Genomic DNA, 124,179 nt, shown 5'->3' with positions numbered 1-124,179 from the left:
GGCCTGGTTTGTGCTCTGACATGCACTGTTAACTGTGGGACCTTATATAGACAGGTGTGTTAGTTTCCAAATCATTTTCAATCAACTGAATTTAACACAGGTGGACTCCAATCAAGTTGTAGAAACATCTCAAGGATGAGCAGTGGAAAGAGGAGGCACCTGAGCTCAATTTTGAGTGTCATGGCAAAGGTTGTGAATACTTGTGTACACAAGTGATTTGTGATTGTGATTTTTTTTATTTTTAATACATTTGCAAAGATTTCAAACAATCTTTTTTTTCATGTTGTCATTATGGGGCATTGTTTCTGGAATTTTGAGGAAAATAGTGAATTGAATTCATTTTGGAAACAGGCTGGAACATAACAAAATGTGGAAAAAGAGAAGCGGTGCGAATACTTTCTGGATGCACTGTATATACCATAGTTTGTGGACTCTATTACTTTCCTACAGACTAAATAAGATAAGCTTATTTAGGTTTTTTCACCAACAAAATGTAGTAGAATACATTTAGACCTAAATTTATATAGAAAGATTATTCCCAAAATGTTATAACAGAAATAAAAAAAAAAGCGTTTTTTCTTTTCCCCAAAATTGTTGGTCCTTTTTCATTTATTTAGCAAATATTCAAAAACCCCAGTGGTGATTAAATACCACCAAAAGAAAGCTCTATTTGTGTGAACAAATTATTAAAAATTTAGTTTGGGTACAGTGTTGCATGACCGTGGAATTGTCATTCAAAATGTGACAGTGCTGACAGCGGAAAATTGGCCTGGGCAGGAAGGGGGTAAACGTGCCCGGTATTGAAGTGATTAAAGCGTAACTCCACTTTTGTTGAGAAAAAAAATTCCCCTCTGGGTGATCTATGTACATTGCAAGGAATATTACAACCTTTGTTGCAGATTCCTACCTTTTGTTATTCTTAAGTAATCCCTGTGTATTTGTCTGTGCCTCTGTACTAAGTGGGTCTAATGGGAGTGGTTTCATAATTAACTGTCAGCTTTATAGCTGCAGGGCACTAATGAGGAAATCTGCTGGGCCTGCATCCCTTTAGACATGCTCCTATTGAAAGTATCTCTCCAAAAATGACATTTTTGTTGCAGGGGATGCCTGAAATCTGAATGAATCTTAGGCAGACTTCTGGGAAAATTGGTGAGCCAATCACACAAGTGCGAAATGATGTTTCTGCGGGGGGTGGTCAGTAAACATTCTGTGTACAGAACACCTCAATGTAGTCATCTTGCAATGCATTCTCAGAAAATTACAGTGGCTGCAGAATGAAAAGGAAAGATAATTTTTAATAACATTCAATTTACAATATGATTAGTGTTACAATTATATGTGCTATATTATTTTTTCTTTATTTACTATTCCCCCCCCCCCCAGCAAAAGTGGAGTTGATTCTCGATCTAGGGCTGTCCTGTCTGCAGCAGCTCTTCTCCCCTCTCCGTGCTTTCACAAATTTGGCTGAGAACAGCGGGCCCATTTGCCACGAGCAGAACCCCAGACACGATCAAACGAGTGCAACAAATGCTGGCACAAGATCCGCGACTGACTCTGATTGATGGCAGAGGAATTGGGCATTAGCAAGGACATGGTGCGCACCATTGGCCACAAAGATTTGGGTAAGAGAAAGATCCAGTCATGGTTTGTGCTGCACATACTGACAGACGTACAAAAAGCAAAACGGATGGAAACCACTGGAGATTTCAGTACCATGTGTGTCCAGAATCCATCCGTTCTGAGAACCATCATCACAGGGGGTGAGACCAGGTGCTACTAGTTCTTGGCTCGGGGAGGTGTACATGTTCTCGATCATCCACCGTACTCCCCTTTTCTGGCACCTGTGGACTTCTATCTGTTTCCCGGTCTGATGAGCATCATGAAAGGCGCATATTTTGTGGACGTGGTGGCAATCCAAGAGTGTGTGACAGCAGTTCTGCAATCGATTCCTAAAGAGGACTTTATGACAGTTTCCAGAAGCTTCATGAACGTTGCCAAAAGTGTGTTGTGAAGGATGGTGATTTTTCTGAAGGCCAATAAAGGTAATTTGTTTGCATCTTCTATTTTGTTTGTTTTCTGATACCGTTCACCAAACTTTTTAGACCCACTTTGCATATATTACAGTATATCTCATTAATGTGTGTCATTCAGTTGGCATCCCTTCCTATTTAACCACTTGCTAGCCAAATGACAGCTACAGCTAGGTCGGACCAGTTATCAGAGGCCGTCATATGACTTCCTCCTGTGATTGCGCCTACTGTGGCGTGCAGCGCGATCTGTGAGCACAGTGTCCTCTGAACACTAATGATCACAGATTGAGGTAAAGAGCCAATCAGTGGCGCTTTACCACATGATCAGCTGTGTCCAGTCACAGCTAATCACGATGTAAACCGAAGCCGGTTATTGGCGCTGCTTTCCTCTTGGTGACAACCGGCTTGTGTTAGAGATATGTGCATTGATAATCAGGACACTGATTATCAGTGCAGTCCCAACAGTGCCCATCAGTGCTTCCAATCAGTGCCACCTCATCAGTGCCACCTACCAGTGCTGCTTCATCAGTGCAGCCTATCAGTGCCCATCAGTGAAGAAAAAATAAATTACCTGTCTGCAAAATATTAGAACAAACTATTCCAAAAAAAAATATTTTTGTTTCCAAAATCTTTGGTATCTTTTCATTTATTTAGCAAACAATAAAAAAACCCAGTGGTGATTAAATACCACCAAAAGAAAGCTCTATTTGTGTGAAAATAAATGAGAACAATGTTGTTTGGGTACAGTGTTGCATTCAAAATATGACACTGTAAGCTGAAAATTAGCCTGGGCAGGAAGGGGGTAAAAGTGCCCAGTAAGCAAGTGGTTAGGGTAGAGTTCCAGCTTAACCATGACTTTAAATAATTAATTTGGACCAAGCTGGCTCAAATTCACTATTTACTTTACATAAATAAGAAGACGCTGTGTGCATTCTGCAGCCCTGTGGGTGAGTACTTGTCTGCTGCCAGAACGAAATTGAGTCACTCTGAATGCACTTCCGCCATTCAAAGAAAGCCTTGTATTTTTTATCCGTGAATACAAGGCTTCTTCTGATTGGTGAGGTAAATTGCGACATCATCTACCTGCATCTCCAACTCAGCCAATCAGAGGAATCTAAAATAAAAATACAAATCTTGCCCTGAATGGCTAATGCTAGCAAAGTATATTACAGAAACACAGCAGTCACATCAATTAGTAACGGAAATAGTTTGTTTGGGCCAGTTTTATATAACTTATATGTGATACTGTGGCCAGCTTCATTTGTAGGAAAACACTTGACTTTTTAGCATTATGAATTGCGTATGTAGAAAGCTGAATGTTCAAAATCTATTTTAATCGTTTTTTTTTCTTACTGTATGTTATGTAAATATATACTGCATGTATAGGAGCACAGCCATATTTTCACTTTACATATGCAAACCTAACTGAAAACAATGGGATCTCTAGTAGCCGTGTACTTGCCTGTCAAACTCTTCTTGAGGTCAGTGAGGCCTTGCAGGCAATGCGTGCAATGTACATGATTGGGTTAGTAGTGGCGGCATTACAGGGTTACCTCAAGCAGTGAGGAGGCAATATTACACCTCCTCGCCACCTGTCAAATGCCCTCTGAAAGGTGATCCAAACACGGGTGACTCTTCAGAGGGCACCACAAGTGTGAAAATTGTGATGGTGTGGTGACTGTAAATGTCAGGCAGACTGATTTGTATCTAAATTATCATGATAAATGTCTGTCAGTATGTCAGATCTGGGAAGAAGCCTGCAGTCCAGGAATGTGTGAATTGTATAATTATCTGCAGATCAGAATAAATCAACCTATTAATATCCTGCAGAAATCAAGGGTCACAATTTTCCTGATATGGGAAGCACTTAGCTTGATAACCACACAGTAATAAGGTTGCAGTTTACACAACAGATGTGTAAAATGACTTTTAATGGTCTGTTGCATTGTTTCTGCACTTTGCTCTTGGACTTGTGTGTCACACCTTGTCGGATTGTTATCATGTGTGGGGATAACCTTTTTCCACATCATCCAGAAATAAAATTATTTGTGTTTATTTTTGAAGTAGTAAACTACACCTGTATAGCCACTTCAGTCCCGCAAGGTTTACCCCCCTTCATGACCAGGCCATTTTTTGCGATACGGCACTGTTATTTTAACTTACAACCACGCAGTTGTGCAACGCCGTACACAAACGAAATGTATATCCCTTTTTTCCCCATAAATAGAGCTTTCTTTTGGTGGTATTTGATCACCTCTGCGGTTTTTATTTTTTGCACTAGAAACAAAAAAATCCCAACAATTTTGACAAAAAAAAAAACAATATTTTTTACTTTCTACTATAAAAAACACTCAATAAAAAAAATGTAAAAAAATTATTTTTTTCTTCATCAATTTAGGCCAATATGTATTCGGCTACATGTTTTTGGTAAAAAAAAATACCAATAAGCGTATATTGATTGGTTTGCACATAAGTTATAGCGTCTACAAACTATGGGATATGTTTATTGATTTTTTATTTCTTTTTTACTAGTAATGGTGGCGATCAGTGATTTTTAGTGGGGCTGCGGCATTGCGGTGGACAAATCTGACACTAAGTGAAACTTTTTGGGGACTAGTGACACTAATACAGTGATCAGTGCTAAAAAAAAAAAAATGCACGGTCACTGTACTTATGACACTGACTGAGAAGGGGTTAACATCAAGGGCAATCACAGGGTTAAATGTGCTCCTAGTGAGTGCTTGCTAACTGTAAATTAAAGCGCCCCCATCCCTCCTTGCTCATTCGCAGAAGCGAATGCATGCACAAGTCGTGCCCGCATATGTAAACGGTTTTCACACCACACATGTGAGGTATCCCTGCGAAGGTTAGAACGATAGAAATAATTCTAATGCTATACCTCCTCTGTAACTCTAAACAGGTAACCTGCCTGTTAAGGTTTTTTAAGGTGTCATCTATGGAGATTTTTAAGTACCATACTTTGTCCCCATTCCCGAGTAGGTGAAATTTTATAGCATGACGTGTTAGGTATGTATTTACTTGACGTAACATCATCATTCATGTTTTACAAAAAAAAATGGGATAAATATTGTGTTTTTTTAATTAATTAAAGTGTATTTAAAAAAAAAATATTGCATTTGAAAAACCGCTGTGCAAACATTGTGTGACATAAAAAAATTGCACAGATCGGCATTTTATTCCCTAGGGTTTATGCTAAAAAAAAAAAAAAAAAAAAGGATAATGTTTGAGGTCATAAGTAATTTTCTAGCTAAAACTACTGATTTAACGTGGTAGTAAACAGCTGCAGAATGAGAAAACAAAAAAAAAAAAAAAACACTTGTAAGACAATGTTATAATGTGCTAGTATGCATTGCATAAGAGCATATTATGAAATACCTTAGAACGAAGCCCCTCCAGCGGCGCTCTGTCGTCTTCCCCAGCCTTTCTTCTGGGTTTGCAGGCTCTGGCACTGTGAGTGGCCCGAGCCGCGATGACATCACGCATGCGCGGGAGCCCTTAGTTCCAGCAAGAGGCTCTGAAGGTCTGGAACGGTATGCCAGACTTTCAGAATGCATGTGTCAACAATGTCCCCGGCTGCATGCAGGGTGAATATCTCCTAAACGGTGCATATTTAGATATTTATTTTACCTACAGGTAAGCCTTATTATAGGCTTACCTGTAGGTAAAAATAACAAAGCGCGATTTACAGCTTTAAACTTATGTAGCACCCTGTAGCTTAGGCAGGGTTGCTCCTCACAAATTTACTTGCCTGGAGTAGTTATCCTGGTTGATAGAGATCCATTGATTTCTCCATAAGTTTGGCCTTGTTGCACTTTTCTCTTCTACCACTAGGTGGCTGGGTACTTGGTGGTACTAGATATGAGAAGGGCAACTCAAGGTCAGATTATGGGTATATGGGGTATTCCAGCCAATGGGCAGGGGTTTTCTTGAATCCCTTGGCCTGCTGGGAACACCTACATATTTGGGTGGAGTCAGGCTATCTGTGTTTTGTGCCACGTGGACGGCTATCTGGGTGGACGTGTGTCCTATTGACCTGGGCTGATAAGGCTGGAGATTGGGCCTATCCCGGGAGCATCTAGCTGTTAGGCTGTGTGAGGGCCTATCCAGAAGTAAAGAGAACAGTGCAGGGTTGGGAATGTGGCTTGCAGTCCAACCAGAAGAGATCTGGGGACTATGGGGACCCCTCTAATGACAGGGCTGTGTGCACATGACTCTTCCCATAGTCCATGTTGGGGGTCATGTCCCTACATAGAGTATAGGGGGACTATGGGGACCCCTCTAATGACAGGGCTGTGTGCACAAGACTCTTCCCATAGTCCATGTTGGGGGTCCTGTACCTACATAGATTATAGGGGGACTATGGGGACCCCTCTAATGACAGGGCTATGTGCACAGGACTCTTCCCATAGTCCATGTTTGGGGTCAAGTCCCTACATAGAGTATAGGGAGCCTACGGGGACCCCTCTAATGACAGGGCTGTGTGCACAAGACTCTTCCCATAGTCCATGTTGGGGGTCCTGTCCCTACATAGAGTATAGGGGGACTATGGGGACCCCTCTAATGACAGGGCTATGTGCACATGACTCTTCCCATAGTCCATGTTTGGGGGTCAAGTCCCTACATAGAGTATAGGGAGCCTATGGGGACCCCTCTAATGACAGGGCTGTGTTCACAGGACCCTTCCTATAGTCCATGTTGGGGGTCATGTCCCTACATAGAGTATAGGGGGACTATAGGGACCCCTCTAATGACAGGGCTATGTGCACATGACTCTTCCCATAGTCCATGTTTGGGGGTCAAGTCCCTACATAGAGTATAGGGGGACTATGGGGACCCCTCTAATGACAGGGCTGTGTGCACAAGACTCTTCCCATAGTCCATGTTGGGGGTCCTGTACCTACATAGATTATAGGGGGACTATGGGGACCCCTCTAATGACAGGGCTATGTGCACAGGACTCTTCCCATAGTCCATGTTTGGGGTCAAGTCCCTACATAGAGTATAGGGAGCCTACGGGGACCCCTCTAATGACAGGGCTGTGTGCACAAGACTCTTCCCATAGTCCATGTTGGGGGTCCTGTCCCTACATAGAGTATAGGGGGACTATGGGGACCCCTCTAATGACAGGGCTATGTGCACATGACTCTTCCCATAGTCCATGTTTGGGGGTCAAGTCCCTACATAGAGTATAGGGAGCCTATGGGGACCCCTCTAATGACAGGGCTGTGTTCACAGGACCCTTCCTATAGTCCATGTTGGGGGTCATGTCCCTACATAGAGTATAGGGGGACTATAGGGACCCCTCTAATGACAGGGCTATGTGCACATGACTCTTCCCATAGTCCATGTTTGGGGGTCAAGTCCCTACATAGAGTATAGGGAGCCTATGGGGACCCCTCTAATGACAGGGCTGTGTTCACAGGACCCTTCCTATAGTCCATGTTGGGGGTCATGTCCCTACATAGAGTATAGGGGGACTATAGGGACCCCTCTAATGACAGGGCTGTGTTCACAGGACCCTTCCTATAGTCCATGTTGGGGGTCATGTCCCTACATAGAGTATAGGGGGACTATGGGGACCCCTCTAATATGCATTGTTCCTCGGCGCTCTGTGTTCCGCACAGCTGAGCTTCGACGTATAGAGATGAATGGAATGCAGCTTTGTAACATTCCAAATAAAGTTTATTTAAAGAAGGGGGAACGGAGTTATGTTCTGAGAAGAAGACACAGTGGAGGAGAGTTGCTTTTCCTCTATGACAGTCCCGTACAGAGAGCGGTGTCACTCCCACTCAGCACTGTGTCAGCGCTCGCTGTACCCGCTGAACTTTCCTATCACTGACTCCGCTCTGACCCCCCCCCGCTGCCTCTCCAGTCCTCACTCATTACCCAGATGAGGGATAGGGCGGGGTAAACCTATGTGGGCGGGACCAGGCTGGAGAAGTACGCAAGCCCCGCCCCCGGCCCCTGACCCTTGTCCGTACCCCAGCCGTGTCGCTCAGTCCCCCTGAGTACGGTGGATGATGAGGGGGCGGAGCCTAGCCGGGGAAAGGTTGGTCCGGGGACTTTGCTACGTGTCTGGCCGGCCTATAATACCTCGTTGGTGGAGCGATCCTCAGCAGACCGGACTCCTCCGCTGTGTCCAATCACTCCGCTCCGATCAGCAGCATGTCCAAGCCGGTAGGGGACTTTCTCAATGTTCTTCTTCTTCTTCTCTCCTCTATTCATCTGTAAGTGATCCCAGAGAGGAGTTCACTGACTGACAGCTCTGCCCCAAGAGGTGCTGCAGCAGCAGTGTGCTCCCATCTGCGACCATACACACGGCAATACATTATCCAATCACTTTCCGATCAATCAGTAGTCCACAACCCATTCAGTCGTTGGGGGCTGGGCATTTCCATCAATAATTGGAAGATATGATTGAAAGTTACTGATCACATCTCGCTTTCCACCATGTAATCTGATGGTATTCCATCCTATTCAAGTATCTCAGCGCTGCGACAAAGTCGCCAGTCACTTCTATTCCTATCTGATCAATTGAATTGTGTTGCTGGAATTGCTCATTGAGTGTATAGTCTAGTTGTGTATGGTCCCCTAACCTTTCATATATAGAATAGAATGTAGAACTTGAATTGACAATGAGATTCGGCCGGGATGACTGCGACTCTGCAGCCATACATTGACAGATTTCTGTTATTATTCGATAGATCTGATCTGACCGTGTATGGGCCCGAGCACACAGGGCTTTCAAAAACATTTCTTTTACAGGCGTTTTTCTTTCTCTGCCTGTAAACTCCCCTCTGTGTGCCCATACATACATAGGCATCTACAGGCTGAAAGAATCATCACCAACGCGTTCAGGAGAGGAGCGTTTGGGCAGAAAATACACTCGATGCACCTAAACGCACGTGAGCTCGTCTAAACACTTGCACTGTGCAGCTTTAGACGTGATTTTTATGCTGATTTTTTTTTTTCTGCCAGGGGTAAAAGACATTCAGAGGAGAAAATCGCATGCCCCGTGTGCATGAGCACTCCGCCATCTGTGAGGATCTTGTAATATTCTGGGATTTTCCCTTCTGTGGTATATGAACAGTAATTTAAGCAGGGCTCCACCCAAAAGTGGAAGATCCAATTATCTGCCCCCCCCCCCCCCCCCCCCCGTGCTACATTTGGCACCTTTCTGGGGAGGGGGGAGCGGATACCTGTTTTTGACAAGTACCCATCCCCACTTCCAAGTGATCTTGCTGTTGTGGGATCACTCAGAGGTTTGCACCCCCCCCCCCCGGGGTCATTCAGAAAGTGCAGCGCGCTTCGCACATGCGCAGTGGGGAACTGGCTGTGAAGCCTCAAGGCTTCATTGCAAATTTCCCTTAGAAGCAATGGTGGCAGCAGCACCTGAGAGCCCATGTAAAAATCGGCTGAGGTGCTTATATCGTGGGCTCCCTGGACAGGTAAGTGTCCTATAACTAAAAGTCAGCAGCTACAATGTTTGTAGCTGCTGACTTTTAATTATTTCTGAAGCAGGCTGGACCTCTTCTTTTAAAGTCTATCTGAAGGCAGTTTAGAAAAAATGGGGGTAGGCAGGGTACTTATCACCTACCTCTGCAGAATGCACACTGAGCTGCGCATGCACAGCTCGGCTTGCTTTGCCAACACGGTCCCTGTGTGCCAGGATGACTGACTGCTGAGCATGTGCGGGCGGTTCATCATTTAACACTGGCCAGTGAGGATGATCAAAGGCTGACCTCTTGGGAGAAGATGCTGGCAAGGGACCTCTTATAGATTTCAGACCTTTCGAGAGGAGGTAAGTATAGGGCAGGGGTCTCCAAACTTTCTATACAAAGGGAAAGTTTACTGCCCTTCAGAAATTAGGGGGGGGGCACACTGTGGCCACTGAAAGTAGAAAACGTCCCAGCATCAGTGGGAGTAAACAATGCATTATATTTGGTGTCAGTAAGAGGTATTGTGCCCCATTGTTGGTGTCATTGGGAGGATTTGTGTCCTATCATTGGTGTCATTGGGTGGGAAGAATCATGCCCCATCGTTGGTGTCACTGGGAGGATTTGTGTCCCATCATTGGCGTCATTGGGAGTAACTGTGCTCCATTGTTGGTGTCAGAGGATGAAATATTACCCCAAGGGCCGGATAAAAGCTGGTAAAGGGACACAGTTTGGAGACCACTGGTATAGTGGATGGATGAAGGAATTCCCCTACCACTGGGATAGTGGAACTCACTGATGTCACCATACACTGACCAGCAGTTGATTGGCTGCAGCCACTAATCGAGAAGTTTTCCAGCATGTCCCTTCAGCAGAAGTCCATCAAACGATTGATGTCTGTGGCGCAGAGACGGCCACACAATGAAATTGGTCCAGTTTGATCAGTGTATGGCGAACTTTAGTTCATCCTTAGGAATGCTTGTCCCTGCTGGCACACTATGAAAACCAATAGTAATGTTTAATCCATGTGTTCTGATAGGTTCATCACACACGTCACACTCTGACCATGCAATCTTGTAGGCTGCATTCATATCTGAGTGATTGTCAGACACTTTTTTTTTTTTTTTTTTTTTTAGCGTTTTTGCATGGATCTATGTGTGCTTCTAGGAGAATATTTCCAGCATTTTACATGTGTGTTTGAGGCCCAGTTCACACCTAAACCGACTGCGGCTCACACAGCAACCTTTAATATAACCAATTTTCGGATGCTGCTGCCGCCGTTCGTCAGTTGGTTCCCCACTGTGCATGCGCAAAGCACGCTGAGCTTCACACTAATCACCACTGGGTTTTTTCATTTTTTGCTATATAAACTCCCCACAAAAAAAAGTTTTTCTTAGTTTCTGTTACAACATTTTGCAAATAAATAATCTTTCTTCGTGAACTTAGACCATAATGTATTCTGCTACATTTGGGGTAACCCTATCCCAAATCGGTGTATATTATTTAGTCTGTATGAAAGTAAGTCTCTACAAAATATGGTATTTATCAGAAAACGGATCAGTCCTGATGTACTGGCAATCTCATTTCTTGAAGCCTGAAAATGCCAGGATAGTACAAACATCCCCCAAATGACCCCTTTTATGACGTAATTTTTTGGAAAATCAAGAAATTCAATTACATTTTTTTTATATACTGTCCCCAGTGGAGTACAGCGTCTTCATATGACTTGTGTGATGGTGATCAGGGATAGTGACTATTGACCACAGAGAGGTCACGGGATTGCGTCGGAGTGTCATACCAAAACGCTGCTCACTGTATAGCAGCCACCCTGCTGCAGTAAAAGCTACAAAGTGCTTAGGTGTGAATGCGGCCTAAGGGTTCCTTTACCCTTATGCCTAAAGAGAGTTAAGTAAAGTTTCATAAGACGAGGAACATCCATCAATGTCTAAAGACGAGTTGGGGTGGATATGGGAAATCTGTAAGCGATGATCTTGTGCATACAGTAAGCCTGTCTTAAAGCGATTCTTCACCCTAAAGGGGAAGTTCCGCTAATCTGATCCCTCCCCCCCTCCGGTGCCACAATCGGCACCTTTCAGGGGGGGGGGTGCAGTTACCTGGATAATCCAGGTATCTGCACCCACTTCCGGGCAGACCCCTGCAGACGCAACGCCCCCCCCCCCCCCCGTTGTGTTCTGGGAAACACACAGTTCCCAGGACACAGCGGGGGACCAGAAGAGACGTGCAGCGCGACTTGCGCATGCGCAGTTGGGAACCAGGCAGTGAAGCCGCGATGCTTCACTTCCCGATTCCCTGACAGAGGATGGCGGCGGGGGCAGCAGCGAGACGAGCGATCGCTCGTCATCTGCCGCCGACATCGCTGGACCCTGGGACAGGTAAGTGTGATTTTATCAAAAGTCAGCAGCTGCAATATTAGTAGCTGCTGGCTTTTAATATATATTTTTTTTTTTTTAGGTGCAGAACCACTTTAAAGCGTGCATAGCACCAAATCTTTCCAGCAGGGACACAGAGGGACAAGGTGCCATATCTGTAAATGGGCCATTGGCTTGTGAAGCTGTCAATCACAGCCAGTGATCAGAGAGCGGGGGGGGGGGGTTTGGCCCAGCCATTCTCTGTGTGTAAATAGACACTCAAAGCTCAGCTCGGAAGAGAGCCTGCTTAAGTACCCCCCTAGCAAGAGGTAAGAGGGAGGGGCCTGGACTGCCAGCGGGGGACACGAAAAGAAGAGGTATCAGGACTGCTATGTGCAAAATCATTGCACAGAGCAGGTAAGTATAAGATGTTTGTTATTTAAAAAAAAAATTAAAAAAAATCTTTCTTTTTAGAATCCCTTTAATGAAGGGGAGAAAGGGGCATTTTACAGCACGAGTTATTGGCCATAGTAAAGCCATACTGCTGCTTTATAAATGGGGCCCATGGTGTTATCCAAGTGTTCTTTTTAATGACTTAAGCTCTGAAAGGTGCACCCCTTCCTGACTAGGTCATTTTTTTTTGCAATACTGCGCTGTGTTACTTTTACTGACTATTGCACGATACCCAAATAAAATTGATGTCCCTTTTTCCCCACAAATAGAGCTTTCTTTTGGTGGTATTTAATCACCTTTTTTTTTTTACGCTATAAAAATATTATTTATTTATTATTTTTTACTTTCTGCTATAAAATATATGCAAGAAAAAATGTAAAAAAATCACTTTTTTTATTTTTTATTTTATTTTTAAACTGTGTGAATAGCTAGTTATTAAAGGAGAAGTCCAGCCTGAGCTCGTTTGGCTGGGCTCCTCCTATGGATCACAGGAGTGCAGTTCATTTTACACTACTGGGGCCTGTTTTCTGCAGAGAGCGGTCTGAAATCCACTCTCTGCAGAAGTCACAGGAATCAGGCCAGGCACCGCGTCATCACTACAATAAAGTCTGGATCCGCCAGGTGCCTGGACTGATGCCTGTCTCAGCCTCTCGGCAAGCTGCTGAGAGGCTGAGACAGCTGCTCCCCCACCCCTCCACAGTTCAGCACTTGGGCAGGGGGCAGAGAGGAGAGCTGCTGATTGACAGTCAGCAGCTCTCTGCTCATGGAGCTGCGACAATGGAGCCATCAGCGATTTCCGATTGCTCGGTTCTCAGTGCAGAGGCGCCAGGGGATAGATGCAGCATCGGATAGACCTAGGTAAGTAAGATTCTGGGAAAAAAACAAAACATACTTCTATTTTCAGGATCGGCCAGAGAAGCCGGCTGCTGTGTCCTTAAAAACCGATGAGTCATCAGTTGTCGGAGGAACATTTAAAACATTGGGGAAAAAACAGTGTGCCCCCCCCCCCCCCCCTCATATTGGGCCCTTCTGATCTGTTGTGGATTTTGAGGGAAACCCCAGACCAAATAAAAAAAATTATTTGGGGGTCCCCCCAGAAATCCATACCAGACCCTTAGGCCGCGTACACACGGGCGGATTGTCTGCCCAACTAAGTTCGGCAGACAATCCGACAGACAGTCCGTTCAAAATTGGCATGAACGGACTTGACCACACACGATGAGCAGACAGTCCGCTGAAAGCGTGCGTGATGACGTAGAAAAACGACGTCCTATACACTGCAATGCAACCTTCGGCCGTGTAAACCCTTTCTGAGCATGCGCCATACTTAGTCCGTCCAACTTGCCTACACACGAGCGGACTGTCCGCTGAAACCAAGTTTGGACGGACAAAACCAAGTTTGAACGGACTGTCTTACGGAAATTCCATAAGACTTTGTTCGTCAGACTGTCCGCTGAAAAAGTCCGCTGAAGCCCACACACGAGCGGATTGTCCGCTGAAACACTGTTCAGCGGACTAAGTTGGGCAGACAGTCCGCCCATGTGTACATGTGTACGCGGCCTTATCCAAGCATGCAGACTGGAAAGTCAGGAAATGGGGGGGGGGGGGGTGCGAGTGAGTGCCCTCCCTTCCTGAACCATACCAGGTCACATGCCCTCAATATGGGGGCTACCCCACATAATACCCCTTCTCATTCACCCCAAAAAAGGTGTAGTGTAAAAAAGGACAATAGGCAGTTTTTCACAAAGTCTTGTCGGCAATTCTTTTTTTTTTTACATTCAGCTGTCAGCGGGGGGAACCCTGCTGACAGCTGATGACTCATTGGTTGGTAAGGACACGGCGGTCAGCTTCTTGGTCCGCTCCTTAAAGCACTTTTCGGGGGGGAGGGGGGTGCCGATACCTGTCTAAGACAGGTATTTGCACCCACTTCCGGGCATAGACTCCCACGGGAGTCTACGTCTCTTCCGCGCTGTCTGCTGGGACACACACGGGTCCCAGAGACAGCAGGGACCATTTGTATTGCGCAGCACGACTTGCGCATGCACAGTAGGTGACCGGGAAGATCCTGATTCCCTTACCGAAGATGGCGGCAGAATCTGAGGACTGAGGGACAGTTCGGCCTTGGGTGCCAACATCGCTGGCACCCTGGACAGGTAAGTGTCCTTATTTGAAAAGTCGGCAGCTGCAGTATTTGTAGCTGCTGACTTAAAAAAAAAATAATAATTTGCGGGACTTCCGCTTTAACAACCAGCTATTTACAGTTTCTTTTGGTGTTCTGATACCCCCTGTAGACTCCTCTTCCTGTCATTATTTGGAAGAAGTAAAACCTAGCATGGCAATCTTCTGCTATTGACCGTTATCTACCAGTCGTGTAGAAGGATTGCACCTTACTGGAAGTTTTTGCTTCTCTATATCCTCAAGAGACTGTAGAGCACCCAAGAGGTCAGCAGGTTGTTCTGAGAGGCAGCAAAAACCACATCTGGCATCAACATGTCTGCCTGGTTTATACATTGCATGGCATTAACATGATTTCCTATTTGACATTTGGCTTTAGCAAACAGGTGTTCTTAAAGTAGCAAATGAGTGTAAATATTCAAGACAATGAAGTCACAGTTTTCTGACTTGCTTGAGGTCAGCATGACCAAACTCCAGGTCAAACCTTCATCAAAATGGGTAAAGTAACATTGCTATACTCCAAATACCCTTCAAGTAAGCTTAGCTGTAGCGTTAAGCTGACTGTAAGATTATTTGAAGCATGAGACTATAATTATGGTTACATATTTGAAATCCCACTTCTAAATTGTACCCACAGTAATTCAAATAACTAACTAAATCGCTCTAATGCCCTGTACTCACGGTCGGACTTTCTGATGGAAAGTGATCGGATTGTGCTGTCGGAAAATCTGATCGTGTGTGGGCTCCATCTGACTTTTTCCGTCGGAATTTCCAACACACAAAGTTTGAGAGCAGGACCTAAAATTTTCCGACAACAAAATTTGATCATTTAAATTTTAATCGCGTGTAGACAATTCCGACGGACAAAGTGCCACGTATCAATTAATATAGATGGTGCAGCGCAAAATACAAAAGTCCACAGGTTTATATATGACAACAGAAGAGCATGTAGAGCGGGAACACCACGTGGAAAGACCGCTAATTGCTTGTATGTGACACTCCTTCCACCAGTAGGAATAAACTCTTACCAGCTCTGATGGACCTCTGAATTTTCAGATGGTCAAATGCGCGTGTTCACACTCTCGGTGTGCAGGAGTCTTTATTTCCACATGAAAATAGAGCAGTAGTCCGAATCCCTTGATCACATGCAGCCGACTCCAGAAAAAACCCCAAAGTGCCACGTATGCTCAGAATAAATTAAGAGACGAAAGCTATTGGCTACTGGCCCATTTATAGTCCCGATGTACGCGTTTGTCGTCACCTTGTTCAGAGCGATCAGATTTTCAGACAACTTTGTGCGACCGTGTGTATGCAAGACATAATCCTGCTGAAAATGCTAGTTGTTGGGTTTATCCAGTGGCTCAAAGTGATTGTAAAGGATTGTTTTTTACTTTTTTAAATAACAAACATATCATACTTGCCTCCACTGTGCAGCTTGTTTTGTACAGAGTGACCCCGAACATCGTCTTCTGGGGTCCCCCCACATCAGATAACCCGCTAGGAGAAGCGCTCTCCCGAGGGGGTTACCTTGCAGGCGCTCTCCCAAGTCCAGCATTTGTGTCCACAGACACGAATGCCAGACTTGGCCCCGCCCCTGGCGCCCACGTCATTGGATTTGATTGACAGCAGCGGGAGCCAATGGCTGTGGAGAGAGGGGCATTTGTCCTCGCCAAAGAGATGAAGGGGCTCAGGTAAGTAAAACGGGGGGGGGGGGGGGGCGCTGGGGAGCCAGTGACTCCAGGTAATTTTTCACCTTAATGCATAGTAGACGGAAATGATTAATTGTCAAGAATGGTTATCGCGATCTTGAATCTTGACTAAAGTTTTTCCATATTCTTTCTATGCAAAGTATTCTCTCTGCTCTTCTGAATTCACAGCTGTCAAAAGAGAGGAAGAGAAAAACTGGGCAGTCTGCCAAGAATCAAAACATTCTTTATCAGTTATATAAACATTGCATTGAATTAACAATTCATCAATGGAATAGACTTTGTGTGTAAGTGAAAAAAGTTTTAACCACTAAACCTTTTTCTGACATTTGTTGGTTTCAAGTTAAAATATTTTTTTTTCTAGATAATTACATATCTATTAGTAGACACCCTAGAGAATAAAATGGTATATACCATAAAATGGTATATATATATTTTAGTAGACACCCTAGAGAATAAAATGGTGGTTGTTGCAATAATTTATGTCACACTGTATTTGCGTAGTGGTCTTTCAAATGGCAAAAAAAATTACTTTAATGAATTTAAAAAAAAAACAGTAAAGTTAGCCCTTTTTTTTTTTTTTTTTTTTTTTTTTTTTTTTTGTATGATGTGGAAAGATTTTACATCATGAGAATCGTGATCTTTTTATTGTAAGCAAACAAATCGTGATTCTCATTTTGGCCAGAATCGTGCAGCTCCAATGCATAGGATGCATTAAGGTGAAAAAACACAAGGGTTTACAACCCCTTTAAAATGTATATGTTCTTAAGTGGCTTTACTGGCTACATGTTTGTTCTGTGGCAGTGACTCAGAAAGCATTTTAGCCAGAGAAAGTTGAGCAACTAGGAGTTCAACCAAGGTATCCTACACATGTTCTTTCTTTAAACTTGAAAGCAATATTAAAAGAGAAGTTTTTTTTTTTTTTTTTTTTTTGTTAAACATCATACTTGCCTAGGTGGATGCTGCATCTAAGAGTGAGAACTGAGCGATCAAACACCGTTGATTGCTCAGTGCTTCATGAGCAAAGAGCCAGCAAATGTCAGTCACCCGCTCACTGCTCTGCCCCCCCGGTGCTCACTGAAGCGCTGGGCTGGGAATGGGGCAGGAGCAGCCCGCTGAGAGGCTAAGCCAGGTACCGGTCCAGGCTCCTGGGTGGATCCTGATCATATGGTTGCGATCTTTCCCCAGCCTGGACCAGCTCTGTGATGCTGAAACTGGGTCACAGGAGTGCAGAACAAACTGCACTCCTGTGATTCACAGCAGAAGTACAGCCAAACAAGCTTTGGCTGTACTTCTCCTTTAAATGCAAAACCAAAAATATAATATATTGCACTTTAGCAATCCTTAGATGTGGTGGCTGCATTCATTTTTTTTTTTTGGCTTTTTCCCATCTGGTTTTACCTTGAGTTCTGGCCAGTAGCACATCTGTACACACGGTCCGACATTCCGACAACAAAATCCTGCTCTCAAATTTTTTTCGTCAGTATTTCCGACGGAAAAAGTCCGATAGAGCCCACACACGATCGGATTTTCCGACAAGATAATCCGATCGGACATTATCCATCGGAATTTCTGACCGTGTGTACAAGACATTATAGTTTACCCGCTCTGGATGAATGAGCACAGGGATCATATTTGGACAACAGCATTGCCAGCTTGGGGGAAAGTGAATTGTTAGATGTACTACTAGATTTAAATACACTAACAAATTAAAGCCGCACTCCAGCTCACACTATAAGCAGTGACAGCAACATTTTTTATTTCTTTTAAAAGGTTTTACATAAATAAGTTATGATCATTGTAAGCACCCGTGCCAGTGTTTATCCCTGTAACTGATACACAGAGGAGAGCTTGTTCTTTTGAAAAACAACAAGCCTACTTGCCAGATCATCTAATGAAAACGGAAGAGAGCCTAAAAAAGAAAACAAATGCAGCCATAACAGCTAAGATTTGGTAAGCTGCGCTATGATGAATGTTTGCCTTTGGGTTTAATACCGCTCCAGTTGTTATGTATTTAAAGTTCCCATTTCGGGTTGTGACCATAGGCTGGCTTGTGTTAAGAAAAAAAAATTAAAAGACCTCCCTACTGCATATCACAGACCTTTTTTACTCTTTTTATAAGCACAAAGAGCTAAGGAAAGGTGCTGCTGTAATATGGTAAGTTACCTCCAGGACTTGGTAACACTTCTAATCATGTATGTGTTCTGGCAGATCCTGGCAGGGCTGCCTCAATCAGTCGTTAGCAACTGATGGCTGAAAGGCTTCTTACTCTTGGCTGAGCGGGCACCGAGTATAGACTTTACAAGAAAAAGGGTAAGCGAGTCTGCTAAGGGGAGCCTGGGTGCTGCCACATCCATTGCTTTCGGTTAAGTCAAAAATAAATAAATAAAAAAACTTTAATTCCCTTTTCATTATTACTTTCACTTTTTTTTTTTTTTTGATTGGCAGGTGGAAAAATTGAGAATTTAGGGTACTTTGGCTGGTTACAATATATGCATTTCTTCTGAAGGTAGTATAAAGATGGTATTTGTGCCATAGTTGCCCATTAAATAGCAAGTTTAAAGATATAATTTTGCTTTTGACGTTATGAACTCTGTTCACTTGTCGGCATTGTTGCCATGTGCCTGTGTTTTACTTTAGATATGGAGCTGTACACAAGGTTGGAGTACAGGGCCACCCCTTTCTAGGGTTTCACAATCTTAAAAAACATAGACTGTGACTTGGCATTTTTGTACATGTAGGGGCTGATTTACTAAAGGCAAATAGGACGTTGACAAAGAATATCCAATCACATGCAAGTAAACCCCCCCCCCCCTCCCTCACACACATATTTAAAGGTGTGTGTTAGTGCTAGTATATATATGCATTTCTCATTCTACCATAAAAGGGGTAGAAAGTAGAGATGCACAGTAGGAGGCTGGAGCGAGGGGGGGGGGGGGTGTAAGTGAGGGCAAAGGTAGTTGAGAGGGAGTGGGATAGGGGGTATGGGGTGGGAGGTTTGGGATGGAAAAGGCTGTGATCTTTGGGGGGAGGGGGGGGGGATGGGAGGATCATTGTATATCCACTGTATGTATTGGTGGCTGTGGAGATATTAAAGGAATGTAAGGTTAGCCAGTTATTTATTTGCAGTAGTGGATACAGTAGGAGGTTTTGGGAGCTGAGGACAATGTTGGGAGGGATAGAGGCTGGTGTGGGTTAGGAGTGGCCGGGGTGGAGTGAGGAAGCTGGAAAGACATGAGGGCAGAGGTGACAGCTGGCCAGAAGGGAGGAGAATTGACTGCTGGCCGAACCAAACCCGAAGGTATTGATTTTTAGTATCGGAGCATTTGCATGAGTACTGATACTCGTCCAAATGCTTAATATCAGCACATATATCGGCATCGGTGCAATGCTAGTAACAACTGTAAAATTAGAAAACTTTTTATAGGGAGAAGGATGAAAAACACTACTAGTGTCCCAAGTAGAGCTGCACGATTCTGGTTAAAAAGAGAATCACAATTTTTTTGCTTGGAATAAAGCCGCGTACACACGGGCGGACTGTCTGGCCAACTTAGTCCGTCGAAACACATTTCAGCGGACAGTCCGCTCGTGTGTGGGCTTCAGCGGACTTTTTCAGCGTGCAGTCTGGCGGACTAAGTATTTCGGAATTTCCGTAATATTGTCCGTCAGACTTTGGTTTCAGCGGACAATCCGATCGTGAGTAGGCTAGTTCGACGGACTGAGTATGGCGCATGCTCAGAAAGGATTTACACGGTGGAAGGTTGCATTGCTGTGTATTGGACGTCCTATTTCTAGTCCCGTCGTACGTGCTGTACACGTCATCGCGCAAGCTTTCAACGGACTGTTTGTTCATCCGTGTGTGGTCAAGTCCGTTCATTCGAAAGTATGACGGACTGTCCGTCGGATTGTCTGACGGACTAAGTTGGCCATACAGTCCGCCCGTGTGTACGCGGCTTAAAGAACACAATCCTCATGGCGTAACAACATCATCTTTCACATTATACAAAAAAGTTTTTACGTTTGAAAGACCTCTGCACAAATGCAGTGTGACATAAAATATTGCAACAATCGCCATTTTATTCCCTAGGGTCTCTGCTAAAATATGTAAAAAAAATAAATAAATAAAAAATAAATATATATATTATATAATTATAATGTTTGGGGGTTCCAAGTAATTTTCTAGCAAAAAATAACCTGTGTTAGAAAAAGTGACTTTAAGTGGTTAAACTTCCAGACCGAAGTCCAATTCTTTGATCTAAGAAGGAAAGGTTACAATGTTTATAGTTGTCTACCAGGACAGACAATCCCAGTTTTTTCTTTTGATGGCTGAGTGAGCAGAGAACTCTACATAGAGATTGTGGGGGGGGGTTTGAATCGAGATCGCAATTTTTTTTTAAAGATTAAGCGTGTAGCTCTAGTCCGTAGTCACCCAAATCTATTTATGATGGAGGGGGATGAGTAAGCTGTCTGCGTATATACGGAGGTGACCACATTAACCAGACACCTTAATAGCTCTGCCGTTAGAAACAAAGATGCAGTATTGGGTGGGGAAAACGTGGCTTGTGTAGGTGTTCTAAAGGACAGGACTTGCTTTTCCTAAAAACTCGAGTACTTTCAGGTTTGCTGGATGCAATGGGAACTTTACCAAAACATAGAAGGACAAGTTAGGATCCTACGTAGTCTGGTCTGCAGATGTACATGCAATGTTTGTTTTCCTCCGGCTTATCTATACATATGGCACTGGTTTTCCAGAGAGGAAGTGCTGGTATGCATCTACATTAATACATCAAGGAAGTGTAGAGCAATACAGTGTCACTTTATGTGTAATAGGAAACAGGGTTATTACTTTATACTATTACTAGTGGAAAGGAGTCCTTTGAAATTTGAGTTTAGGAGTGTAGTCATGGAAACATGGTATAGGGAATGAATAGTGGATGACATCATGGAGGGTGTACAACAGTGTGATTACAAGGAGTAAAAGATTCTTCTCTCATCTGTCACCACATACCCATTAAGCCATTAAAGTTTTAGAAATGAAGCGACATCAGTCATCGGAAAATGAACAGAGAACACTGGCATAGTATAAAATCCTCAATACATTTTATTTTGTACTCACAAAAGTGCTCAATGTAAAGGCATATGTCTTAAAATTCATAACATCCAAAGACCCTCAGACCAAAGGGCCCAGATCTCCGACTTCTGAACCCTCATTGCCTGAATGATATAAAAAAAGGCTTACGTATTTCTAGGGTATATCCTCTGCATAGGATCCAGAGGGCAGCATCTACAACAATGATTTCCAGCTTCCACAGGAACATCACAGGTATATAATGTGTGTACTTACATTGGTCCCAGCTGTACTAATGTAATGAATCTGCTACACTATAAGGGCTCTCCCGCCGCGGCCTCTTTTCTTTTTTGTTGGAAAATCTGAGCTTTATCAGAAGCCCCTGGCCAACTCCTCAGAATCCTTTGGTCCACCATCTACCACCACGCCCCAGACCTTACATTATACCTTGCTCCTGTAAGTTTTCTTTATGTTGTATGACATGCCTCTGTGTATTTGCTGCTCTGCCAGTTGCAGTCATATCAACATCCTCATGTACAATGCAGGTTCTGCATTATGTGAGTTGAGGAAAGTTGATGGATATCGCTGGACCTGTAAGGTTATCTCACTGGTATTGTTATCTTAAAGTATTGCTGTTGATGTAAATGATCTGTTTTCTGGGCAAACAGCTTCTATACCCCAGACAGAGGATCGCCAAAGTTTCCTTCAGTTGTAGTGTAATAGAACAAGCAGTCCATCAGGTATGAAATATACATATTGAGAGTGTGCCATGCTGGACAAATGTAACTATGCAATTAAGATCATACCTGGAGTTCAACTCTTAAATTCTTTACTTAATCGGCCTGATTGTCTTATTTTACTTAGTACTTTAGTAATATTTGTTTACCTTTTTTGGTAAATTGAGCGTAGCTTAGTATGTCAAGAATGTGCTGGTAAAAATGTGTAGAAAAGATTACATCTATACCGGTATGTTTTATAGAGTATTATAAAGTCAAAAACATACAGCTGTACTCATAAGTGTACATACCCTGGCAGAAGTTATGATTTCTTGGCCATTTTTTCAGAGAATATGAATAACAAACTTTTTTTTTTCACCCATGGTTAGTGTTTTGGCTGAAGCCATTTATTATAAATCAACTGTGCTTACTCCTTTTTTAAATCATAATCGCAACAGAAACTATCCAAATGACCCTGATCAAAAGTTTACATACCCCAGTTCCTAATACCGTGTATTGCCCCCTTTAACATTAATGACAGCTCAAAGTCTTTTGTGGTATTTGTGGATGAGGCTCTTTATCTTCTCAGATGGTAAAGCTGCCCATTCCTCTTGACCAGTTCCTGTAAATTCTTGGGCTGCCTAGCATGAACTGCATGTTTGAGATCTCCCTAGAGTGGCTCAATGATATTGAGGTCAGGAGACTGAGATGTCCACTCCAGAACCTTAACTTTATTCTGCTGTCGCTAGTCGACTTGGCCTTGTGTTTTGGATCATTGTCATGTTGTAATGTCCAAGTACGTTCCCATGAGCAGCTTTCTGAATGCAAATGTTCCTCCAGTATTTTTGGATAACATACTGCATTAATCTTACTATCAATTTGTACCAAATTTCCTGTGCTTTTATAGCTCACACATCCCCAAACATCAGCTATCCACCTCCGTGTTTCACAGTAAGAACTGTGTACCTTTCTTCATAGGCCTTGTTGACTCCTCTCCAAATGAAGCTTTTATGATTGTGGCCAAAAAGCTCAGTTTTGGTCTCATCACTCCAAATGACTTTGTGCCAGAAGGTTTGAGGCTTGTCTCTGTGCTGTTTGGCATATTGTAAGTGGGATAATTTGTGACATTTGCATAGTAATGGCTTTCTTCTGGTGTCTCAACCACGCAGCCCATCTTTCTTCAAGTGCCTCCTTATTGTGCATCTTGAAACAGCCACACCACATGTTTTCAGAGAGTCCTGTATTTCATGTTGAAGTTATTTGTGGGTTTTTCTTTGCATCCCGAACAATTTTCCTGGCAGTTGTGGCTGAAATTTTAGTTGGTCTACCTGACTGGGGTTTGGTTTCAACAGAACCCCTTATTGTCCACTTCTTGATTAGAGTTTGAACACTGCTGATTGGCATTCTCAATTTCTTGGTTATCTTTTTATATCCCTTTCCTGTTTTATACAGTTCAACTACCTTTTTCTGCAGAGCCTTTGACAATTCTTTTGCTTTCCCCATGATTCAGAATCCAGAAACGTCAGTGCAGCAGTGGATGAAAGATGCAAGGGTCTGTCAGGAGTCCAGAAACTCATTGACCTTTTATACACACACACTTATTACAAGCAAACAGATCACAGGGGAGGATGGTTACCTTTAATAGCCATTTAACCACTTCCCACCCGGCCAATGCACATATACGGCCGGGTGGGAGCCGCCTACTCCTGATATGACGTTCAGGAACGTCATTCAGGAGTAGCGGGATCGCGCGCGCGCGCCCGCGCAGCAGCGCGATCCCGATGCGCCCGTGTCACCCGGACACGGCGCATCTCAGATCGGCAGGAGGGCTCTGTGATTGGCCCTCCTGATCACATGACGGCCGTGTCCAATCACGGCCGTCATGTGATGTAAACAAACAGCCGGTTGCTAGGCAATCGGCTCCTCCTCTCCTCACACAGAAGTCATCGCTGTGGAGAGGAGAGCAGATCGCTGCAGCCGGCTGCTGATCAGTGAGTATGAGCTGCTTTTTACAGCTTTTTACTCACTGATCACCAGTCTAGTGTACACAGTAAACACACCACACAGTAAACACATCACACAGTATAAACACATGTCCCCAAAACATACATGTCCCCAAATAATAAAAACACATGTCCCTAATAATAAAAACATGTCCCCCACATATGTCCCACTAAAATCACATGTCCCAATGATTATCTGCACACATATGTACGTGATCACCTGCACACATATGTACATGATCATTTGCGTACATATGTCCGTGATCACACAAACCAATTATTATACACTTAACGGATTTTTTTTTACCAAAAACATGTAGCAGAATACATTTTGGCTTAAATTTATGACAAAATTTGATTTTATTGGATTTTTATTGAAGTAGAAAAAAGAAAATAGTTTTTTTTTTCCAAATTTCCGCTTTTTTGCGCTTATATCGCAAAAAATAAAAAACGGAGTCTTGAATAAATACCACCAAAATAAAGCTCTATTTGTGCGAACAAAATGACAAAAATTTCATTTGGGTACAGTGTAGCATGACCGCGCAATTGTCACTGAAAGCGCTAGAGCGCTGAAAGCTGAAAATTGGGCTGGGAAGGAAGGGGGCGAAAGTGCCCTGTATTGAAGTGGTTAAACCCCTTTTGTGTCAACTTGTGTGCATGTTATCAGGCCAAAATCACCATGGTATGTCAACTTTTGATCAGAGTCATTTGGGTAGTTTCTGTTGGAATTATGATTTAAAGAGTAAACACAGTTGTGTTGCTTGATAATAAATGGCTTCAGCCAAACACTAACCATGCGTGAAAGAAAAGTTTTTGTGTTATCATTCATATTCTCTGAAAAATGGCCAAGAAATCATAAATTCTGCCAGGTTATGTAAACTTATGAGCACAACTGTAAGTAAGATACATTTCCTCAAACGTGGCCAGACTTGATCTTGCATTGTCGAGCTTCGATAAAATCAAGCTGTCAGGTTACTTTGAGTAGGGTGTCATGAATATCGATACGCTGTGAAACATAGGTGTAGAATTCTTATGTATTAATTGTTTGTATACATGAAAATCTCCATGCATTATATGTTTGTACACACGAAACTGTGTTTTTAGGCGAAACGCCAAATGTTTTCATGTTTTTACAATAAATGAATGGATTTTACCAGTATGGGATATGAATTGCATCGTTGGGCACTTCTAAAAACCCATGTTTGAGGAAATTTGTCTTAGATATTTGTAATTTTAGGGATGATGGTGCCAATCCAAGCAACCCTGGCGACATACACAGATAAAGTCAAAAACATGCTGATCAATGGCCAAAATTACCTTACGAGAAAAAATACTTGAATGACCAGAGATGAAACGTGCTTGGCTAATAAGTAATATTGACCTGCCAATGTGTATTGCTGAACTCCCATTTTAATACTCTATGAACTATTACAACCCTGTAACAACCCTATTACAACCCATTATGCTTTGTCATCACTCTGCTGCTGTTTGCAAAAGAGTTAAATGAAATTGATAGAATGTACTGGGATAAGGTGACCGTTTTCATTATCTACAGTGAATGCCTTTGTCCTCTCTGCTACTTGAACATGGATAAAGTGTATACTTGACCAAGGACTTTATCGCATGGGCCTGAGAGTGCACATGAATGCAAAAATGTACTGTTTGATTTTACCGAATACTGTATGTATGGAGTGTTCTTGACCACCGTTGTATGCATTTATGTGTTGGAAATATGTTTGTCATGTATTCATATTGATGTGCAGAGGAATAAAAAGTAAAGTACAAAGTTATCCTACACTGACATTTTAAAGGAGAAGTAAAAAAAAAAAAATACCTTTTTACACTGCAGTATCTGTCCCCTGCGGATTCTAAGTCCCAAAAATGAGCAATCACATTATTATTATAATTATTATTATACAGGATTTATATAGTGCCAACAGTTTGCTCAGCACTTTACAATATGAAGGGAAACAATACAATTAAATACAAGAGGGTTAGCAGGGCCCTGTTCCTGGGAGCTTACAATCGAATAGGGAGGGGCTAGTGGAATAAAAGTAATAACTGTGAGGGATGGACTGATGGGAGAAATAAAATATTCAGTTGTTGGCTGAAGGCCAGTCCCTGAAGGGATGAGGATTTTTTTTCAGGGATTGCCTAAAAGTGGACAGAGTAGGAGATAGGACATTTTTATGAAGGGTTTTTTTTTTATGTGCTCACAGGGTGACACTGTGAGTACATAGGTATTTTTTGTGCCAACGTTCCAAAAATGGATATAGGAAAAAACTAAAGTCTAAATGTTTGGACTTTAAAGGGACCCTGGTAAGCAAGCTAAAGGTAAAAATGTTTTTTTTTTATTATTACAATTTTTTACGTAGATAAAAATATTTTTTTTTATAAATGGTACATATCGGTGTATACACTATAGAAGATATTCAGAAAACTATTAATTGTGAAGCACCCTGTACATCAATAAATCTGACATCATACTACATACTATCACAATATTATAACCACAACAAAAAACGGTAAATAGAGATTTTCCAATGAACTCCAGGTAGTGTAGTTATATAGTGGTTGTGAGTCAGATTATGGATCCGGGTGCAAAATGCTTAAATAGTTGCTCGACATGTTGCACGTAAGGGTACGCTTCTTCAGGAGCTGAAGATTCATGTACTCTAGGAGAACAAAGATAATGATATACTCAAGTGCTGGTAAGCAAACGTATAACAAATGAGCATTGAGAGTAATGCCCCGTACACACGATTCGAAAATCGTACGGAAAATACCGCTTTCGAAGCGATCGTACGATAATCGGATCGTTAGTACAGAGCTTTCGAGAGCCGATTAGAACAGTACATCCGATATTATTCTATCGGACATGCACGGAAATTTTTTTCGTACGATGCCAAATCGTACGATTTTCGTTTAATCAGTACAGCTATCGTTCGAAAATGCAATACAAATGCATTACAACACATGACATCACTTCCGAATTTTTTTTCTGTCGTGCGGGAATTTTCGTGACTTTAGTAAACTCATCAGATTCGATCTGAGATTAGCATGCAATAAAAAACGGACGATCATTCGTCCGATAATCTCATCGTGTGTATGGGGCATAAGGTTCTAGGGAAGCCATGTAATAAGAACGTCTATTGACACACATGTAGTCAAACAGGCAGTTTATGTACTGTGACAAGGTGCATAATTGTAGATTCTCAGACAGTTGATGCCTGGGAGAGGCGTCACATTGAATTGTAAAAAAAAACAAAAAAAAAAACATGCCTTTACACTGCAGCATCTGTCCCCTGTGGATTCTAAGATCGAGAATTGAGCAATCGCATTATTATTATAATTATTATTATACAGGATTTATATAGTGCCAACAGTTGGCTCAACACTTTACAATATGAAGGGAAACAGTACAATTAACCACTTGCCGACCGCCTAACGCCGATGTACGTCGGCAGAATGGCACGGGCAGGCATAAGCACGTACATGTACGTGATTTGCCTCCCGCGGGTCGGGGGCCCGATCGGGCCCCCGCCCGGTGCCTGCGGCGGTCGGTTTTCGTTCGGGAGCGATCCCGGACGAGGGGACGGCCATTCATTCATGGCCACCCCCTCGCGATCGCTCCCGACGAATAGAAATCCCCGGTGACATCACTTCCTCTCCTGTAATGTAAACACAGGAGAGGAAGTGATGTATTCTCTCCTCCGTGTCGGTATTTTTCGTTCCGACACGGAGGAGAGCGGATCAGTGAGTTGCACCAACACATCCCACACACAGTAGAACATGCCAGGCACACTCACACCCCCCCTTTACCCCCCGATCACCCCCCCAATTACCCCTGCCCCCCAGTCACAGTGACACCAATGTCATTTTTTTTTTTTTTTTTTTTTTTTTTGCATTGGTGTCATTTGTGACTGTAATAACTGTTAGGGCAGTTAGAGTTAGCCCCCTTTAGTTCTAATGTACCCCCCTAACCCCCCCAATAAAGGTTTAACCCCGTGATCACCCCCCGTCGCCAGTGTCACTAAGGCTGGGTTCACATTGCAGCGGTTTATGAGAACGAATGTGATTCGCACCGCACTGCAGTGCAAATCACATCCGATCTCTGTGCGATTCGAGTTCAGCCATTCGCCGCACCCGCCGCACCCGCCACACCCGCCGCACCCGCCGCAAATTCGCACGGGACCCTTTTTTTGGCCCGCAGCAGAATCGGATCGCATGGGTGTTCACACCATGCGATCCGAGTTTGCAGATCGCACTGCGATATGCGAACTGATCTGGGGGTGTCAGTAACATTTCACTGACACTCCCAGCAGTTCGCATAGGGCAGTGTGAACTGCCGCCGGGAGGCATGCGATGCGGGAACCCGCCGCGGATTCGCGGCGTTTCCGCATCGCTCCAGTGTGAACCCAGCCTAATAAGCGATCATTTTTCTGATCGCCGTATTAGTGTCCCAGGTGACGCTAGTTAGGCAGGTAGGTATTTAGGTTCGCCGCAGCTTTTTATAGCGCCAGGGACCCCCATATACTACCGCATAAAGCCCCCTGATTGCCCCCTAGTTAACCCTTTCACCAGTGATCACCATATAACTGTTACAGGTGACGCTGGTTGGTTAGTTATTTTTTTATAGTTTCAGGGCACCCGCCATTTATTACCTAATAAAGGTTTAACCCCCTGATCACCCGGCGGGTGTCATTTGTGACTAATAACTGTTAGGGCAGTTAGGGTTAGCCCCCTTTAGTTCTAAGGTACCCCCCTAACCCCCCCAATAAAGGTTTAACCCCGTGATCACCCCCCGTCGCCAGTGTCACTAAGGCTGGGTTCAGATTGCAGCGGTTTGAGAACGGATGTGATTCGCACTGCAGTGCAAATCACATCCGATCTCTGTGCGATTCGAGTTCAGCCATTCGCCGCACCCGCCACACCCGCCGCACCCGCCGCAAATTCGCACGGGACCCTTTTTTTGGCCCGCAGCAGAATCGGATCGCATGGGTGTTCACACCATGCGATCCGAGTTTGCAGATCGCACTGCGATATGCGAACTGATCTGGGGGTGTCAGTAACATTTCACTGACACTCCCAGCAGTTCGCATAGGGCAGTGTGAACTGCCGCCGGGAGGCATGCGATGCGGGAACCCGCCGCGCATTCGTGGCGTTCCCGCATCGCTCCAGTGTGAACCCAGCCTAATAAGCGATCGTTTTTCTGATCGCTGTATTAGTGTCACAGGTGACGCTAGTTAGGCAAGTAGGTATTTAGGTTCGCCGCAGCTTTTTATAGCGCCAGGGACCCCCATATACTACCGCATAAAGCCCCCTGATTGCCCCCTAGTTAACCCTTTCACCAGTGATCACCATATAACTGTTACAGGTGACGCTGGTTGGTTAGTTATTTTTTTATAGTTTCAGGGCACCCGCCATTTATTACCTAGTCTCACTAGTGTACCCCTAAATTTAGGGGTGTCTACTTTCCAAAATGGGGTCATTTGGGGGGGGTTTGTGCCATCTTGGCATTTTATGGCCTTCAAAACTGTAACGCCCTTAGAAAGCCTGAAGGCGGTGCTTGGTTTTCGGGGCCCCGTACGCGGCTAGGCTCCCAAAAAGTCCCACATATGTGGTATCCCCGTACTCAGGAGAAGCAGCAGAATTTATTTTGGGGTGTCATTTCACATATGCCCATGGCATGCGTGAGCAATATATCATTTAGTGACAACTTTGTGAAAAAAAAAAAAAAAAAAAAAAAGTTTGTAATTTTCCCGCAACTTGTGGCAAAATATAAAATATTCCATGGACTCAACATGCCTCTCAGCAAATAGCTTGGGGTGTCTACTTTCTAAAATGGGGTCATTTGTGGGGGTTTTGTGCCATCTTGGCATTTTATGGCCTTCAAAACTGTAATAGGTAGTGAGGAGTGAAGTCAAATATTTACGCCCTTAGAAAGCCTGAAGGCGGTGCTTGGTTTTCGGGGCCCCGTACGCGGCTAGGCTCCCAAAAAGTCCCACATATGTGGTATCCCCGTACTCAGGAGAAGCAGCAGAATTTATTTTGGGGTGTCATTTCACATATGCCCATGGCATGTGTGAGCAATATATCATTTAGTGACAACTTTGTGAAAAAAAAAAAAAAAAAAAAAAGTTTGTAATTTTCCCGCAACTTGTGGCAAAATATAAAATATTCCATGAACTCAACATGCCTCTCAGCAAATAGCTTGGGGTGTCTACTTTCTAAAATGGGGTCATTTGTGGGGGTTTTGTGCCATCTTGGCATTTTATGGCCTTCAAAACTGTAATAGGTAGTGAGAAGTGAACTCAAAAATTTACGCCCTTAGAAAGCCTGAAGGCGGTGCTTGGTTTTCGGGGCCCCGTACGCGGCTAGGCTCCCAAAAAGTCCCACATATGTGGTATCCCCGTACTCAGGAGAAGCAGCAGAATTTATTTTGGGGTGTCATTTCACATACGCCCATAGCATGTGTGAGCAATATATCATTTAGTGACAACTTTGTGTAAAAAAAAAAAAAAAATTTTTTTTTTGTCATTATTCAATCGCTTGAGGCAAAAAAATAAAATATTCAATGGGCTCAACATGCCTCTTATCAATTTCCTTAGGGGGTCTACTTTCCAAAATGGGGTCATTTGGGGGGGTTTTGTACTGCCCTGCCATTTTAGCACCTCAAGAAATGAGATAGGCAGTCGTAAACTAAAAGCTGCGTAAATTCCAGAAAACGTACCTTAGTTTGTAGATGTGACAACTTTTGCGCAAACCAATAAATATACAATTATTGACTTTTTTTTTACCAAAGACATGTGGCTGAATACATTTTGGCCTAAATGTATGACTAAAATTGAGTTTATTGGATTTTTCTAATAACAAAAAGTAGAAAATATCATTTTTTTTCAAAATTTGCGGTCTTTTTACGTTTATATCGCAAAAAATAAAAATCGCAGAGGCAATCAAATACCATCAAAAGAAAGCTCTATTTGTGGGAAGAAAAGGACGCAAATTTTGTTTGGGTACAACATTGCATGACCGCGCAATTACCAGTTAAAGCAGCGCAGTGCCAAAGTGTAAAAAGACCTCTGGTCATTTACCAGCAAAATGGTCCGGTCTGAAAGTGGTTAAATACAAGAGGGGTAGGAGGGCCCTGCTCCTGGGAGCTTACCATCTAATAGGGAGGGGCTAGTGGAATAAAAGTAATAACTGAGGGATGGACCGATAAAATATGCAGTTCTTGGCTGAAGGCAGGTCCCTGAATGGATGAGGTTTTTTTTTTTTTTTTTTTTTTTTTTTTTTTTTTTTTTTCAGGGATTTTCTAAAAGTGGACAGAGTAGGAGATGGCTGGATAAATTTGGGGAGGTGAGTGCCAGAGGATGTGAAAGGCTCTGGAGAAGTCCCGGAGATAAGCATGGGAGAAGGAGACAAGGGAGCTAGAGAGCAGGTGCCACTGATCACTGAGTTCTAAGCCTGCTTGGTCTGCTGACAGCCACCACTCTCTTCTGTGCTCATCCAGCACTCACTGGAGTTCTGGGCTAGGGAATGGGTGGGCATGGCTTTCTCTGGCTCTCAGCTGCATGCTGAGAGGTGGAGCCAGCTGTTATTGTCTGTCTGGCTCCTTCGCAGGCCTGGCGCAGCTCTGCTCTGTCAGGCTACAGTATAACCCGTTTGTGACTCTGGGTCACAGAAAGAAAAAAGTAAATGTACGCTTGTGACCCATAAGAAGTATGGACAGAAAAACTTTGGCCATACTTTAAAGAGTATGGCCAAAGTTTTGTCTAAAGCCAAAAGTTTATTCATTTTGGTTAACAACATAGGGTAGGATTTAAATACCTGTCCGTTTTTTTATTTTTTTTTGCAATCTGTGCCTGATTAATGGGATTTCCCTTTATTTCCTGTGCTGTCGGCTCAGCAGGAAGTTAGAGGATATCTTTTCAATGTAAGGGAAAACCCCTCTTAGCTTTCATAAGAACAAGTCTCTCCACCTAAGGATCCCAATCACCCCCCCCCCCCCCCCTCACTTTACCCTCACCCTCACTTTAATTTCTGGTGATATTGAATTTTCCTAACGGTGACATAGACTACAATGGAAAGGTAACAAGAGTTTTAATCCCTCACCGCTTTTGCAGGCACTAACCAGAATTTTTCTTCTGATGTATGTCCTCCTAATTAAGGATGAGCTCAGGCGTGTTCACATGGTCCACGTGCAGAGCCCGCCAGGAAGTTGGTGCAGCGCTGCGCTAATCACGGGCAGTGAGACATTCCCTGATCTTTGCCGCCGCACATCGGGGAAATGTCTCACTGCCTGTGATTAGCGCATCACTGCGCCGACTTCCTGGCAGGCTCTGCACGTGGACCATGCGAACACGCCTGAGCCCATCTGTACTCCTAATATATTTTTGTGACTAGGTCCATTGGCTAGAATACGGCAATCACTGAGCAGCAAATGATATCACCTGTGATGTATTTCAGTTATCTTGCAAACCTGGCCTGTTATATTTGTGGTTCATATCATATAGGTAATGGGTACATTTTGTATGGTTTATTTAAAGTGCACCCCCCCCCTTAAAATAACATCTTTTCTTCTTCTGCCCCCCTTTTTTTTCACAACAGTGGGGACCATATAGTGTGTGGGGTTTTTATTTTTTATTTTTTTATTTTTTTTTAACAAGCAAATACTTGTCTGCTAGGAAGACAATGTTGGACTCTTTTTTTGATTAGGCACATCTGTTTTTTAAAATGTGTGGACCAGTGTTGGGCCCCTTTCACACGAGCGGTCCAATTGGGTATGCCTGTCTGGTTTTTCAAGCAGACCCAGTCTGACCCTCTGTTCTCCTATATGGAACGGTGGATGTAAACTGACTTGTGTCCCTTTACGCCCACCTACCTCCAATCCAATCCTACAAAAATGAATGGAAAGGGATCCGTTCTCCTCTGTCTGACAGGATCGGATCAGAGGGCAATTGGGTGTAAACAGACAGCTGGTCCGATTGCATCCAACTGCCCATAGATCAGAGTGGGCTGTGTGCATATCCGCTTTGCATAGGCAGAGTGCGGAGCGGACACGGACCTGTCATTCGCCTGCTCCACACAGTTGAGCTTATCAGAGGATCAACGAACAGATCCCCTGCTGAGAAAACCAGATCCAGCCCTGGTGAATGGGGAATTAGGGATTTAAAATTGTATTGATGCTAGGTAGGGTGAAGTTCCCCTTTTATTAAAGAGGAACTCTTTCTTTCTTTCTTTCTTTCTTTCTTTCTTTCTTTCTTTCTTTCTTTCTTTCTTTCTTTCTTTCTTTCTTTCTTTCTTTCTTTCTTTCTTTCTTTCTTTCTTTCTTTCTTTCTTTCTTTCTTTCTTTCTTTCTTTCTTTCTTTCTTTCTTTCTTTCTTTCTTTCTTTCTTTCTTTCTTTCTTTCTTTCTTTCTTTCTTTCTTTCTTTCTTTCTTTCTTTCTTATCCCTGCTTACCTGTATTGCTACATTATCTTTGATTCAAATACTCACCTATCCAGCATATCCATCATTGTCCTGCTGCGATCCCCTAACCAGAAGAAGCAGCTGCCCTGCAAAAACATATGCCACCTACACCTGTAGCCTCTTGGGATATGTGAGGCTGTACAAAAAATAAAAAGTAAAGTGAGATTTTTTTTTTTAAAAGTGTTAATTTTATATTGTGGGGGACTGCACAAAGCTTTAAAAGATCTGGGGGGTAGTGGTTCCCTGTAAGCCTTAACATAAGGCTTAAATATTGTGACTGCAAAGAAAAGGACCTACAGTTAGTGATGCAATGACATTTTGGCAAAAATAAAAAATTATTATTTTTTGTTTGTTTTTTTTAAGCACTGCGCCGATAATGGCTGCCGAAAACCCACGCAATTTTACCGTGCTCTGGTCTGTGTTTCATAGGTCATGTGAATCAAAAAATGCATCAAAAACCATTAATTTTGATTTCGGCCAAGTGCATCCTGAATTTGGAACCAGAATTTTCATATTTTGTGCACCACTACCTACAAAGTGTACTTCCCAGAAACAAGCAAAATCCGATTTTACCGTCCTTTAGTTTTGCACAGCCAGAACACTAAGGGGGGGGGGGTGTATGCACACAACTCCTTTAACAAGTGTGCCTGAAAGTTTTAGAAAGGGTTGCTACAAGTATACCGGGAATTCTGGCTGCTTGGTTATGATCGAGTGAGACACGACTGGAAATTTGGTGTGCTCTGATTAACCGTGTGACGGGTGCACACAGCATGGTTTGTATCCATGGACACAGTGCTATTGAATTCTTACCCGGCACTGAAAAGGCAAATGGCCTGCAGTCTCCTCCGGGCTGCCTATCAGAGGGACACTTCATAAAGCACAGCTCAGGTTTACAGTGAAGCCTTCAATTCACGTTGCATTTAAAAAAAGGACCTTTTGAGTTGTCACTGGAGAAGGCTGCCGACCTGGAACCGTGCCAAGCCATGGCTTTATGAATAGATGTTTGTTGGGAAATTCTGCTGTGGTTCTCTCCTCCTCCGAAAAGTAAACCTTGCCTCAGTCATTCACTGTGGATCTGAAAAAAAAAAAAAAAAAAAAAAGTTGATGGGTTGGGATACTGAATATGTTCTGTGAGGTTTTCACCTTATTTTAGGTGCTGTACGTGTCCCTCACTATATGAACAAGATCCATTTAATTTAAACAGTTTTTTTTATTTTTTTATTTTTATACTTTGTATCTCACAGGAAGAGAATTGTAAAGTTCTGGCTAAATGGAGCAATATGGATTACATACAGGAAATTTGGGAAATGTTTACAGGAATCACTGTGTAACCACTGCAAGCCTATGATTTCCATAAATTGTTATTTTTCGCCTCAAATGGCACTTTTTAGTTCTTTTCTCAATACACTTTAGGGTCCTTTCACACGGGGCGGATCAGTTCTGATCCGCCCCGTGGATATCCGCTTGCTCAGCGGGGATCACTCCGTCGATTCCCCGCTGAGCAGGGAGATGACAGGTCCGTCTCTGCACACTGCGCAGGGACAGACCTGTCACAGCGCCGCTCTCCCCTATGGGAGATCGGATGACGACGGACCGCAGTGCCCGTCGTCACCCGATCCAATCCGCAGACGGATGGAAAAATAGCTTTTTCCTCCGTTACACTTTTTCGGATCGGAGCGAGTCGGATGTCAGCGGACATGTCACCGCTGACATCCGACGCTCCATAGAGCTCTATGGAGCACCCGTTCAGGTCCGCTTGAAAAACTGACAGGCGGGCCTGAACGGGACGTCAGTGTGAAAGGGGCCTTACACTTTACACTAAACACAGTGTTGGTGTTAAATAGAAGGCTTCAATATTTTAGGGAGCAACAGAATTTGCTAATGACGTAATCTTAAAGAGGAGCTCCAGTCTGGAAAAGAAAAATGTAAAAGTCAGCAGCTACAAGTACTGTGGCTGCTGACTTTTAATATAAGGACATTTACCTGTCCAGGGATCCCATGATGTTGGCATCCTGAGCCAATTTGTCAGTCGGCTTTGGGTGCAAACGCCAGCATTGTAAGTAAGGGAAACTGGGGTGACTGTCAGTGGAGCCTTCAGGCTTCACAGCCGGTTTCCTGCTGAGAGTCATGCTGCACTTTCTGAATGATCCCGCTGTCTTTTGAAACCTGTATGTGTCCCAGAAAGCATCGGGGGGAGGGGGGGTGGGTGGTTGCAAACGTTCGGAGATCGCCACAGCAATCTTACATGAAAGTGGGAGTGGGTACCTGTCAAAACCAGATACCCATTCCCCCCCAAAGAGTGCCAAAAGTGGCAGGGGAGGGTGCGAACAAGCGGAGCTTCCTCTTTTGGGTGGAGCTCCACTTTAAGACGCCTTTCACACGGGGGTGGTGTGGGTATTAGTGGTAAAGCACCGCTAGTTTTAGTGGCACTTTTCAGCCGATAGTCGGGTGCTTTTAAAACCCCTACTAGCGGCCGAAGAAAGGGTTAATAGCGCCTGTGTTGTGGCACTGCTGAAGCACTCTGGCTTTCACATTGGGGTGGCTTGGGAGGCACCTTTTAGGTGCTATTTTTAGCACTAAAAAGCCTGAAAAGCTCCCTGGTATGAAAAGGGTCTAAGCTAATCAAGAAGGATGGCCCATGTATTACATGAGCATTGGTAAATGTAGCTGGACAGTCAAAGGCAGAAATGGGCAACCTCCACACTTTAGCTGTTGTGGAGCTACAAGTCCCATGACGCACTGCAAGACACTTGAAAGCCAAGGGCATAACTGACAGAGGCATGGTGGGATTTATAGTTTCACCACAGTTGGGAGTGCCAATGTTGCCTTTCTCTGGTCTAAGGTTTACTGGTTGCATCAGTCAGATTTGGTTCAGGTGCAAAACCTTTAGACCCCGTTTAGATTTTTTCATGTGCATAGAAGTACGTTTTTTTGTTTGTTTGTTTGTTTTTTTGTAGGGCTAGGCATGTTTCGCACTATGGGGCTGATTTACTAAAACCGGAGAGTCCAAAGTCTGGTGCAGCTGTGCATCGTAGCCAATCGGCTAATTCTAAAATCTACATGTGTTTTTGATGGATTGCAATTGACTTCCATGTACTTTCCAGCACACTAAAACGCAGGAAAAAAAGGAAATGTCATATTTTTCAAAAATGCACAGGGCTAAGATGAAAAGAGACAACATTTTTATTATGTGAAAGTTGAACACATGCATTTTAAACCCATTAAAAGGCAACAGTGAAAACAGGTATCTGTTGAAAGCAAGGACAGTTTGTATTAGGCCGCGTACACACGCGGGGACTGTTCGCCCAACTTTGTCCGTCAAACAGTTTCGGCAAACAGTCCGCTCAAAATTAGCATGGACGGACATGGCCACACACGACGAACGAACAGTTTGCTGAAACTGTGCGCGATGACGTGAACGGCACGTACGACGGGACGAAAAATACGACGTCCTATACACTGCATTATAACTTTCGGCGTGTAAATCCTTTCTGAGCATGCGCGGAACTTAGTTTGACGAACAAGCCTACACACGGGCGGACTGTTCGCTCAAACAAGGTTTCAGCGGACAGTTTTACGGAATTTCCGAAAAACCTTGTTCGTCAAACTGTCCGCTGAAACTGTCCGCTGAAAGCCCACACACGAGCGGACTGTCCGCCCAAACACTGTTCAGCGGACAAAGTTGGGCGAACAGTCCGCGCGTGTGTACGCGGCCTTACCCTTACTACTTCATACACTGGGTGGAGAGTCGTTGCTTTCTAAAATCGGTGCACGTTAAGCTCCTATTTTTCTGTGTTATGCAGCAAGCGCTGGCACGTTTCTCATATACGTAGAAAATGTTATCATGTTTATTTGTTTTAGGACATTGACAAAAAAGGGTTTTGGATCTGGTTTTACTTTTAGGAATTTGCTTTCGTACATACTTGCGTATTACGATACTTTCATTAGTTAGTAATACTAAACACACACTGTTTAATTTAAGTTGGCCCCTCTGTTTCTGTATGTGGATGATGGCACTAATTATTTTAATTAAAAAAATACATCCAAGTTTTTTCCTAATTGTTGTTATACAGCTGTCACATGGCCCAGCTCTTTCCCAGCCTGTCTGCAGGGAAGCATATTTCTACCAGAAATATCTACACATCAGTCTTAGCCCTTGTACACACGGTCGGAGATTCCGACGGAATGTGTCCGCTCGGACCGTTTTGTCGGATATTCCGACTGTGTGTGGTCTGCATCGGACTATCCGACGGACCAACTTTTCCAATTCGCCGGTAAAATTTTCCGACAAAATGCTCCGATCGGACATACTCCGATCATGTGTAGACAATTCCGATTGGACAAAGTGCCACGCATGCTCAGATCAAATTCCTACACCAAAGCTATTGGCTACTAGCGTGAACATAGTCCCGTCGTAACGAAATAAATCAATCACGTTGGATTTTCCGACAACTTTGTCCGACCGTGTGTATGCAACAGTTTCGGACAAAATCCGACTGATTTGGTTGTCAGAATCTCCCACCGTGTGTACAAGGGCTTAGAATACATGTAATATCCCACCCCGATTGTGTTTAGCTTGGTTAGTGGGCATGGAGGAGGAGGGAAGGGAGTATGTTGTCATTTTACCAGTGTGTATATGCCCACATGTGTGACTCTATAGTCACATGGACTGCTCAGATGTGATAAGTAGAAAATGTTCCGCATAGAAACTCACTGAAAACTGAGCATGTGCAGAGCTGCCACCCACAGCTTCAAATTTCTAGCTGAATTGGGGACATGAACAGAAGGTGAAGATCAGCAGGATCCGCCAGGTTTTTTTTAGAATATAGAAAATGAATCTCATAGTGAGTGAGTATGAACAGCATGTATTACACCATTTATTGATAGTTTATTTTTTATTTTTTATGATGTGGTTTTAGTGGCACTTTAAAGTGGAGTTCCACCCAAAAGTGGAACTTCTGCTCATTTGCCTGCTCCCCCCCCCACCTCCAGTGCCACAGTTGGCACCTTTTTGGGAGGGGGGGGGGAGTAGATACCTGTCTTTCAAAGGTATCCTGATACCATTTCCAGGAGTCCGGGCTGCGACCTTTGACGCCATCGATGGGGCTCCCTCCTCCTTCTCCTGACACCGGGCCAGTAGGGGAGAGGAGCGGAGCCTCGCGTATGTGCAGTAGGGTTCCCAGCGTGAAGCCGTAAAGCTACAATGCTGGGTTGCCTTACCCACAATGTTGGCCGCAGCACCCAACAGCTGATGGAAACATCAGCTGCGGTGCCGACATTCTTGGACTGCAGAACAGGTAAGTGTCCTATTGTTAAAAGCCAGCAGTTGCAGTATGTGTAGCTGCTGGCTTTTAATTTTTGCAGCGGAGGGTGTACCTCCACTTTAATAAAGCAAAATCTAATATTATTACAGAAGAAAATCAAGTGACACCTTAGAAAACCAAACTATGTAAAAAAAAAAATCCTGTTTACTGCATTTTTTTTTTTTTTTTTTTTTTAACGTTTTGAGCCCACTGCAGACATATGAGAGTAAGGGGGAGGTTACACTGCATGTCATCAGAGGCATGGTCTGAGAAGCTGGCTAAATTTTGGTTGCAATGAATCTGGTGGAGCTCAGATTATAGAGTTGAACATTAGCACAATTGCATTGTTTTCTGGATTGCATTAATAGTTTTTCAAGATGTATTTTTTTTTATTAATTACATTTTTTTTATTTTTGCCTAGAGTTGCTGCTTAGTCTTCTTCTATAGATCATGTATATAAGGACTGCCTGTGTGCAATACTTATTTAGAAACATAAGTGTGCTGTGTGTAAGGATTTACTTTGCTGTTAGTCATTCTTTAGTCACCTTCTTCCTTCTAAAAGTCTTAAAATGAGCAGCAGATATAAATAAGTATGTAGCAGCCAGCAGACCTGCCGAGCAAATGTTTTCTTGTGCCAGGGGAGAAGTAGGGAAAGAAAGAACTCATAGTGTGCAGTCATTTGCCTTTCCTATGAGTAATAAGTCTTGTTTGTCTTGAAAATAATAAATGTATATAAACGCCATGTTGCCACATCACCAGTTCCCAGTGTCTAGCCGTCTTCTCTGCCTTTAGTGGAACAATACTCTAATGGTTAAAAAAATATAACAGAAGCCTGTCACAGTTTGGGAAATGAGTTTGCTATGAAATATCAGATTCTGTGCTTCTTTTTAAATGAAAGCCATTAAATTGTGTATATGTGGGAGTGAAAATGGGCCGCTTTTCTTAAAGTGGTTGTATAGTCATTTTTGGGACTTTTACCTACAGGAAAGCCTATAATAAGGCTTACCTGTAGGTAAAAAAACCTGTACGGTTTAGAAAATATTCCCCTCGCAATGCGCCTCTGACTGCAGCGGCGCATGCGCACAGGGGATTCTCGGCTGAAAGCCCGGCAGCGCCAGAGCCGCAATACCCGGAAGAAACGCAGAGGGAACATGTCAGCTCCCTTGGCGTGGATTGGGCTAGATGTCGGGGCCTCGTTCTAAGGTAAGTATATCATAATGAGCTAGTATGCAGTGCATTCTAGCTCATTATGCCTTTTCCTTTGCAGGTGGGAAAAAAACAAAACACATCAGCGGGTATACAACCGCTTTAACATATGCCAGCTGCTGCCTGAATCTTTGGGCTGATGGGCTGGGTGGCACTCATTGCGGTGTTGGCTTCTCTTTGCACTGTGCTATGTTGATGGACTCCGCATGTTGACTTACCACATGCTAGCCTCTTATATTGCCACCAGTATTAAGGCTGGGTTCACACCGCTGCGGGTGGGAGACCCGGATGTGATTCGCACCGCACTGCAGTGCAAATCACATCCGATCTCTGTGCGATGCGAGTTCAGCCATACAGATAGTATGGCTGAATTCGCATCGCACCCGCCGCAAACTCGCACAGGACCCTTTTTTTGGTCCGCAGCAGAATCGGATCGCATGAGTGTTCACACCATGCGATCCGATTCCTGTCCGAGTTTGCAGATCGCACTGCGATATGCGGACGGATCTGGGGGTGTCATTAAGATTTCATTGACACTCCCAGCAGTCCGCATAGGGCAGTGTGAACTGCCGGCGGGAGGCATGCGATGCGGGAAAACGCAGCGGAGTCGCGGCGTTCCCGCATCGCTCCGGTGTGAACCTAGCCTAAAACCTCGAGCAGTGTGGCACTCGTTTGTACAAAAATCTAATTACTTAGGGATCCCAACACTTGTGATTCCTGTAGCACAGGGGTGCCCAACCAGTGGCCCGCGGAGCCCTCTGATGTGGCCTGCGACCTCCTGCTCTGTGATGGAATAGAATAGAATACTGTTATTAATAGTAAGTTTATTACTAAAATCACAGTGTATATATGAGCATATCTGTTCTGCAGTGTTTACTGGGCTGCTTTCAAACTGATCCACAGGTGCAGAGCAGAGCACTTGAGGGTTTCCTGTACTGAGGCATAGGCCCATTTCACACAGTCAGTCCGACCCAGTTGGACCCTCCATTCACTTCTAAAAAGTACCAGATGTAAATGGACTTGTGTCCGTTTACAAACGCCTACCTCCAATCTGATCTGCAAAAAAAAAAAAAGTAGAGTGGGCTCTATAGAGTATAGTGTACTGCCATGCACCCGCTCTGCTCATTGTGGCCCGCGAGCGGTTAACAAGTCGCTTAGGTGGCCCTCGCTCTTCAAAAGGTTGCGCACCCCCGCTGTAGCCACTTTGAAATAATGTTACCACAGAATAACGAGACAGATTTCAGTGGCTGTTTCTCACATAAAAGATATAATTTGGCTGTTGTTGCAGCCAAAAATCGTTCTCGTGTCAAAAAGCACAATGGTGGCTGGTTGAGGATAAGCTTTGGAATGGTTGTGGACGTGCGCTGAGGGAGCACGTTTCAGGGGTGAGACACAAATATACTTATGGAGGATGATGTCATCACTGATGAGCATTCTCCATCCTTCCAGGAAGATAGAAGATGGCCGTGTTTAGTACCAGAAATACACACCACTCATGGAAAGCACAGACAAGTCAGTGTTCCTAGATAACAAATGTGTGGTCTATAATTTTGGTGGCTTTTTGTAAGCTGTAGTTTTGATTGGAATGAACCTTGCAAAGAAATTGTGCATTGAGAGCAATATGTAGGTTGCCATTGTAAGCCTCCTCCATCTGAAAATGCTAGCTCTCTATAGGCAAGTCAGAATTTCTGATTTGGTTGGATGCATGCTTGTTTTTGGTCGGCAAGTCATACAGGCAATGACAGCCAGGCAACTGTTAGTAATGGCAGCCCTCGGGTTTCCTTTTTAGCTTTTCATGATGAAGGTAAAACCAATCCCAATGCCTGAACACAATTTTGCAACTTTGACATGTACATATCATCACAACTTACTTATGTATCCAGGTGGATAATACCTCTTTGTTCTAAAAAAAAAAAAAAAAAAAAAAATTGGGCCTTAAAGTGGTTTTAAAGGCAGGTTAAGAAACCAAAAACCTTCTGTGCACAGCAGCCACCTTCAGTCCCTCTAATACTTACCTGAGCCCCATCTCGATCCAGCGATGTTGCTCAAGAGACTCGGCTGCCCAGGTGGGCTCATTTGGCTCCTGCTGTTACCATCATCATGGTTCCCTCAATGAACTGTAGCTCCCCAGTGCCGACAGCACTCATGCAGCCCCAGACCACGACACTCCACCACCATGCTTGACTGTAGGCAAGACACACATGTCTTTGTACTCCACCTGGTTGTTGTCACACACAATTGACAACATCTGAAGCAGATAAGTTTATCTCGGTCTCATCAGACCACAGAACATGGTTCCAGTAATGCATGTCCTTAGTCTGTTTATCTTCAGCAAACTGTTTGCAGGCTTTCTTGTGCATCATCTTTAGAAGAGGCCTCCTTCTAGGAGGACAGTCATGCAGACCAATTTGTGCGACGTATGGTCTGAGTACTGACAGGCTGACCCCCCAACCCTTCAACCTCTGCAGCAATGCTGGCAGCACTCATACGTCTATTTCCCAAAGACAACCTCTGGATATGACGCTTAGCATGTGCACTCAACTTCTTTGGTCGACCATGGCGAGGCTGTTCTGAGTGGAACCTGTCCTATATTAAACCGCTGTAGCTGTTTCAGGGTCTTGGCAATCTTCTTATAGCCTAGGTCATCTTTATGTAGAGCAACATTTCTTTTTTTCAGATCCTCAGAGAGTTCTTTACCATGAGGTGCCACGTTGAACTTCCAGTGACCAGTATGAGAGAGTGAGAGCGATAACACCAAATTTAACACACCTGCTCCTTATTCACACCTGAGGTCTTATAACACTTAACAAGTCGCATTACACCGGGGAGGGAAAATGGCTAATTGGGTCCAATTTGGACATTTTCACTTAGGGGTGTACTCACTTTTGTTGCCAGCGGTTTAGACATTAATGGCTGTGGGTTCAGTTATTTTGAGGGGACAGCAAATTTACACTGTTATACAAGCTGTACACTCACTGCTTTACATTGTAGCAAAGTGTAATTTCTTCAGTGTTGTCACATGAAAAGATGTAATAAAATATTTACAATAATGTGAGGGGTTTACTCACTTTTGTGAGATACTAGGGGTTATTTACAAAAGGAAAATCCACTTTGCACTACAAGTGCACTTGGAAGTGCAGTCGCTTTAAATTTGAGGGGTAGATCTGAAGTGAGGGGAAGCTCTGCTGATTTTATAGTTCAATTGTGTGCAAGTTAAAAATGCTGTTATTTATTTACCTTGCATGTCCCCCTGTGTGTGTGTGTGTGTGTGTGTGTGTATATATATATATATATATATATATATATATATATATATATATATATATATATATATATATAATGTGTGTGTATGTATGTATATTAGATATGTATAACATCTACATATTTCCTGTATAAATAGCTGCATTCCATTTAGGGAGGGATGGGGGGAGAGCAGCAAATAAAGTTAGTATCTTAAATTTCTTGCTTCACACAATGAACAATGCAGGAATTACCAGCAGTAGGTCTAGTATCAAATAACATTTGGAATCCATTGAAATCGAGTTTCTCCCAGGTGGCCCATGCCAGTGTAAACAACTTATGTTTTAATGTCACCCCTAGCCATGTAACTGAAAATGTTCAGCGGTTCACCTAAAGAATGACCGAATCGTCTGCTTTCTCTGGGAACAATTCAGCAATAATTTATTTAGGGTGGAAGAAAACCTAATAGAGGGTTAAGTGTTCAGTAGTAAAGTTGTGTCTCCGAAGTCCACTCTGTGTAACATCTTGGTGAAGTAGATTGTTGGAATGTGCCATATGGTCTTGTGCATTTCATAAATAAGGTCCACATTCTGGGAATCTTTGTTCAATTCCTATTTAGAGCTGAGTTTGCAAGCCCAGATATCACCTTGTAAAAGTAGCAGTGGCATTAGCACTGTGCTGCACATAGCCAGAGCTGTCGGGAGGTCCTAAGCAGGCTCCACCCACTACAGGCTGGCTGCAGAAAACTACAGGAGGGGGCAGAGACAAGACCAGTATGCAGTGAGCGGTCTTTATTTCAGGAAGCTCCTGCACAGAGGCAATGTTCAACACTGGATTACTGTACAGATCTGGAAGAATTGCATAGTAGGTGAGGATGAAAAAAGACACAAGTCCATCAAGTCCAACCTATGTGTGTGATTTTATGTCAGTATTACATTTTAGAGCTGCACGATTAATCGTTAAGAATCATTATCGCAATCTTGACTAAGGTGCCGATTCTTTCTATGCAAAGAATTCTCTCTGCTCTTCTGATATACTGTGTATATGTATATATGTGTGTATATATATAATATAATATAATTTTTAGTAGACACCCTAGAGAATGGTGGTTGTTGCAATATTTTATTTATGTCACACTATATTTGTGCAGCGGTCTTTCAAATGCAATTTTTTGGGAAAAAAATGCTTTAATGAATTAAAAAAACAAACAACTAACCAGTAAAGTTAGCCCCCTTTTTTTTTTTTTTTTTTTCTTTTGTATGTGAAAGATTTTACATTGCAAGAATCGTGATAGAATCGTGATCTCTTTATTCTAAGCAAAAAAAAAAAAAAAAAAACGTGATTCTCATTTTGACAAGAATCGTGCAGCTCTATTACATTGTATGTATATCCCTGTATGTTGCGGTCATTCAGGTGCTCATCTAATAGTTTCTTGAAACTATCAATGCCCCCCGCTGAGACCACCGCCTGTGGAAGGGAATTCCACATCCTTGCCGCTCTTACAGTAAAGAACCCTCTACGTAGTTTAAGGTTAAACCTCTTTTCTTCTAATTTTAATGAGTGGCTACGAGTCTTGTTAAACTCCCTTCTGCGAAAAAGTTTTATCCTTATTCTTTTAACCAAAGTCCCTCCCCCTACATCACGTAGGGTGGCAGACCACATAAACGTGCTTGGCGACAAGGGAAGGAGGGGTGGGAAGCTTGTTGCACCTTCACTGCCTGGCTGAGAACAGGTGTGAGTGCACCCATGAGAGGGTCCTATATATAATAAGCCCCCTTTCTAGAACATTCCCCATGGGTCACATGACCGTTTGGGATATCACCAATAGCCTTGCGACCCTTAACCCCACCCCCAGCACAATTTGCCATTCTCTTAAAGGGACATTAACCCAAATACATTAACCTGTATATCAGGGCTCGACAAAACCCGGGCGCCAGGTCGCATTGGCGACTATAAATAGCGACCTCGCGCCTGGGGCAGCACAGCTGGGGGTATCCTGTGTCTGTGGACCCCCCCAGCGTGATCGCGTCGGGCCGTTCCGCCGGCGGCCGAAAATTTAGGCCGCGGCTTTGAGGCCTTCTGCGGTCCTATGATTCCTTATGGAATCTGGCGCCCTCTTGTGGTCGCCGTTGGTATGACAAACCAGCAATGTTAATGAAGATTCCTCTGCCTGTATTATATTACCTGCCTCTTCTTCCCTTTATTTAGAACCCCCTAAACATTATATATATTTTTTATTCTAACACCCTAGAGAATAAAATGGTGGTTGTTGCAATACTGTCTGTCACACCGTATTTGTGCAGCGGACTTACAAGCGCACTTTTGTTGGGGAAAAATAATTTAGTTAATAAAAAAATAAGACGACAGTAAAGTTAGCCCAATTATTTTTTATATTGTGAAAGATAATGTTACACTGAGTAAATTGATACCCAACATGTCACGCTTCAAAATTGCACCCGCTCATGGAATGGCGACAAACTTTTACCCTTTAAAATCTGCATAGGCGACGTTTAAAAAAATTCTACAGGTTGCACGTTTTGAGTTACAGAGGAGGTCTGGGGCTAGAATTATTGCTCTCGCTCTACCGATCACGGCAATACCTCACATGTGTGGTTCGAACACCGATTTTAAAATTTTTTTTTTTTTTCTGCTTTATTTTAACTTTTTTTTTTTTCCACTGTTCTTTTAAAAAAAATGTTGTGTCAGTTTTATTCTTATTAAAAGGAATGTAAAAATCCCTTGTAATAGAAAAAGCATGACAGGTCCTCTTAAATATGAGATCTGGGGTCAGAGAGACCTCGGATCTCATATTTACACTAAAATGCAATTGAAAAAAAAATTGTCATTTGAAAAAAATAAATAAAATGTCCCTCTAAGAGCTATGAGCAATGACTTGGAGACGGGGGGGGGGGGGGGGGGCGACGGCGGCGCTGCTATCTTCCCCTCACTCGTCTCCATGTCAGGCCAGGGACAGGTCCGGATCGTCGTCACGGACCTGGCTCCTAACTTTTTAAGCTGGCTCCTAGATTCCAAGCAAATTTGTCAACCCCTGCTGTATATAGCCCTAAATGTTTACACTATTGCTTCTATTCTCTTATTAATAAAGGGAGGGGCGACTGCATGCCCATGCTGTCGGGCTCAAAGCCTTGAGCCCTCCTAGTTCATGGGAATACAGGCCGCACCTACCCTCCCCGAATACCAAAACTTATATGGCCTATTTAAATAATGACTCGACACACTTATTGACAAAGAATTGGGCGCTGCACTTACTTGGTATATTCAAATCAATAAATAAATAATAATCATATTCTGATAGTTTTATTGCATCATAAAATTCTTATATTTCAAACGATCAACTTCAAAACAGCTCAGTCTTAAAGGACTCGGGCATACATAAATCTTTTAACCGAAGTCCCCACATGCCGGGTTTGAGAATTTCAAGCCCGCTGCAATAATCTGGGTGCTTCTTCTTTTAACACACTGGAGTATATTGCAAATGACTGCATCCAATTATTAAAAGACCTCACACAGGTCTTCTCCTATCACCCTCATCTTTCTCATCTGATTTTTTTGTCATTTCTATTGACAAATTCTTTTGCTGATGGAATAAGCGACAGAATATTTACAAATTGGCCTTTCCATATTTTTTTCTTTAGTCTAAGGAGAAAGGTGGTAACCTAACGGTGAGATATCACATGGTAATGTCTCTTTAAAACACACTTCTGGTACCGATGTGCTAGATATATTAATCTCAGCTGGTAAAAGATATTGTGAATTAGCATTAGCTGACTGAATGTTATTAACCTTACCTATATTGCCTAAGCTGACAGAACGTCTATTTTCATTAGACCATACATTACCATAATTACTATTATCAATTGCAGGTGTATTCATAGTGTCGGCTAATCTGTTAATGGATTCCATAATGCTATTACGTGTGTGTGCTAACTCACCTATACCGCCAGGTGGCGCTGGAGCATTTGTTATATCTGAAGCAGCATAATGCTGCTCTCTGTTGCCTCCAGTGGCCATCTGTGGGATGTCTGTGATACTCACACTGCTTGCAGCCTCAAGCTGCAATAGTGATATAATGGGCAGGGTTTGTCTCTCCTCCCTTACAACAGCAGACAATGCTTCTGTCCTCTGTATAGGTGAGGCTCCTCTAGCCCGCCCAGCGCTGCCTCTGGGCAGCAACGAGGACTGGACCCTCCTCTTCTTTCCTCTCAGGCTGACCCGACGCTGCATAGTGGCTGCTGGTTCTTCCAGCCATGCTGTTCTGCTGTCTTCTCTGTCGTGTGACACCAGCCGCGGGAATAGACGGTTCATGGCGGCGGGACCGGCGGTTTTGAATGTCATTAACAGCTGTACTGTCTCTGACTTCAGGGGAATTGATAGACAATACCACCGGACACTGTACTGACTGTACCTCAGCCAAAATACTTTGCTCATTATCATTCTCTGCTAAAGCCAGGCATTTTCTAAGCCATTCTTCTCCACCTTTATCCCCAGCTTTCTCCAACACTTGTCTCATTAAGGTTTTCAAAGCCATGAATGATGTACTTCAGGAGCCTGTTTTCACCTTCACTGAGCTTGTTGCAAAGCTTGTTGCACCTTCACTGCCTGAGCTGTGAGAGGGTCCTATATATATATATATAAAAAGCCCCCTTTCTAGAACATTCCCCACGGGTCACATGACCATTTGAGATATCACCAATAGCCTTGCGACCCTTAACCCCGCCCCCAGCCCAATTTGCCATTCTCTTTACCCAAATACATTAACCTGTATATAGCCCTAAATATTTACAATATTGCTTCTATCCTCTTATTAATAAAGGGAGGGGCGACCGCATGCCCATGCTGTCAGGCTCAAGGCCTTGAGCCCTCCTAGTTCATCCTATAGGTCCAATAGAAAATGAATTGGTGTGGAATTTTGTTTTAGTTCTATTATAATGAAACAAGGAAAATAACTTGTATTAGTCTCGGGTGGGCTGAGGCAGGGTCTCCAATGGTTTATTACTATGTGGCTCCGATGAGACATCTGTGGGTACAACCATGGGTTTGGGTTGAGTTTAATTGACCAGCTTTGTTCCCTAGGGAAGGCCAGAAACTCAGCAAAGCAATATGTACTGATTTGAAAAAACCTCTGGATGTGTTTTTTTTTTTTGTTTGCTTTTGTGAACACATTAAACATTTGTGAACTCCATGTAACATTTTTTTTTCCCGCTGTTGTAGCATTCATTATTAATACCTGCACAGCATGATGAATGTTGTTTTGCCTTTTTAGTTGAATTTTTCCCTGCATAAAAAGGCAGTCAAAAACTAGCTGCCAAGTACTATTAGATGATCAAGTGAGATGTTAAAGGGGACTTCATCTGCTTTGGGTTTACTGAACTACACCGGACACTCCAGGTGCAGGTAAGGATCCTTTCACATGGCATGGACTCCAGGAGCCCCCCTGCTCAGCAGATCCCCACTGAGTAGGTGGATGGCTTGTCAGTGTTCACTCTGCTTATAAAGAGGGGACGCAGACACAGCCTGCTGTCCTCTGTGAGCAATTGGATTTAGACGGACCGGCTGTTCAATTACACCTGACGGCCATCCGATACGATCTGCTAGATGGATGGGAAATGGATCCCCATTTGTCTGAATTTAGCAGATAGGATCTAATTGGATGTCTGCAGGTGTCAACAGACACATGTCCATTGACACCTGCCGGTCCATAGAGGATAATGACTAGTCCAATCGGATCTGCCTAAAAAACTGACAGACGGACCCGATTGGTCTGCCGATGTGAAAGGGGCCTAACAAAGGGTTATACCGTTCTTCATCAGATACATAGGAGTGTCCAGCTTATCACAGTAGTGGAAGAGCTCCTCACCATGAGCTAATGGAGGTCAGCAAGACAGGAATGCAAAGCAATCTCTGGACAAGGTAGGGTGGTGATATCATGCTCTTCACCCCATTAATTCAGAAAATGCAAAGCATTCCCTGAATGATGCCAATTTAGTGCCCAACCCACTGTGTTTAGAATGCAGCAGAGCATACTTCTTGGCACAGGACACAGAAGCAAGTGGAGATCACTGGATTAGCAGTGTCTACTTCAGTGATTACCAGCTTCCAGGGACATCAGCCAGGAATGGAATATCCAAGCTGGGCCAATGTATCTATGTATATACCACACCTGCAATTCTTCTTTAAAATGCTAATCCATATGTTGGCCCCCTCATCTCACCTGCATGAATCATTATCAGATTTTTGTCTCTTTTTTTATAAAGAATAAAATTATGAATTGCTTTTTAAATGAACAGTTTTCGGTATATACATCTTTTGATCACCCAGATGTACAACAAAGGTTCTTTTCGCTCAAAGCTAACATAACCTCTGTCATGGATTTCCAATGTTCTGTCACATAAAAAGGATAATGTGATTTTATAATTTTTTTTTTTTTCTTTTCTTTATTGACTACTTTTATTGAACTTCGTTGTCTTAGTAGTAGGATTCTAGTAACCCATATGCATTATGCAGTAAAAATAACTTGCTTTGCCTTCCAAGTCAGTGAAGTTCACTGAACTCTGTCGGCCTTTTTTTTGCAGTTTACAGGTGATTTGTTGTAAGTAGTCAGTCGAAGCAAAGGTGAAAGTCTGTGAAGAGATGTGTATGAACTGACGTTCATCAGCATGGGATCTCCTTCTTGAAACTGAAGGCAATTCATAGCAGTAATAAGATTCCGGTTAATGTATGAAATATTCCTTTCAACACTAGCTATACACACAGATCGATTCCCTTGTACCGTGGGGAGGATTCACTTTATGGTCCTAAATATCTTTGTAAATAATTTTGCAGTTTGATTGTGGATGTTGATATTTTCAAGATTTAGAGTTGAAAATGTAATTGATATAAATTCAATGGCAACTGCTACCACTGGGCTTGTAAAATAACCGGAGTCCTTGAAACATCAGAATTTTTCTGCACTGACATAAAAATAATCGAAACTATTGAATAATCTATTGATTAACATGTCCAGCCCTGGGCTTCACTTATGGCACCAGGGTTTCTTCATCCAAACGTAGGGACTGACTTTACCTAGATCTCTGGTGCCGCAAGAAAATCTGAAAGATAAATGCCAGGGTAGCTGTGTATTCGTTGAATTAAAAAAATATTTTTTTTTTTATTATTATTATTATTATAACTAGTATATCATCACTCAATCGGCTCTAAACTGTGAGCCAATCGGGACTCTGTTATCTCACATATCATTGGGGATATCATTGGGGAGTACAATGATGACCTCATCAGTGTGCGCTTGATTTATTCACTCTACAGGTTAGGGTGGATCCTAGACAAGGCTTTATTGCTTAAAGTGATTCTAAAGGCTATGTCTACCTGCTCTGTGCAACACTCTTGTGCAGAGCTCTTCCTTACCTCTTCTTTGGTATTCTCTCAGCGATGCTCTCCACTCCTCTTTCCAATGAGTGCATTCATAGCAAGCCGGATGCTAAGGGGTCCATAGACACACATGTTGGTAAGCTACGTACCCTGCTCCCTTCTCACAGGAGTTTGACTAACAGCAGAGGAAGCTTAGGGCTCCTGCTGCTGCCTGTGTCTCCTGAGACAAGGGAGAGAAGGAGCGGTGCTGCAGACGGAACAGCACTGAAGCAGTGACGGGAGCCAATTAAATGTTTAGGGATGGGGAGGGGACAGTTAGTGGTGTTTTTTTTTTTTTTTTACCTTAATGCAGGGAATGCATTAAGGTAAAAAGCAGTTAGACTTTAGAATCACTTTAACTATGGTAAGAAAAAGTGATTTTGCCTGGCAGGGGTATGTGAATCTCAAGACCAGCCAAACAGAACAGATTACTCTGACCAGATTTCCAGACAATCACATGAAATTCTAGTTATAAGCTATAAACATCTAACATCACTGGTTATACTGCATCTATGCATAATGATATTCCTGTCGGCAGGGCTGTGGATAAGGGGGTACCACCACCCCTGCAGTGCTTCAGGTTTCCCTTTTCTCCCTCCCACCAGCAGCTTCAAGCACACAATAAGATCCTTCAAGATAGAGTGGAGGAAGAGTCTGGTAAATATGTCTTATTTACTAGCCCCTTCCTTTCCCGAATGAACACAATGAGTGATTGGTACCGATCACTCACCGTGTTCATTCATAACTGAAGCCTAATAAATGTGTTTATTGGGGGTGGCTCTCAGGTTGGATGTATGGGCCCACATGGTTTCCAACAGCAGCCCTGACTGTTGGTGTACTGTATCCACTCCTTATATCTCTAACAATCCCATTTGTTATATAACTGCTCAAGCCTGAGATGGGCAAACATAACCATAGGCCCAAATGTTGCCTTAGTTATTCAGGGATAATTTTCAAAATCTAGATTTTCACAGATTGGTTAATACAAGTTGTGGCTCTGTCTGGCCCAAGGATATTTGTCATGGCTTTGAACTTAAGCTGACCATAGGTGTAACGGTTTCTCTTGTTCAGCCCATTGAGTTGAACAGTAGAAGTATGGCTACCTTAAGAAACCTATAGATCCCCCCCCCCCCTTTTGTGCTAAAGGGTAAATATTTGGCAGGCTTTTTTTTCAGCCCACCTTCGATTTCTCAATTGAATTTTGTTGGCAGGGTCACCCACAGCTTGAATTTCTTCTGATTCATTGAAATCTGCTGAAATCTGAACCTTTTTGAGGCCAATTATAGGTACAAATTTTGTGTTCGTCTAACAATTGTCATTTTGATTACTGAAAAGACACAATTTTTTTTTCAATTTATTGTGGCTATAGTGCAGTATTTTCCACCCAGTAAGGAGTACTGTCCGAGGAAAGAAAGGTATTAAATTGTCACTTTCACACAATAGTTGGGTGGTGAATGTACAGTCCTCTTTGTTTAAGTGGCGATAACCAATTATTTTGGAATAAAAAGATTGAGAAACCATGTAAATCGCTGTTTCTTCAGGAGTAGTGTGGAGAAAATCTTTTAACAAGAGTGTGACTTTTTTTTTTCTTTCTATGGTGTGTGCATCTGACACAGCCGTATTGAGAAAAATTCAAAGTCAAAAGTGATGCATTCCTTGTCTGAGGTTCAAGTATCGGATGTCTTGTCAAACTTTTTATTTATTTTTTTGTAAACTTTTTTTTTCTTGTAAACTTTTTTTTTGTAAACTTTTTTTTTTGGGGAAAATAGTGCATTAAAGTGAAAAGTTGAGGTCCGAAATGAAATGTCCCTAAAGTTCAGATCAATAAAGACTCTCTCCGAAACACTAGGAAGGCAGTTGCAGTCAAAGGCACTTGCTTTGTAATGTTGAAGATATTTCACCATTCATCCAATTGGTTTCCTTGGTTCCTCATTTTAGAACTGAAGAAGCCACTTGGATGAGTGTTGACATGTCTTCCACATTACAGAACAAGTTAATTTGATTGTGATAAAAGCACATTCTAATTTTTCCACATGAAAAGTTATTGTTCTAAGAAAATATTTTCCTAATGTAGATGTGGTGTTTCCAGAAATCTGTAAATTCTTGATTTAGTTGTATTAAAAGTTCATGAACTAAGTTATCCCAGTTAATTTGGCTTTAGCATAGAGATTCTTGTTAATATGAGGCCCGCTTTATATGAGTCTCAATGCAGCATGTGTCCGCTGTCAGCCGCCGGCATCTGATCCAATACTCTAAAATCAGACGGATGGGACACTTTCGCCATCCGTCCGGCGGATCAGATGGAAACGAACGTGCAGCCTGCATCCGACCACCCCATAGAGCACAGCGGGCTGTGTCTGTGGACGCGGACCTGTCATACACCTGCTCAACAGGATCAGCAGAAAGATCTCCACTGAGCAGGCAGATCCGCTTGGATTGATTCTGCCCCGTATAAAAGGCACCTTTTTTAAAATTGCAAGGTTCCTGTATGACGGTCTAAACAAGTACCAAATCCAGTTACAATGTAATGCACAAGCCTTATTTTGTAAACAAAAAACTTCCATGAGCTTTTCCTAAATAAATACTTTTTCATTTGTACCTCAAAAGCTCCCCCTCCCTGGCACTGCAGCTCACACTGGGAGGGTTTCAGCAACAAAGGCGGTACAGAAAGCAGTGGGCAGGACTAGGTGTGGCCAGGTGTTGGCTGACCAGCTGCAGACTTGTGAGCCCGACATGACCATGCTGATAGCCATTCTTTCTACAGCATTGTCTCATCCCACTGTATTGCAAGCAGGCACAGGCTGCATTAGTGTGGTTACTCTGCTCCGAAATTGGGAACAGTGCAGCATAGTTGTCAAACCATCACAGGAAGCTGAATTGGGTGGACTTCAGTGACTGGAACAAAAAAAAGTTATACATACCTGCTTAGTGCAATGGTTTTGCACAGAGCAGCCCTGATCATCTTCTTCTGGGGTGCTCTGTCGACACTCCAGGCCCCTTCCCTTTGGCGGGTGCCTCCACAGAAACCTGCTTTCCATGGGGACACCATGCATGCTCGTTCCCGAGTCCTGCTGCTGTGTCCATTGACACAGACAGCGGGACTCGGCCCCGCTCCCACTGCTATGAATCAGTTCAATAAGGAGAGAGACAGTGGCTGGGGTCGCTGCACTTGTGCACACCGCTGGATCAGATTGGGCTCAGGTAAGAAAAAGGGGGAACGGGGGGGGGGGGGATTGTGGGATTTTGGATCACAGAAGGTTTTTTACCTTAATGCATAGAAAGCATTAAGGTGAAAAACCTTAAGGGTTTTAGAACCACTTTAAGATGACCTCTGTCATAGATACCCAGTGTTCTGTCACATAAAAAAAGGATGAGGTGATTTTTATAGACTCGGTTTATAGGATTTCTTTATTGTCTTAATGCAGTGTTCTAGTAACCCATTTGAGTCATGCTGAAAATAAATGTGTTTTGCCTTGCTATGCTCTGAAGTTCAGTGAACTCTAGGTCAGCATCTTATTGAAGTTCACAGGTGACGTGTCCTTCCTCAATGGCTGAGCCAAGACAAAGGTGCATGTCAGTGGAATGTGTATGAACTTGCATTCATCGGCAAGAGATTTTCCTGAAACTGAGGGCAATCTACAGTAATAATAGGATTCAAGGTTATGCATAATATGACCCAATTGCATCTTGCTGAAAAAAAAGATGTGTTTTGCCTTGCTATGCTCTGAAGTTCATTGAACTCTAGGTCAGCATCTTATTGGAGTTCACAGGTGACGTGTCCTTCCTCAATGGCTGAGCCAAGACAAAGGTGCATGTCAGTGGAATGTGTATGAACTTGCATTCATCGGCAAGAGATTTTCCTGAAACTGAGGGCAATCTACAGTAATAATGAGATAGAAGGTTATGCATAATGTGACCACAGACTGGAATGGTGAAGAGCTGCAGGGACTGGTCATGTAGAGGAAGCCTATGTATTACAGCTTATTACTCTACTCCTAGATTTAACCCTTGCAGTGCAGCGAGGCCCAACTGCAAGGGTATTTTTTCCCCAGGAGTGGAACAATTTACATTGCAAGGATTTAAAAAAAAAAAAATTGTTGCAGATTCCTACCTTTTTTGTTATTCTGAATGAATAGTTGTTTGTGTCCATGTGCACATTGAATCTGTATGGGAGTAATGACATTTTTAGGGGGCGTTCTGTAAACCATCTGTATACAGAACACCTCCGGATTGCATTTTACAGAGAATTACAGCACTGCAGATTGAAAAGAGAGTATTTTTAATAACATTCAATCACAGTATGACTTGAGTCGCAATTGTATACACTATATTGTTTTAAAAAATAAATAAAAAATTCCCCTATGAAAGTGGAGGAGTAAGGCTCCATTCACACTTGTGACTTTGGAGTGTAACTTTGGAGCAACTTTGATGCCACTCTGACGCAATTTTGGATGGGTGCAACTTAGATACGACTTTGTCTTTGACTAGTGATAATAGACAACTGTTGCATTGTATAACATTCAGGTATGACTTTTATGTAACTTTTGAGTGTTAACATTGAAGTCTGTCGCCCTCAAGTTCCATGAAAGCCAGACCAAAGTAGTGCATGAACTACTTTGAAGTCACTGCAACTTTAGGTCGCACAAATATTATACAGGTTTTATATAGCACCGACAGTTTACGCAGCGCTTTACAACATTAGGTGAATGGTTATCATTGGAAAACATGGAGAACAACTTGCGAGGCAACTTTGTTGTCCAAGGTTGCATAACAAATTGCACAAGTGTGAATGGAGCCTTACCCTTTAACATGAACTTGTACTGGACCCATGAAAAGTATTACTAGGTACATAAACTACATAATACCATCTAATCATTCATATACTTTTTGTGGCCTGTGAGTGATACATCAACCACACCTTTTTTATGCTGACCTTCATTTTGGTTGAGGGTTGAGCCGTTTTCTAAGTAAGCAAATTATGATATTGTGTGGGGTTTCGCTAAAGTGTAGTGTTTTCTATCGAACTCAGATAAGCCAGGGAAATACATTTTCAGGGTTTTTGGCCCACTTTTATTTAAAATAAAAGTAAAAAAACAAACATCGCCCAGGGTTACCCTTGCAGGGCTGTTCTGAAGAACATAACAGAACATAAATCTTTCAGACTTTGTAGTCCCTGAGCCGGTCTCTTCAGACTTGCCACTTTATTTTATCTCCATCACCTCTCCTTGAGGTCAGGGTACACACTCTCTCCCAGTGTCCTCCACATACATACGTTGCTCCTGCAGTAGCTTGTCGGAAGGCGAAAGGACCCCCGAATCACAGCCAGCTCCTCATTTAAAAAGCTGTATACACCTGCATATTCAGGATGCTTGTCCCCTGTAAACTGTAGACACAGGGTAAAGCAGACCATAGATGGATCAAAATTTGGCCAGAACTGGCCGAAGTTTGACCCATGTTTGGGTACTGTGGTTGTACAGTTGATCTACCAATTGACTTCTGTACAAGCACCCTGCTGGTAAATTTCTGATTGATCAGTGCTGCAGGCTATAGACTGCAGAGGTGGTCTGTGCATTCTTGAAGCAGAGAATTCTCAGAATAAAATGACAATGCAGGAATGTGTGGTCGTGCTCCTTGAATGTGTGGATGGAGGAATCGGGTCAGTTTGAATGAAAAGCTAACACCATCTATGACCAGCTTTTGAGGGTTCGTCCCTCCAAAGACTCTTCAAAGCTTCCAGACTCTAGCACCTAATTTGGGAGTTGGCAATCCCAGAAAAAACAGCAAAATCAGTTTTCTCTTGTCAGAATAGACATTCTGGAGCCCCTTGATCTGCATCATTGGGAACTCTGCATGGCATATACTCCCTTTTTCCAAAGTGACAGGGCATAGCATTGTCACAATAGGTCTACATTTTTTACTAAACTGACCTATCCCAGAATGTTAAACTGTCATTGATAGAAACCCCTGCCTACCAGCAGTCACAAAGGATTCAGTAAGCTTGGGGGCAATTTACTTGGGGTGCGTGTGTGAGAGATTATTATTATAATATAATTTTCTCTCGCTCTCTCTCTGTATATATGTGTAAGTGTGTGTGTATGTGTGTGTATAAATATGTACCTAGTAATATTCATGGGTCCAGATATATAAACAACATAATACCATCTTATCTTTCTATCTATCTATTTTAACCTGGGCCTCAGCAAACCTATCTTTCTTTCTTCTTGGGGGTTTTTAATGCTTTTTTTTTTTTAGACTTTCATTATAATAATCTGGTACAGCTTCATACTTAAGCTTGCTCGGTTGAGCTTTGACAATAAAACCTGGAAGCTGATTTCTATGCAGAGCTGCAACAGATTTTGCACTCTCCAGTTTTAGTAAATCAGCCCCCATTGTGTTAAGCTGTGATGCAGAAGGAAGCGCCTGTCTAAGAAACAAGCAAATATGGCTTCCTCCATTTTTTTTTCAAGTATTGTACATAGATTTTACATAGAAACAGGATTTTTAAAATGTCTTTGCATATTTTACATGTAGGTTCGAAAAATCTAAATTGGTAAGACCAAACATTCCTTTTAATATAAGTCCTATATTGCAGTATTATCTTAGGAGTCCCTCTAGCTGATATAGTGCCCCATAGAAGAGAGAAGTGTCTAGGGCTGGGTTCACATATATATGCAGCTGTGGTTTCAGTGCGGCAGTTCAGGTGAAAATTTTTCTTTGAAATTGCACCTGAACAGGACCCAAAAATGCACATGACCCTTTTTAAAACAATATGGAGGCCGCTCTGCACATGTGTGAACCGGCTGCGATGAAAGCCCTTTGCAGTCACGTAATGCCAATTGGATGTGGTTAAAAACGTATCCAATTTGCATATGTGTGAACCCAGGCTAATAAAGAAAACCATATCTTTTACTCTATCTTACTCATATCAGCAGTCAATCTGGATAGGGCTTTGACCTGATCTTTAGTCCTGAACATAAAGATGAAAACTATCTGATATACGTTACTTCACACAACAGCCCAGGTTAGTATACTGCTATATTAGTTCATTACCTCACATACTTCATGCCGTTACCCCTTTTACTGATTTTATGCACACATAAGTGATACTGATGCAATAGAATGAAGAAAAATATTACATAATTTATAATCCATGTACCCCATAATCCCTTTTTCTTTAAATAGTTTCTTACCGTGTTTATTTTATAACATCCTCCGTGGGCTCTGGAAACTGTCCTTTCCCCCTCACTTCCATTTTTTTGGAACAAGCAATCCAGTCATGGGCACTGCTCTATGCACACTATACATCCCATAGTCCTCAGTCCATCAACAGGGAGTGGCTATCTTTCTACACATGGTGGGACCATGAAGGACGTACATCCCCACCCTCTAACAGGACGTCAGATCACCGTAGCAGAAAAAAAAAAAAGAAAAAAGGAATTTGGAAATGTTGGAGGAGGCCAAGAGTAATTGAAGGCCGTTTTTAAGTTAAGAATGCATATTTGAATATTTTTTTTTTTTTGGTTTTTATAGCAGATTTCTGTGTCGCTTTAAGCATGAGCTCATTCCCAGTGTGCCTAGCCTAGTACAATCCTGGTTACACTAGTTTAGTAAGTTGTTCTTATAGTAGGTGTTCACTGGTGACCATTGTTTGTTCCTGAATTGATCTGAGACCATTACACATGTAGTGTTAGTCTGTGTGCATCATCAGTTTATGTACTATACGTTTGAAGCCCTTGGACTTTCTACCTCCTTTCCTAGTGTTTCAAGTAAATTGTTCTGCCAGTTCACTGAACTCTTACACAGCCCTAGAGAACTATGACCCTCTTATCTTTTATATATTCTACCATCTTTTTTTTTTTCTTTTTTTTTCTTGAATGCTGGTGATCCTATCTCCAGTAGTTGCAGGTCACTGTCCTTGGGGTGATGACTGTAAATATGAAACATAGTAATGTGTCCATGAAACACGTGTCCTGTGTAAAGGGTTATACATTCATTAACTTAACAAGTACTTTTGCTCAATATTATATTATAGCCGTCAGAAAAGTCCAGAGAAAGTTAAGTATACTTAAAGAAGTTTACCAAGCAGTTCTCTCTACAGACTTCATATTAATATAATATTAAGACGAAAATGCTATAAATATGCAAACTCATCTGAAGAATAGTGGATAGCACAAGTATGTTTATCTTTATTCTACTTTTTCCAGGGCCATTTGCAGAAGTCCACCAACGTGGTATATCAATCTCACCATGTGAGTAGGAACAAGAGAGGCCAAGTTGTTGGCACCAGAGCGGGTTTTCGAGGCTGCACTGTTTGGCTGACAGGTAAGGTGGCTTTCTTCTACCCATAAGACCTCATGTATACTGATTTTTTTTTTTTTTTTGCAGCTGCTTCTACGGGCGTCAAGCTGTTTTTTACTTCTTTTTTTTTTTTTTTAAATGTATTCCTGCCTCTAAATCAGGGATCCTCAAACTACGGCCCTCCAGCTGTTGCGAAACTACACATCCCATGAGGCATTGTAAAACTCTGACATTCACAGACATGACTAGGCATGATGGGAATTGTAGTTCCTGAACAACTGGATGGCCATAGTTTTTGAAGATCCATGCTCTAAATTCACCTTCATGTTAGCCTATGTGTCCATGCACACATAGGCTTTTAGCAGATTTTAGTGGCAGGGGTTTTTGGAGGCAGAAAAAAAAAACACCCACACGCCAGTGCTTCCAGGAGCAGCAACGTTTTGGCAGAAAAAAATGCTTGATGCTGCTAAATGCCTCTAAACTCGCCTGAACGCTAGGCGCGTTTAGCTCTTGAGCATTAATTAATTTCAATGACCAGAATAAATGATTATTCTGGCCAATTAAATTAACGTCCAAGCTCTTGAAGCCTGTAAATATGCCTAAAAACTTGCAAAAGCTTTAGACAATTTTATAAGCATCACGCTTTTTTTTTCCTGCCAAAATGCTGCAGCCAGGAGGAAAGGCTTCTAGGAGAGTTTGCAAAAAAACGTGTGCACGAGGCCTAAATACAAGAAATAGTATCATGTTTCATCATGATATAATGTAACCCAAATGCGTATAGATTTTATTTAGTTTATAACTTAACGTATTAAATTAAGGTGCCTTGTTGCCCAGCTTTGGCTTGATTGGAAGATGACTGCTACACCTTGTTTAGCATATTAAAATTAGAGAAGTGTTGGTAGCACATGCACCAGCATACCATATCATCTGTGGAGTTGCAAAAACATTTCTGTTCAGGCATTGGAAAGGGACAGGGCAGATGTGACTTCTCAGGGAGCACACAGTCCTGATGCTTCCTTCTCATGGAAGCAGAAAGGGTCAGGCAAGGCCTTCCAACTTGTCTGATCACGTCATCCTTTATGTTGCAGTCATAGGACCTAAAAGCACCTACAAAATTTGAGATGGCCTCTTGCACATTGTACTGATGTTTTGAGCAGAAAAAGAAATGCAAGAATGGGCTATAAATCCCTTGCGCTTATTTGCGAGTATGCACACACAAGTGTGTGTGTGTGTGTATATATATATATATATATATTCTTCTAGATTTATTTCAATAACGAAGAAAGTGTGGCATATTTGCAACTATACATGCACAAATACTGACCAGTAACTCTGATTTCTGCATTATTATTTATTTATTTTTTTTAAATAATCAATATGCAGCACTTATTTAAACATCCATGTGTACATGCACATTGAAAAGAATTGGCTGCGTTTACATCCGTTAAAAAAAAATCGCCTGTAAGCCTTGAAACCAAACATTGTCAGGCAGCAGTGTGCAAAAGGCCTATTTCTATAATGATAAGATTATATGGGCACTGAGATATTTTCCATGCCATTCCTTATTTCTCACTGTGGACTAGGCTGGTAATACAACAGTGGCTGGCCGTCCATAGAGGGCACACAAGGGGGTGTTTTTTTTTTTTAAAAAGTTTAAGCACACAATTAGAGCCAGAGGCTCTAAGAGGCTTCAAAAAAGGGTTGGCTCGGGGTGCAGTGCACTGCAGCTCGATCCCACCCAGTTGTGTGACTAAAGGTCCTCCCCGCCAATCAGCTGGCAGGTGGTGAGGTTTGTTTCCTCATTGGCCAAAGTGTAAGGCGATCCTATTGGATGCCTAGTGCTTTGGTGGAAGAGGAGACATGGAGGAGGAAGCCAGGAGGGAAGCTTGAGGTGCGGACACCAGAACCACTAATGCCCGCACTCCCAGAGAGGAGGAGAGGACACCACACGAGTGGGTAAGGCTGGACCACTCGCAGGGTGGGTAGTTTATTGTCAGTGCCGCGCCGTCAGCCGCACCCCTGGTGGCTGGGGGGGTCCTGTCAGGGCCACGCCGCCGGGGGGGGGCAGGTATATATCGGTGACACTGATAGCACTGGGGTTGTTTGCCACCCCCCCAAAAAGAACAAACCAGCCACCACTGTAATAGAATGTGATACTAAACAAAGGACAGTTTTGTGTGACGTATCTGGCTACCATGCTACAATCCTATGTCTCTGGCCAACTTTAGCCATCAAATAGGCATGGTACCTTGCGTACCCAATCCATACATACTATAGAAAGATGAACAGTACCTTGGCGAATTCCTGGTTAATGTTCATTGTTGGAAATGTTTGTACTGCCTATATTGACTATTTTGTTGTATTGGAGCAATGGTGCCTTCTGTTGACCCACTTCTTGAAGTATCAAGAAGTGGGTGTCAAACACTTGTGACAATATGATATTATTATATAGGTAAGAAATCACAAAAACAGCATTTTTGAGAAGAAAGACTGTAACACTATGTTTAAAAACTTTGCTGCATGCTGGGACATTTCTACAGTATGAAACCAGAGCAATTGCTGTTGCAGGTAGGGGACGTTGGGCGATGATTCCCAGGATAATCTATGGCCTTTGATCTTTAGTTTTGGCCTCTGTGCTTGGTGTTTTGTCCAGTGTGGGTGATATGCTTTGTTTGTTGCAGGTTTGTCGGGAGCTGGCAAGACCACGTTGGGTTTTGCCCTTGAAGAATACCTAGTGAGCCATGCCATTCCCTGCTATTCTCTTGATGGTGACAACATTCGTCATGGACTAAACAAAAACCTGGGCTTCTCCTCCGAAGATCGTGAAGAGAACATCCGCCGTATTGCTGAGGTTGCAAAACTCTTTGCCGATGCGGGTCTGGTGTGCATTACCAGCTTCATCTCTCCTTATGCTAAGGTATTACTTTTACATGGGGTCTGCTTAACCCCCAAAATGTACGTTTGCTCCATGTAACACATGATCATAACATCCCCAAATCATATCATTCGTACCTTTGGCTGCTACAGGTGAGACACAGTTCTGTATAAGTGAAATTGTATTTTAACCTGCACTTGATAAGAGAATGTTTGAATAATGATTGATGATCAGAACAACACTTTCTCTTTCCTTTGCAATGTTATTATAATTGTATAAAATTCACTGTATAAAATGTCCTTAATACCTGTACTGACCATTTATGGAGACTGCATCTGGAAATTCAAGTTGCTTGGATGCCATATTAAACCAATGGCTTCAGTACTTTCTGTGATCTGAAATTCAAATAAGAAGTTCTGAATTCATTCTGATTTTACTGATCTGCAAGCTTGTTTTAGGCCAGCATTCTAGCCTGAAGCAGCCAAACAACCAGTAATTTGAGAAGGAGTTAGGTAGTGCTAGGCTCCAAATATCTTGGGATAGGTTTCCTTCAGAAAGTGGTTATCCATAGTGGTTTAATGTAAAAGAAGAAAGATCAATAGCCTCTTGTATGCATTGTTTTGTTTTTATTTCCCCTAATCTTTCTCCCCATTAAATATACCCTGTTTAAACCTAGGGTCCCAGTAGTGGAGGTTCTAAACACTTAAACGTCAATGTTGAATTTTGTACTTTTCATGCCCTGTGTTGCTTTAAGAGAAAATGGTTGATCTTTCTTGGGGTCCATTCTTATAAGTCTAAGAACTCTGGTTTCTTTTGGCCTTCATAGGATCGGATGGAAGCTCGCAAAGTACATGACGCTGCTGGGTTGCCATTTTTCGAGATCTTTGTGGATGCTCCTTTAGATATCTGTGAAAGCAGAGATGTGAAGGGTTTATACAAGAAGGCCAGAGCTGGAGAAATCAAAGGTGGGTTAGAAAAAAATGTTTTATTGTGTAATTCATCTACTTATATTTAAAATATTTGTTATATTTGTTTCTTCCTTTTAAAGTGGAACCAACCCCATTGATTTAACAGTTTCCCAAAACAGTTATATTCAAGGAATGCCATGAATGGTAACTGTCACAGGTGCTTTGTTCTCAACGGAACTGTCAAGGCATCAAATGGCTAGTGTCATAACTGATCATGTGTGCAGCATCATGGCAACTACAGATCAAACAGAGGCTAATGCCCCGTACACACGATCCGAATATCGTACGACTGTTTTCGGTTAATAATCGCAAGTAGAAATTGAATAGATAAATAAAGTCACAAAAATTCTCGCACGATAGAAAAAAAAAATCGTAAGTGATGTCATGTGTTGTAATGTATTTGTATTGTATTTTCGGACGACAACTATACTGACTAAATGAAAATCGTACGATCTGGAATCGTATGGGGAAAATTTCCATGCATGTCCGATCGAATAATATCGGATGAACAGTCGTGATTGGCTGTCGAAAGTAGTGTACACACGATCCGAAAATTGTACGATCCTTCCTCAGACGACCGTTTTTCCTACGATATTCAGAACGTGTGTACGGGGCATAAGATTGCAGCTTCCCAGGCTGTAAAGGATAAGAGGGTTCAGTTCCGCTTTAAGACAACAACTCTATTCCTGCTTATCTATGCTTTTAAAGGGGAACTAAAGCCACCAATTTAACTGTTTTCCAAAACAGTCACATTCAAAGCATGCACAGTTACTGTGTGTTACTAGTATGCTTATGTTGGCTTTTAACTGAACTGTTAAGTCATCAAATGGCTGGTGTCATAACTGATCACATGTGCAGCACTTAGGACGCTGCAGAACAAACGGAGACCAAGATGGCCGCTTCCTTGGCTGTAAAGGATTGGAGGGTTTAGCTCTGCTTGAAGAGCACCGACTGCCTGAGGTGCTCATAATTTATACATTAATTTCAGAAATGGCAAGATAACTGAAACAGTTCTCAAAGTCCAAAGAATTGGATAGCACAAAGAAGCAATAGCATGAAAGCATGAAATAAAGAGACACACACAACTTATAAGACTGAATGGTCATTTTTTTTTGGCCACAGTGTTTGTTTATTTAAGGTTTCACTCAAAATTCTGACAATTCAAAATTACCCAAATACCTTTAAATTCACATATGCCCCCCAAAAAAACAAATATAGCAAATCAAATAACAATGACTGACTAGACTCAATGACTAAACCCCACTAAATAACACTGTGACATAGTAGAATAACAGGAGGGTGGAAGGTGAGCATGGTCCAGTCCTCTTCAGGTGGCTCGCAGAGTGAGGAGTGAACAGGCTTTATATGGGCTCAGATGGCTCGCGGCAGAAACTGACATAATTGGCCAATTAGTTGCTTGTTGCTAGGGGAGAAAGCATGCTGCAGGAACTAATAGTAACCTGTAAAACAGTAAGGGAACAGGAAAACAGAGGGAGTGTGCCCTTTGAACTATCCTATGGGGTCCCTGCATTATGCAAGGGACCCGGAAATTACCTGCTGCTAAGCAGTTTATGGGCAGTCTCACTCCTGGTGTCTCCTGTTGCCTAAGGACGGCGATGAGTTTTTTTTTTTTTTGCTAATTTAAAAAAATTATTCACAAGACTTTCATCTTTGATATCAACCTAGCACTGTTTCATTTGTTACACTATTACCACCACCTACAATAACTTTTCAATATTTTACCTTTATTTTTCTTCTTTATTGAACATGGTTTACTATCTTCTAAGGCTAAAGCTGAACTCTAGGTTTACTTTAACTTTAAATAGTGTGCTTGAGGCAAGCTGGCCCAAACAAACTATTACCTTTACTAATAGATGTGCCTGCTATCAGAACTGTATAAACTGTATATAGCATCAGCTACATACATTATACACTGGAGAGAATTTATCACTAGAACAGCCAGAACGTGGTGCAGCTGTGCATGGCAACCAATCAGCTTCTATCTTCAGATGGTTTAGTTAAGCTTTGGATGAACGATAGAAGCTGATTGGTTGCCATGTACAGCTGATCCAGAGTCTCCAGTTTTGATAAATCCCCCTCCAATGTTGTTTTTACAGCAGCGGTATGGTTACTTACCATTTTCTGCTGGAACAGCTGCTGCTCAGCCACTCACAGGAAGCTTTGTATTTTAGGAATGAATACAAGGCTTCCTTTGAGGTGGAGATTGTGACATCATCAGCCTGCATCTTTACCTCAGACAATCAGAGGTAGCCTTGTATTCATTGATAAATATAAAAGGCTTCCTTTGACTGAACAGTGCTCAACCTGACTCGATTTTGTGCTGGCAGCGGACAGGAAGTCCCCATTCCTGGAACACCGTGCTGTATACTGTATGTAGCCAATGTGCTACATACAGATTATAGATTGCTGACAAGCAGGCACATCTATTAGTTAAGGAAATTGTTTGGGCCAACTTTGCCCAAACAAACTAGTTAAAGTAAAAATATGGTAGGCTTTGAAGCACACTTTTTTTTTTAACCAGGGTGACTTCTGTATTCTTTAAGGATGCCTTGGTAAAATGCCTAAAAATTGTCCCAAATTGCCCAACAATTGTCAACAGACACAGGTTTTTTTGTGCAGCATTACAAACTTCGGCACCATGCAGGTCAGCTGCTGGTCTGAAGATGACCTTGTTTGCCCCTTCCTTGTCCCTCTCAGCACTGGGTTTACTTTGGCTGAACGAGGGAGAGAAACTGACAGAGAAGAGAAATGCTTGAATACTAGTCAGTACCAGTGTGCAAAGATATATTGCGTTATAAAAATGAATCACCTGTAATGTTGTGTGGCCTACGTGTGTAGATGCCTTTGTATTATGTCAAACAATTCGTTTAGTCTTTTTATATTTTTGAATAGGGTGCCTTAAGATTGTGTATAATTTTAAAGGGTGCCTTGACTGAGAAAAAGGATGAGAAACACTACTGTAAAGGATCTACTTACTCGGTTTGAGTTGCCTTTTGCAATCTACAAATTTTTCTTTAACAGCTCTGTATTTCTATGGGTTTATTAGAAGATTCTTTGGATTTTGTTCTAGATGGGGATAATGATCTGAAGTGCAATTGCCTGTATATTATGTAGCGGTGCCCCCACTCTCCAGTGGCCTGAAGTTGACCTCCAGAGTCGGGGGCAGCTGGCATTCCTCCTTGGGGTGCAGGTCACTGGGCATGGTTGGTGTAATGCAAGTTGGAAACTAGGTCATCAGTCACTTTTTGAATGCAACAAAATAGATTTTATTGTCTCTTAACAAGAACTGGGGGAGAGAAGGTTTAGGGCCAGGACACCCTTAGGCAAATGCAATAGCACACCCGTAGGCAAATGCAATAGCAATTGGCAGACTCCGCAGACCAAAAATAGTAATAGGCAGGCAGCTATACAGGTAGAGGGCCTTTAAGCTGAATGCAGTGCACTGTATTTTGTAGAACTGCTGTCTCCTATAGCAACTGAACAGTCAATAGCGATCTGCACATGTAACTTGCAGTATCTCGTTGTAGATCTTCACACTGAGCTCCCAGTCTCTCACTAGACTTCCAAGATCCCAGCTGCCGCTGGATCCCCTGAGCTCTTCCACAACTAACCCACTGTATACTCCTCAAACTTCATCCACGCTACCCATTGGGTCCATGACTTGACTCTGTCGAACATTTCCAATTTCTTCACTGTCCCTGGCTAGTGAAAAAGGCTGCTCTGGTACTTCTTCAGACTCCATGCACTGGCCTCTGATAACAGTAGTGGTTGTCCTTTATGGCAACTGCTTCTCCTTCACCTCTGGCAACATTTGGTTCCCCATCCGGCTGAACCTCTGCAACTTGATTAGGCTCCCGACCTGAAGCCCTAACCCCATGCTGCTTCTCACAGTCCTGGATAGGCCTCAAACAGCCTAGCAGCCAGGTGCTCCCGGGTAGGCCCCAGGCTTCTGGCCTAGCAACCTGGAGCAATACAAGACACATCCATCCAGACAGCTGTCCGGGTGGCACAGAACCCCGATCACATGACTCCTGAATAAATAGGCTCTCCCAGCAGTCCGTGGGGCCAAAGCGGCTCCTACCAATTGGCTGTGACAACCTATCCACTCATAACCCAAACTCACTATGCTCATGTCATTCTTAGGCCACAATGCCACCTAGTGACAGAAGAGAGAGGTGCACCAAATTCAAGTTTAGGGCAAAAGTCAGTGGATCACCCTAACAATTAACCAGGCTAGTTAGCACCTAGCAGACAGCATTTATGAGGAGCCCTGTTTAGGATGTGGGTGTTTATCATTTTGCTATGGATGTCTATTAATATCTTCTGTACAATGCCGTCTTCTGAAAATTAACATCTAACCTTTCTTTTTGTATGGTAGGATTTACTGGAATTGATGCTGAATATGAGAAACCAGAAGCTCCAGAATTGGTGCTGAAGACCAACCTGAACTCTGTAAATGAATGTATCCAGCATATTGTGGAGCTTTTGCAAGAGGGGGTAAGATACAACTGAAATGCAGCAGGCAGATTTTGAACTGATAGACTGGCATTCTGTGTTCATCATCTTCAGTGTCTGTGGGGTAGCGGCTTTCTGCACTTTCCATTACTCTCCAGTGTGTTATGTTGAAATCTACTACACCGAAGGAGTGCACAATCATCATCCACAATACTGTTTTGTACAGGCTATTGTCCCTTCATCAGCTACAAAGGACGTCCATGAATTATTTGTGCCCGAGAACAGACTGGATGAAGCCCGGGAAGAAGCTGAGAACTTGCCTTCAGTTCAGATCACTACGGTAAAAAACTTTCAGCAGCTCCTTGCATGTCTGTCTGTTAAAGGGAATCTGTCAGAAAGCAAAATCTCACCCCAGTGTTCCGAGTCTTATTTTCATTTACATGCTTGCCTCTTTTTTTTTTTATTATCTTTTAAATGAAGCATTAAAAAAAAAAAAAAATCTCTTTGGTAAGGTGCCTAGCTCATACACTGCTCCCTGGGCACTGAAGCTCAAATTATTTGCTGTCACTGCTCTGGAAACTTAAAGAGGAAGTAAACCCTGATGGGATTTACTTCCTCTTTTATACTAGCCCATTATCAATTTTTAGAGTGGGTGGCCCACCAAATCAAGGTGTTGGGCCAATAATTGTTGGCTGACCAGCTGCCGACACCTGTTTTTTTATTTTATTTTTTATTTTTTTTAGTGCATGATGAAGTAGAGAGGTGTTAAAACCTCTGCCATGTTATTTTCTGGTGTCTGTTTACCTTTAGGGAAATTGCCCTTCACCACCTGTTACTGAGATGAAACCGGAAGTTATATTACATCTCTCAAAGTTAGGGGAATTTCCCTCTTATACAGTTGTCCCCTCAACGGGCATCCACATTTGAAGATTTCCTGTCTTCTCTTGTTCTGGAGACAACTCTAAAATGTTGTATTTCCCCTTTCTTTGTCACCCTTACAAATAAAGGTTTCAATCTCTTCTCAATGGGGACACACACAGCAGTAAACATCTTGACAGAAGATGTAACCCTTCCCATTTTTATCCAAAACTAAAAAAAGATGTACACATTATGGTATGTAGCCAAGTATATGCACTGGGTATATTATACATTTGATTTAATAACCATAGCTGGGATATTCACAATTGAGAAGATGAATCACATCATTTTATCACCAAAGGCATAACCTTTATTTTTATTTTTTTATGTTCATTGAGATAAAAAAAAAAACACATTGTATTACTTCCTGCAGCTGGACCTCCAATGGGTGCAGATTCTGAGTGAAGGCTGGGCCACACCACTAAAGGGTTTTATGCGCGAAAGGGAATACCTGCAAGTCATGCATTTCAATACCCTTCTAGATGGTACAGTCTGTTTTCTTTTCAATTCTTAATATGTACACACAATTGTATGATGCACTGTGTTCAGGTTACTTTCAGATATTAAAGCCCTTTCTTGTAAAGATAACTCTAAAGTGGTTAACCTCAAAGTTATGGGGATAATTTTAATAATGTAATGCATTTAAGGGCATGTTCATATGAGCGGCAGCTCTTACCAGCCCTTTGAAAAATCTGCAGTGAAATGTGTCACTTCCTCACTGTCTGTTTTAATCTTGGTAAGATGACACTACTGAGCCGCAACCACATGTATTGCACGGCAATCGCAGTGCATCCCCATTCAACTGCCCCCCCCTATGTGTACAAGGCCTTAAAATGGCAATGACTGAATAACAAAGCTTAGCATGTGTATCTAAGCCCTACAGGATTTCCAGGTGGGCAGTAATGAAGAAGGTCTTGGTACTGCCAGACCCATTCATTACTGATCCCCAGGGACCAAAGTTTTATCAGGTGTGAGGCAGAAGGTCTGTTGGCATCTAGCAACTCCAGTAATGATACTAGGAGGTCATGTGGTATAGACGCAGACGTGAATAGTAAGAATCTTTCAGGGATTGCCACTAGTCAGGTTGTACCCTGGAATAACAGTATAATAAAATATATATATATATATGCAATAAATGTTTTAACAAAAGTCATTTACTGGCTCTAACAATTCTGTTTAGTTCATGCTTATATATGTATTATTTTTATATTGTACTAAAAACATACCTTTTATGAGGCATGCTAAAATAGCCTCATTATTTGTAGCACAGAACGTATGTTTTCTATATAAGGGACATCTGAATGCCTTTTCAGTTGCTCTATGCTTATCCTTAACCTGTAAGGCCTCATGGACACGGCCGCTCCTAAACTTGTGTTTTGTGTCTTTTTTTTTTTTTTTTGCAATTGCCCGTGAACTCCACTTAATGAAAGCCTATGGGGTTGATTTACTAAAAATAGAGAGAGTACAAAATCTGGTGCAGCTGTACATGATGGCCAATCAACTTCAGCTTGTTCAATTAAAGTGTTACTAAACCCAGGACTCTGTGTTTATTATGTCTGGTCTCCCACAGTATGCAGAACACGGAAATGCAATTATTTTATTTAGTATTTATTTTAGTAAAATCAACTATCTATAAACTATAAAAACATCATCCGTATATAGAAGTCTTGTGACTTCTATCAGTGTCAGGCCGAGCACTGGTTAAAGTTGGTAGGAGGAGTTTTCACTCAATCCTGACTGTTCTAAAAGGCTACATAACCCCTGACTGTCTGGACAGTGCTGATTGGCCCTCTGCTGATCACATGCACCCTCCCAAAAAAAAACTCAGTAGCAATACACACCAAACTGAGCATGTGCAGAGTGCCTCAAAGGCTCAGTACTATGAGGAGATGGATTGGGGACAGTAAATGAAGGGAAGGATCAGAGAAGACTGTCTCAAGCATTGTTTTTACACAGTGCGAAAGGATTAACCCTTTAGGTACCACATTGAGTATAATATGCATGCTCTACCGCATATACAGACTGATTTGAATGTTGTGGGTTTAGTAACACTTTAAGCTTTGCGAAAAAAAAAAAAACAGGAAGCGGATTGGTTTATATCCAGAGCTGCACCAGATCTTGAACTCCCCAGTTTTAGTAAATCATCCCCTATATGCCCATTCACACATAGGCTTGTACCAGAGTTTAGAAGCGGCAGAGTTTAGAGGCAGTCGAAAGCTCCTCTCCTGAACACAGAGAATTGCTTTTAGGAGAAGAGTTTTTGGCCAAGGCACTAGGGCACATTTAGCACTTCAGCATTTAATTTCAATGGCCAGAATTAATTATACATGTGGCCAATTAACTAAATAAACTCCCAAACATCAAACACTGCTAAACTCTATATTATAATATATATACTATAGTGGTAATTTGATAGACAAGACAAAGCCTAAATGATTGTAATTGTACATGGGGCACTCATTTACTTTTATATGCAGACTGTTCCTTCTGCTTGGCAATGTGGCACCATTTTACTTTACCACATCTGTTTAGGCTCCATTCACACTTGTACAACTCCAAAGTTGTGCCGATTTTGTAGTGCAACTTGACACAACTTTGCAGCTTTGGATGGGTGCAACTTTGATACGACTTTGGATTTGACTAGTGATAAATGGACAATGTTGCACTGTATAACTTTCAGGTATGACTTTCATGCAACTTTTGAGGGTTAATATTGAAAGCTATGGCCCTCAAGTTGCATGAAAGTTGACCAAAGTAGTGCATGAACTACTTTGAAGTTGCTGCAACTTTAAATCGCATATATATAAATGGTTCTCATTGGAAAACATGGGGAACGACTTGTCATATGACTTTGATGTCCAAAGTTGCGTGACAAGCCGCAGAAGTGTGAACGGAACCTAAGATGGTATGCTAAACATATTGTCTAATATACAGATAACCACTAGAGTGGGTTAAATGACTAAATGAATGATGTATACACCCAGATGTATGTTACTTTGAATAATAAATGCCCTATAATTTACCTTTTAAGAAAAACAATGCGGCATGTCTTTTATAAGTACATAAAATCATTCTAGCCAGTGGTACTAGCTCTGAAATTTCCTGGCTAAGGAATACAATTTGTGAATAGACTTATACGGTGTAAAGTAGCTGCATTATGACTTCTTAAACTGCACTTTTCTTTAGATACGAAGCATAACTCAGATTTATCATTCACAAAGTCTGTTGGTGAGTTTACTTTGTTGAGCAGGTATTTGTATGCAATCTTACTCAGCTGCCGAAATTGTCTCAATTCATATAGACCTTCTTTTTTCTATTGACTTAATTTAGCTGGTAAGTGAGCATGTAGCCAATGGAATCTTGCGAGTTGCACTTGTAGATAAGAGCAGCTCTTAAAAACAAAATGATCCTTTTAATATCAACCTTTAGAAACAGCTCATTCTATGAGTGCAACCCGCTTACTACTCACAGATACGTAATACCTTTATAACGTGATAATTACTGCTTTCTATTGTAGAAGACTGTATGTGCCTTCTTAATTTTCGTTCCGAATATTAGCTGTACAAGTATCGGGGTGGTATAGTAGCTTTATGTGCCTGATTTAAAAGAGTGTTAGTAATAGGAAGTGGAGTCTTGTTCCTTATTTGCGGAGTAGGAATGAATCCAGTGGTTGGATCTCCAGTTCTTTTTACTGGCACTCTAGCATATCAAGTCCTATATCATTTAAAGGAAACCTGTCATCACTGTTGGGCAGATAATGTATGTTTTCTCTATATCTGGCTTGAATGCAAGTTCAGTCTTGTTACTGTGTGTTTTGTTTAGACCCCTGAGTTCTCTGGCCTTCCTAAAATGATTAGGAACCCAGTAGGACCAGTACACGTCACCAATGTGCATCCATCGTCACATAGAGATCTAGCAAAGTTGATAAGGTGATGCGTTCTAAAGGGTAAACAAAGCCACTGATTTAACACTCACATAAACACTTATATAGGATAGGGTCTTATTACAAGAATAGTACATTTCTATCCATGGAATACCCCTGCACGCTTTACTTCTGTTTACATGTGTACCAGGGTATACCCAAGTACAGCGGCACAGCCAGTCATGTCTGTGGTCAGTTGTGCACAGCACCTGGGCAGAGGACTGGAATTTCTGCTGCATGGGCTCAGGGTTTGTTTTAGTTTTGAAAAGAGTGGTGAAGGATCACCAATCCTATTTTGGGGTTTTTACTGCTATCTGGGGCTCCATTAAAGAGTATATACCGTCGCTTCCTGTCCTCCTGACAACACGTTCACCAGACAGAAAGTCATCCAAAACAGGGACACAAAGTCAAATCTGAATTTCTGTGTTGCTGTTGGATTTACATTTATCCAATGGAGCCCTAGATAACAGTAAGGAAAATGTTATTCCTTATCCATCCCTCTAAAAAAAATTGGGTTGGACATGCACTTGTTAAGGCAGGGCTGTTTAAAGAGGGGCGTGCTCTGGGCTCTATCATGTTATAACACTTAAAGGAGAAATGGGGCCAAAGCTCTTTTGGCCCTACTTCTCCCTGGCAGAAGAGTGAGAACTCAGCAATCGGAGGTCTTTGATCGCTCAGCTCTCAGTGTAGAGGACCGTGCGAGAGACTGTTGTCGCATCGGATCAATGTTGCAGCCACCTAGGTGAGTATAAATGTTTGTTGTTTTTTTATATTCCCACACTTCTCTTTTGAGTGTAATAATTTGCCCGCATGTGAAAAACGAAAGCATTGGTGACAGGATCCCTTTATGAGAACAAGAATATTAAATCGAGTACAAGCATATTTTTTATACCAACATATTACATATACCATCCCTGTACTGTTTTCATTGTGATTCTGCATATCGGAATGGCTCTCCGTCTAACAAAAGTTGGTGTAACGTCTGAATAATTTGCAGCACCCTTTTGTTGGCTGTAGACCTGGAATTCAATTTGTGCTCTTTGAAAATGAATTAGTGTACCAATGTGATCTCCTGAGAAGTTTATAGTGTGTGGCTTGCAGGCTAAACCTGTAGGTGAAAGGCAGATTGCCCAGTGTGCCAACTTAGTCAAAGGCACTTTTATGTTATCATTGTGACCATTGTGTACAAATGTGAAACCACCCTGCTAACCAAACACACTATAAATGCTGTGCTGTGATTATAGTTGCTTTACTGCTCATACAAAATGGTAACATCAATGGTAATAATAAGCTATGTTAATTTGCTTTTACATTTTTCAGTTGTTTTCCCAGCAATTTTTAAACCTACCTTGCAGCCAATGTTCAAAGAAATGTGTACCCTTTTTTTGTTCTGTACTACGAGACCAATGCCAAATGCTTTTATCCTCTTGTCTAAGGCCTTATTTACCCACACGGGAATGCACAAGTTTTCCATGCATCCCAATGCAGGCAGTCCCATTCATGTCATTTGGGACACGGGGCTGCACAGAAACAGCGGCTGCTCCCAATTTTCAATCTGTGCAGAAGTGGGGGCATAGTCCTGAACGCAGACAGTGTGCGTTAAGGGCCGTTCCCCCACACAGATGTCAAATTAGAAGCAGCGAGTGTGTCTGTGCAGCCCCTGCATCCCAATTGATATGAATAGGACTGCCTGCCCTGAGATGCACGGAACACCCATGCATGCTGAAGCGGGCAAACACAGGTCTCGCATGGGGTAGGCTGTAGTATGCCTCTGTGAACAGGGCCCATAGGATGGTCATTTAAGGGATATTGCTATCGTTAGCAGAGCAACCCCAGAACATCCATTCTTTTTTATGATGAAATTAAAGAGGAAGTAAACCTTCATGGGTTTTACTTCCTCTTTTGCTCGCTGCAAATGAAAAGTATAATGGGCTAGTATGCATCACATACTAGCCCATTATGTTCCACTTACCTGCAAAAGAATCCAGCGATATCCCCTGTGTAGGCAGCGTTCATCTTCTGGCCCCTCTTCCTTCTGGGCCGTGGACTCCGGCTCTGTGATTCGCGTGACGTCACTCCCACGCATGTGCATGGGAGCCGCGATTAATGGCACAGGCTAGGGACTTAGTTTAGTTTCTTCCCTACGCATGCGCCGTTGGAATTTTCAGCAGACTAGAAGTGAAATATCTCCTAAACAGTGCACGCCTTATTCTAGGCTTAACTATAGGTAGAAGTCCAAAAAAGTGGGTTTACAACTACTTTAAAACTAAATGATTATGCTTATTCCTCTCCATACACATCCTCCAATTGATGGCCCTTAAATCAATTTTTTTATGAAAAAGTTTTGCCTCCTTGTAACATCTTGAATGAGCAGTACATGTTGTGGCCACATGAACTGATCTATGCACACTACACATCCTGTAGTCCATCTTGGGGGCGAGCAAGAGAGGGTGGCTACATTCTACATACAATGGGACCATAAAGAACAAATATAGCCACCCTCTAACAGGAAGTCAGAGGTGATGGCAGCAAAAAAAAAAATAGAAGGCTGAGAGCAATAGAAGGTTCCTTTTTTGAGATCAGAACCTTTTCTCAAATATAATTTTCAGTTTTTTTTTTTTTTTTTTTAAAACCAAAGTTTACTGTCACTTTAACTTTTGCTGGCAATGGCTTTATAGAGTTAATGTGCTACTTCAATGTAAACTAGCTTCTGAAAGTCGCACTTAAAATGTAAGCCGTGGTATGCATACAGGAAGCACAGCCTTACTTGCCCAGTTCCTCCACTTGATCCAGGCATTGTTGTAGTGCATTAATCATCTAGTCTGCATTATTCTTTAACCACTTAAGGACCAGGCCTCTTTTTCAGATCGGTGTTTACAACTGTTTTTTTTTTTTTGCTAGAAAATTACTTAGAACCCCCAAACATTATATATTGTTTTTTCTCTAACACCCTAGATAATAAAATGGCGGTCATTGCAATACTTTTTTTCACACGTATTTGCGCAGCGGTCTTACAAGCGCACTTTTTTGGAAAAAAAAAACACTTTTTTGAATAAAAAAAATAAGACAACAGTAAAATTAGCCCAATTTATTTTTATATTGTGAAAGATAATGTTACGCCGAGTAAATTGATACCCAACATTTCACGCTTCAAAATTGCGCGCGCTCGTGGAATGACGTCAAACTTTTACCCTCCAAAATCTCCATAAGCGCCATTTAAAAAATTCTACAGGTTGCATGTTTTGTGTTACAGAGGAGGTCTAGGGCTAGAATTATTGCTCTCGCTCTACTGATCGTGGCAATACCTCACATGTGTGGTTTGACTACCGTTTTCATATGCGGCGCTACTCTCTTCTGCACGCGAGTTCGTTGGGAGGGGGTGTTTTAAAAAAATGTTTTTTTTTCTTATTTATTTTACTTGATTTTTTTTTTTTTTTTTTTTACACTGTTTAAAAAAAAAAAATAATTTGGATCACTTTTATTCCTATTACAAGGAATGTAAACGTCCCTTGTAATAGAAAAAAGCATGACAGGTCCTCTTAAATATGAGATCTGAGGTCAAAAAAGTCCTCAGATCTCATATTTGGACTTAAATACAATAAAAAAAAAATTATCATTTGAAAAAAATGACATTAAAAAAAATGTGTCTTTAAGAGGTATGGGCGGAAGTGATGTTTTGACGTTGCTTCCGCCCTGCTATGGTATAGAGACAGGTTGGGGCCATCTTAGCCTCACTCGTCTCCATACCACAGAAAAGGCAGGTCCCGATTGCCTCCACCACTTCCAATGGCTCCAGTAAGCGGCAGAGGGAACGGGAGTGGCACCTCTCCCGCTGCCGATAACGGTGATCTCGCGGAGAACCCGCCACAGAGACCACCATTATCGTACACACGACCGACACATGAAGAGATGGATATCTTGGTTGTGGCAGTAGCTGCTGCCATTACCGAGATATCCCTCTTCAAAAAATGGACATACATTGTTGTGCGCCGGTCATAAAGTGGTTAAGAAGTATGGTGATCTGAGAACACATTGGGGGTTATTTACGAAAGGCAAATCCACTTTGCACTATAAGTGCACTTGGAAGTGCAGTCGCGTAGATCTGAGGGGAAGATCTGAAATTAGGGGAATCTGCTGATTTTATCATCCAAACATGTGCAATCAAAAATGCTGTTTTTTATTTTCCTTGCATGTCCCCCTCAGATCTACATGGCCGCGCAATTGTCAGTTAAAGCGACGCAGTGCCGAATCACAAAAAGTGCTCTGGTCAGGAAGTGGGTAAATTCTTCTGGGGCTAAAGTGGTTAATGCATCCTATGCATTAAGGTGAAAAACACCTGCCAGTCACCGGCCCCCCATCTCCCCTGTTTTACGTACCTGAGCCCCTTGATCTCCTCGTCAGGGACGTGCTTTCCCTCTCTCCACGGGGTCGCGGCTCTTGATTGGATAGATTGATAGCAGCGCAGCTATTGGCTCCCGCTGCCGTCAATCAAATCCAATGACGTGGGCGCCGGGGCCGAGTACGGCATTCGTGTCTGTGGGCACAAATGCTGGACTCGGGAGCGTGCCTGCAAGGTAGCCCCTTTGGGAGAGTCCTCCTAGGGCAGTGATGGCGAACCTTGGCACTCCAGATGTTTTGGAACTACATTTCCCATGATGCTCAACTGCACTGCAGAGTGCATGAACATCATGGGAAATGTAGTTCCAAAACATCTGGAGTGCCAAGGTTCGCCATCACTGTCCTAGGGGGTTATCTGATGTGGGGAGGACCCGCGAGAGCTGCCGGGGGACCCCAGAAGAGGATGTTTGGGACCACTCTCTGCAAAATGAGCTGCACAGTGGAGATAAGTATGACATGTTTGTTATTTTAAAAAAAACAAAAAACAATCCTTTACAATCATTTTAAGATAAAAAACAAAAAAACTTCTGACTTTAGAACCACTTTAAGGTATATTAGGTGCAGTTGTTTGATTTTAGTTTTAGTTGTGGCTTAAAGCCAAACTCCAGCCTTACCGTCAGCCTTGCACAATTGCACAGGTTCCTCTCTCCTGTATCAAAATGGCTGAGTTCTCTGCACACTGTGAGCTTCATACAGGGTGCATTAAAGATGCAGCAAGTGAGACATAGCCCACCTCATCTCTTGGCTGGGGGATGTTACAGCATCAACTGACCCTTTTTTGTCAGCCTTACTGTCCCTGGCCTGCACCTTTCATATATTAGTTCTTAGTTTTTTCAGCCATGAAGGCTCAGCATCACATGTGGACTTTACCTAGGATGGTCTGCATGCAAATGCAACCTGCCTAGGGACAGCCATTCCTCCAGACTGACATCCACCTATCACTGGTATCTGTATACCTCCACCAAAGAGCCAGCCCACTGCTTGTACCAGGACGTAGGACTCATGAGGTAGGCAGGGTGCTGTGATGTTTTCAGGGAACGCCAATACCCTGTGATGATGTCATTGGTTCTAAAATAAGGTATGTAATGAAAGTGGAGAAGGTTTTTTTTTAAAAAAAAAATGTAATTTCCATGTTGATGGGGAAGGCAAAATATAGGCAGATCAAACTTCATCATTAACGTGTTGCCTGGAAATGGACTTGGGTTTAATTGTTCTATGAGTAATCAAAGCAAGCCCCTGATAATTCCACCTTCATCCATCACAACCCATATAACATGGTGTAAGCATATCACTGGTAGGCCTTCATACTACTTACAGCCCAGGAAGGCGATGGTTTGAGTTCTACTGTAAGCCGTCACCACTCGGGGCTGTAGAGAAAAAAAATCATTTGTTTTTAGGGAGAACTTGGCTGCTAGGAAGCGAAATCTTCAGCTCAAAAGAGGAACAGAGTACTTATTTAATCTCCCATTTTATCTCCTCATACTTGCACTAACTGAACGGTTGTACTTTTTAGGGGGTGTAATCAACCTAAGTATTCCAATTGTGCTGCCTGTATCTGCTGAAGACAAGGAAAAGCTGAGTGGACTGAAAGCATTGACCCTGTCATATGAAGGAAGGAGAGTGGCAATTCTGAGGAACCCAGAGTTCTTTGAACACAGAAAAGATGAGAGATGTGCCCGTGTCTGGGGGACATCTTGTACTAAGCACCCTCATGTCAAAGTAAGTCCATTTTTTTTTCTTTTTTTTAATACCATCAAAAGTTAGTGTCACTAAATCCACATCATAAAAACTATCAATAAATGGTGTATTACATGATGTCCATACTCACTCAGTCACTATGAGATTTGTTTTGCAAAAAATCTGGTTGATCCTGCTGTTCTCTATCTCCACCTTCCACTCATGTCCTCAATTCAGCTAGGCTGGGATTTCTGGGAGCTGTAATGCCACTCATAGGCTCCCATGTGCCAGCAATTGCCATGGCTCACTGATACAGGAGAGCTGCCTAGTGCTAGACTCATTCCAAAAAAATTTGGCTGTGCTGACTTTCAGCTTTGCAAATTCCATTTGAATGTATGATTGAGAGATAAAGTTTACTTACTAATGGTACCTCATTATGCAGACATGTTCTAAAGCATCAGCAGTAAATCAGATGTAGGCAATTATAAAAGGCAGCAAATCTAGGAGTAGCTGTACTGTGTGTGTGTTTAAGCATTGTGTAACACCTATTGAGTAATAATGCACAAGTGTCACATGCATGTGCATCCAGCATTTGTCTCCAGTTCCCACACAAACAGCTGTTGTTATGGCTTCAGATATTGGAAAATTACTGTGAACCATGTATAAAAAAAAAAAAATCAATATTGCTGTCCATTCATATAGGTGACAGTAGTTCTGCACCTAAACATGCACAGTGTATAATAGTTTATAGAGGGACACTGGGTTTTGTGCCAGTCTAAACTGAATACATGGTTTATACCTTTTCACATTCTAGTCTTCCTAACCACTAGGGCAGTGATGGTGAGCCTTGGCACCCCAGGTGTTTTGGAACTACATTTCCCATGATGCTCCACTACACTGCAGAGTGCATGAGTATCTCATTATGCGGAATTGTTCTAAAGCATCAGCAGTAAATCAGATGTAGGCAATTATAAAAGTCAGCAAATCTAGGAGTAGTTGTACTGTGTGTGTGTGTGTGTGTGTGTAAGCATTGTGTAACACTTATTGAGTAATAATGCACAAGTGTCACATTGTGCATGTGCGTCCAGCTTTTGTCTCCAGTTCCCACACAAAGAACAGCTGATCACTGTACTAGAGTATCCATGCATAACACCCCTTCATTACCAGGTTATTGTTCAGTGCTATGATCATTTGACAGACAATTACTTGGTCATGCAACATTGTACACAATTGCATTTTATATAATTTTTTATTGAAAGAGCTTTTTTTAGTTTTTTTTTTTTTTAGTTCTAAATAAAGGGGAACTTTTCTGCTATAAAACATATCAAATTAAAAATACTTGGACAGTTCGAATACCCCCTAAATGACCCCTTTTTGAAAAGTAGGCACTTCAAGGTGATTTACCTTTTTATACATGAAGATAAAAAAAAACTTCTGTATTCTGCTTCCCCCCCCCACCAGCCCCCCTTATACTCGCCCGAGCCCCCTCTAGATCCAGCGATGTGCACAAGAGTGTCAGTTGTCCTGGGACACCCTGTCCTCATTGACTGAACCACTGGCTCCCACTGCTGTCAATCACAGCCACTGAGCCAATGAGGAGAGAGGTGGGGCCACAGCTCCCATATGTCTTATAAATGCATAGAGCAGGGCTCGAGTGGCATGTACCGGTGCCCCCATAGCAAGCAGCTTGCTATCTGGTGCACTGGTCAAGGGGGAGGAGCCAGGAGCGCCGGCAGGGGACCCAGGAAGAGGAGGATCAGGGGTACTCTGTGCAAAACCACTGCACAGAGCAGGTATAACATGTTTGTTGTGTGTGTTTTTTTTTTTTTTTTTTTTTTTTAATAAAGCCAAAGGTTTTTTACCTTTATTTATTCTCTGCATTAAGGTTGAAAATGTCCATGGTTGGCTTTTGCTGCTGTCAATCAGATCCCATGAGCAGAGAGTGAGGGGTCAGGCAGAGCCGCACTGTTTGTCAGTAATTATGCACAGCCCTACTTAGGGTTGGGCCTACATGAGTGCCCCCATAGGAAACGGCTTGCTGTGGAGGCATTCGGAAGGGAGGAGGAGACGTGCTTTCTGGTGTGAAACCCCAGAAATGGATAACAATCTCTGTAATATTTTGTGCTGTTAACTGTATTTTCGTTATGTGCAAGCATATGTAGGCCTATAACAAAAATATATTAAAATGTGTTTTTGTTTTACATTTCAGATAGTAATGGAAAGTGGCGATTGGTTGGTTGGTGGAGATCTGGAGGTTCTAGAAAGAATCCGATGGGAAGATGGTTTGGACCAATACCGCCTTACTCCTCTTGAGCTAAGACAAAAAGCTAAAGAAATGAATGCAGGTAAACCAAGATATTGTTGATATTATTATTTTCTAATAAGAGTTTTTATGACATTGCACCAGCTGGCTGCAGTGTTGGTGATTCTGTTTATTCTAGTAGTGGTGAAGCAATATTGGGAGCCCTGGTCCTCAGAGCAGCATTTGAGATACATGGTGGTGTTTGCTTAGTACAACACACTTTGTAAAAATGTCACATATTGTGCTCTACTTCTGACAAAATGATTTTTGGTATAGCGGAGCATGCGACAACACTGGTGCTTGGCCCAGCAATGGTCATATGTAGGTGAGGAGGCAGTTATCCAAGTGTAAGGCTCGGTTCACACAGGGGGTGACATGAGGCGACACGACTTGCCGTGCCGCGACCTGACAAGTCTCCCCCGTTCTGTACTACGGAACCGTTCTAAGAGGAGCGACTCGAGTCGCTCCGACTTAGAAAAAAGGTTCCTGTACTACTTTTGGGCGACCTCGGGGCGACTTGCATTGACTTCTATACAGAAGTCATTTGCAAGTCGCCGCTGAGGTCGCGGCGCGGCAAGTCGTGTCGCCTCGCATCGCCCCCTGTGTGAACCGAGCCTAAGCTCCAGTTGGAGATGGCTTTAGAGGAGCTCCAGCAATTTTTGTGTTTGTTAAAATTCACTTGCTACTGTTTTTGTAGCTGCTGACTTTTAATAAACAGACACGCACCTGTCCCTGGATCCAGCGATATGCTCACACAAGCCTTCCCTTCATCTTCTGTCCCCAGCATCTCAACTGTGTGCACCCGGCTGTAACCGCTTGCGGTTTCAAAGGCAGGTGCCCACTGCACAGGCCTCACTTCCAGAAGACTGCGGTCAGGGGGGAGAGCAAGCATTGGCTCTCTGGGAATTTGAACCTCTTGCTTTTCCCTTCATAGCAAAGGCAGAGGTTTACTTTAGAAGAAACCTGTTAGCATGGACATTTGGTACCCGTTTCTGACTTGTTCTTAAAGGTGCATGCTCTGGGGCTGTCATCACTGATGCTGGATCAAGGATAGAAATATCAAATATCACTCATTACCCTTAACAAGTATGAAGACAAGTGAGTAGCGAACTATGATAGCACCAGCGTTCTGCACCATTGAAAACAACAGTAGTTGATGATTTTTTATTTTTTTATTTCAATATGCGCTTTTTTTTTTTTTTTTAAATAAAAAATATACAAGAGAAGATACATCAAATGTCCGTGCTGATATCCTAATACTAGTTCCCTGGCTAGGACACTGATCAGATGGATTGAACACTTTAGAAACTGGTATGTAGATCACGAGTTCGGAACCCACTTGTCTTTTCCAGGTCATTGAAGCCATGGCATCAGCTTGGTTGCCCCAGTTGACTAGCATGATCACGAAATGTCTGAAATCTATGGCTCTTTTGTGGCACTTTTTTTCATTTTACTTTTGCTGTACTCTGGGATAGTGTGCACACAAGGCCCAAGCCATTTAAATGTTGAACTGAAGTTACTAATGTGTGTAATCTGTTTTAATGATTAGCTGGTTTTACAGCCATTACAAATATAATTTACTCTTGTCCATTGTGCCCAAGCATAGAATGGCCTGGAATCACCTTTCTTACACAGGGATGGGAGCAGGATTGTCCGCCAAGGAAATCTTACTGGGAGGGTTTAGTGCTACAGCTCTGTTTGTTCAATGATAAACTAATCTGTAACACTGCATTGGCACTCTGTTGATCAACATGTCCTCAAGTACCACTGAGGCAAGTTTGCAGTGCTGGTTGCAGACATTGAAATTATTTAGTGAACAGTGCAATGTCGATTTTGATCAGTAGCAAATTTTACACTTTATTGATAATGTCTGATAGTCTTTTGACCCAACATGCTGATAATTACTTTGAATTGCATAATTCATTGCATATACAGGAACTCATTGAATAGATGAAATTACATTTTTCTTTCCCCCTTCCTTTTTTCTAGATGCAGTGTTTGCTTTTCAGCTGCGTAACCCAGTTCATAATGGCCATGCATTGCTGATGCAAGACACCAAGCGCCACCTGCTGGCTAGAGGCTATAAGAACCCTGTGCTTCTCTTACACCCTCTGGGAGGGTGGACCAAGGATGATGATGTTCCACTGGACTGGCGCATGAAGCAGCATGCAGCAGTGCTGGAAGAAGGTGTTCTGGACCCGAAATCAACCATTGTTGCTATTTTTCCATCTCCAATGCTGTATGCAGGACCCACTGAGGTGCAAACATTTACTTTTTAATATGCATAGTTACTAAACCTGAACTTTTGGAAACCTGAAAAATCGTAACTGCCTATTTAGTGTAGGGGATGGTAAAAGCAATTTTACTTACGTAATCCTCTATGCTCCAGTGCTGGACCCTCCTTTGGTAGCCTCACATCCAATGGACTGGCCCTGCTTCAGTCTTGATGACCTTAGACCAGCAGTCTTCACACTTTTCAGTATGAAGGCCACATAACATATTTTACTAATATTCACAAATCAGTTTGAGTCAGTTCAATGGAACCTGCGGCTGTGATAAAACGCAGACATACTGCATATTATTGCAGTGCACTGTGCTGAATCGCATGGCAAAGTAGAGGTGCACATTGCTATGATTGAAGTATACAATTTGTACACTTCAAAATAAAGTTTATACAGTGGAAAAAAAAAAGGGAGCCAAGCGATGCACTGAATTGTGCCCACGTTCTCCTCCTACAGCCAACAATGGACAGCTCCCAGACCAGTAAAGCTCTCTAGCAGTCTGATCTCTATCATGTCAACTATTATTGTAAACTCTAATTGAAAAAAAAAAACACAGTTTATACCTACTTGCACTGTGCAAATTGAATTGCACAGTGGCCCTGAACCTTTTCTTCTCAGGTCCCCCTCTTGCACTCCTAGCTTCTGCTCTTCTTGGTGTGCCCCCATAAGCCACTGCTATGGGTGCACACCTGCGAGCTCGCTCCTGAGCTGCCTACGTCTGTAGACACATAATGTGAACCCCACCCCTCTCATGACAGGATTTGGACAGCAGCAAAGCCTGTGAGTGAGTAGAGCCGCTACAGACAGGCACAACATTTGGATCGAGTGAGGACTCACTTAAGTATAAGTGGGGGTGAAGGGGCTGCTACATAAACATTTTTAACCTTAATGCAAGAAATGCATTAGGTAAAAAATGTTTAGACTTCAGAGCCACTGAAAATTTGTCACAAAGGTAAAGTTTCTGTTTTAAATGCATCACCTTGCTCTTTGCCATTATCAATAGGGTGCATAATTTTAATGTTATTGGAGAGTTGCACATTTGTATATAGGGAAGTACAAACACACAAAAGATATTATAATACTCAACAGTCCATGATTTGAAGCATCGGGCTAACCCAACGCCTGGTTTCTTATACGTCTTAGGAACTCCAACAGTGGAGTCTTTGTTCCCATCCATTGGTGAGATCAGGATGTTTCAGCATCTCCTGCTGAATACTCCACAATTCTGAAATGCATAGAAAAAAAAAAAAAAAAAAAAAAAAGAAAAGTAGGAACCCCTCATAATTGTCACAGCAGGTTTTCAGACTGATGCATAGTTCAAGCATTCGGTTCTGTAACATTACTTGTGTATGCTTTATATTTGCATGCTCTCTTACATCTGCCCTCTGTTACAGGTTCAGTGGCACTGCAGATCTCGCATGATTGCTGGATCCAACTTTTACATTGTGGGGAGAGACCCAGCTGGCATGCCACATCCTGAGACTAAAGTGGACCTGTATGAGCCAACACATGGAGGAAAAGTGCTCAGCATGGCTCCAGGTTTGACCTCTGTGGAAATCATTCCCTTTAGAGTGGCAGCCTACAACACCAAGACCAAAAGCATGGCATTTTATGATAAAGAAAAGTAAGAAATAAGAATCGGGCATATTTCTTTCAAAAATGAGTTATACTGCTCAAAGGCTGTCTTGTTTTCATTATGTATGGAGTCACTGATCCGAAACAAGCATGTAGCCAGTATATGAACTTCAGTCATGCATGCTTGTTCCAGGTCAGCATCTTGCAAGGCAGTTAAGTGTGGTTTAGAATGACGTGATAGGATTTTGTGTCCACAATGTCAGCCCAATATATCTGTGCTGACAGGTTAAGTGGAACCCTGTTTGTACACCATTAACTGCTGCTCACAGGTTCAGCCTTAAGGTCACATTAGCGATCCTGCCACTAGTGAACATTTGGCAGTGACATATATCCTCCCTCCATTGTTCTAGAGATGCAGGGAGGATATATGTCGCTCCCTCATTGCTAAAATCCACTGCCATGAAAGTGACCCATGCAAGCAGTGAGTGTTTTCACTCCCCACTGTGTCCTTCAAAGAGATTCTGCTGTTGAAGAGTCTTACCGGCTATAAGATCGCCAGTGTGACACGGCACTCAACGTGGGCTCTATAATCACTGGCCAAACTGAAAACTCTTTAGTAAGACTAACTCCTCCAGAAACACGTGTGGTCTGTGTTGGGAGCTTTATATTCCTGTGAATGGCTGAGCAGCACTCAGTCCCACTTGATTTTGTTACAGAAGGGGGACGGGTAGTTCTCATCTCACTGCCAGAATATAGCACTATATATTGTATGTAGCTGAGGCTACATACAGTTTGTACAATGCTCAAAGTCACTGCATCTGCTATTTAACCAACTTGCTCCAAACAAACTATTACCTTCACTATTTAAATTTCACTAAAAGTGGTAGTAAACTGCAGAATTTAAATAAAATAACCCTGCAAGGCAAGGACATATTGTGTTAATATGCATAGCGTGCTAGCACATTATGAAATACTTACCTTAGAACTAAGCCCTCCAGCGTTGCGCTGTTACCATTGACAGTGCTTCCATCCAGGTTTGCAGGCTCTGGCTGTATGAGTGGCCGGGGCATTGATGGTGGCGCGGTATGCCGTCCCTTCAGAGGACATGAGCTGGTGACATCACCGGCTTCATCCAGTGTGAATATCTCCTAAACACCCCAAGTTTAGGAGATATTCACGCTACCTACAGGTAAGCCTTATTGTAGAAGTTCAAAAAAAAATAAAAATGACTACTCCCAGTTTAAAGCGGAGGTCCACCCTAAAATGGACCTCCGCTCATCGGAATCCCCCCCCCCCCCCCCTCCGGCGCCACAATTGGCACCTTTCAGGGGGGAGGGGGGTGCAGTTACCTGGATAATCCAGGTAACTGCACCCACTTCCGGGATAGCTGTCTGCGGAAAGGGGCGTAGATTACGCCCCTTTCCGCAACTGCCCGCCCCTTTGCGCAAGTGCCCCGCTGCCTGCTGGGAAACACACAGTTCCCAGAGGCAGCGGGGACCGTCCGGATTGCGCCGCGCGGCTCGCGCATGCGCAGTAGGGAACCGGGAAATGAAGCCGAAAGGCTCCATTTCCTGATTCCCATACCCAAGATGGCGGCGGCAGGACCCGACAGACGACCTAGCGATCGGCTTCGGGTGCCGACATCGCGGGCGCGCTGGACAGGTAAGTGTCACTATTTTAAAAGTCAGCAGCTGCAGTATTTGTAGCTGCTGGCTTTTAAAAAAAAAAAAAAAAACGCGGAGTCCCGGCGGACTCCCGCTTTAACTGCCTCTGCATTACACGATTATCTAAGATTCTGGGAACATAACTAATCAAAAAAGGCATATTATGCCACTTTCTGACTGTGGCCAGTACAGTTATCACCAGGAGCTGTCAAAAAAGATGCCCAGCCCCAAAACTGGAATTAGTACTCGAAATGGACACCATCTATCAGATGAAATGAATGCTCTGAGAAAAAGGCACACATGACAACTTCATTACCACATGGTCTGCCTGGCTTTACTAGAAGAGTCCCGAAGAATTGACAATCGCTCAATACCATGTGGATACGGTTAAAAAATGACCACTAACTATATCTCCAAAGGACGTTCACAAATAGATATGATGTCATGCCCTATAAAATAATTTGACTTATGATATGAGAGGAATACTACAGGAGGATAGAATATGTCTGTATGTAAATATGCCTGTATTCCTAGACTGTTATTTTTCTTAAATATGTTCAAAACATACAAAAAAAAAAAAATGAAATTTAATGTTATTCTCTGCATTGTATTTGTATACAATTCAATGAGTTTTGGAATAAAATGACACACATGGAAATGCTACAAAAAAAAAAATATGCACAAAACAATACGTTTATAATAATAAAGTGAACTGTGTTGTTGGCATGTGATTACAATCACCAGGTGATGGAGTAGGCACCAGCTGTAGGGAGTGAGAACCCTCATCTCTCCACACTCAGCATAAAGTTAGTGTAAAGGCAGAATGTTTTTGTTATCTTAATGCATTCTATACATATAAAAAGCCTTCTGTGAGCAGCAGCCCCCCTAGTACTTACCTGAGCCCATCGTAATCCAGCAATGTTGCACGGGACTCTCTCTCCCCATTGGCTGACACAGAAGTGAAGCACCATTGGCTCACTGACTTTGACAGCAGCAGGAGCCAATGGGGGGGGGGGGGGTGCACAGCTTAGTGTCTGAATGGACATAGGGAGCTACAGCTTGGCTCGGGTGCCCCAGTAGCAAGCTGCTTGCTGTGGGGGCACCTAATGGGAGGGAGGGGCCAGAAGCACCAAAGAGGTGGATCTGGGCGGCTTTGTGCAAAGTATAACCTGATTTATTTATTTTTTTGTTAAAAATAACCAACAAAAAAAAAACTTTAGTATCACTTTAACCCCTTCCCGCCAACCTAACGCAAATATGCGGTCTTCGGCTTGGAGGGGTTGTACTGCGATGATGCCTGCAGTTGTAGGGGACACCCCAGTACGGTTTTTTTTTTTTCTAGAGCTGGCGGTTGGCTTTCTTGTGATAACAACCGATGTGGCTAAGCAGCAGGAATAAAATATTTGAACAATCGCTATTTTATTCTCTAGGGTCTCTGTTAAAACAAACAAAAAAAAAAAAGAGAAAAAATTTGATTTTCTAGCAAAAAAAATTTTTAACTTTTAATTTAATCCCTTCATGCCTAAGCCTTTTTCTGACACTTGTTGCTTACATCTCACTGTTAACAGTGTTAAAGGTTAAGTTAACCTTTTAGGAATAAATAAATGCACATTTTTGCAGAAAAAAAAAGTGCATTTACTATTTTTTTTTTTTCTACAGGAGCCTGCAAAGCATTGCACCCACAGTTAGTGTAATGTCAGGCTCCTACAGACACTTACTGCAATGTTGTTGCCCGTACCTCTGTACAGGCTCTCTGTTAAAGAGCTGGAAAAAGGGTCCATGGACGATGAGGGCGATCATCAGTGCCCTCACAGTCCATTGAAAACTACAAGCTCTCTGCCCCAGTGGCAGATGGGACTTTTACTCTCTTCGTCCAGATTCCTGTGAATGAATGTGTGACACGGCTGTATGGGTAAGCACAGCCACGTCATTCGTTCACTAGGGTCTGTGAATGAATAAACTACAAGTTCCATCTTCCACCATAGCAGGTGGAATTGTACTTCTAAACAGACTACACATTTGGTAATGAGTGTACTTGTAGTCCACTGAATCTTCCTCCAGCTCTCAAACTGACAGATTGTACAGGGGTACCAGAGAGGTGGAGGAAGCATTTGCAGGCTCTTGTAAAAAAATTAAATGCGATTTCTTTTTTTTTCCAAAGTGAACTTAGCGCCTTTACCTTGAGTTTAATCAATTTCCTTCTTTAATGATCTCTCTAATCATTTCCAGGCACAGTGAATTTGACTTCATCTCTGGAACTCGGATGAGAAAACTGGCACGCGAAGGCGAAAACCCTCCGGATGGCTTTATGGCCCCCAAGGCCTGGAAAGTTCTGACTGACTATTATTGTTCTCTAGAAAAGAATTATTGATTCTAGCCAATATGTACAAACTCCAGTGCAAGTAATTTTTAGTCTAGCACTTTTTTTTAGAACTGAAATGATTTAAATCTATTCTTATGCTAGTTATTAAGAACACAACATTTTATAGCTTTTAATACACTTTTATGGCTTTTTTTTTTTTCCGTAATTTAAATTGCTTCAGTTAAATAGAAGTTGAACTTACCCTTGAAACCCTAGATTTACCCTTGAAAAGAAACTAAAAGCATAATTTCTATGGGGGCACAGTCCATAATTAAAGCACTTGTTTAGTGAGGGATGGAACCAATAATGCTATTCCACATGAAGTACTTCATCAATAATGCAATTTAAATTAACTATGAAATATTTCATTTTTTGCCATCACCCAGCTGACAGCTTTAGAAAAGATAATCAAAATATATTTTTGATGCCAAAGCTATACAAATAATGACACTGTCCTTTATATTATACAGTCCTACAAAATAATCTTTTTGCCGCCTTACACTAATAAGGAAGTCATTGTTGGTTCCACCACGATTCCTCTTATAACTATTGACTTCATAGTGGATTCAGAGTGATTATAGAATGCATAGATTAATGAATTGCATAAAAATGGCTGCCTCATCTTTTCTCTGATGAGGGGTACACAAAATGTTGTATAGATAAGTCAGCAGTGAAAATGAATGTATGCCACAGAACTTAAAGCAGTGTTTCGCCCACCAAAAAATTAAAAGCCAGCAGCTACTGGCTTTTAACAATAAGACACTTGCCTGTCCTGGAGTCCAGCGATGTCAGCACTGCAGCTGATGTTTCGGGTGCTGCCGACGCCATTGCGGGTAAGGGTACCCAGCAATGTAGCCTTACGGCTTCACGCCGGGAACCCTACTGCACATGCGCGAGGCCCCGCTCCTCTCTACTACTGGCCCGGCGACAGGTAGAGGAGGGAGCCCATTGATGAGGTTATGGGCCACAGCCCGGACTCCCAGAAGTGGGAACAAGATACCTGTGAAAGACAGGTATCCTGTCCCCCCTCTCTCCCCCCCCCCCCCCAAAAGGTGCCAATTATAGTACCAGAGGGGGAGAGGAGACAAATGAGCGAAAGTTCCACTTTTGTGTGGAACTCTGCTTTAATCTCTTTATCCAAAGTCATTCATAAGACTGCTTCCTATGTAGAGGTGGCCATACTAAGATTTTTATGCAGTCAACACCCACTGCCCCCAAAAGGCCAAGATTTTATTACAACAGTTAGGCAGGGACCAGCTGACACTGGAACCATGTACGGGCAGGCTGATTGTACACAATTTGAGCTATCAATTAAACGCGGGTACAACCAGCCTCTTGGATTTTACATGAGCCTATTGCTAGCAGCTATTATAGTCACTGTGTTCTTCCAGTGGGGACGACTCTCGCTGCCCGGAGAAAACAATGGCTCTGTGGGAGGGATTTTCCCCATCAACACTGACTGTGTTGATGGGGAGAAAATAGAGGAATTTTCTTTCCTGCAACTCGTGGTTGCAGGAAAGAAAACTGCTCCATCTATGGTTAGCTTAACATAGTAAAAACTGTTATACTCATAAGACAATCACCTCATGAATGGAATCTGCTGAAAATGCACAGATACATAAAAGTAACTCTCCACTCTAGATTACTACCTTATAGGCACTGTATGTTAATATTTTGTATAGGGAGGATCATCAAAAGGGACAATTGTCCTTTTACAGATAATCCGATCTTTTATTTATGGCCAACCTATAGGAATTTTTCAACATGTGTATGTTGGAGGGTACAATTGCTTCCTTGAAAGAGTCTGATCTTTGGGAAACCACACACTGTGAAACATACCATATGCAAAACAGGGATGTCATCGGTTTTAAATAATCTGTGATCTGCTTTTACGCATTGCCTTTACAAGGCACTAGAACCTACTACTTTTCCTGGCTTGGATCTATAAATGGAGATACACTACCTTATCTGAACATAACAGCAATCTAGTACATATGGCTAGATTCTGATCTACTCCTTCTTGTCACCTTGTTTCTAAATGGGTGAGAGCCAAAGCCCAAAAGGACAGTATCGAGAACTACTGCATACACAGCTTGTATAAGCAGACATGAGGAAAGCCTGAGAAGAGGGGCAGAGCACAGCCAGGTGCAAGTAGCCTCATCTTGCTGAACTAAAGATTTGGGTTTTCCTACTGCTACAGGTAGAAGATGTGGGGGTAAGGGTCCCTGATCAGAAGCAAACATAACTGGGATAAAAGTGAGAAGCCCCTGTCTAAGCTAGAAGACCCCAGAAGGACAAGATGTTAGTAAGGTGTTATCCTCGCCCTTCAAAATACATAGGAAAAAAAAAAAGAAATGAAACAACAACTGGATGTTCTACTTTGACTATTTTTTTTTTTTGTAAATACTGCTGCAGACAAGCATTTGTTGATTGACAATTGCATGCACAAATTTGTATTTAAGGGAAAAAAAATCTTTGTAGATTCATATCAAAACAATATAATTTTGTGTACACTTATTGTAATAATGGACCAAATTTGTCTTCTGTTAATGAGATTATTGTCCTGTGCAGTGTATAGCTCTGTATAACTGGAGGAAAGATGTTGATCGGTGCTGGAATAGAGGATCAGCCATAGTCTGTGGGATACAATAGCATAATGATGTAGCGTTAATTGTAAAGGATCCGTGTTGTCGAGACAAATAAACGTCTGTTTCTATGTTTATTTTGATTACATTATAATTTTGATTATTTCATTAAATGTGTATTTATTTTATTGAAAGGTGGGACACAATTCTCGTATGCTTTTAACAACGTATTGTGTTTACCAATTGTCTCTTTAAATGCTATATGAATACTATTTAGTTTGCATACAAAATAAAATTTTTATATATTTAAATTATATATTTTTTTATTTGTTTTTTACTTGGTCTGTGATTTACTTTTTCTGCAGCAACAGTGTATACACTTGAACGTGCTTAGCTTTCCAATAATTTTCTCCCCCCTGTCCACACATTGGCAAAGTAAAAAAAAAAAAATTTCCGATCGAGTAGCGTACACAAGTTAGAATCCCCATCCGTTTTTTTTTTCTTTTTAAATTGCAAGGTGTGTTCCTGCTGTTAACTCCCCTCTGTCTGCCCTATGGTCAGCTAGACAAAGTTACTGGAATTTCAAAATCTTCCAAAGGAACAACTGTTTCACTGATGACTAGGACGATATTTCCTTTCACTTCCAGTTATGTCTCTAGGGAAGAAATATAACAGAAATCCACATAAAGGATAAAAGAAAAAAAAAAAAAAGAAGAAGAAGAAGAAGAAGTTTTATCCCTTTCCTAATCTATCCAGGAAAAAAATGTGATTACAGGGCTATGTAAAAAAAAAAAAAAAAAAAAAAATATATTTAAAAAACTCACAATAAAACGTTTTTAATGAAAGTAAAAAATAAAAATAAAAAAAATAGTAGTTAGTTACCTGGTAACTCCATTTCCATTATTCTTCCAGGACAGCATGTGAGAGTGGCTCCACCCACACAAAACAGGAAACACATCAGCCACAATCAAATAAAAAGGAGCACGGTCACCCAGTGTCCTCAGTAGTAAGGAAGAACCAAAGGCAACTTATGGTATAACATAATACCATAATAACCCAATACAACACAGAATATAGGGCGGGATTCCATGCTGTACTGGAAGATCAATGGGAATGGAGGTACCAGCTCTATTTTTTTCCGATTTAATCTTCCAGGACAGCAAGTGAGAGGACATTATAGAAATAACCTATTAGGGTGAGCTACTGCTTCCAGGAACTATATTACATGGCTAAGTCCTGAAAGGACAGGTGAGCAATCTGGATGTGTCAAAACACCATATGAAAATTAGACCAGGTGTGAATTTGTAGATCTGTTGAGGCAAAACTACCAATTCTCTATCCACACCAAGGTCAAAGAACTAACAAATGATCCAAATCCACTGGGCAGTTCGACTTTTAAAATTATGTACAGTGTGCCCTGAAAAGGTGAACGTGATCCACCTGCCTACAGTGTACTTAGACACCCGAGCAAATGACTTGGGTCCTGTGAATAATACCAAGAGACTACTTTTTTTCCCCCATCATTTGGATTGCTTAAGATAAAAATACTATGGCTTTGTTTCCTCTCTTAGGAAGGGTTTAGAAATAAGCCCAATGCCTAGGCATTCAGAACCTCAGATCTATTATAACAAGTAACCGGTCTGGGATAAGTGTATAGAGGGATTTTGTGAAGGCCAACTATCCCAAAAATAATTGTCCTTGTCCAACCGTGTATAAAAGAAAGACATGCTGAATAGTCAGTCACTAAGCCATGCAGTGGCCTCAGAGAGTAGGATTGAGCCCTAGAGCATTAGATCATTTTTGACTAAGAGTATCCTATGAGACTTGCGCTGTCTGTGTAGCATGGCACCACCAAGAGTATTTTGGCCATCGAGGGCTGTAAAGAAAAACCTTGCCTTTTCCCCACCATAGGGATTGCTGGATCACTACAGGCAGTAATGAGGAAGGTAGGAAAAACATACATCACAAAAACTAGGTACGTGCCTAAACGGAATATGAGCAATATGCAAGGACACTCAGATACAATAACTCACACCCTACATAATAATCTTCATACAAGAGATATTGAAGAACATCTAGACAATAGGCCTTTGTATTTTCTAGGTGATTTCTGTCCCAATTCCATACATACCCAAAATGCATATGCCCATACCTATGACCTTTCTCCTCTCTGAATGCTGGCACAGCAGCTATATCAGTGTTTGGAAAGGAACTGGGTAATTAATGAACCTGACTATTTTACGAATGACAGGAGCTTGCCCATTGTTTGAACTTTGACTCCACTCCAGTACCATATAGCATATATACTAGTGCATGTAAAGTTATGCAGACCGTTACTTCAGAGGTCTGAGCCTGTAGCAGTAAAAGAACGTTCATATTGACTTACTATAGCTGTTCTGTTAGGATGGCTGAGTAAACGAGACATACTGATGTTATTTTAACATATACTGTAGTACTGAACTTAAACATACCCAGTCAGGTATATGGGTTAGAGTGAGAGCAAAACATAATACCCCTATACAGGCCATTTTCCTATCCATTACCCTGCATATAATGTACTGCAAGGTATGCATCAAATGAATCAGCAGCCTGCATCTGCAGCAAAATGGCCCGTTACCCCCTTTACACCACCAGACATACAAGCATATAATACTATATAAAAACATAGACCCTAGGAAAGATTATAGTGGCAACATAACCCCATGTAAAGGGCCCAGTGTTGCAATCAATATAGCTTCACATATTAAACTACAATGTAAAGACCGCCACCGGAGGAACAACATCAAAAATACAACAATATAAGAAGAAGAGGAAACCTCCTAAGTTACTTTACAAGTTATATGCTTGGGGAAAAAAAAAAGATTTTCTACTTCGTTCACCTCAATGGTAGATGACTGAAACCATAATACCCTTTAGCAGATTCAGGCAGGGGGAGAGTATCTGGTAATGGGTGTTGAACGTAAAGGATTTGATCCTCTGATGAATGAAAGCTCAGCAGCAAACTCCATGGGCCTTTCAAGTACATATGCAAAGGCCCTCCAAAGTTATGTACATAAAACATAAAATGAAAAGGACCCCATAGAATACACAAGACCAGTATTGCGGTTTAGAAACAACAAATCTTGCAGAACCTTCTGCAACAACGCAACATTAAATATGTACAGCTATATTTCTCCACATACACAATGTAAATAGGTGGTTGAACATGTATGTATATATGCATGTACTAAGACACTGCATAAAGTTTATCACTAAACCATTTACATCCCTGTTGTCAATGTACATCAATGCATCAAGAACAACATATAGCAGATTGCACATGATAATGTAAAGAACAGGTAAAAACCTCTCAAATTCATAAGTCCACATATATAAAATTAGGGCTATACTCCAAGCAGACCATTAAACTTAATACAAGAAATTGAATCACACATGAAGCATGATCCACAATGGCACTAAAAGAATATAAACCAAATAACACAAGCATAAGCTCCGATGTTGAGTATTTAAATACATAGGAGACATAACATACAGTTGAAGCATGAGGTCAGATGCACAGTGTATTTAATATCCAACAGCATACATATGCAACTGCTGCCTATGCCACAAAGCCAACAATTCATATACATATAATAGCCTAGTCTCTGGCTACTGATACATCTATCATTAGGCGGAACCCAGGGAGCTCCAGGCGATAGAAGTCTAGACCTAAGCACACCACTGGAGTGCATAGCAGATACTGGGAACCCCTAATGAGTACAGCTTCAGCTCCTAGACATAATCAAATATTTAAGACAGAAGCAAAATATGAGTCTCCTTAATATACTACATATTTAATCAATGTATATACACAGTGATTGCAGTACACCTAAATTGCTTTACATAGCACACAGTAAGGTGGGAGACAGACAAAGCCTCCCAGCTCATAAGTCCAAATAATGTGATAAATGAAAGCCGCTGCCACCTTTCGAAGAGAACAATCAGAAGGCCAACACTTACAGGCATTAACAAGCAATCATAAAAAAATAAACCCCTGCAGGACAAAGGCATAATGAGCTAGTATGCATAGCATACTAGCTCATTATGAATTACTTACCTGATATCGAAGCCCCCTGCAGCAACCCTCGTTCACCTCCTCCATTGCCACCATATCTCCCCCAAGCTGTGACTGGCCGGAGTAGCGAAGACGTCACTCCAGTGCATGCACGTGGGAGCCATGACGGCATGCTCAGTGTGCCTGCGGCCTTTTTTGGAAAATATTTCCTTAACTGTGTAGGTTAAGGAGATATTTCTTGCATCTACAGGCAAGCCTTAATCTAGGCTTACCTGTAGGTTAAAGTGGCCTGTAAGGGTTTACAACCACTTTAAGCCCAGGAGCATGAAATTTAAATGTTGTAGGACACACCTTTAATGTTTCTAGTTCAGCCTAGATGTGGATTAGTACCCAAATGCAAGTACAGAGTACATGTGGATTAGTATCCAAATGCAAGTCCTGATTAAATCCATCATTTCCCCTTGCTGGAAAAAAAGGAGAAAGTGTAATTGATGGTAAACATGGAGTAAGCCGACCCCAGTAGCCCTGCACATGCACAAGTGTATGTAGGAAGGAGTTGACAGGTTGCAGCTTTTGTTGCTCTCTGATTTTTGCCAGCACTCTGCTCTGCAGATTGACAAGCTCCAAAATTACCACTAATGGTGGACAGAACACAAAGCAAATTCACCATGTGTTTGTAGGAGGCACACAAACACCCATAGCAACCAATACCCAAAGAGAGGACATCCTCCTAGGGGTAACCCCACACTGTGCCTCCCTACAGTATGGGTATGGTAGGAAGGAGAGTTATAGAAAAAAAAAAACCTTAAAACAACCTACCTTGGAGCCATCTGCCAGATTCATAGCAGGTGTCATGGCGGAATCAGACTGCATAGTGTAGCTTTGCTAACCAGATGAAGTCTGCTGTAATAGTCCTGGGAAGATCCAGGTCCGCCCACTGCTCTATCCCTGACCTGTTTGTGCTCCCTCTCTGGTGTCTGTGGATAATGGCACCAGGGTATACTCACAAACCCACCATATTGCTATCCATTCAGGGGGACCTGTAGTATAGCAGGCTGCATTCTGTCCTGGCCTACACACAATAGCTTACCTGCCTCAGCAGACATGTGCCTCTTCCATCTGGAAGTAATCAGGGACTTAGGAAGCCTAAACTTCAGCCTCACTGATCCATGGGGTGTGGCCTGCTCCAGCCATGCAGTTCTATCTCCAAAGAATTTGGGGAAGCCAGTGGCCATGATCCATCCATATCATATCAGCAGTGAAATAGATATTCTATAGATAGGCAACTCCTATCCTCATATTGATTAGTGGTGATTGATACGCTCAGCATCTTTCCAAATAACTGTTCTTTATTATGACGCATTTGAAGGTTTTTATACACATGATTACGTAGTTATCACATTAATATTACAATTGTACGTTTATGGTAACAAGGGGCGTTACATAGGCAGGCTAATTGTAATCAGGACTTGAAAGAATGCAAAACATGTACTGAAAACATTATTAGTGCCGTGTGCACAGCGAGGGCATTGTGCAATACATATAAAATAGAATACAATTATATACAAAACTTACAAATTTCCATTACAGCAGCAAACATCAGGAGCTCAGGCAGCAACCAAGAACATGGAGCTTGACCAAATGTGAGTAAGGGAGGGCTCCACTAGAGCCTTGGTGCCCACGGGGATAGCTGCTTCTCCAACAGCAGAGAAGGAACCTTGGGGAAAATCAAGGTTATGGGGAGTGAACGTCCCACACCTAGGATACTAACAAAAGTAGCCTAGATATGCGACCCCTCCAAGCCACCGTCCTGGAATCATGGGGAAGCATATACAGGGAGGCCCCTGCAACTAGCACAAAGGCCTGAGTAAAAAAAACGAACAAACTATTTAGCTGTTCCTGCTAGGCCAGAGGAAACACAAATACTGAGGAAACTGGGTGACTGCTTTTTATTAGATTGTGGATTATGCGTTTCCTGTTTTAGGTGGGTGGAGCCACTCTCTCACGTGCCGTCCTGGAAGATATATTTTCACATTTCAATTAGACACACAGATGGCAGTTTCAGTGCAGGCTCCAACATTGTGATAGAATTGTGCTACCACCAAAGAAAAAAATGGCTTAATAAACATGGCTTACCTTCCATTTCCGTTTAAAAAGAAAATGCTGGGCTGAAAAGTGTATGTAACCAGGAGATGGGCATAGCACATCATAGAGAAAATTGATACATGCAGCATAGCCCAGGCTGCATAACTGTGCTGTCCACCAACTTCTGACTTTACAATGTGGTTTTCAAATATTAGGAGAAACCTGCAGTGAAAATGTATGTATGTAACTATGTACTGTTAAACTCTTCTTCATACAATACTAGTTCCCCTGGATCTATTGGCTTTCTAATGTACCAACTCTGATTAGGTTTTAGGACTACTTTACAATTTTTTTTCAGGTTGGTGTTTCAAAGAATTGACACTAGGCATTTGCAGAAAAAAAAAAATATATATAAATATCTGTTACACAGCGCTATCACTTAAAATCACCAATTTTATACCCAGACTGCCGCTGTTCGAGTGTCTATGCATAAGTCACATGCTATAAATACTTCTATGGTACCCACAGTGCTGTCCTTGAATATTGCTAATCCATTTACATCAATGAAATAAACTTCTACAGATCATATAAACATATGTACAGTGACTATAGTGAACCAATATAAAAGTGCTACTGTTGTAACAAAATAAAAGTTATCCCCCGGGGACTTTAAAATTAGGTTAATGCGGTTAGCCAGCAATTGACAGGGTAAATGCAGTCTCAAAATGGATTAAAATTGTCATGCAAACAGACAACAACATGAATCGTGGCCAAGCCACTGAAATGATATACAGTAAAAAATAAAATAAAAAAAAAGGAGGGGGGTAAGGGATGGGAGCAGGGGTCCATCTCTCAGCGGGTCCTCATGACGATGCTATTCCTCCCAGACCATGTTATGCGCCTCCAACCTGTCCTGTAGTCTGGCCATAATTTTTTTCCATGTTTTCTACATCTTTTATTCTAGCATATAGGTCCTCCTGGGATGGGGGATTGTCTCTTCCAGTGGAGGGCAATTAGGCATCTAGCGGCTGTAAGTATGTGTCTTAACAGTTTTTTGGAAGGTTTAGAAATCTGTAGAGGCGATACTCCCAGTAGGAAAAATTTCGGGGACAGAGGGATCGGAACCCCTTGGAGGCGGGACAGCAGGAGCTGGGTTTCTGTCCAAAACGGAACAATTTTAGGGCAGCTCCAATGAACATGAAGCAGGGTGCCCTTGTCTCCCTGGCAACGCCAGCATCTGTCTGAACTGGAGGGATATATAGCATGGAGTACACTTGGCGTCAGGTACCAGAAGTATAATATTATGTATGCGTTTTCTTTGTATAAAGTACAATATGAGCTTTTGGCTGCCTGAGACCAAATCTTCTGCCACGTTGCTTCCGAGATCTCCTCTCCCAGCAACGGAGCATATAAGCGTGTTTGCCCTGAGTGGCAATAGAGTAGGAATTGAGCAGCCTGTAGATATCAGATATCAGGCCTCGGCGTGCCGATCCCTCCAATATAATGCTCTCGAAGGGGGACGGCACCGAGAATTGAAGATCTGAAGTTATGGATTGGGCATAGTGCCTTATTTGCAGATAGCCATAGAAAACCTGGTGAGGTAAGTCATATTTCGTTTGAAGTTGGGTGAAGGATAGCAGCTTGTGGGATCTATGGTCAATCAAATGACCGAAGTGAAAGAGGTCCCGTGTTGCCCAAGGAAGAGACATCTGACGTGCGAGACCAGCAGGCAGTTCAGGATTATATAGAAATTAGGTTAGGGGTGACTTTTCCGAGCCGAGTTTATGCTTCCACAACAGCGTATGCCAGAGTGATTTTGAGCAGGGTCATTGACCCCAGGAGTCTTTCTGAGTCTACCTTCGCCTTATCCCCCAAAAGTAGACTATTTGGGTGTGTGGGCGCTATCTAAATCTTTTCTATTTCTGTCCATTTATTATATGCTTTTTGGGGGAACCAGGAGGTGATCGCTCGCAGTTGGGTCACTTGGTAATATTTCACCAGGTCTGGAAATGGCAGTCCCCCGTCCTGACGAGAGGCCACCATCACCGAGCGGGGTATCCTATGTTTCTTGTAGTTCCAGACAAAGTACATCAGATCAGCCTGAAGTTTCTGCAGTAGCTTACAAGGAACTGAGATTGGTAGTATCTGGAACAGATATAAAAGTTTGGGGAGTATGGTCATCTTCACTGTTGCTACTCTACCCAAAAGGGAGATGTGGTGCATCTTCGATTTCTGTAGTAGGTCTCTTACATGGCGAAGGAGAGGGGGAAAATTAGCTTGGAATAGGGAGGAATAAGAAGTTGTAATTTGGACTCCTAAATATTTGAGGGCTGTGGCTTTCCAGTGTTATGGGAAGCATTGTTGTAAGTGTTAAATTTCCGTGTTTGGTGTATTAATTGGGAGTGCCTCCGATTTGGACGCATTCATTTTGTAGCCAGAGAGGGCTTTGTACTTATCTAATTCAGCATGCAGATTTGGGAGCGATATTCTGGGCTGGGTGAGGGCGAGTATAATGTCATCTGCGAATAATGCTAGTTTGAATTCCTGCCTTCTGACCGATATACCTCGTATGTCCGGATTTCTACGGATGGACGCTGCCAGGGACTCCACACAGAGCACAAATTGTAAAGGGGATAACGGACATCCCTGGCAGGTCCCATTCGCTATTGAGAAGGTGGGAGAGAGGGCGAAGGGGGTCTTGACCTGAGACATGGGGTTTGTGTACAGATGTTGGATCGCTTGCAGAAAGGGTCCCTGGAACCCCATGTGTTTCAGCGTGGCAAACAGGAAGGGGCCACTCCAGGCGGTCAAAGGCTTTTTCCACGTCCAGACCTAAGATTAAGGATGTCTGACCTTCCCTATTCGCCACGTCTATCAGGTCTATGACCCGTCTAGGGTTATCGCCAGGCTGGCAGAGGGGGACAAAGCCCACCTGGTCTTTATGGACCAAGGATGGCAATATCGCATTCAGTCACATTGATAAGAGTTTTGTAAAAAAATTTAAGGTCTGAATTCAGGAGCGCTATTTGTCTATAGTTCGCCCAGAGGGTGGGATCTTTGTCCGGTTTCGGGATTAATGTAAGGAAAGATCTCTGCATGTCTGAGGCTATGGGCGTTTGGAGAAGGAAGGCATTAAAGAGTTTACACGTGTGTGGTAGTAAAGTAGGGAGAAAAGTTTTGTAGTACTCGTAGGGGAGGCCGTCCGGGCTTAATGATTTGCGTGTGTGCAGGGCTTTGATGGTAGAGATGAGTTCTTCCTCAGAGATAGGTATGTTAAGGGTGGCGATATCTGAGGATTGAAGATGGGGGATCCCGCTGTCTTCCAGATATTGGGCCAAGCGATCTGTTAAGTTAGGAGAGGGGGGTTGTGGGGGATCTCAGGGTTATTATATAAGGTAGTATAAAATTCTGCAAAGGTTAGTACTATGTCATGGGGGTGGTAGACTAGGTCTCCCCTCTCATTCTTGATTTGGTGGGGTGTCACCAGATGTGATCGTTCAGCCAGTTTGCGGGCCAGAAGGGAGTTGACTTTGTTGCCTTTGTTATAGTAGAGCTGTTTTAGCCTCCTCAGAGCCTTTTCCACCCGACCAATGGCAAGGTCTTTAAGCGCCACGCGGAGACAAATAAAAAAATTTTAAGGAGAGATAATGGGGAGGTCTGTAGCGTCTGTTCTAGTGACCTCAACTCCTCCTCAGCCCTCTGCTTGGCGGCTATTATGCCTTTCTTCATTGCTGATGAAAGGGATAGGCACCGGCCTCGGAGGACTGCTTTGTGGGCCTCCCAAAGGATGGAGGGAGTTATCGCGGGGGTGTTATTTTCAAGGAAATAATGTTTTAATGTTGTGTCTAACTCTACTCTAGAGGGTAGGTGCTGCAGAAGAAAAGTGTTTAGCTGCCAATGGCATGGCTTGCGGGTGGGAGGATCCAGTGTGATGAGGACAGGGGCGTGGTCTGACCAGGAGAACGGGAGAATCTGCACTTCATCAACTTCTCGAAGCGTTGCATTGTAGACAAATAGGTAGTCGATACAGGTGTAGGTGGGATGCGGTGCTGAGTAGAATGTATATGGTCTCTCTCTTGGGTGAAGAGCCTGCCATGAGTCAGACAGAGCATGACGTCTGGTTAGTTGCCTTAAAAGTTTAGAATCTCTGGAGACCCTGGTTTGAGTGTGTTTGGGGTTCACTGTATGGCAGTCGTATATTGAGGCGTGGGATAGATTAAAGTCCCCCCCCCCCCCCCCCCCGACTATCAAATATTCATTAGGGGTTCATTAGGAGTGATTTTTTGAGTCTGCCACAGACCTCGGAGAATAATAAAGTGTCCCTTCGGGTCTATATATGACTCTGAACATTGGAATGGTGATCCCCGCCTGAAAAGGACAGCCACTCCCGCCTTTTTACGTGAGTTAAACGCCTGGTAAATTTGTGGGTACTGTTTGGAGGCGAACGCAAAAGAATCTCCCCTATTAAAGTGGGTCTCCTGGACCATAATTATGTCCGCTTCAGATTGCCTGAACTCTGTAAGTGCCAATTGTCTCTTCCTATTCGAATTCAGCCCGTGTACATTTAGTGACATTACCTTAGCCATGGTGATGGGTATGTGCAAAAAATGAAAGTACTTACCTGGTCCAGTCGCCGGGGAGATAAAGCTCTAATTTGGAGAGGTGGTTGACAGCCAGAGGAAGTTCGGGCAGTCGACAAGAACCCACACGGAGCCAGAGAGGGGGTAGGGAAGGGGGAAGTGAGAGTGAGAAGAGAGAAAAGAGCAGGTTAGTATAACACGCAATAAAGTTGGCAGACATGACATGTATGTTTTTCAAGGCCTGCAAAACGCAGGAATACACAAGTTCCAGTAGGTCCATCTGGTCAGAAGTAAGAACAACTGGCCAGGTGGACGCAGAAAAATGTTTGCTATAAAAACAGTATGAACAAATAATAATGCTTTAGTTGATAACCTATGGGGGGTTCAATGAACGGAAGGCCACCTACTCTCTATATGTTCAAATAAGAAACGCCCAGTATGCTTTGCGGGTAAATGGTTATGGAGGACCTAATGGGGTACTCAGCTAACGTTATGTTTCAAGCCACATAAGTCCATCAGGAGTGTGCATTTTCCCAGGCTGAGAAAAGCAGGTACAGAGAACCTGCTCACTGTCATATTTTTTATTTACACTTTTTTTTTTTTATTGTCCCCTATGATTCTAAGCCCATACCATTATTGAACCAGATTGTATATGCATCTACATACTTATATACTACTTTACTGCTATGTAAGGCATTTATTGATACACATGCATTTATGTTTCAGTTGACATTATTAATGGATATTGGGAGATCTTTGGTGACACACACCCCCATCCTGGCCATGTCTACCCAGTTTGTGTTTTGTTGGGTTGGTTTTTCCTCTGCCTCAGCTCCCGAGCGGGACGCTCCTCGCTGCCACCTCTGGGTATTCAGCATTTGGTAGTCCGATAAGGCCTTTGGTGAGTATAGGGACATGCATTTTGGCAATACTCATTTGGTTCATCGTACCCCAGACAGATCTACACACGCATCTACCCCTGATGAAGCAAGCATGGTATTGCAAAACACGTTGGGTACCTTTCATGCCTGTGTTCTTTGCATTTTACACCAGGATACGTGTAATTACTTTTTTTACTGTACCATTTCAGTGGCTTGGCTATGATTAATGTTGTCTATGTTTGCATGACAATTTTAATACATTTTGAGACTGCATTTACCCTTTCAATTGTTGGCTAACTGCATTCACCTCATTTAAAGTCCAGGGGCGATTTCTTGTATTTTGTTGCATATATTGGGGTGGAGATGGTTTGAGGGCGATATCAGACCTTTTCCTTTTTGTCTATTTGATACTGCTGTAAGTCCAAAAGTAAACGTTCATCTGATGTGCTTCCACTAAATAACTTTTGCTAAAGTGCTTAAAAAAATATTCATAAGGTGCTCCAAATTGCTTCAGGGCAGCTCCTTTGGCTCTTAGTGCCTCATGCAACACTCTGTGCTGTATAACACTCACCAGATATCTTTGACTTTGCTTTGTGCTTTCCAGCTACAAAGTCTCCATCAGCTTGTGGATATTACCGCCCCCCCCCCCCCCCCCCGGGTATTTTCAGGAATAGCCAGTTAATTGCTCCACTCCTCCAACCACTCTGCCTCAAAACCTTATGCCTCAGATACCATACAAGGGGACAGAAGGGGAGCCCACATACAAACATGATACTGTTTGTATTTAAGATAAATATAAAAAGACTAAATGGAGGCTTATATTGCTGTAAGAAAAAGTTTTCTAATGCGCCCTTAAACCACACCTGTCATAAGAGATTAATGGGATGCCATTGCTGAAAATGCTACCTGACCTGAGCAATGGCTTCAATTCTAAGTCACCAACCTGAAGAATGCAGCATTTCCTATAATACTCTGCACCAACACATTTTGATGCGTCAATTGGTCTGCTTTCATTCAAAGCAAACCTTGTTACCACCTTGGGGGGCCAGGATCACCGCTTGCCAGGCCATCTCACAAATCCACAAAGATCTGTAGGTCTTTCTTGCCAAAATTCCAAAGTATTTTATTGAAATACAAATAATTTACAGCAGGATATTGCTGAAATGCTTCAACACGCTCACACCTCAGCATGCTTATTCAAACAATAAAACTTATGAAATTAGGCAAGATTTGTGTACAAATCCTTCATACTCTTCATTTGTGACAGGTGTATTGCAAGTGAGAATGTTCTCTGGAGCAGAACTCTGTTGTACAAGACAGCAGCGTGTAATTTCTACTCATTTCAATAACAAGTTCTTGTTTTCTATGACATCAAAGTGTGTGCGCAGAACAAAGTACAAAAAGGTACATAAAAAGTGCACAGCAGAAATATCATCCGACTCACCATCCTGCGTCTGCTTCCCACTGTACCCTTTACCTGCGGAAGAAAACCCTGCACATTTGTTTCAGTACATGTATAAGCAGAGAGCAGAGTCATTTTAGTTCATAACATGTGTTTAATGTACACACTTCAATGAAACATTCAGAATGATAGTAAAAACAAATCATAATAATAGCAAACGTTTCATACATTCTGCATCGTAAAAACAAATATACATAGCAAGCAATCCATGACAATCAGCAAATGATATGATCGAAACAGAACCACATCCAACAAGATGCCAACAAATACCACAAGAACACAACAGAACAATGCCGGGGACATAAAGTTCAGATCCCTATTCTTTTTCTTAAAGAGTGAAAAATTACGTGAAAATGAGCAGTAGGCGGTATCGAGAATTGCTAGCACTTTTTACAAGTGATTTTATATATCTGGTACTAAGGGGCTAAACCACTTGATGTCAGCCTTTAACACATTGAAATCATACCAGAAAAGTAGATGGGGTGACTTCCAAAGAGTGGTTAAAGTTTATGTTACTCCAACATTTCATATTACTGACATGTCTCTCCTGTACTTGCATGAAAAAGTATCCTGTCCTTTTTGTGAAATTTCTGGAGTTTCTGCCAGTCCCTCTGCTTTCCTATTAAAAACTGACCACACTAAGCATGAAAGCAATAGCTATGCTGATCTCCACCAATAACACTTGTGCTGACCCCCCTCGCACAGCTAATCACTGGGAAGCTCAGTGTGCTGCTGTTTCCCCTCCCTGAGCTGTTCTTATGCCGGTGAGAACAGGGGGTATGTGATCATAGTTAAAAAAAAAAAAGGAACTTATGTTTTCTATCCACACACATTTTATTTAGAATTTAAACTGAATGGGTTGTTTTTCAAGAGGGTTCATATATGCTTTAATAAACCCAATAGCAACAGAATAAAATGGAATCTAGCCCACAATGACGTGGGATTGTTCAATATTTATGAACATGGAATTCTGAAAGCCCCGCACATGGCATTGTGCCTTGCCTCTCCCCTTTTTGCAGCAGAGTTTGAGCTCAGAGTTTCTGCAACAGGAGCAGAGAAAGTGCTCTTCGCATGTGCAGGGTTTTAAGACTGTTAAATCTGATGTGCACAAGCATTGAAAACCTTAGTTTTGTGAAGGAAAACAGTCACTTGTTGCCTGCAGCAGACACAATTATCTTTCATTCTCCTGTAGTGAATTTGAGACAGATGAAGAAGACTTTTGTTGCTATGGGTTACATCAGTGGTCGCCAAACTGTGGCCTGGGGGGGGGGGGGGGGGTCGAATGTGGCCCTTTGCTTGTCTTTATCCAGCCCTTGGGAAACTATTTCTCCCAATGACACCAATGATGGGGCACTACCCCTCTCAAGGATGACAAGGATGGGGTGTTATTCCTCTCAGCGACAACAAGGATGGGGTGTTATTCCTCTCGGTGATGACAAGGATGGGGCGCTATTCCTCCCAGTGGCACCAGAAATTGCATTGTTTATTCCCACTGATATCAGGACATTTTCTACTCACAAAGGCCACAGTCCAGCGCACTAAAGTCTGAAGGAGAGTAAATTAGCCCTTTGTTTAGAAAGTTTGGAGAACCCCGAGTTAGAAGAACAGTTCCGCCATCAGATTTATTTATGCACTGAAAAATTGGCTGTGCAAAGAGTCATGGTCATCCTACATATGCAGGGCAAATTGACAATGTGTCTGCAAAGGGCCCCTCAGACGCCCTGGACATGCAATATTGCTCGGATTTGGTGACTGGCTGTTAGACCCAAGTACTGTCACACTAGATGAGGGTATACAGTATATTTTTCCATTGAGGCTATTCCGATGGCCACACTCACGGCCAATGAGAGATTTCCTCTCCTTTGCAGGAGTGAAAATGTTTGGATTTTTATGATGGGGTCACTTTCGCCCCCTGGCTTAAATGAAGTACTCGAGATTAATACCTTTATTTAAATTTGCCCGTCCTGCGTACATTTTATTGTAGGTTTGTTTTTAGTATAAAATGGGGGAAAAAAAAAAAAAAAAAAAAGGGGAAAAGTGGGGTGTAAAAAAACAAAAAACAACGTCATATGTTGTTTATGTTGATATGATTTCTATCTATCTAGAGAGAGAGATAATCTCATTTGATTACATTTTTGGATATTTTTATATGAATAGTATCTTATATTAGACAGATTTATTTTGGGTGCTTATGTGGCATTTTTTTTTTATTTGAACAGGCGCTCTGCATGTGCATTGTGCGTTCACGTTGGTCCCTGACCCCGGAGATCTTACAGCCTGGGTTCCCTGACACACATTCATACATGCTGGGGCCAATTTGGATGGGGTCCAATTGACCTACCGGCATGTCTTTAGAGTGTGGGAGGAAACAGGAGTAGCTGGAGGAGACCCATGCGGGTACAGGGAGAAGATGAAAACTCCAGGTGGATGGATTCAGTCGGGATTCAAACTAGTGGCCCCTTTTTGCTGCTGGGTGAAAGTGCTAACCACTACACCACTGCTGTACACATGACTATTACATGCATTAAGTTATGTATGGTCATGGGCATTTATTATATCATATTATTGTTTCTGCATAGGAACTATTCTTTTTGTTTTTCATATATATGAAAAACAAAAACAATCGCTTTTATTGCTCTACAACAGTTGGTCTTACAATAGATAGATGCTAATTTATGGCCTTTTAGGTCTATTCTGAGGTTTATGAATTGTACCAATCATATGGAGCTTTTTAGAGCCTACCCCTTTAAAAATGAGCAGTGAGGAGGTGGCAATTATCCTCAGGCTTGTAATTAGCGCTCTCTCTCTTTATATCTTGCTTCTGTTGCCGTCCTGGCTGAGACTTTGACAAAGCGCATGCGTGCAAAACATGTAAGTCACGGTAACAGAACAGTGGACGCTTACACAACCGATTTCATGACACCTTTCACCTTCATCTCCGGCACAGCAGTGACATCACAGAAGGTGCATAGGCGCACTGAGAATATCGACCCTGCCCGGCCTAGTTGTTCCCTCTGGGGCTGTTTAAATCACACAGGTTGCCTTTTTATCCATCCTGCTGACCACCATCCAGCCGTGGCATCCACCTAGAGCTGGCAGGTTTTGCCAGCAGTCAGTACGCTCCCCCTTTGGGAACTGAATTTTCTCCCCTCCATTTCCTTGGATGATAATTGATGTTCAAACCATCTCCAGGCAAGCCTCCTGGATGATTCTTTCCCCCTTATCCACTCTGAGGTTACCGGTTAAATTCACTACCATTTATTTTAAACTTTGACCGTTCAATCTTTTTTTTTTTACTTTATGGAATAAATAGCATTGTTTATGCATACAGTACTACGTTGGAATTAATTTGATCATTCTTTCAGAGCGCTGCGTTTTGTGGTTTTTCTTTGACTGTCGCATCTCTTTCCATGCTGCACTGGGTCTGATCCACTTATTTGATTACTCCTCCTCACTCTACTTGGCCCTAGACTCGCAGCGCTCCAGGTGTTCTGTGTTTTTTTATACAGTATACTGTGAAGGAGAAGCAAGGAAGTACTGGTAAGGCGATAACAATTGGGTTGAAGAGGCCATTTGCAAAGACACTGTCACTTTGCTCTGCATTAGCAAGGTAACATGAGCACTTGAAACTGGCTACATAAGCAATTTTTGCAGACTGAAAAATTTATTTTTCATCTACTTTTAAAGTCTGAAATGTTTAGACCTCTTGCACACTGGGTGTTTGCCCATCTATCCTGGCAGGAGAAAAGCAGCATTTTTGTAAATACATTTAGGAGCATCAAGAAGTTGGGGGTTAATTTTATTGACCATAATAATGATTTATTCTGGCCATTGAAATGAATGCCAAAGCGCTAAATACACCTAGCATCAATGCCGATTGCACGTCAATCGCTTTTTTTTCCCCTCCCAAAATGCTGCTGCTCCTTAATGTGCTGGCAGAGGGCTTTTTTTTGCCTTTAAATTAATGGACACAATTGAGGGGTATTTAGTGGAACAAGAAAAAAAAAAAAAAGTCAAATGCACCTAAAAGTGGCGTTTTTAGAAGCACAGATGCACATTTCTACTGTTTTGTAAGAACAGTCTGTAGTATTCCATAAGTACCAACTTCAGCTTGGGCAAGTTTTAGAAACGTTTCCCAGAATTTTCAGATCACATCACATTCCTTATGACCAATTAAATCTGCATAACAAATATAAAAGGAATACTATGATAATAGGGTGCCATAACTAAACAATTCACAAGACAGTCATCTTCTAAAGTCACATTTGGAGACTATACAATCAAGACAAAAATTCAGTGCAACTGTCCTTTCATGTCAGATATGGATCCAGCAAAATGTGTCTATATTGGAATTTAAACAGAGAATGTAATGCATTAGAAACATCCATTACATGCAAAGACTTCGCTAGGTGTCTTTTTTCCCATCTCATCCGCACGCACGTCAGTTTTTCAACAAGCCCCAATTCACAATTGGCGATTTGGAATTGCTGTGATTCTGCCCACGATTCCAAATCGTGTGACAATCAGTGCAAAAAACGCAATGTGCATTGATCGGAATGCTATTTAGAAAGAATAGCAAACGTGGTGCAATTTTGTCGCAAAAGAATCGCGCTGCAATCGCAGCAAAACGGGATTTTAAAGATCGCAAAAAAATAAAAAAATAAGCTTGGTCGCCCAAAAAGAAGCGGCATTGAAGTGAATATGATATCCTTTGTGTGACATTGAATTGCGTGAAAATCGGCCACACAAAATGGTGAGTAGAAACACGAGTTCCCGCTATGCAAAGTGTGAATGGAGCCTCTGTTATCTCCTTGCTAGAGCTTTTGGAAATCCTATTTTGTACTGAACAAATCATGACATTAATATTTTTACTTTATGTATGTACCCACAAACTGTTTTCTTTAACTGCTGTTCTAAAAAATATTTTTGCAAGTCTACCCCAATTAGACAGCCCCTAATGCTGTAATTTTATTATAATCTGGTAACCATTTTAAGGGTTTCCAAAAATTCGGTCCAGGGATCTGAACCCAACCACTGCTAGCACAATCAATAAGAGTGACATAATAACAAGAAACCACCAATTTAAAACTAAGGGTACAGGTTTTCATCTTCAGATTGGTTCCTTAGTACATGGCTGGACTTTAGGCTTTACACAGGGCCTTGATTTCTCTCAAAAACTTCTCTCTGGTGCTAGGTCTTTTCCCACCATTTAATAGCAGAGGCTATACTGGCCACAGACTCACTGGCAGGGTGCCTATACTTTACCAGCAATGATAACCTACACGTTTCACATTTTGGTGGACATGACGACAGGTTTACGTTAAACCTCACTTTTAGATTTAAATCCACCTGTGTGTAGTTAAAAGAAAAAAAAAAAAAAAAAGTACTGATGGGCTTAGATCTTTTACAATAGACCAAATCATGGACTAGAGACCAAATCATGGACTAGAGAGACACTGAACATCCAATTATCATTTAGTTTTCAAATATACATTAGATACAGGTCCCCACGGCATGCCAATGTGTACAGCAGCCCCGTGTGGTTTTTTGTCCCTTTGTTGGAATGCCACTAGTCAGATAGACATGGTAATCTTACAAAGTAAACATGACATACTCATTCAACACATTTCAGTCAACGTTAGCCGCTAACATGACAACCAGAGAGGCACGGCTTCCTCTCTGCAAGGCTCTTTATTTTATAGTGAATAGTTGCTGGAGTACAGCAGTGGAGGCTGAAGTCCACAAGGATGGTGCTGCTTCCTCCTAGCGCATCATCCCTTACATGTGCCCTTTCTAGCTAACAGCTTGGGTAATGTCAGGTGACAGGAGTTCAATCCAAGCTAACGTGCATTAAACCTCCTTGGTTCGTTGCAGTCTTCGATTTCTTCATTTTTTCAATAGCTTTCATTAGATCTTGCTGCTGAATGGGCCGTATCTCCTCATTGAGACTGCAGAGGAATGGAGAAAAAAAAAAAAAAAAAGATTTTACAAACTGATTTGAGGTAGAGAAAAGATAGAACCACTATAAAATGCACAGATCTACAAATGTTACTCTGTGGATATACTTCACTGCATTCTGTCACATACTCATTACCAATGTCCTAATGGACATATCAGTAAAGGAAAATCGCAGAAAGTAAGACTTTAAAGTGAATTACAAAAACAGATTGTAACTGTAAACTATGCTTAACGTAGCTAAAATAGATATTCAGTCAACATGCTACATATTTTAATAAATGCACTAACACAATACAACTGTCCTTGAAACAAGACTTCTGACAAAATTCAGGTCAGTTAGGTTTAGGTCAAATCCAGGTAAAAAAATAAAAAATCCTGCCGTGAACAAACACAAAAACGTTTATTTTTGTGAGTTGGCTACTCTTGGAAAGAAAACCTGGCTACAAGTCAAAAATTCAATTTCCAGAAAGGAATTGCTGCCACCAGGAGGTGAGCACTGTACATTCACATGTCACTAACCTTTCCTCTGTGCTACTGGCGACACACTCCCTGACACACAGCAGAGCAGCATCCCGACACATTTCCTTCAGGTCACTTCCAGAAAAACCATCAGTACCTCTCGCAACCTGCATCAAATCCACATCCAGGTCCACCTATTAAAGAAAGGGCAGCTTTGAATTCAATCATTCAAATAATATTGTCATATTTAGGTGATAATCAATCCAACAGACTCCAGCATACCTATCCAAACTATGTGTTGAGCCAAGGTTCCCATTGCTTCATGTGCATGTAGTGCACTTGGTAAAGTACATGTATAGGTGTATATAGTCATATATAATGGACCCCTACAGTTTCCCTTTTAGAAAATACTAAACTGCAGTACATAGATGTGAACCAGCAACATAGCAAAGAATCTGGTTTCTACTTAAAAAAAAAATTTCAGTCAGCAAAAAGCATGGTTTTGCTGCAGTAAAATGGACAAGTGTGAACGAACCCTACCGGGAACTTGTCAGGGATATAATAAGTGAAATGCTACTGCCCATCCCATTTCTACAGGATCCAAGTTTGGAGGCTGCCATTATAATCCTTTCTTCAGTACTTAGCAAGTTATTGAACTGGAATATGCAGGTCAGCAGTCTTAACTTCACTGGCTGCATACTTAGCAGGATATCCCAGTTGGATTTCTAAGGCTGTTGGGAGAACACAGTCTAACCAAAATGGTCATATCTCACCATTTACCTATAAACAGGTACACCAAATAGAACAATTTAGAGAGCTGCTTACATTCTCATGCCTCAGTATGAGATTAAGTATTGCCTCTCGCTGTCTCAAAGCCTGAAAAGGAAAAACAGACAGGTTATTAATGCATGGGTAACACAAAAGGCAGGCAGCAAAAACTGGAGTTAGTACTTACCGGTAACTCCTTTTCCGGTGGTCTTCCAGGACAGCCCTTGAGAGATGGAGCTCCTCCCATCGACACAGGAAACACATTGCCACAGTTCAAAAGGCGGTCCCTCAGGTCCCTGGTCAGTCATTCACCAAGAACCGAAGGATGGAACTGAAAAACATATAAACCATAACAGGTAATAACATTAGTACATCACTACAATCAAATAAAGGGTGGGATCGTGCTGTCCTGGAAGACCACCGGAAAAGGAGTTACCGGTAAGTACTAACTCCAGTTTTCCCAAGTGTTCTTCCAGGACAGCCCTTGAGAGGATCCCCAAGTACTTACCAGATTAGGGGGGGACCACGGCCTGGAGGACTTTCCTCCCAAAGGCCTGATCCTGACTAGACATTAAGTCCAGTCGGTAATGCCTTGTAAAGGTGGAAAAGCTTGACCATGTGGCTGCTTTACATACCTGCTCCGGGGTGGCACCAGCTCTTTCTGCCCAGGATGCAGACAACGCTCTTGTTGAGTGAGCTTTAACACCCTCAGGAGGATCTCTATTCAAGGCCTTATACCCCTCTGCTATAGCTAGCCTAATCCATCTAGCTATGGTTACTTTTGAAGCTTTCTGTCCCCTACGCTGTCCGGAAAAAAGGACAAAAAGGGAGTCTGAGATTCTGAATGGATTTGTTATTTTAAGATATTCTAGAATACACCTCCTCACATCCAATAAATGAAAACGTTCCTCTTTCTCATTTGCTGCATTTTGACAAAATGAAGGGAGGACAATATCTTGGGACCTATGGAAGCTAGATGCTACCTTTGGTAAGAACCCAGGGTCTGTCTTTAGAATGACTCTGTCTTCTAGGATCTGTAGGAATGGTTCCCTGATGGAAAGTGCTTGGATTTCACTGACCCTACGGGCTGAAGTGATTGCCACCAGGAGAACTGTCTTAAAGGTAATAAGCCTTAGGGAGGCCTCTGAGATAGGCTCAAAGGGTGACCCCAAGAAAGCTTTTAGCACAACTGCTAAATCCCAGGATGGGACTTTTGTGATTCTGACTGGCTTGCGTCTAGCGACTGCCTTACAGAATCTAGCGACAAAAGGATTTTCCTGTAAGCGTTCATCTAGGTATACACTTAAGGCAGCTATCTGTACTTTAATAGTACTTAGGGTTAAACCCTTGTTTACACCTTCCTGTAAAAACTGTAGAATATTAGCCGTATTTATGTCCCGGCCATTCAGCCAGCTATTGAATTTTTTCCAGACTTTTTTGTAAATAGCTCTCGTGACTGGTTTGCGACTCTGTAGTAAGGTCGCAATTACCTCGTCTGACAGGCCTTTACTCCTTAAGATTTCCTCCTCAGTAACCACGCTGACAGCTTCAGTGTGGCGACCTGCGGATGGTAAAGAGGTCCCTGCGACAGGAGGTCCTGTCTGTAGGGAAGTCTTAGAGGCGGACAGTCTGTCAATTGTAGCAACGTTGTGAACCACGGTCTCCTGGGCCAAAAAGGTGCTACTAGAATCAAACAGGTTTTTTCCTTGAGGAATCTTGCTAGGACCCTCGGAATGAGATGAAGAGGGGGAAATGCATACGCCAGACTGAAAGTCCATGGAGTTTGCAAGGCATCTACCGCCAGGGGTTGATCTCCTGGGTTTAGCGAGAAAAAATTGGGAACCTTTGCATTTTTCTTGCTCGCAAAAAGGTCTACCTCTGGTTCTCCCCAGTGAGCTGTTATGAGATTGAATGCCTCTGGGTGTAAGGACCATTCTTGGTTCGAAATTCTCTGTCGACTCAAGAAGTCCGCCTTGTTGTTCAGCTCCCCTTTCAGGTGAACTGCAGAAATGGATTCCAGATTGGCTTCTGCCCACTGGAGAATGCGTCTGGCTACCAACATCAAACGAGGACTTCTGGTTCCTCCTTGTTTGTTTATGTATGCTACAGCCGTCGTATTGTCTGAACGGACTTGTAGATGGTGACCCCGTATTGCGGGGTGGAAAGCTAGAACAGCTCTCAGGATTGCTGTTAGTTCTTTCCAATTGGAAGAGAAACATTTCTCCTCTGGGGTCCACTTGTCCTGGACCCAGCTTGAGCCTAGGTGGGCTCCCCAGCCCCAACTGCTCGCATCCGTTGTTAGTGTTGAAGTGATAGGGAGGACCCAATGAACCCCTTTGTTTAGGTTCTCCCTGTCCTTCCACCACCAGAGGGAGCGTTTTACCCTTGAGGGGATCGATACCTCCTCCTCCAGATCTCTGCCTTTTAATTGTTCTAACAGAAAACCCTGAAGTTCTCTTTGATGGAACCTGGCCCATTGTACGGCTGGAATGGCTGCCGTCATAAGACCTAAGACCGACATTACTTCCCTCACCGTACACTTGGGGCTGCATTGAAGAAAAGATATTCTCTGCCACAGATTCAAAATCTTTTCTTCCGGCAGTATAATTTTCTGATCTACAGACTTGATCCAGTACCCCAGATACAGGATCTCCTGTGTTGGGGTTGTCTTGGATTTCTCCTGACTGACAATCCACCCTAATCGACTCAGACTGAGTTGAGTCAATTCTAGGTCCTGAGAAAGACGACTCTCTGAGTGGGCTGTTAGGAGCAGATCGTCTAGGTAGGGGATAATTGAGACTGATTGAAGCCTCAGAGGAACTAAAGCCTCTCCGAGAACCTTGGTAAAGATTCTCGGAGAGGATGATAGACCGAAGGGAAGTGCTCTGCACTGAAAGTGGTAAACCTTTGTGTCTATCTGCACTGCCATCCGAAGGAATTTCTGGCATTCCTCCCTTATTGGAATGTGCAGATAAGCATCCCTTAGGTCCAGGGTTGCCATAAATGTCTCTTTCTGCAGGAGATTCTTTATGGAATAAATGGACTCCATCCGAAATCTCTTGTAACGGATGGAGCGATTCAGTGGACGGAGGTTCATAATTAGTCTGAATCTCCCTGACGGTTTTCTTACCACAAAGATGTGCGAGTAAAAACCGTCCCCTTGTTCCTGAATAGGGACTGGTGTCAATACTTCTTGATCTACCATTTCCCCTATTAGTAAAGGTAAGGCCCTGGCCTTTTCTGAGTGACTTGGAAGCTTTGTCACCAGAAACTTGGAAGGAGGGTTGCTGTGAAATTCCAGCGCATGACCCCTTTTTATTATGTTTAAGACAAACTCGTTCGAGGTTGTCTCTTCCCATTGAGGAAGAAATTTGCTTAATCTTCCTCCCACAGGAACCCTGACGTCACTGGGGTTTGGGATCCTGATTGGGGCGGCTAAACAGTATGCCCCCTTTTCCTTTCCCTTTATGTCCCGACCAATGTTTTTTGGGGGTTGAACTCTTCTCTGATTTAGAGGGTTCCTTAAAGGGACGAAAAAATTTTCTTTGAAAATTTTTCTTTTTTGCGGGAAAGGTTTTCTTTTTGTCCGCCGTCCTTTCTAAGGCGGAGTCTAATTCAGGCCCGAAGACTAAGTCTCCTGTAAAAGGGACGCTGCACAGGCGGGTTTTAGACGCCGTGTCTCCCCCCCAGGTTTTCATCCATACTGACCTCCTTGCTGCCACTGAAAGTGCTGCAGATTTAGCCGTAAATTTAACGGAGTCCGTGGAGGCGTCAGAGATGAAACTGGTGGCCTTAAAAAGCATAGGGAAGGATTTCAAAAGCTCCCCCCTAGGAGTGCCTGCCTTTAAGTGTTCTTGTAGTTGCGATAACCAGAACTCCAGGTTTCTAGCTACACAGGAAGTGGCTAGAGCTGGTTTTAAGCCTGCCATAGAGGCATCCCAGGCCCTCTTTAAGACAATGTCTGTTCTCCTGTCCATGGGATCTTTCAGGTGGCCCATATCCTCAAAGGCCAGATCAGCCTGCTTTGAGATTTTGGACAGAGGGGCGTCTAGTTTTGGATTTTTATTCCAGACCGCCTCTGGGCTCTCATCAAAAGGGAACCTTCTCTTAAGGGATTTAGGAAAGAAAACCTTCTTGTCTGGTTCAGACCACTCCTTAAGGACAAGGTCAGAAAGCACCTTATGTATAGGAAAAACCCTTGCTTTCTTTTTCCCCAGAGCCTCATACATTTGATCATGTCTGGATAACTGAGTTTCTTCCTCCTCAATTTCCAGCGTATCATAGATAGCCCCCATTAGCTCATCTACTTCCTCGAGAGATAATCTATATTTTGAGGCTTTAGATGCTGCTTGATCCTCTTCCTGACCCGAGTCAGTGTCAGAGGATTCGGGGCTAATCAACGTGGGGCTAGGCTCCCTGACCATACGGGGCTCCCCTGAGCTGGGTGTTGTAAGGCATGGTGAGGATGAGATTATAGTTGTTTTACTCGTGGAGGCAGCTGCAGCTGATCCCACGTCAGTGATTAACTCCCGGAGGGACTTAAAGGTCGACGCCATTTCCTCTTTAAAGGAGCCCAAAAACTTTGCTAAAGGGGAATCTGCCTCAGATTTAAGCAAGCTTGCAATGCATTGCTTGCATAGGGCTTTGTTAGAGCCAGAGGACAACCTATTCCCACAATTAGGACACTTTTTGCGGCCTGTCTTGTCTTCCCTTGGCATCTCTTTAGCCTGAAAATAAGAAGACAAAGGATTTCTTAGCGTCAGCACCATGTCCCTCTTAGAATCACCACTAACAAACAACCTCACTGTGAGTAAACCGCCACCGTGGGGTACTACAGGGCCCAGCCTACAAACACCACCACTCCACCAGAGTAATAGCATGCCCAGCAGCCTACCTGGGTTTGGCTGGTGCCTGTCTCCGCCGGAGTATCCTGGGGAATAGCCTCCATGGTCCCCCTCTGACGCTCCGAATCCCGCCGCTAATCCGGTATAGCTGGACGCTGGTCGGGCTTTACAGGCACAGCGCTGGCTCTCCCTCTCCTCCTTGTACCCTTAGAGACCCGGAACCGGAAGTCTCGGCACGCAGTGATGACGCGGTTCCGCCGGAAGTGAACGCTCGGCGTCTCCGACCCCCTGCAACGAGGAGGGAAGATGGAAGGTTCCACTCACCACTCCTGGGGGAAACCGGCGTCATTCTGCCCCTGGCCACCTCGGCACTGGAAGGAGGAGGGTAACGGGTCTGCTCCGGTTCAGCTGGACGGTACCCGAGCCAAAGAAAAAAAAAGGTATGGACCCAAACTGCAGCCATAAACCAGGACCCAGTCCCTTAGGCTTGCAGGTTCTCAGGCAGCCCCTGAGAGGGGCCTCCAGGTTCCTGGCAACATGTTCCTCCGACGGAGGAAACACAAATGACTGACCAGGGACCTGAGGGACCGCCTTTTGAACTGTGGCAATGTGTTTCCTGTGTCGATGGGAGGAGCTCCATCTCTCAAGGGCTGTCCTGGAAGAACACTTGGGAAACTTACTTTAAAACTTGAATGCAGCTGCAACATGTAAATACATGCATGGTATTATAGTATATGCACACAAATATTTGCATTTAACAGGAAATAAAACCAACTAGGCATACAGTTGTGCCTAGAGAAGGGCAAATGGCACAACGGGGACAAAAAAAAAAAAAAAGCTGGAAATCACTGAAAGAATTTAATGTCCAACTCTAGCACAACATCCAGTGGTCATCATCATACCATTTTCCCTCACCTACTGAGAAATGATCCAGAGTCGACTAAGGCAGTGCCGATATTAGGGCAGCAATTTTGGAAGTGAGAAGACCTTTTTGCCAGCAAAGTCTCCTTAGCTTTCCTAGTGCTGTTTTGGCAGTGTCTGCGTGCTGCTAGAATGTAAACAGCCACAGGGAGGGGGCAACACTGGGCAGGCTGCATTAGCATGCACACCACTCCTGATAATGCCTACTAGTGATGCCAGTTTGATGATAAACCCTGTCACAACCAGGATACACTGGAAGAGGCTGTGTGATTCAGTCACAGTGGTGTAGTGGGTAGCACTCTCACCTAGCAGTAAAAAGGGTCGCTGGTTCGAATCTCAACCACGACACTACCTGCCTGGTGTTTGCATGGTAGTCTGGTTTCCTCCCACACTCCAAAAGACATGCTAGTAGGTTAATTGGCTTCTGTCCAAAATGGGCCCTAGTATATCAATGTGAGTTGGGGACCTTGGATTGTGGGCTCTTTGAGGGTAAGGACCGATGCGATTGTGCGATGTATGTGTGGAGCGCTGCTTAAATTAACAGCGCTATATGGGTACCTTAAATAAAATAGGGATAATTGTGGCCACGCACCCACACTCACTCCCTCAGGTTGAACTAGATAGTCTGGTGTCTTTATTCAACCTAACTAAGTAAGAGGCGGCATTAGTATTTCCTACAAGTTTGGAGGTGCATGGGGAGCATATGGGGAATACAATGAGAAGCACTGCTACACTGGGTCCTGGACAGCAAACCATATCCATTACAAACTGATCTGGTGAGGCTTGAATTTTATATTCAATCAAATATCATGGTACCTAAATAGCCTAAATCTTTATTTTTTACTAGTAACTGAAATGGTCCCCACACTGCACCAGAAAATAAGGATGTTGTGGCCAGCTAGCGATATCTAGTCCCTGATAGGACACAACAGAGCTGATTTATAAAAAATCTGAAGGAAAGGAACCATAAGGTTATACCTATTCAGGCCCATCAGACCACATGTGTCAGTTCCCTAATGTAGATTAAGATGGAAGAAAACTGAGCAGTACTTCCACTTTTCTTCCACATGGCTAACAGGTTTCTAACAACTGGATTCATAAACAATTTCTCACTAATAGCCATCACTTAAAGTGGAAACATTTTTATATACCGTATTTATTGGCATATAAAATGCACTTTTTCCCCTTTAAAATCAGGGGAAAATTGTGGGTGCGTGTTATACGCCGATCCCTGCTGATTGTGAGCAGAGCGAGCCCTGCCGACATACACAAAGCCGAGTATACTCAGCTAGTCTTGGCTCCTCTCGCAGTTCTGCCCACGTGACTGTGAGCGGAGCCGAGACTAGCTGAGTGTACTTGGCTTTGTGTATGTCAGCGGTGCTCGATCTGCTCACAGTCATGCCCAGTCCCGCCCTTATGATGGACATAACACAGGTCCAATGGCGGGACTGGGCGTGACTGTGAGCCGAGCGAGCACCGCCGACACACACAAAGCCGAAAAAACACTTGGCTAGTCTCGGCCCCACTCACAGTCACGTGGGCGGGACTGCGAGCGGAGCCGAGAGCACTCGGCTTTGTTTATGTCAGTGGTGGTCGCTCCGCTCCCAATCAGCGGAGATTACTTTTTTTTTTCCTTAAACTTCCCTCCTAAAAGTTTTTTCCTAAACTTGGGGTGCGTGTTATACGCCGGCGTGTGTTTTACGCCGATAAATACGGTATATGGAAAAGGTGCTGCTACTTATGAAAGTCTAAATACATGACACTACATATACCGGAAAAAAATATTTAAGTGCTCAACCTATAAATACTCAAATCAAAGTGTTTTTTTTAACTTATTCCCATCCGTGCTATAGCCAAAAGACGGCTACTGCTTGAGCCTTAATTGCCAGGAGGGCGTCCATAGATGTCCTACCGAGCCGCACGCGGTGTACTCTGAACGCCGAGTCTATGAGACTTGGCTGATCACAGATAGTATTTTTTTTCCTTCAAAATTTGCCATCAGTGATTAAATAACACCAAAAGAAAGTTGTATTTGTGTGAAAAAAAATTATAAAAATGTAATTTGGGTACAGCATTGCATGACCACGCAATTGTCAAAATGTGACAGTGATGAAAACTGAAAACAGGATTTTTAAAACAGCTTACCTGTAAAATCCTTTTCTTTGATGTACATCAGGGGACACAAAGTCATAGTACTTACTATGTGGGTTATAGGGCCACTGATAGGGCATGCCAGTGTCCATCACCTAAGGCAAAAAGTGTACTCCCTATATAACCCCCCATCCCACTACTGGGAGTCCTCAGTTTTTTGTCATTGTCTAAGGTGTTGGTCACGAGTAAAGATGTGCTGTGCTGAGCTGAGCTCCACTGAAAGCTTCCCTACTGGAGCTAGCCATGCTGACCAGATGCGTTCTGATGTCCTTTCATGGGCTAAATGGATAGCAGTGGGCCTCGTGTCTGAAGAAACAAGGTTTTGCTTGCGAACGCTCCTCTTTAGAGAGCTGGACCCTGGGATCCAGTACTTTTTGGTAGAAAGGCCATAAAGTTTTTACTGGCAGGGTGCTGTTGCAGGTCCAGGATTGTGGGTAACCTGAGGTGCCCCTGTTCCTGAAGGTTTCCTAAAAGGTCTCAGAGCCCATCGTGAAGGGTGAAGATTGGGTTTTTATCTCAGATAAACCCTGTTGCAAGGATAAGGTAAGAGATATTTTCTCAGGAATTTCTCCTTCTATGTATAATGCTGTCATGCATATGTGTCACCACTGGGGGCTGTATTGAGCACTCACGACCTGATGCTGGAAACAGCACATAAGCCTTCATTTCTCCTTCCCCTCTGGCCACAACAAATCCTCCGTTAAGAAAAGGGGGTCTGGGTCTCCTCTTGCGCCCACAATAATAATCTTTTTCCCCTTGATTGATATAAGAGCAGTTTGCTTTTTTTTTTTTTAACCACTTCCCGACCGCCACACGACGATGTACGTGGACAGAATGGCACGGGCAGGCATAAGGGCTTACATGTACGTCTTTGCCTGCCCGCGGGTCGGGGGCCCGACCGGGCCCCCGCCCGGTGCCTGCGGCGGTCGGTATTCGTTCGGGAGCGATCCCGGATGAGGGGAAGGCCATTCATTCATGGCCACCCCCTCGCGATCGCTCCTGACGAATGAAAATCCTCCGTGACATCACTTCCTCTCCTGTAATGTAAACACAGGAGAGGAAGTGATATAATCTCTCCTCCGTGTATTTTTCATTCCGACACCGAGGAGAGAGGATCGGTGAGTTGCACCAACACGACACTACACAGTAGAACATGCCAGGCACACTCACACCCCCCCGATCACCCCCCAATTACCCCTGCCCCCCCAGTCACAGTGACACCAATGTCATTTTTTTTTTTTTTTGCATTGGTGTCATTTGTGACTGTAATAACTGTTAGGGCAGTTAGGGTTAGCCCCCTTTAGTTCTAATGTACCCCCCTAACCCCCCAATAAAGGTTTAACCCCGTGATCACCCCCCATCGCCAGTGTCACTAAGGCTGGGTTCACATTGCAGCGGTTTATGAGAACGAATGTGATTCGCACCGCACTGCAGTGCAAATCACATCCGATCTCTGTGCGATTCGAGTTCAGCCATACAGATAGTATGGCTGAATTCGCATCGCACCCGCCGCAAATTCGCACGGGACCCTTTTTTTGGCCCGCAGCAGAATCGGATCGCATGGGTGTTCACACCATGCGATCCGAGTTTGCAGATCGCACTGCGATATGCGAACTGATCTGGGGGTGTCATTAACATTTCACTGACACTCCCAGCAGTTCGCATAGGGCAGTGTGAACTGCTGCCGGGAGGCATGCGATGCGGGAACCCGCCGCGGATTCGTGGCGTTCCCGCATCGCTCCAGTGTGAACCCAGCCTAATAAGCGATCGTTTTTCTGATCGCTGCATTAGTGTCACAGGTGACGCTAGTTAGGCAGGTAAGTATTTAGGTTCGCCGCAGCTTTTTATAGCGCCAGGGACCCCCATATACTACCGCATAAAGCCCCCTGATTGCCCCCTAGTTAACCCTTTCACCAGTGATCACCATATAACTGGTTACAGGTGACGCTGGTTGGTTAGTTATTTTTTTATAGTTTCAGGGCACCCGCCATTTATTACCTAATAAAGGTTTAACCCCCTGATCACCCGGCGGGTGTCATTTGTGACTGTAATAACTGTTAGGGCAGTTAGGGTTAGCCCCCTTTAGTTCTAAAGGTACCCCCCTAACCCCCCAATAAAGGTTTAACCCCGTGATCACCCCCCGTCGCCAGTGTCACTAAGGCTGGGTTCACATTGCAGCGGTTTATGAGAACGGATGTGATTCGCACCGCACTGCAGTGCAAATCACATCCGATCTCTGTGCGATTCGAGTTCAGCCATACAGATAGTATGGCTGAATTCGTGTCGCACCCGCCGCAAACTCGCACGGGACCCTTTTTTTGGTCCGCAGCAGAATCGGATCGCATGGGTGTTCACACCATGCGATCCGAGTTTGCAGATCGCACTGCGATATGCGAACTGATCTGTGGGTGTCATTAACATTTCACTGACACTCCCAGCAGTTCGCATAGGGCAGTGTGAACTGCCGCCGGGAGGCATGTGATGCGGGAACCCGCCGCGGATTCGTGGCGTTCCCGTATCGCTCCAGTGTGAACCCAGCCTAATAAGCGATCGTTTTTCTGATCGCTGTATTAGTGTCACAGGTGACGCTAGTTAGGCAGGTAGGTATTTAGGTTCGCCGCAGCTTTTTATAGCGCCAGGGACCCCCATATACTACCGCATAAAGCCCCCTGATTGCCCCCTAGTTAACCCTTTCACCAGTGATCACCATATAACTGTTACAGGTGACGCTGGTTGGTTAGTTATTTTTTTATAGTTTCAGGGCACCCGCCATTTATTACCTAGTCTCACTAGTGTACCCCTAAATTTAGGGGTGTCTACTTTCCAAAATGGGGTCATTTGGGGGGGGGTTTGTGCCATCTTGGCATTTTATGGCCTTCAAAACTGTAACGCCCTTAGAAAACCTGAAGGCGGTTCTTGGTTTTCGGGGCCCCGTACGCAGCTAGGCTCCCAAAAAGTCCCACATATGTGGTATCCCCGTACTCAGGAGAAGCAGCAGAATTTATTTTGGGGTGTCATTTCACATATGCCCATAGCATGTGTGAGCAATATATCATTTAGTGACAACTTTGTGTAAAAAAAAAAAATAATTTTTTTTTGTCATTATTCAATCGCTTGAGGCAAAAAAATAAAATATTCAATGGGCTCAACATGCCACTTATCAATTTCCTTAGGGGGTCTACTTTCCAAAATGGGGTCATTTGGGGGGGTTTTGTACTGCCCTGCCATTTTAGCACCTCAAGAAATGAGATAGGCAGTCGTAAACTAAAAGCTGCGTAATTTCCAGAAAACGTACCTTAGTTTGTAGATGTGACAACTTTTGCGCAAGCCAATAAATATACAATTATTGACTTTTTTTTTACCAAAGACATGTGGCTGAATACATTTTGGCCTAAATGTATGACTAAAATTGAGTTTATTGGATTTTTCTAATAACAAAAAGTCGAAAATATAATTTTTTTCAAAATTTGCGGTCTTTTTACGTTTATATCGCAAAAAATAAAAATCGCAGAGGCAATCAAATACCATCAAAAGAAAGCTCTATTTGTGGGAAGAAAAGGACGCAAATTTTGTTTGGGTACAACATTGCATGACCGCGCAATTACCAGTTAAAGCAGCGCAGTGCCAAATTGTAAAAAGACCTCTGGTCATTTACCAGCAAAATGGTCCGGTCTGAAAGTGGTTAAAAAGGGGGTACAGAACGCGTGGCCACTCAAGTGGAGGATTTTCATCTCCCACCGCGCTGCCATGTCTGCTGTTACAGGACGCCCGAGCCGCCACTCGCGTGGGAAAACATTTTCCTTTGAAAGGAGGGGGCGTGGCTAACGGCATCAGATGCCGGCCACACATGGAGGAAGTGTGTAAGCGCTATGTGTACCTGCTGCTGGCTGTGGAGGTACACATGAGGAGGATGGCTTGTTCAGGTTAGTGACACAGGCATTTCCCTTTGACACGTTATACTTTACCAGGCTAGGATTAATAGCAGTTAAGGGTGCTGAACTATAGTCTAGCAGTATACATTCTTTTGCTGGTAGTGCCTCTGCTTTATGCTTCAGGCTTTGAGTGGTAATGGGACCAGGAACTCCTCTAAAGGGGTCAATGGTTTTCACTATAAACTAAATCTATTTCCAAAAGAATGTCATCCTCCTCTGAGAGGGATGCGGCTGGTCAGATTGAGCTGTTAGGGTTTAACTGTTGTTGCATAAATTCAGTCCCTGTATATATCATACAATAGGTTTTTTCTTTGACCATTTGTAATTTAGGAGAAGATTGATGCTATGTCTCGCTATAGTGGGGCTAAACATAGATTCCCATCTAGTGCTCAGGACCCTCTTATTGAGGTGCAGGAGGCTGGGGGTCAGATAGATCTTCTCAAATATTTGGAAGATACTTATTTATCCTCTTCTGAGGATCCTAATATGGAAGGAGTAGCATCACAAGACAGGTTGCTTGTGTACTACCTAACTATGGGGTATTTGTTGTCGGCTGTACCTCCTCTACACTGAAGCTGCCAGCTGATTATGGGACCGGATTGGCGTGGCTTTAGAATACATAAAGTACACACATCTATTCTTACAGGGTTAGAGGACAAGCTTAGAATGGGAGTAGGTTTAGCCTTAGTTAAATTTTGACTAAACTTCAACTAAGTTTTTTTTTTTTTTTTCCAGAGTTTCCCACAGTTGGCTTGCTGTTTACTATCACAATTTTACTCATGGGCACCTGGAATCCTGCTAATCTGTGAAAGGTACATACACCATCTAAATGTTTCACAAGCATCTTTCAGCTTTACCTACTAATGCTACTTATACAGCACGTTGCTTTTGGATTTTTTTAATTCTTTAAACCGACAAGTATGTTTAAAGCTGTATATAATTAATGGTTTCATGCTGTTGTATACATGATTTTTCTAATCGTGTTTTTCTTTATATTTAGTAAAACTGCTTATCTTTGGTCTGTCCAGAAGAAGTTTTTGCTATCCATGAAATGTATTGGCAAAGAGAATGCGTCAAAGACCTCTGTTGCCATATCAGATTGTAAAGGGCAAATTATAGGCCAAGTATTGGTGTATATCAGGGATATGCAATTAGCGGAC

The 124,179-nt window shown here is 42.8% G+C and overlaps 2 protein-coding genes and 1 long non-coding RNA gene across 5 annotated transcripts in view; 1 reads left to right on the top strand and 2 right to left on the bottom strand.

Annotated features, from left to right (window-relative positions):
- Positions 1–8,018: 8,018 nt before the first annotated feature.
- Positions 8,019–91,238, top strand: PAPSS2 (3'-phosphoadenosine 5'-phosphosulfate synthase 2). Of its 2 annotated transcripts, XM_077454140.1 has the most exons (13): positions 8,020–8,228; positions 58,827–58,944; positions 61,602–61,837; positions 62,622–62,760; positions 67,163–67,281; positions 67,466–67,579; positions 68,531–68,642; positions 71,344–71,385; positions 77,991–78,196; positions 80,364–80,499; positions 82,446–82,714; positions 84,133–84,362; positions 88,207–91,238. In XM_077454140.1, exons 1-13 carry the CDS (start codon positions 8,217–8,219, stop codon positions 88,346–88,348), a joined length of 1,875 nt encoding a protein of 624 aa, XP_077310266.1. In that variant the 5' UTR covers positions 8,020–8,216; the 3' UTR covers positions 88,349–91,238. The 2 variants fall into 2 exon arrangements, with proteins under 2 accessions (XP_077310267.1, XP_077310266.1); XM_077454141.1 differs by lacking the exon at positions 71,344–71,385 and having other exon boundaries at positions 8,019–8,228.
- Positions 24,848–58,302, bottom strand: LOC143930127 (uncharacterized). Of its 2 annotated transcripts, XR_013262717.1 has the most exons (4): positions 57,813–58,302; positions 54,734–54,785; positions 34,259–34,523; positions 24,848–26,652 (listed from the first exon to the last, which is right to left on the bottom strand). It is a non-coding gene; the product is annotated as an uncharacterized LOC143930127 (long non-coding RNA). The 2 variants fall into 2 exon arrangements; XR_013262718.1 differs by lacking the exon at positions 54,734–54,785 and having other exon boundaries at positions 57,813–58,298.
- A 12,822-nt stretch (positions 91,239–104,060) lies between the features above and the next one.
- Positions 104,061–124,179, bottom strand: part of ATAD1 (ATPase family AAA domain containing 1) — a 42,921-nt gene continuing 22,802 nt past the window's right edge. The window contains exons 8-10 of the mRNA XM_077454138.1: positions 111,229–111,279; positions 110,464–110,597; positions 104,061–109,934 (exon numbers count right to left, since the gene is read on the bottom strand). Coding sequence (XP_077310264.1) covers positions 109,817–109,934; positions 110,464–110,597; positions 111,229–111,279 — 303 coding nt within the window. The 3' untranslated portion in view covers positions 104,061–109,816. The remainder of the gene's footprint in view (positions 109,935–110,463; positions 110,598–111,228; positions 111,280–124,179) is intronic.

Source organism: Lithobates pipiens, unplaced genomic scaffold (genome assembly GCF_037356315.1).
Source record: "Lithobates pipiens isolate NorthernLeopardFrog02 unplaced genomic scaffold, aLitPip1_a1.2 Scaffold_25, whole genome shotgun sequence".
Classification (NCBI taxonomy): domain Eukaryota; kingdom Metazoa; phylum Chordata; class Amphibia; order Anura; family Ranidae; genus Lithobates; species Lithobates pipiens.
The sequence above is the reverse complement of the archived record's forward strand: the minus strand, read 5'-3'. Positions and strand labels throughout refer to the sequence as shown.

Bases quoted from the DNA above. Each gene is read 5' to 3' on its own strand.
- PAPSS2 (XM_077454140.1), top strand. The intron at 67,282-67,465 runs GTAAGATACAAC...TGTTTTGTACAG, and splicing joins TGGAGCTTTTGCAAGAGGGG to GCTATTGTCCCTTCATCAGC. The intron at 71,386-77,990 runs GTGAGTTTACTT...TGTACTTTTTAG, and splicing joins ATCATTCACAAAGTCTGTTG to GGGGTGTAATCAACCTAAGT.